Consider the following 144,179-nt stretch of genomic DNA (forward strand, 5'->3'; position numbering starts at 1 on the left):
TAATGGATTCAAACTTAAACAGGGGAAATTCAGGTTAGATATAAGGAAGAAGTTCTTTACTGTGAAGGTGGTGAGGCACTGGGATGGGTTGCTCAAAGAAGTGGTAAATGCTCCATCCCTGGCAGCGTTCAAGGCCAGGTTGGACAGAGCCTTGGGTGACATGGTTTAGTGTGAGGTGTCCCTTGCCCATGGTGGGGGTATTGGAACTGGATGCTTTTAAGCTCCTTTCCAACCCAAACGATTCTATAATTTTTAATGCATATTTGATAGTTATAGGTATTCAATAGTTGAGGACCAATTGATACAAAATTATGTTTAACCACTTTCAGGTGGTAGAAAACACCCAAAGAGTCCTGAAATTCTCTCTGCCTACAAATTAGCCAATATTTCAATAGATGTAAACTCAAAAAATGATGCAACTCACTATACATCTGATCAAGTAATGTTCATTTATCCCAGATGAGGACTTGACTTTGGTGTTTAGACTGGATACATATGATGGCATTTATTTTTGCCTAGAAGGTAATCAGAGGTAGGATTTCCAAACAGAAATTGTACTGGCATAATCCATTTAGCTGGGATTTAAGGATTAAAAAAAAAGAGTAAGGAAATTACTTGGATGCCCGTGATGTAAATAAGATTAGATAATGAATCATTTCCTAATGCACTGAGAAAATAAGATTAGACTGCTGTTGGTCATGTGAACAGTTTTTCACTGATGACCGAATCTGAAAATAACCCTTTGCTTGTCCTCATCTCCTACATTGTATCAGGAATGTGTCCTTAATGATGATAATTTCAGACATCAAGTGTGAATGCTGTGGTTTTGTGTGACTCCAGGATATAAGATGACAGAGAACTGGTGGTCTACAGTTTGCTGCAATTTCTGTTGCTCAATTTATGCAATTAAAGTTATCTCATGAAGGTTAGAAGCAAGCTGAGACATACAGAAAATACTGTCGTTCTTCCATCAATTTCAATGCAGCCAGAGTTTATCTGGGAGTTTCCATGTAGTGTCTGTTCACCATATGAGGAACTGGACTTGAACAATTTTTTTATGGAATAATAACTTATAGTCCTGGAAAACAGCACTCATGTTAACCATCAGCTAAACCTGGAGAGCAGAAGCAGCAAATGCTTTATTCATTGAGCCTCCATCTTTTATCCTTTTCAGGTTTCAGCTGTCATTACACCTTTTTTTTACCAAAGTAGTTTTAAATTACCACATTAATTTCAAAATCAAGCTAAGTTCCTTAGTAAGTGAGCCATTTTCATCAGTATCTGAAAGAATTCATTATAAAGTTGATTCACTAAGAGCTCTCAACTTACTACATCAAAAGAACACCACAATTTTCACAATTCATTATGTTCTTACAGTAAAGGTTCAAAATATTTATTGAGCTGTTGCTATTGCGATTCATGTAAAACATTGTAAAAGTATTGCTGATTCTTTCAGTAGGAATTTTTCTTCCCATACATACATATGGGGCCAGTATACCTGGGGAGATGCATATCCAGCTGCTGTAAATCAGTGCAGCTCTATTGACCTCCTCCAAGCTACACTAATTCACAGAGCTCTGACCTATTAAAAATCTTTTTTCTGTTTTTCCATGTTTATATCCTAGTTGATCTTCGGTGATGGGAAAGGTTGAGATGAAGGAGTAGATCAATGTGAGACCAATTGTTAAAACTTTAATTGCGTTCATTGGTAGAAACGATGTTGTGCTACTGCAAGGTTTATGTAACACATAACACAGTGGGGTCCATTTATGAAATGAGCTCTTATGTACTACCACAACATAAATACTTGCTTTTCTCACCTAGCAGTGGCAGGGAATAAAGGTGAAAGACTAACTGTAGAGGGAAGAAGGGAAACAATGAGTCTGGACAACTGTTTACCCAAATCCTGAGAGTTAGGTTGATATATTTGCATCAACCCTCTTTTGTTGATTATTTTGTATTATTCTTATTTGTAAAGGAGTTTTATTGCAGTTTGAAGTAGCTGTATTTGGCAAAACCAAAAGAATATTCTACTGAGTAAAGAGGATAAACGAGAACCTGAAGTTCAACCGCCTCAAGGGTGTGTATGGCTATGGTGGACCCCTCCTGGGAAACCTGCACACTTGGTTATCTCTGAAATGCTGAACACCAGTGCATGCAGCATGGGGAATAAACAGGAAGAATTAGAGATCTCTATGTGGTCACAGGGCCGTGATCTCATTGCAATTACAGAGACATGGTGGGGTAGCTTGCATGGCTGGAATGCTCTCATGGATGGTTATGTACTTTTTTAGGAAAGACATGGCAGTAAGACAAGGTGGTGGAGCTGCTTTTTATGTGAGAGAATAACTGTAATGTATTGAGCTCTGCCTAGGCGTGAATGAAGAACGAATTATGGATAAAGATTAAGGGCAGGTTAACATGGGTGACACTGCTGTAGGAGTTTATTACAGGAAGAGAAAGTCGGTGAGGCCTTCTACAGGCAGCTGTAAGTAGCCTCAAGATCAGAGGGATCACACCAGATCCCTGGTTCTCATGGGGGAGTTCATTCACCCTGCTGGGAAGACAACGCAGCTGGGCACACTAAGTCCAGGAGGTTGCTGCAGAGCACTGATGGTAACTTTCTGGCACAGGTGGTGAAGGAGCCAACAAGGAGAGTGTGATGCTGGACCTTTTAGTAACAAACAAAGAAGGTCTGGTTGGAGATGTGAAGGTTGGGGGTTGTCTTGGTTGCACTGACCATGAGATGGTGGAGTTCAGGATCTTGCATGGCGGACATAGGGCAATAGGTAGGATTATAACCCTGGCCTTCAGGAGAGCTAATTTCAGCCTCTTCACGGATCTACTTGGAGAAATTCTATTGGTTAGGGCTCTAGAAGGTAGGGGATCCAAAAGAGATGGTTAATATTCAGTCATCACTTCCTCCAAGCTCAATATTGGTGCATCTCTATGAGTAAGTAATCAAGCAAAGAGGACAGGAGACTTGCATGGATGAACAGGGATCTCATGGCAAAGCTCCAACATAAGAAGGAAGTTTATGGGATATGGGAAAGGGACAGACCAATTGGTAGGAATATAGGAATATTGTCACAATATGCAGGGATGTGATGAGGAAAGCTAAGGTCCGTTTGGAATTAAATCTGGCAAGGGATGTCAAGGACAAGAAGAAGGGCTTCTTCAAGTACACCAGGAGCAAAAGGATGACTAGGGAAAATGTGGGCCTGCTGCTGAATGCCTCCTTTGCTTCAGTCTTTACTGCTATGGCCAGCCCTCAGGAATCACAGATACCATAGGTCAGAGAGAAAATCTGGAGAAAGGAAGACCTTCCCTTGGTTGAAGAGGATTAGGTTAGAGATCATTTAGGAAAACTTGGCACCCACAAATCCATGGCCTATGATAAGAGATATTCAAAACCTGCCTGGACATGATCCTGTGCAACCTGCTCTAGGTGAACCTGCTTTAGTAGTGGGGATCTCCATTGGTCCTTTCCAATCCCAATCGTTCTGTGATTCTATGAAAATCTTTATATGTCTTGTTAGGTAAATGAAATGAAGCATTTCCCTTCAAGATTGTTAGTGTTTTCTACTGCATTGAGCTTCTTGTTAAAATAAACTGAAAGCTAGAAAACTGTGCTCTGGTCTAGTGAGCAGTTTTCAGGGAAATCTGATTTTATGTTTGACATGGGAAAGTGACTTCACCACAATAACAAAATCACTGTACTGCCTGTCTCACCTGTACTCTAATAGAGCTTTACTATCCGAGAGCAGATGGCAGATACCAGTCTCAAAGATAGCCTAGAGGCTCCAGGCTGTAAAGATATTGGTTTAGACCTCTGAAGATCCCTTTTCATAGGGTTTTATAGTGAGGAACTGTTGTTTGTTTCAGTGTTTATTGGTAGCATGTTCCATATGAATCATTCCTTTGCTTCTGAAAAGCATAGCTTAAGGCAAGTTTGTCCGAGAAGACTTTTGGAGTTTTTAATTCCTGCAGAAATTCCTCTCCTGGACATTTTCATGGAAAAAGATGTTTGGTTCCAACAACTCCAAAAGCAGATCAATATCTACAAAAGCAATAAAACACCTCAGCAGAACAGCAAGTGCAATTCAAGAGTGATTTTTTTCCCTGCTAGGAGAGCCTACAGCAACAGAAACTTGGTGAGGAGCTGTGGATCACAGTGGCACAGTATCACATACCCAACACTGACAGAGCACAAAGGACCAGAGAACAGGATACGGTGTATGATAAAAGGCCTGATTTGCAAAGAGGAGCCAGGTCTAGAGCTATAAATACCTTGCCAAAAGAGGTATTAAGAGTTAGAGTCACATAAACTGTATGTTTTCTGTAGGGTACTCATTGCTCATGCTCTCCAGAACAGCATTGTATGCTAGCAAAGGAAAGGCTTGGAAGCCAAATGTCCATGGAGAGAGTAGATGTTGCTTCACCTAGTTGGCCCCTGGATCACTGGAATAAATAAGAATACATTTTAGCTTCTGGAAGAGCTAACAGTCCTAATCTTCCTAATTGTCTCCAGCCATGCTATACACAGAAAACTCTTAGGTGGTAAACACAGGAGATTTAGGTTAGATGTAAGGAAGAAAATCTTTACTGAGAGTGGTGAGGCACTGCAACAAGTTGCCCGAGGAAGTTGTGCATGCTGCATCCCTGGCAGTGTTCAAGGCCAGGTTGGACAGGGCCTTGAGCAACCTGGTCTAGTGTGAGGTGCCCCTGCTCACGACAGGGGGCTAGAACTAGATGAGATTTAAGGTCCTTTCCAACCCAAACCATTCTGTGATTCTATGATTCTAAATCAGTGGTGTACAGGAGTCTGAATGCTGAAATCTTTCTTCAGTAATGTAGTAATGCACTTTCAGATAGTATATCTATATGCAGGCAATGTATCAATGTGTTATTCTCTGGAAGAGATGACTGGGGGATCTGTTTAACCACTTGATGCCTCTGGGTGCATCACATGTCATTTGGGTGCATTGTGTGTTCTGGCAGTGGGATATAAACTTACAAAAACTTTCAGCTGTGACAACAGCATTTGCTACTTTGCCTCCGTGAATAACTGAAAGGAAACATGTGAAAGATGCTATGAGGGTGTCAGAGCCTGCTTTTAGAGAAATGATCGAGGAATTTTTGGGTTGTTCAGGCTATAGAGAACAGTTACTCTGTCACAGCACTTTCTGTGGGTAAGTCACATTGTGCAGCAGGTACGTTGCTATTGTTGCAATACATCCTTGTGATTATCCAGACTTAGATTAGTACGACTGATTTAGGGATTCATCAAAACGAGCTTGTACTTTCCAAGAAGGTTAACTTTTATACAAAATGCATTAAAGACGAACAGTCCTCAGTACTGTGCTCTTCAGAATTTTACAGTGAATGAGCTACATGTCATTGGTTATTTACGGAGCACTCCACACCAGAGTAATTCCAAAGTAACATCAAGATATATGTATCCGGAAGCTTGTTGGAATGGAAAAAATTTTACCAGTGATATTTTGTAAAATAAGTGCAGTATAAAGGTCATTGTGGGGAGGTGTAAAATTACAGGATATCTTGGCCATGAAATTCAGTTGAAATAAGTTCAGAAATTATTAATCTGTCCTTAGAGTGAAATGGTGCATTGGCAAACCTGCAGTGAACTGAATTTCACTTAGGTTTTTGTTTTAAGTGGAAAACTGAAGGGAAGAGAAACCCCAGCTGCACAAAGATTTTCGATTTCACCATGTTCCCACAGAAGAACTGCAGTTTTGACAGGGCTTCAGCTTCAACTGGCAGCACGTCCCATAAGAGATTTTTTCCTTTCCTTTCTTATACAAAGACAGTGTTTAGTATTGTATCTCTGTGTGTTTGCCTGGAGCAATCCAAGGTACTATGGCTTTTCGAATAGCAATTCACATTTGATTTTCATATTATGGCTGCTCAAGGTTTCCAGTAGTGTTTTTACTTTTAATTTGACAGAAATTAATAAGTATAAGGAGAAAGATATCATACATCAGCACTCTACAGCAGTAGTGTCACACTCCCTAATTCGTTAGACAATAAGAATAATCTATCACTTCCAATTTAGACTCAGTAAAATAAACACATGTATATTAATGATTTTAAAATATTTCTGTTCAGTCGAGCATGTCTTCTTTACGCAGAATAGCATCAGATCAATAATTAGTTGCCATGCATTTTAATAACAAGAGTTTTTGGTTAAGATTGTTTCTCATAATTTTGCATTTATGTTTGACAAGTTCAGGAACTTGTCTTCTTTGAAAGGCAAAAAATTAATGCAGAAATTACTTCTCATCCTATTATTGCTTGCCAAATCTAACATGTAAATACCCAGTAGAACTCGTGCTTATGTTAATGGAGAGAGGATCATAGAAATCTTGCAGACAGAGTCTATTTGTCCCACTTTGTTCCACACATTAGTATTCTCTATGGTGCTTAATTATTCCGTGTTTTAATTTTAAATTAAAAAGAAATACTGTACATAAATGATAATTTGAGTGAAATGATAGGAAAACATTGTTACAATGAAATACAAGAGAAGCTCCCTTACGGTGTTCTTCTGGCTAAAAAAAGTATTGTGAAGAGCTACTCCTTATAGCTCCTAAATTTAACTCCCTGCCATCAGTGTGGATCTGAAGAATACTTATCGGTGACTGGTTATAATGTGGAAAAGAAAGCCAGCTGAAACCACTGCATAGCCAAAGGCATAGTGAACTTATTATTTAATACTGGATTTATTACTTCTGTGCACACTTTGTGGAGTATGCAGATTGTCACTTTTAGTTACAAAATTCATGCCTGGCATAAGAAGTAGTTTTTATATATGAGTTTTCTTTTGTCCTAATGGCTTTTCTCAAAATCATTCATTAATGGTGAGCTTAGAGCTGACAATTTTGCCAAGGTTTGGCTGACCTAGAAGGTTGCTGTAACTCTAGTTTTGGGCATCATAGTGGGCTGTAATACCAGTCTGAAACAAGAGGAAACTTTTATCTCCTGCACAGAAATGTCCGCAGAAGTGACCTTCCTCTAGAAAGCCGCTTTTCCATTTACACTAAACAGAGTGGTTGACAACAGAAATAATTTTCTAAGGAAAACAAAGTGCAATTGATACGTGAAAGACCTAAAAACTGACTCTTAATTTGATCGCATGAATAAGGAGCCAGAAGCATCTGCTTTATAACGCACTTTTGATTTTTTGGCGCGATTGACAGAGGTAACAGATGCTGATTACTACCATGAGGTTGTTGCACCAATACAACCATGCTAATCATCCTGCTATTACAATTACAGCGGCTGAAATACGACATGATCTCAGTAACAAACTTTCTCATTTTCTATATCAATACAATGAGAGCAGCAGTGTTTTTCCATCTTTGTTTTGAGCATAGTACTGCGGTAGCTGTGGCCTTCTGTGTCACACTGAAAATAATATTGATTTGGGTCACTTTTTGCTTAGACATTGTATTTAAAAAGGTATGAATAAATTATTATTTAATATAACAAGTATGCTGTAGGTGGGAATGTAGTTGAATGCAACCAGGTGTTAAATTGTATTGAAATATCTTTAATTACTTGCTGCTAGGTTTGAGAACATTTTAAAAGAATCTTGTCATAGAAATAAGACTGGAACTAGAAGAGCCTTTATAGGTGACTCTCACAATTTCAGAACATTCACCTGTAAGTTTAGAATATAAATGCAGGTGCTGATTCCTTTTCAGAGTTATCACATGCTTATTCTACAAAGCCACGCTTGTGCTCCAATGACAGCACTGTTACCCAAGATACATAGCCACCACACAGAGCTATGAGTAATGATTTAGATGTTAAACCTCTTGCTTCCATCCTCCCTTAAACTGCAAACCTATACTCATTTGTAGCATCAAACCTTATTTCACAATGCTTTTATCTCTTTCTCCCTCTCAGGTACCTGACTTCAGCAGCTGGCTCCACTTTTCATGACCAGGGACCTCCCTCTTTCTCAGGCCAGGTCTGTGTTAGTTAAGCTGGAAGGCTCTATTTCTTCTTCACCATGTGTGAAGATAGTTTTCTTTGCTCTCTTTAAATTAGAAGCCATCTTTTAATTTTGCTTTGCTATGGTTGACATCCTTTGCCTTCCCTGATAAGCTTGGACCTTCTGTAGCTTTGGGCTGGACTGCACTGTAGTTCAGCCACTTTCCACCTCCTTCCTCTTTAACACATTCCATTTCAATCACATTTTAAAACTCAACAGCTTGTTAGTGGCTTTTGTACTTACTGCATTTACTTTGGGGAGTTTGGAAGAGGACCTCAGCTCTGGCACTACACAAACCACATAAAATCACACATTGTTATTGATAATACAGTTCAAGTGAAAGTCTGATTGTTGCATTGTTAATTCACAATGGAAACAAGCAGGAAGCCCTATCCCCTCTTGTTACTGGTGCTCAAATCATATAATCCTGTACATTTACATTAAACTCTATCTTACAGGCAGTTGTATTTTTTTAGGCTCTACCCTTAGTGGAAGCCTGTTCTAGAACATCATTGCTCTTATGATTAGAAATGTTCTAATTTCTAGCCTAAATTGATCCTATTTATACTTGTTGCCTTAGTGCCAGCAATCACCTGTAGCAGGTATTTTTTTTCTGTGTCATGTGTTTCCCATATTAAACTGTTCATTGACTGCAGTAATTTCCCCTCTTTCTCTTGCTTTCACTCTTCATCCCTCCTGTCTCCATTGTCCTTTGCATCTGCCGATGTTTTTTGTTATTGACTCTGAGGAGTAGAAGTATTCAGACTGTTTCAGAGGTGATATGAGTTCATTATGCAGTAGTGGAAGTTCTTTGCATTTGGAAATATCTTCCTGGATACATCCTAAAGTTGCATTTGTCTTTTGACAAGTGCATTATAATGACACCTCCCAGTCATGGGGGGGCACAGGCTGGTAAATTCAGCAGCTACTCTGAGTAAGCTGGGCAGATGCTGACTGTGTGTGAAGGATGGGGATGTAAATGTTGTTTGTAATAAATCAACACTTAACTCTTCACTTTGAAAAAGTATCAGTCAGTTCTAATTGGTAAATTTTAATAGTTTGTAGGCTATAATTTAATAATGAAGAGCTGGGAATTCTAAGTGAAGCAGAAGACAAGAATCAAAGCAGAATTCGTGATAGAAAAACGTTACTGCTTAAAGTCACATTATCCAAGCATTATTTTTTATCTAAATATATTATTCATTTATTATATAAGGCCTTGTGATTATCTGAATAAAGATTCTTCCTTCTGTGCCAGTAAACAAACCAGAAAGGTTTACTTGAAATGTCAAAGCATGAGATACCATATTATTTTTTGCCATCTTGTTAATGGAAACAAGGTAATTCTCAGTATAGGAGAGCCACATTTCTTCACTTGGAGGAAAATTCAGTAAAGAAAGAGATAGAAATAAGTCACTTACCTTAGTAACATTCCTGTTAGCTGAGGCAGCAAATCAATACCACAGGGCCAGGGATACAGGACATTAATAATCTTTTCTAGAAGTTAAGACAAGAATAGCCTTTTCAGTGGTACCAAACCAGGGATATAGCTGTGTACTAATAGAAAGATGTTTAAAATTAAGATTGGAGCTGTGTTTGGGAAGTTAATTCCTATTTCATAGAGAAACTCTAATCTTAATTACCAAGCAGCATAGGACTTTGGTTAGTTTTAAAATGAGTTACAGAAATACATCATATTGAAGTGAGCTGACTGTGTGCATGGGACCAATGACTTGGCAGCTGTCCCTTGATCCTGTCATTAGGTAAGTCATTGATCCTGTATGTTTCAATTCCTATGTATGAAACCTGGGTATGACACTTACCTTCTGTAAGGTACTAACAGTTACAATCAAGCCTCATCTAAGCGTAAAGAATTGAATTGCACAGATATTCTATTATACTCTATGAATAGGAATATTGAAATGGTACACCAAAGTAATTTAGTTATGCCCAGTTGTGACTTTATTCTGACACCAGTACTCATGTGGAATCTACTGGGGGAGATAATCTTGATAGCTGCCAACATAGTCTATAACCACTGACCACAAGTACCATATCAGTTTTTCTGTGTAGGCATGATCTTGCCTTTTACATAGCATGTAATGTAACATATGATAAAGTTTAGTGGTGTATTTGCATTTAAGAATAGGCTTAAGACAATTGTTCTGCCTTCAAGTACAGATGGAATAGGGTGGTCTTTTTCATATACAGTTGAGAAGAATGAGTGGCAAATGATACATCTTCCCAGAGCATATCTAATATATCCAATACTAGAAATAGACTGGATTGATATTGCAAACAAACATATTGGAAGTACATTGGGTTTTCTATGAAACAAGATCTCTACTGTGGTTGAGACCACTCAAAAAACTTTGGTTTATCTTTTGTTTTGATATAAATAAGCTGGGAATTCATGAGGTTGCTTGGGAGGCTGAACTGTTCAACAGGAACAGGGTGGTACTTTCTGCTTTGCATATGCATTTGCACACCAAAAACCTGTACAGCTCCAGACTTCTGCACCTTGTTAGGGATGACTGTATTCAGAGAAAGGGCTATGTGAATGTGAGCTTTGAGGTTTAACTTGAATGTTTGACAAGTATATATTCTAGAGAGTTGTTTTTCCCTCTATTAAGAAAAACCCCATTAGACCCCACAATATACTTTTAAGCTCAGAGCCCTGCAAAGTTGAAATTTCTATGGAGGAGTGGATGGATTGCCATATCCCTTCTGCAGTTTCAATTAAAAGGCCTGATCACCAAATAAACTCACACTTTGGGCTTTGCAGTGGGTTCTGAATTGTCATTCACTTGCTAATTATGCTGTCTGGTGCTGGTGATTAGGGAGCAGGAAATAAAGGCAGAGTTTGACTGCAGATCTCAAAGTGAGCTTTCAAAGGTGACGATTAGAGAAACCCTCTTTTGACTTGCAAACTTGATATAGAGTAAAGGAAAGATTAAATCCAGATCCAGGAGCTTTGTTTTGATTGAGGGACATTTCCAGCTGCAGCTACACTTTGCATGGTTATGTTTTAGCCCAACCAATATGCATAGCGGGTGGGCCATACAGAACCCATCATATCAACTGCTTACAGGGTTTGAAGTTTGCTTTCTGATCAAACATGCATGTTAAGCTTCAGAAAATCTGCTGTACCGACTCTGTGAATCAATGCTTTTCAAATATCAGATGCTATTGAAGTCAATACATATAAGAAATTGTATAAAAGTATAAAAAATATATAAAGGATAATAACAAATTTTGGCAATGCTTTAGAATAAATGTTCTTCTGATATTATTCCATTGCAGATATTTTTACTGAGAGGAAACTCTGAAATTTCAAAATGGTAAACTCTTCCAGGAATGGAAAAAGAGTTATCAACAGGAAGCCTAAGATCCAAAATCACAGAGGTAAAATAAGAACTGAAGCCAACTTAGAACTCGCAAAAGAAGTTAAAACAAACAGTGAGGTTTTCAGCCATCAAAGGCAGATGACAGCAAGGAAAATAACAGTGAGGTTGGCTTGAGGGAGGGTAGGTTTAAGGCTGGCATAGATGCTTTCCAAAAATGAGATGATTTTGTGCCTCAGTGTTCAATTTGAACAATGGCTCTGAAATTGGATGGGAGAAAACTGGCTTGATGGGAGTGAATTTGGAAGGATGGAAATGATGCCTTTTGAGGTAGAAGTAAAATTCAAGCAGTGCTCTTTCAGGGGATGTGCGTCACTGTAGTCTGAAGGAATTGGCATTTGAAACTGCATTTCGACTTGAAGGATATTTAGGACTATGTTAAAGTAGGAGTGGTATGAGAAATTTCAGACATGATTCCTATATTTAAGATAGGAAAAAAACGGTAATCTAGTTAAATGTAGGCATATTAGCGCGACATCAGTAGTATGCAAGGCATCAGGGTGCTTTTGGAAGGAAGAGTAATCGAGAGCATAGCAAATGGCAGAAGTAGGATAACATACTGAATAGGTTTACCAAAAGCAGATTTACTAGATTAACTTGATAATCTTTAGATTATCCTGATCCTTTTAGACAAAGAACATGGCACTAGATTTGATGTATCTACACTGTGAGAGAAGCATCTGACACAGAGCTACGCAGAATTGTTTGACTGGAAAAGATGAAGATTGGACCCGGAATTGTAAAAGAAGCAGAGACTGGCTAAAGGAGATAATAACAGATGATGCTGAAAGAGGAAATACCGGTTAGAGGGAGCTAAAAGTGGAGTTTCTGAAGGCACAGTCTGGGGACCAATATCACTTAATATTTCCATTAATCAACTAGGCACAAAAAGAATAAGAACCTGCTAGAAAAATGTGCTGATGGCTGAAGGTGGGAGGGATTGTCAATAGCAAGGAGGCTTATAGCATACAGAAAACCAGGATATCCTCAGGGACTGGAGAGATATAAATGGGATTGCATTCAACAGTTCAAGTAGCAAGGTCAGGTAGCTGGGAACTAATGACAATTCCTAATATAAGGTAAGGCTTGTCAGTTGGGCTGATACAGAAGAATTGGGCGTATATTTGGCACTGTATCACAAGAAGCATTTCCAGTTGAGACAGGAAAAAAATCATGCCCTTTAGAAGGCTTTACTTTTTCAGCAATGCACTGACCAATTGTAGTCACCTGGGTTTGAAAGAAAGAAATTCAACCTAGAGCAGGAGCAGGAAAAGGGGGAATAGGGAAGCAGAAATGGTTCAGTGGGGGAATAGGGATCATGCCTTAGCATACGGAAGGCTGCAAAGATCCATCCATAAACACGATAGGAGTGAAGAGGGTGGTTTTAAGCTTTGACAGTATTGTTACATAAACAAATAACTGTAAACAAGTAATCAATAAGTTACCCTATGTTTTAGAAGAGGGTTTCTGATACAGGGTATGAATTTCTGGACAAGCCTTCCACAGCAGCAGTGGGGAGAACCCCTGTAACTAATTCTGTGGTGGAGATGAGCACATGTCTGAAGGCTTCAGCAGCATGTCTGCATACTACAGCAGCAGAGCAGGCTCTACGACCAGCATTCCATTCTCATTCATTTTCATCATCCTGTTCTCATTCATTCTGGTCCCCTTTTCACGTAAATCAGTTTCAGCTTTTACCCTGAAGTCCCCGGAGGTAAGCCCTCAGCACTCAGTGATCCAGAACAAGGTTATGACACTTCTGCAGCTTTGGCAGGCAGTGGTGGCATGGAGATTCTCCAGCCTTAGGAAACTGGGGGAGGGAAAAATGTTTTGCCTATACCTACCCCTTCAGAACTGAGAAATGAGGGGGAAGCAGTCAACTTTACTGCACGAAGATCTGAAATGGAGCTGCTCACAAGTAAGAGGTGGTTTTCACCAGTTATTCTTTGCTAGTCAGACCACCATTATTTTAATCCAAAACGTGTAGCTGAAAATATTAACTTCTCATTGGCGAAATGAATACTGTTCCATTCCCCAGCCATTAGGGTTTCTGTGCTTCTGATAACATTTTTTCCGTTTCCCATATTTAGTTTGTATAGCAGAATAAAATAAAAACATGCTGGCATTTTCAAGGAAATCAGATACTTCCCATGAAAATTGTGATGGAATCCTGAGGCTGAGGAGCTGGCTGCATCCGGGTGTGTCCAGGCTAAATCTGCTGCCTGGATCAGTAGAGGCAATGCCTGAGCATCTCAGACCCTCTGGACATTCAGGTGACTACTTCTAAAAGGAAAACATGTTTTATAGCAAGCCACGTGCTCTGGGTGGCACTGACTTTGCTCTCGCAGCAGTTCTGGCTGACCTTGACGTGAGTGGTGCAGAACACTGAGACGTGGCTGCCTCCACCCTCCCTTTCCCCCCCTTGCACTGCGGAGGCACATGAAAACTGACCACAGCCTAGCCCTAAATGTCTTATTTTAAACTTCTGCCAGACAACGCGTGTATCTAAGGCCAAGCAAAAACAGCCGGAGAACGGGGTGTAAGTGCTTGTCAACGTCAGACCCAATCATTGTCAAATAAGGGCTGGATTCTGCAGCTACACTGCATGCAGTACTTCCGTGGTTTCCTTCAGTGGTGCTCTGAAGCCACAGCAAGGAATGCCTAGAGAGATGGGTAAAGGCAGACAGACATAGATATAGACTGACAGTATAAACCCCCAGACGGAGGTTACTTGAATTTACAGGAAATTAAGATGCTGTACTGCTTAAGAAAGTGTCCCATGATCTCATTAAGTCTTTTTTATGTCTCTCTTTTTATTTTATCCTCCACCCTCTTACAAAGAAATACATTGTGGTCTTTGCAGATAGAATCAGAGGAAAATTGTCTATGGACTAAATAAAATGTTTGCATCCTTTTGTACTAGCGAAGTCCTTCATTGAAGGCTTGAGTTTTTTAAAGGAGAAGCGAATGCAGTAGGACATAATAATGCCATATATTCTAACTTGCTCTTGCAAATCAGGACTTTTTAATATTTTCCTTTTAAATAAAAATGCCATTTATCCTTATCAAATGAAGTGTTAATGGAATCAACTCACGCACAAATGCATGCATATATATATATGTATGATATATACATTAAAAAAAATCCTTACTGCAGAGAATGATCAAGCACCTTGTCAGCAATCCATATTATATTTGTTAATTTGATTCCTGTCAAAAAAATCACTTAAGTGAGACCTTCTGATTTCTTTCTTTAACGCTTGAGGCTCCTTTCATCTAAGCAGTGTTTATTAGCCTATTTCTGAAAATCAGCATAAGCACAAGCTATATTTAATCTTTTCCTTTCATGTGCTTTGTTCTATTTTTTTTTTGTTAATGTGTTTAGTTTTTAATTCCAGTGTAAGAGATAGAAATCGAGCGTTGGTCAGTGATAAAAACCCCACTGGTTCAGATAGTGACAACTGAAATGATAAAAACTAAGGGGTATTATGTTATTTTATATTCTTTAGGGGAGACTGATCCTTGTTTAATGCCAGGACTAATGGTAATGACAGCAAGAAAAGTATACTTACCTGGAGACTAATACTGTGACCTGGCGACTGGGGTTTGGGGTACAGCTTCAAAACTCTGCGCTCTACCCTAGTTTTACCAGTGTTCCCTTCTGCTGTCTTGAATAGAAGATTTCTTGCCTCTGGGTCTCCATCAGAAAGGTGGGAGGAAACTTACTGAACTCCTTCGTTAATTTGAAATCTGCACATTAAAAGTGCTATATGACTAAATATTCTTGTAAACACTTTCACACCAAAAATTGAATTAAAACCCCAGTTACCAATAAACTCTGTAGCTTCCGGAAACCAGATCCAGTTTAATTTTATGTCAAATTGGCGTATTTTTTACAAAGCTGGTAGATACACAGATAGCTGCATGGAAGAAATCCTGCTTCCATTCATATCACTGGGGTTTTGCCACTAAAGATGAATGTGTCCAGGATTTAACTCATACTTTTCAATAGCTAGGCTAGAATAAGGCTGACTGGAATGAGGCAAACTTGCCATTGTGCTCAGCCAGAGACAGCTCAGGACTCTGCTTATATGAACTGATTTGTGCATTCAGTCGCTTTGTGGAGATACCCTCATTCATCAAGTGCTTCACCTTTGACAGTATTAGAGGTGGATTTTATCAGCTCCAAGGAGTTTCCCCTAACAAGTTATGTGGTGACAAGTCTTGCCATTCTCTCAGTTCTGCAACCAAGGATAAAACACTTGCCAAAACTAAACTATCATCTCCTGTAGAATTTAATGAGTCTCCTTTAACCTGAGGTAAGGTTGTGGCTACAGATTTATATAGGAAGGAACTGTCCTTGCTGGACACCCCAAAAATTCCTACCAGGAAGGATGAAACTCATTTCAAAGGAAATGATTGTGGTAGTGAGATAGTCTTAATAAGAACGATCCTAATCTGAGAGCTGGAGAAGAAAGATATCAAAAAAGGAACAGGTAAGAAAAGGCTGGTTTTGATTATTTTACCCTTTTTATTTACAGAGGTGGGTAGCCTCCAGTTCAGGAGATGACTTTGTCTCCCTTAGAGAAAATCCCTCACCTTCCCCATCAAGCAAGCAGGGAAAGCAGTGGGATAACTTGTTGAAATTTAGAGACTGAATCAACTTCGGATTCTCTGAGAACCTCAAATAAATAAGGTCTGTTTGAGCCACTCAGTTCAAACACATTCCTGAAAGACGTTATACCTCACAAGTATCACTTGCATTTGTATACATTGGGAAACAGAGTGGATAGTAAATCTTCTTACTATTTATTGCTCTGCCAATATGTATCTTGGCAATATTGTAATATATGCGTTCATGATTGTGAATTTTATTTCTCTTTAAAGAAGCCAGCTCCTTGTACTAACAACCACAGCTATAACTTGATAGACTCCTCTTTACCTGGCACGCCTATAGAAACCTCTAGAGAATTAGAATTCTCATTAAGTGCACTGGAAAGCAGAATTTAATCAAATGTATGCCAAAGCTCGCTGTTAAAAATATGCAACTATAAATTGCATTTTTGTAGAGTTGCTGCAGTCCTACAGTGACCACTGAAGTCTTTTTTATTTATCATACCATGCATACAGAATAGATAAAATTAAATCCTCCATAATCAATGGCTCCAATTCACACTCATTACTTGTCAAAGTGACTTTCTCCGGTCCCTGCAAAACGCTATATAATGTGACACCTCACAAGGCTTCAGGAACATCCTAAGATGAATCTGAAAGATAAATATTGCAGTTGTGAGTCTTTCTGTCATGACTCAAATAATTTTAAAATTGCAGAGATGTGTTCCTCTAACAATGTTAAAATTGTTCTAATGCAGGATAAAACGGTAGTTTTAGTCTCAGTAATTTTGATAGCAGCTTGTAATTTCCATGCACTCTTTACAATTCTCAGATCAGGAAAGATTGTAGGAGAAAATGTTTTCAATGGAAAATCTGCTCTGCTGCTCGTCTTCCCTGTGAAGAATATACCCAATATTTAGAATCCAGGAATGCTTTTATGAGTTGTTTGGTGCTGTAAGTGTCAAAGTTAAGACCATCAGTTTGGATCGGCATCATTTCTGGAGCCTGTTAAAGGGATAACTATGGGCCCACCTCCTGGTTTCTCCCCAAAACATACTTTTACAAACACTGATGTACTCATTTGTACCTATTCTGTTTGGAGCCACTTACCAGCAGGCTGGGAGAAGTTTGAGAAACATGAAAGGGCAGAGTGAAAAAATTGTGTTCTTTAGTTCTGCTTTGTATTGTCCCCTAACTGGAAAAGATATGATTACCACAGAAGGGGTTTTAGAAGAAACACTTGAAAAGTAAAAACCCCCAAAATGCAGGTACCTTAAGTGTACTGAGGTCTGATAGAGTGCTGTTGATGTGTGTGACTATCATTAAATACACTGCACTGGCCTTTTGGGTGATATGTACCACTGTGATCCTTCAAGCTGTCTTTGGGTTAAGGTGTTCTTCTAACTGTAGCTGTGATGATACGACAGAGAGGAAGAGCAGACATTTTCCAAATAAACAGATCAATAGGGAGAAACAAGACTGTTCTTTGGGCTCACACACAGGTTGGAGGGGGAGGAGGACTCCTCTGTGTATAAAGACCACTGTGACATCTTTGCAACAAGTCATGTTGAGTTCGCACCATGAAAAAGTGTCTACAAATGTTAATGCCATGTCAGGCTCCACACCTACAGTGGTCTATCAAATCCATGTTTTTCCTTTGACTGAGCTTGCAGAGGATACATTTTGGAAGGTACAAGGCAGCCCAGGGGAACCTCTGCATGGGCATTTTGGCACATATGAAGAATGGTGCACAACAGTACTGCTCCAGGGAAAAGTCAGGGAAGAGTCTGAGAAGCTCAGGAAGGAAGAGACCTGTCAACAAACAGGGAAACATTCTGACTTTATATCCAAGGGGACAAACTGGCAAATCATCTGCTTGTCATAGGTTGGACTGGCAGCCCTGTGTGTCTCTCTGTACCTTTGGGAATAGCCTGGGTTTCCTGTAAGATGAAAGGACAGTTATGCTTTTGTCAGTGGTAGGTAGAGAATTGTCTGCACCCTTCTGCCATCTTATATATACCCATAGCAGTAAGGAAAATAACCCTGCACTTAAAGACCACAAGGAATTTGTCCACAAAGCAAGGAGAACAGACTCCACAAGGCAGAATAAAGAACCAAAACCGTCCTTCATCCTTGAGGCTCCAATTAAGGGGAAATGCAGTATCAATGCCTACACCTGGAGGGAACTGGAACTGTGGAGTGAGGATGTTTTTCACATTGGTAAGGGGATGAGTAATTAACACTAATTACTGATGTTTGACATTGAGAAATGTTTTGTACCTGTGAAGCAGATTTTGAGAGACTTTTTTTATGAGAGGTTTTTTTCCCCTTCTATTTAGTGAACATCCTGTGTGCTAAACCCTCCTCTGGTGACTGAGTGAGGCTGGTGGGAGATGGGGTTAAGATCAGACTCTCCCTTTCTTTGGCCCTTTCTCATTCTCTGGCTGCCAGGACTGGCTCTGAGACACAGGGCTCTAAATCACAAGCCTAAAAAGGAACAAATCTGGCTTAAAGCTGCCTGTGCCTTTACACCCTCAACCCTGTTTGAAGCAAAGCCCAAATAAACACCTTCATTTTTCAAAGGCAAATCACTGGAGCACCAGTGCTGTAGTACCCCAGGGGCCAGCTGGACTGAGTGCTCAGCGCTAAACCCAGCTTTTCTGTATGAGATCACGTCTTTTTAACTCATTCCCTCAATTCTTAATGTCTGAAATTCTATAATGAAAAATCAAGACAAGTGGAGAACACAGACATTTGAGCTAGAAACTGATAAGCCTCCCTTCCCACTTAAAACTGGCATATATATTTTGTTCTGATAAAGAGCTGTTGGATACAGCATCACCTCAATTATAATGAAACAGCAAAGAAATTCCACATTGGGAAAGGTTTTCTGAGGGTATATTCTCACTTACTGCTGAAGATTAAAAATAACCTTCTCAAGCAATAAATTGGTTGAGACAGCAACAGGACCAAAATCATAGTGAAATCTATGTAATGAAATATTAATGCAACCATGTTAAGCTGGGAAAATAATAAAAATTCATTTTGCAGAGCTGCATAGATCATATTATGGTGTCCTGAGCTAGCTAGATTTTAATGTGCAGTGCCTTCGACTTATGTCCTGCTCCTATATACGATTCCTATTAGCAGGAAAGATGACCAAATTCTTAAGCCATGTAACTGCTTCAGGAAAGCAAAGAAACCCTGTTGGAATACATGGCAGTAGCTCTCTAGAATTAGAAGGCATGTTGAGAGTGACACAAAGAGAGCTGTCAAGTACCTGGTGCTTTGCTTTACTGCTCCACTAAATGGCCATTGCAGAGCTGCAGCAGGCATATGGGGAAATTTTATTTCTAGGGCAACATTATTTTGCGTGAAACTGGAATTAGATAAAACCTAGGCGTAAAGGTATGTTTGAATTTCTGTTAGTGCTTGATCTTTGTATGCCAAAAGGACCTCCCTTGGATACTCAAGTCTAGCTGCGGGCTTTCTTTCAGGTCCTGGAACCTGCAGCTTTCAGAAGTCGGGCCAATTTAAATTGTGTAGATTTTGCTGCTTTACATAACCTACTTGAATTGGGGAGGTTTAAAAACCTGCAAGGTAAATAGGTACGTTCTGCATCCACTTGTCCTACTGGCTGAGGCGGTAGCTTTAATGTCACACAATTAAATAAAGTGGTAAGAGGAAGCCTAGCAAGGTCTGGCCATGTGGCATTAACCACACAGTGCTTTCCAGAGCAGAAGGGGTTGCTGATTCACTGTCCAATCAAGGTAACTCTATTTTACCAGTGTCCCTCATTCTCCAGCTTGTGTCAGCTACGGTCCCTTTCTGACACACCACAGAGCAGCTCCTCCATTATTAGCAGTGGCCATAGCTCAGCTGGAGGTGGCTGCATTAAGCTCACGGATGTAACAAGGACTTTATATGTTCCATTTCGTACAGCAGGTTGTAAGGGGGGTTAGGATCCTTGCAGTCAGACTGGCTTCCTGTGACCAAGAAAAATGACTCCCAGAAGACACACTTGGGCATACTGAGGCACTGAACAAAAGACCACTGAACAGAAGAGCACAGGTAGCTTTCCTTGGAAAGAGACAGGCATCTCCAGGGTGAAATGGTAGTCACAAGGCAGGAGCAAGAGCATCTGGAGCAGCAGACCTTGCCACAGAGTCTACATCTGGTGCAGCTGGTGGAGAGGCAGAGGCACGGTACCTTCAGAAAGTCAATGCTGGAAGCAAGGTGCTGAGCTGGGGATGGGGTCTTCAAAGGTGCAATGAAACACACAGGGACTGGCCTCATGCCATGAAGAGAAGCGAAGGACATGTAAGGAAGGAATGTAAATACCAAGGGCTTGTTCTAATGGCCTGCAGAAATCCTGCTCCTCGCCTCAGGCTGGGGTCTTTCTTGATGCTGGGTGGCCACTGAGTTTTGAGGCTGAATTAACTCTAGGGCATCACTACTATGCACTTTTTCTTTCCCTAGGGCCTGACTACTCCAGGTATTTGCTCCCCTTGAAGTGTCAGCGGAAGGCTCAGTCAAATCAAATACAGAGCTGCTTTGCTGCCTGTGTGCCAAGGATAAGAAAGCTAAAATACATCACAGCAGCTTCCTGGGCTAGCCTGCCTGTAAGCATCAGCTCACAGCCAGCTCCCTCTCTGCACAGACCTTGCTGGCCCCAACTGTGCCTGTTCCTTTGCTATATAAGCCTTGCAGACCTGCCAAGGGGACACTCCAGGGTGACTCTGCAGAGTGCTGGGTGCGTGTGCCCTGGAGCAGCGCCTGGGCAGGCTGATCCCGCAGGATAAGTACAGAAACAGAGCAAAGAGCATAATCTGTTTTAATGGATCCTTCTGCTGCTACTGAACAGCTCCCTAGTTCGGATTACTTTTGCTGCAGGCACGATTAGTCGGCAATTGACAGGGTAGGGGGTCTCAGTGGGGAGTCTGTAGCTAGCTAAGAATATGAGCCAAACAAACATCATTTTACAGCTTATTGGGAGAAAAACCTGCAGAGAGCAGAAAGTTTGTCCCTCACTGTTTTCCTGGGTAGGGGTGCAGTCTTGAAGGTGATGAGACAAACACTTGAGGATGGCTGATAGCACTGGAGTGCAGAATAAACAAGGAAATGAGGCTGGATCCAAAGCCATAGGGGAAAAAAAAAAAGACCTGCTAAAGACGGCTCAATATCAGAGAGACGAAAAGCTTCCTGAAGCCATGTGAAGCCACTAAAACGAGTGTCTGAAATGCTACACAAATGGTTCTAGCCTCCTTCCACCTGAAACAATCTGGCATGTTCACAAAATGCTTTTTTCAGTGTTTGCCTTTGAATAATGAAACAGATTACAGTGGTCAGTAAAGTTAAGCCATTAAGAGTAAATCGGTTCTGTTTCCATCGGAAAGCAGCCTGGATTACCCTGCAACGCTGAAGCCATCTGTAGTTCCCACATTGATTTTCTTCTCTGCGGCACCGAACATACAAAATCAGCAGGTGCCTTTGAGTGCTCTTTCAGCCACATGGAGAAAATAGATAAAAGCCCTCCGGGCCTCCTGTATGTCTGTGTGCAACCTCACCTGTGTGACACCTGGCTGTGCCCAGCACAGAAATAAGCACAGGCAAGCTTGGCAGCCTGCTGAATCGGCATATTAGCCGTGGAGAAGAAAACACTGCCAGGAAGCAGTGACCTGCCTCTTTTCTGCAACGCACTGGTGTGCAGCATCCCAGCAGCAGTGGCTTTGTTTTGTGCCAGGCACCTCTGAGACAGAAGAGACTGTGGCCAATTTGGTGGAAATAAAAAGCAACCTCTTCTTTTCGTTATTGCTGTTCTTGTGGAAGCTCTGCTTCCCCTCATCCGCTGCAAAATGCTATTTTTGCTTTTCAGGCAGCTACAATTTTGTCCTTTTCAAGAGAAAATGCCTGTTTAAGTGCCTCTGAAGGCACAGCAGCTTCTTCACTGTGCCTGATGTTTCATTGCCCCTGATCCTGCCTTGACCAGACAACAGCCCAGCGCTGGTTCCATCTGAGGCACTCTGTGGCACTTACTTTCAGCAGCTGGAAAACCCACTGGCTCCATTTTCTCAATTGAGCCAAGTGGCTGAACGGCACATGGCAGTTCCTGTGTCCCTCCTTTAATTAGACACTCTAAGAAGTGAGAACAGCATCAAATAGGGTGAGGTCCCACTATTAATAACTAGCAAGTGACTGTATATTTAGATACTTAAAAAAAAAAAATCCAAATAAAAACCTGTGAGCTTAAGATCAGAGACAAAAAGAGCCTTTTATCTTTCTCAGCATATCTGAACTCTCGAGTCAGGGAAGGAGTCCACTTTGCAAGACCTCAGAGTCATGCCAAAGCCACCTTTAGCCTTTGCATTCAGCATTGCTGCCACCGGTCACAGCGTAAGCAGCAAAGACCTAGACAGTCACGATCTGCCCATCCCACAGTGCACCGATGTCCCCTTTGAAGTCAGTGCTTTTGTCAGGCAGACAGGACATGGCACTGGATCTGTGTGCATCCACCTTGCCCATAAAGCAGCCTGCAGAAGAGCAGGTGCCCCCTTCTTTGATGGAGCATTTGGTGTGTTGGTTGGTGTAGGAAAGAAAGGCAGCGCTGCTGCTGCTGCTGAGCCCCTGGGACTGCCCGAGAGCTGCAGTCATGGTGTCCTGCAGAAAGGCACAAATGTCAGGGGAAGATGATGAAGTATGAATTCAAAGGTTAGTCTGATTTCGCCCCTAAGCTCTAACGGAGGGAATCACTACCTTCTGAGATGCATAGTATCATTAATCAGACACTGAGAGTTTAGTCCCTTGTACGATGCCAAATCATCTGGACTTTTATCTTCCCAGCCCTGCACAGCAGACAAATCCAGACCTGCTGGTGCTTGGGAAGGGGGGTGAGGAAGAAGTTATTAGGGGGACATTTTTGAAGCATAAACAAAATATCAGTGAAAGGTTGTTCCTGCCGTGACACGATTATAAATGAGATGATCAGCCACAAAGAATATTTTTTTGTGGCTTTAGCAAAATTATGCTTCTGTTTTAATGCTAGAAGTAAAAAATGTAGAGGAAGAAGGAGAAGGTTCCTTTAAAAATTCCAGATATTTTAATTAATGCCAATAGCATTAAAATATTATGGCTTGAGACGCTGATGAAAAGTCTCTTTTATTCATTAAATTTCCCAGACCCAACATAAGCAGAATTCTTAACATTCATGATCTCTCAGTACTGGCTTCCAAAATTAATGGTCTGAGTAGTTTCTTACAGCAGATGAACTGAGTTTCAAACTAAATGCATTGCAGTAGTAAACACCAGCTTTCTGTAAAGGCAGGATGCACCATTCAAAGACAACTTCTGAGAATGAAAACACTCTCCATTTTCTTTCTCCTCGATTTCTGTGTTCAAAGGACATGAGGAAGGATTGTAAATTCCTATACTTAAATTTAGGGAATCCCTGAACAGAAGCTGCCTGCATCACTTGTGCGTGCAAATCACGTTGCAGTTTTAGTGTCACACGTTCTTTCTGCCACGCTTGGTACACGAGAGGCTGGTGCTCAGGATGAATTAGGAGGACAGGTTAGTGAGGGATGCTGCTTTCTGGTGCCTGCTTCGCTCGCTGTAGAAGTTGAGAGGGCTGTGATGAATGCTGCTGGGCACTGGATGCTGTCGTGGTTCATCTGAATGGTGCCTTGCAGACTCGGTTCTGCCAAAAGCCTGCTCTGCGAGCCTGGGAGGGCTGTTTAACCCAGACATTTTGCATGGGGTTGCTAAATGTGTGCTGTTCATTCTGGCATCTGATTTCCAGAGTGCGGAGCACTTCCAGCTGCAACTCCTGCTGGTGGGCTGTGAACCCAGGAAGAGCCACGCCATGCTAGGAGCTGTAAAGCCTGCCATTTCCAACTGGGAATGACGGGATCTCAGCGCTCTTTTTGGCAGCCTCTTGATGGCGAGACTCAGGATCCTGGATCCCATTCCCAGTCCTGGGAAGCTGGCAGCTCTGGTGGGTGCAAATCACTCTGCCCGTTCCCCTCCATCTCATCGTTGTTCCAGTTCCGCCTTTTCTCAGCCTACCTCTTTGCCTAGATAATCCAAATCCTCCCTGTTTGGGATAATTTCCTGAGGCTCAATCCCCTTCTCTGCTCAGCATCAGGCTTCCCACACCAGCAGTGTTGCTCAGTCCCACTGTCTTCACCCAGGTCATGGGAATTGTCTAAATGTCCCTACATCTCCTTAGAGCTGCAGCTACTCCAGGATCTTGGTCCAAATCTCCATTCTCCTACGCTAGCATGGTTGGATTTATTCCCTTTGTAGTCTGAATGCCAGGAAACAGGTGATATTTGCATGCCCGGAAACAGGTGATCTTTGGACCCACACCATAGCAATGAGGAGCTGTGACTATAGGTGGTATCTTGCTTTGATCCCTTAACCAAGCATTAACATGTATGTGGAGTGGCAAGTGGCTGTGAGTCCATGAGCCCGCACTGTGGTGAGTGCTGCAAAGGGATTTAGCTGCTCCGTGCTGTGGGTTGGATGGGATGCGGCTACTCCGTTCTGGACAAGCTGAAGGGTAAGGCAAGCCCAGCAAGACAGGATTCTCAACGGTTTTAGGATTCCCACTGAAAAAAGTCTTTGCAGAGGAACTTGGATTGAATTGTTTTCAAACGCTTTCACTTGGCCACACTTGCACAGATTTTCACAGCAGTATTGAAGAGGCACATCCTTAATACAAAAGGTCACAAGTCGACTAAATTTCTACTCCCCTATCCAAACCATGAGGAGCCACGGTGCATCTTAAAGAAGAGCATGTCAGTTCTTTTTCTCTTTTACCATTGCAAAACAGCGCATTGTTCCCTGGCCTTGCCCTTGGGAATAGCTATATTGTTTGGGCTGAAGCTTTCCAAAAAAATTCAGCCTGAGGCAGATGCCCAGGATAGAAAATGACGAGTTACTGCTCAAAATATGACAGTTATAAGCAGCTGAAAGTAGAGCCTTGTAATTGCAAATGTCAGACGGTCTTGACAGTAGGCAGTGCTACCAGCCCACCAACCTCAGGAAGTTTGTTCAGGATTTTATGTGTAGGTAGAGGCAGCACATGCGCCTCCTAGCAGTCTCAGTAATTTTATACATGGCACACAAAGGAGTAGTAAAGTTTTCTGGGTGTTAAAGCGTGGCATGAATCGCACTGCTGCTGCTGGCAGCTTTGTCTTCTATTTGGATAACTATGCTGGCTTAGCACAACCCTGCCGCTACCTTCCATCTCTGAGGCCAGGGAAAGGCTCTGGAAACAGGGCAAGGACTGAACGTCCATCCACACCTGAGCTTTCCTCTAGCTGTCACTGAGTGGAGTTGGATTCCCCAGCACCTGAGTTGCTAAACTGAAGACTTCTGGGGCAATTTTGTGGGGAGGGATGGCAGGCTTATGTTCCCCAGCCCCTGTGAGCACTGCTCGTGCCCTCAGCATCCATCATGTGGAGGTGTGGTGGGTGCGTTGAAAGTGCTCTGCATTTCTATTTGTTTCTTGGTCTGATATGTGTGCAGTGACTGGGGTTGATTCGTACAGCTTCTTGTCCTTAGCCATCTGACTTCAGCTGAGGAAAACTTCAGAAGGGTCCAGCCACCACTTGCACATGATCCAGCCAGTCACTATCTGCCCTCCAGACACCTTCCCAGGAGAGAAATTCACCTTTCCCTGGTGCAGGGCAACCATCCAGCCCTGTAGTCCATCACTGCAGTTTCATTAAGTTTTATATTTAACTTTCCCTCAGCAGCTGGGACCAGCAGGAGTGTGTTAGCGTCTCGGAGCTGGAATACTACATTGAATTACCTTGTTGGTTTATCTGGTCATAATAGCAAGAGAGATCCCCGTGCTATAGTTAGGAATCTGTCAGCATTTCCATTATAAACCTCTTATTCTCAAGAGTTTTTAACTTAGCTTTAAAAATCTGTTCCATCGCACAAACTTAGTTTATAACATGGCAAAGAACAGTATTTTATCTTTTAATATTGCAAATACACATTCAAATAGTCAGTTCGTATTGAAATATATATGCGTGTAGCCAAAGATATACTGGTTTTAGGTAGCAAATGACCTGTTCAGCATCTTCTTTTTAATTTAGCTGACATGGTACTATTACCTTGGCTATTTTAATAGATAAGATACTGTGGTTTGACAATCTCTTCCATTACTAGCACATGAACTCCTCTAATATATGTTAATATGATTCTTTACAAGTGCAGCAGAGTCACACTGTGGAGGAAACGTAAAAGGTTTGGCACCAAGGCTGCTCCCCTTTTCCTTTCATGCTAGACACTCATTCAAGGACACTTTGCTCCTGCTCTGAAAAACCAAAGCAAAAGCGGCCTGGCAGGAAAGATTGGGCAAATGTGTAACCACAGTCCCCTCTGGTATGATCTGCTGGGCAAGAAGGCACCAGCAACTGAGGAACAATCTCCTCCAGGGACACCTCTCCTACCAGACCCAGTTCCCTAAGGCCTTTCCTCCCCACCACATCCTTGTTCTGCTGGGAAGTGTGGGCAGGTGGGAGAAATAAGTTTATTTAATCAAACTTTCCTTGAGTTCCTACCAGAAAGCAGCTGGGTCAGTGTCCTTCAGAGGAGCAGTGGTTGTTAATCCCAACTGAAGACCCAACCAAAGGATTCATCCAACAGCATTGGATGGGAGGGGTTGAACTCAATGACAAAAAGCACCATTCCCGTGTGGTTGCTGTAGGGTACAATGATTTGTTTATGTGGGTTTAATTTTCTTCTCATTGAGTACAGGCTGATACAGGAAGTAAGTTCCTTCTCCCAAAGCTTCCAGTCCTCCTGAGAAGAGGTGAAACTTGCAGGGTACTGGGGAGGATGAGCCATGCAGAGAGCCTCTACAGTGAGTGTCAAATGAAGCATTCCCTGGAAATTCATCTTTTCTCTGGAAAAATTTATTTTTATGTATGAAGGAAAAGCATTTTCCCCCCTAGCCTCCCTGCCTTTTGAAAGCTCACAGCAAAGCAGTTCATGCCCCAGATGCCCAGGAATGCTCCTCCACTTTTTGCAGTTTTCTGTTAGACAGACTGCCTGCCTGCTTTTGCTTTCCACTCCTACCAGTTCATGTTCCTCATGTCTTCCTGCTCTTTCCTAGGTGATGCTGCTGAACTTCAGACATGGTTTGCTCAAGCTGGGATACACCTTCAGCTGCTTTCTGTGGCCAGGCAGCCTCCAGCCTTAGCCTGTGTTTGTTGGAAGTGTCTTCCAAGTGGATTCAGGGTGTTCTTGCTCACAGCTTTCCTACCTCTTATTCCAAGATCTGCTTCCCTTTTGACACTTACCTTTGGACTCCCTTCTCATACACACACTTAGATCCTTTTGACAAGGCTCGTTTTTCAGGACAGAGATTCTATTCCTCGTAAGAACACTGGCAAAGATAAGGGCTATACAGGTCTGTGGACCATCTTAGGTGATAGAAATCCATCTAAATCCCATGCTGATGGTTTCCCATCGATAGCCAAGGCTTCGCAGGCACGGCTGCAAGCCCATGATTCAGCAACTTTAACAGATTAATCAAGTCCCTCGATTCTTTATGCATGCAAGCGTGCCCAAGGCAGCTGTGTTAAGTCGGCTTCTAGTCAGAGTGTTATAGCAGTGCCGAGGATGTCAAAGGGTTTCATGATATTGATATAAATACATATATATGCGTAGCTTTCTGATTAGGTTGTGGTTTTAAATAGTCTTTAGCGGCATTCGTTCAGTTGATAGAACGCTTTCTGCAAATTTACATGCATGCTGTACCTCTGATGCTGCGCTTCTTAATTACAGATACACTTTATTGGAGTTAAACATGTAACAGGCCCTTAGCATAAATTATACTCAGTGTGTGTGTACTGAGAGTACATCCCAGGTGTGCGGGAGGATCAGTGCATGTTAAAAAAGCCCATGCATTCGGAAAAGGTTTGGGAAGTCTCATTTTCTAAAAGAGCCCTGCTAAAATCCATAAGAACACCAAACCAGAGCAATTTTGGGCTGTGGTAGAGGAATGTTGTACCTTCTGTTTCATACATACCCTAAGGGGTTTGGTTTTGGGGATGTGCAGGTAAAATTCCAGACGCTGATGGGCTTGGTAGCATCGTAAGTGTGTGCTTTGTGTTTATAGCTCTTTTACTGATAAAATGAAGTAGTAACCGGAGAAAACGGCAGCACTTTTTCTTGGCACCCTATTTAAAAACATAAGAGAGGGGCATCTGTATTTGAGGGATCACTGGCAGGGCTTCAGTCATCCTAATGCTGCAGAAGACTACTTTTTTGAGGTATACAGCGGTGAGAGTGTGAGGAGCAGGTCCTGGGTTCATTTAAAGTCCATGGCTGCCAATGGGTACTCAATAGTCTCACCTGTGTGGAGGGTTAATGCTAAGCATGGAAAAGGCAGTGGCTGCAACTCTACAAAGAGCTCGCTTTCAGTCTGCTCCAGCATGCTCATACAGAGCCACGTGTTTTACTGGCATGTATTAGGTCAAGGGACTTCATTGCCTTTCCTGTCTATGAAGATTCATTGCCGTCTCCTCAGTAGAGAATTATCAGCAAACACGGCTTAGTATCCTCTGCTTCTACTAGGTGTAAAACAAAGAGCATATTTCGAATGGGTATGTTAGAAGAAAACAAGGAGACAAAGTGAGAAAATGAACACTTGGCTTCAGGGGAGTCAAAGGGATGCAGATATCTGTTTGTTGTTCATGGCAGCAGTAGTTGTTGATATTTATTTTTCCTCACTTCAGCAGAACAGTGCTTGTTAATAATTCTAATAATAAAACATCCACAACAATTGCCAGATTTGCCAACTTTTTAACAAATTGTGGCTAAACTGAATATTCAAAACCAGGAATTTCTTGTGGGTTTTGGTTTATGGGTTTTTTTTTTTCCCCCTAAACATAAAAAACCTGCTGTAATGTGGTGGATGGATCCTGTTGGGAGCCCCTCTGTGGGTGACTTTGCCCTGGCCAGGAGAAGAGCTCAAACACACCTTAGACACAGTTTGCATTGTGAGCTGCAATGATTGTTGCAAATACACCAATATAAAAAAAGCAAAACAACCGCTCAACCCCGCTAGAACTGACTCACAGATGGAAAAATTTGTTATTGTTTTCATGATCTTTCGCAATGTGTTTGCAGGTTTCCACAGCCTTGTTTAAATTCAAGCAAGGACCTTTTTGCACCAACTTTGCAGGATTTCATTTGTGAGTTGTACATTTAATTCTCCGCAGCAGATGGTGGTGTGTGGGTGTACTGCTGTATATTTGCAACAGATTCCTTATCCTACAAAATTAATTGTTTCATGTGCCGATTTAAAATCAGGATTGTATTGTTCGTAAAAAGCTAATTCCTGCCTATCATTTTGTCGGGACCTGTGCGATTCCGACAAAGTGTAAGGGGAGAAAAGCCTTAAGTGCTGCTTTAAAGCAAATGGATCGTGGCAGCTCCAGTCAGTCCTGACACGCAGACTGAAGAGCTAATGATCTTGTGTGTTTAAAAGTCACTTAAATGAAATTAACTATTTTGGGCCTCAGTGTCAGGTTCCCCAGATGTTGCTATCAAACAGGGTGCTGCTGTGCTCTGTGATACACAGCACAGACAAGGCCTCCGAATTAGGCCCTTTTGGTGGGTTTCTTATTGGGGATTTCTTCTCCAATTATTGCTCTTTCAATGGCATTGCTTATGTTCATTCGGGAAGTTTAGGGGATTTATATTTTTGTTTTCTCCTGATTTGATAAAGGTCTGGTGCCTCTGTTAAGCTGCCACTGGTGGCTTGCCACCATGCCTCGTCCATGCTGTCATCCCAGGCTGCACATCTGGGTCTTGGAGGAGAAAGAGGAAGCGTGAGGCTAAGCAGAGGATTTCAGTGGAGGTCAGGCACTTCCAGGCCCATGTAACTGAGCACTCTGTCAGCCTCGTGAGGCACAGAAGCTAGGGCTTTGTCTAGGACAGGGTCCACATGGTGTCCTTAGAAAGGGGGGGAACCCAGGGCTTTAATGGTAAGCAGGTGGTCAGGATGGGTAAAATAGGGCAGAGATGGTTATTCACCTGCTCCACCTTCCTCAGTGATGGCCACTGGGCCAGGGTTTATCAGAAATGAAATCTTCCGTGTTTTGAGAAAAGGATTAATGCAACACCTGGGCCAGGTAAGACAACGGCCTGGATAGAGGGTCCCCAGCATGCTTCCCTGTGCCGTTGGGGTATTAACAAAGAACTAAATAAACCCCATTCCTCTTGCCCTTCAGATGCTGGAACAAGGCTGGGCAAGGCAGGATCACCCCAGAGTCCCCAGGGCTGGCTACGAGCTGCTCTAGCTACTGTGGTAAGGATGTCACACTGGACAAATGGGGCTGGAGGCTGTCACCTGAAGTGGGTGTGCACGGTACCATAAGGAATGTTGAAGCTGGTGGCTGAAGTGTTTGGGGACAAGCCACCTACTTTGGTGAAAAACCCCTCCCATCCATCCCAAAGCAATTGTGTTATTGTTGGGTACTAGTGTGAGGCATCCCTGCCCATGGCAGGGGGTTGGAACTGCATGATCTTAAGGTTCTTTCCAACCCAAACCACTCTATGATTCTATGATGAAGGCACACCAATGTTCCATCACCACATTGGTTGCTTTGTATCTATCTGGGGTGGGGGAAATATGAACCAGCCTTGGGTTGTAAGTAGTAATAGTTGCAATCACTGGCAGCTCCAAGCCCCACTGATTTAAGACCAGGTATTTATCGTGGAATAGAAGTTTTAGGATTTTGTTTTCTGCTACTGCACAAGAAACCATTTGCAACCCCGTAATATTTGAAATCTGAATGAAATTCAACATGTTTTAAGTCCCTTAAAATACGCTGGATTGTTGTTCACAAATAGCAGTGATACCTTAGGGGTGTGGTAGACAGAACTTCAAACCTTGTCTGAAAAGCAGCTGTTTTGTGTGTGTATATATCCGCGTTCCCACCTTCCCTGTTATTTCTACTGAGTGTAACAGAAATCCGATAGAAAGACTCAGACTGATTTTGTGTCTTCAACAGTGTGTGAGTCAAATCAGTTTGCTTTTGTATGACCCATTCTTTTGGTCGCTTTCCTTCCTATGACCTGTTCTAATGCTCCTCTCTGGTAGGTTTACTGGGAACAGGCTTTCTGAAACCCAGGTTTCAGGTTTATGGGTATAGAAACCATTTAGACTCAGTGACTCTTTTGTAGAGTAAGTTCCTGTTCTCCTGATCCCCCTGGCACCGCAATGCACCTGACTCCATTTGTATTTCTCCAGCACACCACCATGGCATGCAGTGTTTCTGGGAAGAGCCTCAGATGGGCTGTTGCACGAGCCTATGTGTTCTCCTGGGTATTGAAGGTACCACTCCAATGACGCCCATTTCCTTAGCATGGGGCTGTGGGGCTGCACTGCAGCAATGCCCTGGAGTGGCAGCCAACGGGGTACATGTATGGGTGCATCTTTGTGCGTGATTTTGCTTTTTGTTTCCTTCCTGCAGAGGTTCCTGTTGGTCCCCAAGTGATTTGCCCCCTTATGAATTACTGACGCTCAGCTGGACAGGCTCCATCACATCTTCTGGGTTTAAGAAGTCAGTTATTTTTAGAAGAGATATGGATTAGCTGGAGATGCCAGAGCTTTCACACAGTTATGCTGAATTTGATCTCCTTTCATTTTGCTCGGTATGCACAATGAATTACTTCCGTGCAGTGAGCTCAGTCTGCAACTTCTCCAGGGCAGCAAGAAAACCTTTTGTGTCATCATGCATTGACCTGGCTTTACCTCACCTATCTGCGGTCATGTAAGTGAGATGTGTAAGTTAACAGCCACCCTTGGCTCCTGTTGATAGAGAAAGGGGCTCTATGTGTGCTTCTCCCCATTAACTATCCTTAGGCCAATTCAAGTAATGAGGCAGCAGCCTCTGCTAGGTGCAGGGCATCCAAGCCCCCCTGCCCAACCCTCCCAATGGCAACCACCAACGGTGCTGGTGTATTTATGTCCATTTAGTTGTGACAAATTCAGTGTCATTAGCCAAAATGACTTCCCACAGTAAAAATTTAAGAGCAGCTCACTGCGATCCTGACTACTGCCAGCCCTCGTTTCCAATGCACCCTCCCCTCTCCGTTCATTCAAAGCCCAGTACCGTGCCCAAGGTAGGCTGAAGTGGAATGCAAAGTGAATGCACTTGAAACACCCTCCCCCCAGGTGATTTTCCATTTATGCAGCAGGCTTGCTAATTGCAGAAAGAGTGATTACCCTTTCAGGAAAGAAATATAAAACTTGATTACTCTGAATGAGTGTTAGTGAAATTTGGTTCTGATCCCAGCTGGGCAGAAATTGTGTTCCAATAAGGCTTTCTAAAAACACTCACATAGCATCAGCCTAGCAAACCCACGTGTGACTGATTTTATCCAGCGCACATTTGTGATACTCTTGGAAAGGGGGAACTGAACTTTACGTACCAGGTCCTTAAAACTGGCAGAGTCCTTTCTCTTGTGTTACGTGTGTATGTGAGTTTTGATACAGCTCATATGAGTACCTTACACGAATGAGATGGAGGAGAGCAGTAGCCAACCAGTGGGGAAACAATCTATCCAAACTGGCCTGAAGTCAACAGCAAAATGCCAGCATGTAGTGTCACATTTCTGTCTTAGGAGAACCTACAGTATATGGCGATTTTTGTATCATTGCTTTTCTGACACTGTAAGGTACACAGAAGAAAGGACAGCAAAATAGTAGGCGATGAACCTGACAAATGCTATAACATAGATAGTGTTATAGCAAACACTAGTTAGTTACTATGGGTCTGTCTTAAATGGAAAGTGCTGCCTTTCTAAAACGGGCTGGTGCATGTTACATTATGTATATATGTATATCATCAAAAGTGGTGTATATACACATATATATAGATGGATGGAAGGATGACGTTTTTCAGAGCCAAGTCTTTATAAATAGTGCAAATTGATAACTTCTGCATTTTAGTGGGGCAGAGTCTGGTTGATTTAAGGATGAATTAAGCAAGCTGTACATTTAAGAACAAACTCATGCTGTGGCCTGAAATTAATTATTATAACCAACATGGTAACTTAATCTCACAAAAACACAAGTTTATTAATAGGTGATGGAGCTGAGGAACCACACGGTCCATCCAGCCCTCTGATATAGTTTTCCTAATCTCAGTTACGAAATTCAACGCTGCAGTTTTACAAGTTACACATTCTCAATTAGTGGATGTTACAGAACAGAAACATGAAGTGAATATTTGTATTAATGGGATTCAAACAAGTCAACTGAAAGAAGCATCAACTCTTGTTATAACACATGGCGAAAAGAATCAAATGTGGAATGTGATCATATACTGTTGTACAGTAGATATGTACACTGTTTCATACTGCATGACATTTGTTGCATATTCATAGAAAAGTCAAACTAAATGATGACTTAAAAACTATTAACGCTGAAATTTGCTCGCTGCTTTTGTTAAGTGTTGAATATTGACTGAGTTAATATTTTCATTGTGTAAAAATACTGTATATAGTAGAAACCCTTCAATATCTTCCACATTCAAATAAATGAAGTTACAGTTTGGTATTTGGAGTTCAACATCTTAAATTAAATGACCGATTCTTTCTAACCTTGAGAAAGAAAAACAAACAATGAAGATGCTCTGTCTGGTTTGACTAGCACGTTTCTTGAAGACCTTGCTTCTGAAATCAAGACTCTAACATCTCCCTCAACTGAGGTGCGCTGGGATTACTAAAACATCTGAACACGGTTAAAAAGGTGGAAAGTCCATAGCCATTCTACACACTTTCATTTATTGTCTGGACAATTAAAGTACAAATAATTCAAACACAACAAGGTTATGAAAAAAACATTTACAATACTTTCCCTCAGAAATGATCTAAACTAGCAAGGTTAACATGAAGTCATTCATTATAACTAAAGTATACAACTGCCTGGTCCTAAGAAAGATTTTTTAAATTATTATTATTATTCAGATAGTAAAACACATCGTAGAGAAAAGATTCTGACATGCCTTCCCCACTAATGCTTAGCAAATGCATCAAAACTTTCCCAGCAAACTGCGCTCATTCATAGCAGATGATGTATAAAGGTTTCCCTGAACATTGAATGAGTGTTCCTTTAAACTAAAATCTAACATTGTTAAAGTAAAAAACTGATAAAATTATGATGCAGCCTTTGCTTTAGTTATTTGTCTACTACAAAAGTTTGCCTCTTCAGTGTGAAAAAACAATACTTAGTCTACATGCAGTTAGTGGGTATAGCATGGAAAAAATGCACAAAATAAGCACAAGTTATAAATAACCATAACGTTTTATTACCATTAAGACTAAACTTGTATTGAAAAGATTTTATATAACAAGACAAGAAAAGCAATAGCAAATTTAACTATCAACTAGATTATGCATAGCGAGTAACTGTTTCTAGTACTCAGGGAAGAGCATGACCCTTTTTTGTTTTAAATATATAACCGTACAAAGCACAAACATACTAAAATGATCAGTGCACTGGACATGGGAGAGCACCCCCTCAGTCATTTTGTTCCCTTAGCTCTGTTTTCCCCAATCTGAATTACATTAAAATAAAGACCCAGTTGTTTTCTTTTCTACTGTGCAGTAAGAAAAAATATTCACAACAAACATGACAATATATCAAACAATATTTCTACACAAGTTACCTTGATACCTCTGTCACTTAAGTATCATAAGAAAACATTTTAAGACATATACAAACAAAACTAGCAAAGTGTTACAACTTATAATAAATTAACCAAAAGAAAAAATAACTTTATATATATATATATTTATATTATATATACACATACACACACAACAAAATGACACAATAATATGCTTCTTCCCATAGTTTAAGTAAACAAATAAGTAGACTAGCCAAACTAGCTATATTTGATTTTGGCCATATGCATCACATCGGCAATTAAATAAATAAGTGTTTCAAGCAACATAAACAGTGTTCCAAATGTGCCAACACAGCCCAATTATATTAGCTTGGGCTATAAAGTGAATTTGAAAATTCTTAACAAATTTAAAGCAAATGTATTTTTTTCTAAACACATTACATTTAACTATGATACTAAGATATGTAAATAATTTTGTAGCACCTACTGCTCAAACCAAGGAAGTTTTTGATCAAAAAATTAATTTTTTTAACTTTTGTTCTGCTGATATCCCATACTGATGACTTAAAGAAAAACCGTCTTGCAACTCATCTCCTTGCTTTTGGGTTTTGACTGTGGGTAACTGCGTGCCTGGGAAGAACACTCTCCCGTACTGTATTTAATATTTTTATTACATGCTATGAAAAGATACGAAGATCATCTGTTTGTAGCCCATCCTTCAAAAAACAATCTACTAATCCAGTTTAAAACACACATCTTGATCTCTAAAAAGTTACCAGTGCAGTATGAACATGACAAAGTTGTCAATTTCCCCTAAATTAGCCAGTCAAAATATTTTTTTCTCAAATCCAGATTCTCTTGTAAAAATTCTTTATATTTTATAAAAATAGATTTTTCTTGAAACCCATTTTCAGCAAAGAGACCACCTCTTTGGCAACATTGTTAATGTTATTTAAATTGTTATGTCATCAGGTATCCCCCTTTACCCCATTCCCAACAGAAGACTGTTTAGTTCACATGATACAAAAGAAAAAAGGAAAAATAAAAAAAGTTGCAAAATTATGCTTTTTTTGCAATTTTTATTGTTCCTCTTTAATTTGTGTGGGGGGTTTACCAATCTGATTCAATCGATGTTGTTTCCTTTTTGTTTTTGAAAAGAAGAAAAGAAAAGAAAAATCTTTTGTTCTCGCTTTTTAATCCCATTAGTTCGTAAAAACTGTTTTTGTTTTCTTATTTGTTTCAAATGAGTGAATGGTCATCTTAAAAAGACCCACCTTCAAGGAAGGTAGTAAAACTAGCTGGCCGGGTAAAAATCCCTGCACATTGTTATCTATGTATATTATATTCAACAACGACAGCTATGAAAGAACATTCAATGCATCAAAGGTTTTTTTTGTTTTTTTTTTTTTCTAAGCATTATAAAATCCTTTCCTGTTCCTCACAGGATATCCAATGTTTTAATACTTAGGCAACACTGGCTTATAAAGTCCATGGTTGAATATAAGCCTTGAAGAGTTTTTATTTTTTTTGTTTTGTTTTGTTCGTATATATATTTATATATATATATTTTAGTAAGTAAGGATATGAAATTCAGGATTTGTGGGTTTTATTGGTTTTAAAGGAAACTTGCAATACTCTGTCTCCTAAACGGTATCCATTAAGGCTGGCAATCGCCATGGCAGCTTCGTCGTAGTTGGTCATGGTGACAAAGCCAAATCCCTTGCACTTGTTGGTGTTGAAATCACGGATCACCTTCACGTTATTGACTGCTCCAAAGGGACCAAACAACTGCCACAGGACGCTCTCGTCGGAGTCGGGAGACAAGTTGTAGACAAAGATACACCATCCAGTCCCAGTGTGACCAGGGATATTCATTCCGACAAGGCTCGTCATACCATCAATTGTGATCGGAGAAAACCTACCAAGTAAAAAGACGGGTCTATTCTAAATATATCTCTTGGCACAAGCTACATGGAACCAAGACTCTAAAGTAAGTCAGCCAATGGTAATGAAGGTTCTTGATCCTATCCCTGGAAGATGATTACATTGCTACCTTTGGTCTCTACCTAAGTGGAAGGCAGCTGTACCAGACCAAATCTGGGCATCAATGAGTCTCCCTTCAAGGATAAGCCCTACTTCGATGTATACTAAGATCTAATAAAAGAAATGCTTAAGGACAATCTAAGCCCAAAAGGGCCTGCAAATGCTCCTATAAACACAAGTTCATTTAAAGAAGCCTGTAGGAATTTGCTACCTATTACCACCACTAAAATAATGTAGTTTCAGGGAAATGGACATCCTAAACTTTACTTCTTACTAGTTGGTAGTGAAAAAAACCCTAACAAATTTACGACTTTAAAAGATTAATATGAAATGCCATTGCCAGGATTGAGCTGTAACAGTGGCCTCTCTAGCTAAAAATACTAAATACGAGATTTAAGAGAGATGTCTAACTTGCAGATTTTAATTCCCCTCCTAACACAGTCCTTAATTGACATACACTGAGAAAAGAAATCCAGGTAATAAAGAAGTCCTAAAGCTGGCCACATATTCAAGGAGATTTATGCTGCAATTGTAGGGTAAGTGAAACAGTGCATAAATATAATCGAGTATGTCAACAAATACCTTCATACTGTGAGACTTCATAGCCATGACAGGCTTTTAGGTTCTTTGGGTGGTCAATGCAGAGACAAGCTCCTACAAATCTAATACAGCACTCTAACTTTTCTCTCCTCGTTGTCTTTTGGGACCAGTTTCCTTTAGCTTGAACATCTGAACTGGGAAGCTAAAGCCAGGTAGCACGTTTATGCACATGGAACCATCACACAGTAACACAGGCTGGGCAGGATCTGTGGAGGTCATCTGATCAACCTCCAGCACAAAGCGAGGATGACTTCTCAATTTACATCAGATGCTCATGGCCTTGCAGAGGGGAGTTTTGAAAGTCTTCAAGGAAAGGAACTCCACTCCTGCAGCCCTTGCTCCAGGGCTCCACCATCCTCACTGTAAATGATTTTCCCTCATTCTCAGTTGAATTTTCCCTGTTCCTGTTACCTCTTGTCCTTTTGCAGTTGAGCTTCAAGAAGAGATCAGCTTCATCTTTCTAGTGCCCCTTGTAGGTAGCTAAGGACAGCAGCCAAGGGCTCAACTCTCCATCTGCCTTTCCTGAATTTCACCATGTTCCTCCAGCTTGTCAAGGTCTCCCCAGTGGCACCCGTGGCCAAGAGCACAGTGACTGCCCCTGTTCCCTCACCAATTTAGTGTCACCAGCTAATGCAAGGAGGGTGCGTTGCAGCCCGTGACTCAGGTTATTAATGAAGATGTTAAGCGGTATCAGCCCTCAGGATCAACATAATTTTCCTTTCATCAGTTTAAAAAAAAAGTGACATGCTTTCTGAAGCTGCACTTTGGGATAGGTTTTAAAATAACAACTGCACAGAGGAAACGTCTTAATAAAAAAATCCAGTTTCCCATGTACCTTCAATATGATGAGTTTTAATACCAGAACTGAATAATAATTCCTCAGGAGTCTGAGTGATGACTGAGGGAGTGGAGGGGGGGGAACTCAGCATTGCTGAGTAAGCTCTTGCACTCTCCAGAACTTACCCTTTTACACTTGCAATATTTCCACACACATTTAGCAGTCTGCACAATATTATGTTGTGTATATTAAATAGCCATAAAAGAAACTACACACCTGATGGCTGCCCACCATTCTGTCGATTCCTGATGGCACTTTATATGCATACTCAAGGAAAAAAGGCACTTGGAATATATATCTTACGCTGAGGAAAGTCACTGGGGTGTAGCTACGGTATAAATGAGCAGCTCACAAACGTTCACAGTGCTGGATCCTCAGACCTACGTATAGGTTTGCAGACAGTTTATTAAAGGTATGTGGCAATTTTCCAACTGAACTTCACTGTTGCAAATCCTACTCTTATCATCTTTTAGTTTCTCTCCCACATACTGAAACTAATAACATTATCATAATGGTTCAGCATGGCTCGAACCCACGGTATTTCCCCAGCTGCTGAAAAGCAAGGCAGAAGGTGGACAAGGCCAATTTATACTGTTCCTTCCACCTTATGTGGAATCATAAATAAGGCAGCCAAGACCAAGAGCTTGTATAAGTCAACAGCTTCAACTTCTTCTGAAATTTGGAAGATAGGACTTTAAGCCCGTTGCTGACAAGTGCCAGCTGTGCTAGTAACATACATAAACCAGAAAATGCTTCTCTTCTGCCATGTTTAATTTAACGTGAAGTACAACATTAATGTATACGCTACCCTGAAAGCGATGTTTGTTGTAAAATCTGGACATCCCAAAGCTGTGCATGTCACAGAGTGTGTTACGGAGTTTTGCAGGAAGGCTGCACTGATGTGTAAAGGGTTAAGGTTTCATGCAATTTACTGGAGAGCGGCTTTTCCCTGGAAACTTTTAGGGAAGCAGTTTTCAGCTGCTTTCAGCTGTTTATGTACCATGAGCACAGGAGCTGCCTTAAATCCAAGAAAGCATGCACAAAACTAGTGCAAGTGTACTGACACAAATACAAGACAACCTATTGCGTAAGTAGTTCTGCTACTAGCAAGTGACCTGGAATTAGCGTCAGTAAAACCTTTTTCCACGTCAACACATCTCCTTTCCATCAGTACTAGATACTTGATAAAGGGAAAGAAAGAACCGACCCCCAAACGCAGGAATGCCACAATATAGAGACAGTTTCAGAAGTTTTTATCAATACACTGGGTTTTTTTGTGACCCTATAACTATAAATTACAGGGTTTGCTAGGGCAAGTTTTCAAGATTTTCAAGATATGAACTAATTTAAGATGCCTACAAAACACTGTTGTGATTTAAGACCAATACTACAGCCTCTAAATATTACGAAAGCAGATGCATAACATAAAGGCAGGTAACTCACTCTCATTCCCTCTGTAGGTCTTATGACATCCAAATTCAAGCCCTCACTAGTTCAGACTAAGCCCTGTTTGTCCGGCACCACATACCAGTGCAATTCCAGGGAAGCAGAAGCAGCAAAAACCAAGGGAAAATTCCTGGAACAAACCCATCCTTCTGACACTGATTTGTGCCTGACAGGTTACTTGACACTGAGAGCTTTGCCATGTTTTTGGCAATGTATCAAGAAACAAGTGAGATGGGAGAACACAGGAAAAGCGGTGTGTGATAAGATTAGGTGGTGAGTTCTGACTCATCACATCACCACTAAGGATACTGCAGATGTAACAAATGTACTAATGAACACCAGAAGTAGTGCTTCTGGGAAGATATGCTGCCTCTTTTCTGGCTATTCCTTTTGTGAGTAGTCTTAAGATTTGCATAATAGCTACTGTGGCAGTAGTTAAAACCCATGTTACTGCCCACTACTCGCCAGTGTAAAGATATACTTACCATACCACTTTTATAGGATGAGCTTTAAAAAACAAAGCCCAAATAATTGGCACGTGTTGTGAGCAGACCATTTCAGAAGATTAAGAAGTATTTTCTCATCTTAATTGTGGGGCATAGCTGGACATCTTATGGTAACACCAGGAATAAGACTATACCGTTATTTTTGCCGTAAGGTTCGCTTGCGTTGATGCGTGCCATCAGAAGAAACGCTAACACCACATCAACTCATTTTAGCTATCAAACACTGAACATACTCATGAAACAGCATAAAAGTCTATCACACAAGCGTGCACATACATACGGACACACAGAGCTATTTTAAACAAAAACAAAATCTCAAGCACCAATATTAAACCTGTAACAAAAGAAATTCTGGGCTGATTAAGGTGCAGACAGCTGTATTTTCAAGTCAATCTTAAGTCAAATGTGGGAGAAACAAGGTCTTAACTGTGAGATTTAGACAACAGCAGTACAATTCTGGTTGAGACTATTTAGATTTCTATTATCAAATCAAAGATTACTTAAAAACTTAATAGTTCTGGTGCTAAATGGTGCTGGAAAAAGCACTATTTAGCAGGGCAACTGCAGTTTGAATGTTGGGAGCTGCTGCACCTAAACCATCTGAGAAGCCCACCTGTAAATAAAAATAAAAGGTGAAACAAAAAACCCCACAGAATCTGCATGTGTGGCCTTTAAAGTAACAAAACCAACTGAAGTCCAAACTTAAAAAGAATTTGACATGCTGGTGGAAGAAAAGAAGGAATTAAACCAAAAAAAAAAATAAAGTTAGTGAATTAAAAAAAATAAATTGTAGCACCAATCTGTGCCAACACGGACATCTGGCAATCTGTGGAATTCTAATTACCTCTTTACGCCATAGGCCATATTAAGCAAATTGTCCAGCCTGAAAAGAGAAGGAGGGTCTTTGGGTTAATGTCTCACAGATGGCAAGATCGCTCAATGGAACTATTATTAATAGCGTTCCATTTTCAAAGAAGAAACGTTCAACAAGTTTCCCACACATCTAAGGAGCCTAACAACTCCCGGCCTGCTTTGTTAAGTCTGAGGTTGTGCTTAAATCTCCACCACAGCATTTATTTTTAACTTGTCTACACTTTTTTTGCGAAAAAACTTCATTTCCAGGGTTTGGTTTTAAAAAAAATCCACTTCTGATTTATCCTTTTTAGACAGTGTTAGTATGAAATCTGTGCAAACAGTTCAACTGTTCACCTGATAGTTAACTTGGGAATAAAGTGTTACAGTCCAAAATTGCTGGAATTGGGAAAACTCTTGATTCTAACTGCTTTAACGTAATACTCTCCACACTATATTACATGTATTTAGTATTAATCCTCCATGATATGTCAATCCAAACGACCACCAAATTTTATACAGAATATAATCATCTGCTTTCCCTGAGAGTACAATAAAGACCTTCTGTCCATGGAAGGATTCAGTGACAATCTCAATGGACACAGCTGCGTGCCAAAGACAAAAACGAGTGTAAATTTAATGCATCCGATGACTTTTTTAATGATCTTGAATTCATTAGCACTTTTCATCACTGCAGACCTAAATTTACTTTTGAAAAATCCTCTAAAGCCAGGATGCAACTCAGTTATGTGAGTACGTCCAAGTTTCTTTTTTGAAGGCAAACCTTTTATTTGAATGCTAGGTTGCCTGAAAATTACTAAATATAAAAGTAATGAGGACATCATGTACTGCTAACTCTGGCTTATGTATCAGATGGAAACACTATATTCAGAATGCAAAGCATAAAACATCCCCGAAAACATCTGAAGACTCACACCAAAGACTAATGCAAGGTCTCTATACTAAGAGCAGATATCTCAGGCTAATAAATTTAATGATACTGCTGCTGACTGGAACAGACTCAGCTTTTTTCCTGCTACCAATCCACTGTCATTAACATCAAAGTCTAAGCTGCATCAAAACTGAAATAATACAGCAGAAAATAAAAGCATTACCAAAAAAATAGGAGAGAGAACAGGGTAGTCGCTGCTCATTTGATTATCAGTGTAACTCTTATTCTGTCCTCCCTTTTTCTATGAGCCTTCATGAGATCTGATTGTACAGTACTTCAGCTGTTTTAGTAAATACAACATGACTACTGCTGTCAGCAGATTTTCCTCCTCATTCTCCAGGAAAGAATATTTAATTTTACAAAGAAAATCAGGTCAGCCTACGCAACTAAAGCATATTTTCCTGCGTAGCACCTGCCCCACATTGTCACTGCTGGTGGAACTTCAGTTCTTTTCCAGGTAATTACCTGAATCTCTGAGCCTGGTGGTGAAGTGGTCCAGGGTAGCGTCTGTTGGGAGACTGATACAGCTGTGAAAGGAGTGCCTGGCTTGTTTTCTGGCTGGGGTTATTGGCAAACTTCACAGTAATTGGTTCTGTAGCACCACTAGGCTTCTGGCCATTTAGTCCCTTTATGGCTTCTTCTGCCTCTATTCTCTTATCAAAACGGATAAATCCCACACCTCGAGAAACCCCTGGGAAGTAAAGACATGTGAACAGATGAATATTTGTAGCAACAGCCTTATCTATGTAACGAACATGAATTGAGTATTTGTTGTCACTGCACAGAATGCATGGCTTGCAGATTAAAGAAAGTCCTATAAAGACAAACACTCTTCCCCATCTGTATTCTCCAAAATCAGCTCCTACCATATTTAATATAACGCTTTGAAGTAACCATTTTGCATTTTGAGATCCCTCATTAAAGAGGTAGTAGTTATGCCTCCAAACAGTGACAACACTCCAAGAACCACGTACTGCATTGTACACTAAACATCACATTGTCTTGAAACCCAACTGCCAACAAGTTTGCCATATCCAGAAAAACATGCATCTATCAAGGAAAGTTTTCTTTTAACCTGTGACTTGATCAACCAGAATCCGTGAGGTGATGATGCGCCCATATTGTGAGAATAACTGCTCTAATTCTTTCTGGGTCATTGTTTTCGGAAGGCCGCTGACATACAAGTTCGCATCTCTGATTGATGCTGAACTCGGACGGGCATACGACACCTAGGAAGGAAAGGAAAGACATGTTAGTAAGATAGAGCCACCCCTCGCATTTTAAATGGACAGATTATTTTCTGTTCTTTCACAACAAGAACCCTCGAGTTCAGATGTTACCTGTTGCGCAAAATCAACAAAGCCAGGAAAGGCTGGAAGAACAAAGAAGAACTAAAGAGACTAGGAACAGACGAAAGGGCTCTTCAAGTGCAGTCATAAAGTAACTATTGTTCAGAGGTAGATTAACATGCAGCTTCCTACGCATGGCTTTGTAAATTTACCCCTATAGATTGTGGGTGTATGGATGATTTACTGTATCCAATATAGCACTCCAAAGTTCTAGCATGTTTTTCTACCCAGCCCCCCCAAGAGTCTGAAACAGATCAGGTTATTTGTGGAGTGATCTTTTGTGCTATTTCTCTTTGTGTTTTCATCCTGAGCTGGCAAGATCTGTTCTGGATGAACAGTAAAGTACTGGTGAAATTAGACTAAATAAACATCTGCTCAGGGAACTGTGTACTGACACTCATTGTCCTATCTGCAATTCATCACAAGAAGTTCCCTTGCACTGTAAGCCTACAACCAAACCACAAAATATTATGACCAAGCAAACAAGAAAAGAAGTTGAGTTCCAACTGCATGTATGCTGTTGGAAAATTATTAAATCAAGACTCTCTCAACTGTTCTTCTATGAATCAGATTTATAATTATAATATGTGCATAAAAAGCCTTCTGCACTTTTAAAATATATACATTTAGAATACACACATTTAACATACAAAAATACTTCCCGGATAAAGCCTTAATGGCAAGTATTCAGCGTGGATCGTGAAGAATTGCTTTGCAGCACATCTGAAATAGCATTGGATCCAAACCTGAATATTTTGCACTTCATCTTGACTTATTTAAATATCAACAGATCAGTACATTCCTGCGTTATGTCTGAAAAAGTGTCTTGGAAGGAAATGGAGGGGTCCCCGTCATGAATACAATGCATTCAGCAATTGTCTTCCCCTTTTCCCGAGCCTTAGCCCAAACACAAATGATGTCAAATGGATGTCTTTGTGTGTTTTATGTGTCAAAGAGCTGTCTTTATGTGCTCCACACCTAAAAATAGATGCTGACTCAACACAGAAAGTGATGTTAATGACTAATATTTGCTTCCACAATCTTCTCTGAATAACAGCAGACAAACTCCAAAGATTTTAGATTTGAAGGTTTTGGGCAACTTCTTTATAACTTAGAAGCTGGTAAATAACCTTTTAAATCTAACATTTACATTTAGAGAGAAGGTGGGAAAAAATTAGGGAAAGATATGTGAAAAAGAAGTTAAATGAGAAAATTTGCATCAACTGAGGCAAGCTCAGGCACTCAGAAAAACAGACTTTCTGACCAGAGAAACCTTCAGGTGCTGAGATCAGTGCTGAAAGGGATGGAATATTGGAGTGGAAACTATTTAGTGCCTCAGCGATTCAGGACCTCACAGCCCGTGAGCTCCTGATGGGGTGCAGCATTTAAGTCACTTAATTGCTGGTCCCAAACACCCCTGGTACTGCAGGACCAGAATACGCATGGCACTGCCTGGCTTTTATGTAACTAAGATCAAGCCAGGAGCTTGGGGAAACCAGGGATAACTGCACTGTGCCTTTGCTTAAAATCACTGGTTTTGACTGTGCTTGGTTGGGTGGTCTCACGTCAGTGGCTTCTCACTTATGCCCTATGCCAGGGCACTCGGAAAAGCAGACTCCCTCCCACTCTGCAAAAGTCTTACCTTGAGAGGGTACTCAAAGGGTTCAGACATCTACAGTTTAACCTACTTCAGGAATAACAGTTTAAAAAACACTTAAGAGCCTCTCTGGAGTTATTGAGAGTTATAGAAACCTCACCTATTCCTCAAAACAGAGAGCTGCAAAATTAATAAAGTTCCTGGGAAAACAGCCAGGGGTTTCCTTTGGGTTTTCTCACTCTGGCACATTCATTAACCAAACGCCACATTACAGGAAAGATGAAAAGTATTGGGATATGCAAAAAACACCGTTTCCCAGAGCACTGAGTGCCTGACATTTTATATATATACTTCTACATACAGAAAACGCTCTGCTCTTGTAGGCCCTGCAGACACACAGAGAAAGGGGAGACTCCACACACTCAAATCACACGTGAACACCTACCACCGCCCAGGTCTACTTTTTATTTCCTCCTGCAATCAAACATTCAGGTTGCAGGGGAGCCTGGGCCAAAGAAAGAAGCAGTCAAAAGCAACGTCTTTAAAAGCAAGGAGAAAAGGTTGTGAGCTGAATGGACTCAAGGCTAGCAATGTCAATTATTTATCTGGTTTTGAATCTTTTTCATGTTCCCTCTCAGGTCAGCCAATGACAAATCGATCAGTTAGGCTGTGCCATCCTGCTTTCAAGCCATTATTCAGTTAGTTCTGAGGATGGGATGTCTTCCCACGTATTAGCTATCAAAGGAAGAAATCGCCCACCCTGGCCCTCCACAAGACCGGAAGCAACTTGCGCTGTGCAAGTTAAAATGGGAGACAAAACCAGCTCCCATTTTAGCCCTGAAAACTACAAAGCGCCGGGTGAGGATACTGCATTAATTCTTTATATTCACACTTAAGAACGACTTTTTTGCTCATGGCAGTGTTAGTGCCCTATAATGAAACTGTGTGCTGAAAAAGAGAAGCATATGGAAATCCCAGCCAACACAAAGAAATTCAAACAAATGAGCTGGAGAACACCAAACTACTGTCTGGCCCAGGCATTTCTCAGCATTAAAATGTTTGTCCGCCTGTATGACAGTTGGAGGTCGAACGGAGTTATTTTGCTGTGTAAGATCACTTAGGAGTTCTTCAGTCCAATTTGCAAGGAAGATACTAAAATATTGTACGATTTATTTTATAGCTTGCTGGCCTCTGATGTTAGTTTCTATACATTTATATATTAACTGTGAAAATCTTTCGCTACGATATTTCTCATCTGACATTGAACTGTGTAAGGGCTTCTGTTCAGTGTAAACAGCCATCTCGAGAGTCTGCACCGCTGTCTCCAAACACTAATGCAGAGTCATAAGGTCCAGCATTTCGTATCTTCCATGGTAATGCACGAATCTGTTTAGGAGGGCAGAAAATATCTCCAAGTTAAAGTAATTATCTTCCTTATTGATTTCCTACCCATTTTGCCACATAAAAAACTCTCTGAAAAATTTCTAACCTCGAGACTCTTCAAAAGGTAAATTGAAGCAGCCTGGTCTTTCCAACTCAGAGCTCACAGCAAAGGCACCCAGAGGCATGAACGCATCCCATTTGTCTTACAGACGCGAGGTGCTGGATGTGTAACAGCAACCATTTATACACTGACACTTAACCACTTCGCTGCTGCTCATAGAATCACAGAATGGTTAGAGATGGAAAGGACCTTAAGATCATCTAGTTCCAACACCCCTGCTCATCCAAAGAGATGCTTTCAGATCATATGCTAATCCTGGACTTTTCAAATATTAAGTCCATTTCTAGAAGCCTTATCCCAAAATTCAACTCCAAATCTGCTCCGAAGAGGAAAAGCATCATCCTTCCCTGAACGATGGGCTCTGCCAGCAGAGCCACCCTGTCCTGGTCTAAACGTCTGCTGACAAACAACCTAGCAGCTCATGTCTTCTCCAGAGGACATGTACATCTTGCTCTGCATCTACCATTACTCATCTGGTGAACCTGAGACTAGCCATGAGCCTAGTTCTAGCTCTCCACAGCAGCACAAGCATCCACAGGCCACCAAACCACCTACCGATGGTACCTGCAATTCCTGGGACATCTCTCCAGCCACGAGCAGATATGGTGCAGTCGGTGCTGTGGGACTACCTGGGCAGCTTTCAAAAGGAGTTTGTCTAACATTCAAAACCTCTGAACCTCTTGGTCACCTCAATTCTAGAAGACTTTGCTTTATCTCTCTGCATGACACTCTCAAAGATGTAGGATGGCTTTTGGGGTGAGTTACTTTGCTTTTTTCCTGCCTAAGGTCCAAACGTGTAAAATGAGGACAACCCTTCCTTCACTTGCTGCCCCTTATTCCACTGGTATGGCCTGGAAGTGCTTTAACACGACTGCTCCAAGAGCTTCACACGTGTAAATGAGCACAATCTTAGTTGTTTCACACACATATGGAACTAGAAGTAAAATCTGCTTAACACCAAAGGATGGGCTACGGCTGGAAGAGATGTTTCCCACAGCCACTTCCAGGCCCTCGTCCATGCCCTACTTCTGTGCAAGAACAGAGATTTAAGAAAACCTCTTGTGCTTTGTCAGAACAAGCACAAACAAAGGCGTTCCGGTCCAGAGGCTGAGGACCAGAGTCTGGAATATCTTCACTGCTTTGTCCTTTCCTTCTCCAAGCCCTTGGCTGGGGGATAGAGGGGAGTGATGATGCACTTCACTGTTGAGCAATTCAATTCCATCGGACTGGGATTAATTATGATTGCAGGTAAGATACAATAGTCTATCCCATCATTTCATGAAAGAATCTGCAGATAACCTAGAAGCACTCTGGCTGTATCAAGAGCAGGGCTAAGAGAAATAATTGCTTTGGCTCTGTGGAAAGAAAAGGACTTATTGGCAAAACTGAAGCAGTTACATCTCGATTAAGAGAAGATGCCCAAAACTAGCAGATTAAGGCTGTGGTGCCTGCTGAAAGCAGCAGGGCCAAATCTGAACCTTCAAACGCAGATCTGTGAGGTCCTTTGAACTGCAGCATCACTACAAGAACTAAGGGTGGAAGAGGATTTGTTAACAAGCACTACAAAGATCCAAAAGGTTACACAGACAGAGGCTCCTGAAAAGCAAAACCAAAGTAAACTTAGTTGAGGCTTTCCAGGTCTGTGGCATCTTTAGAGATTCTTGTCCAAGGCTCTGTCCCAGGTACAGCAATCACAGCTAATGACCCCTCCTCCTTGACTAACTCTGAGCTACCATGAAATAGAATAAGCAATTACCTTAATTTTAAGAGGAATTATAGAACAACTACATCCCAAATGTACAGCTTGCAAACGGCTGTAATTTGAATTTGTGGGGAAGGAAAGCAGTGCATGCTCTTTCACATCTCTCCCCTCTGCAAAGCTTTGCTGGAGCAAGGGCACCTCAAGGCAGCTGATGTCTGAAGACCAAGCACACGATGTGCAGAACACACCATGCCCCTGCACATGGGGGGCCCAAAGTAACTGCATACATGGGGAAACTTGAAAATGCAAAATCCCTCATTGCCACATCCAACATGGGGTTGGAACTGGATGATCTTAAGGTCCTTTCCAACCCTAACTATTCTATGATTCTATGTTCAGCTTTTCCTGGCATCCTCCACTCCCCAAACCCTCCACCTCATCTCCCTCTCTGTGACATCCCCAGCAGTTTGGAATGGGGTACAGAAGATGCTGCTCTCTTCCCCAGTGCTCACTGCTGCAGCTTTCCTCCTTCCCTGCCTGCTGCTTCCTGTGCCTCCTTCCCCACTGAGCGCGACTGGAAGGCAATCTTTTTGACAAATGACTTTGTACAACGGAGAACTCTGAGGTTGCTGTTATTTGGTTACCTTGCAGTGACAAGATAGTTTGTCTTTTTGCGGACAATTACAAGAATTAACATGGACAGATTTAGAGCCTGAATCGTGTAGAAATATCTGGCATTTCGAAAAACACCTGAGAGACCAAGATAAACAGCAAGATCTTCGAGCAGTTAACATTACCATTTCATTTCCAGAAAACTCTTGCGTACTTTCTCCCACAGCCCTACTCACTTGTATTTTAAACTAGGACCATCCAATCCTATTGATCAAAATGGGAGAGTAAAGCAGAAATACGTATCTTTAACAATCAGAAGTGTTTAAATAGCAGCAGCTATATTCCATGTTACTTATTAACTGAAAACTAAAATCAGAGAACGCCTCAGACCACAGCGAAATGATCCTATCTGTTTGGTATTTTACCACAGAACCACAGATTGGTTTGGGTTGGAAAGGACCTTAACGCTCATCCAGTTCTGACCCCCTGCCACAGGCAAGGACACCTTCCACTAGACCAGGTTGCTGACAACCCTGTCCAAACTGGCCTTGAACACAATATCTGATAGCTCTGATTTAAAAACTGGAAGGCATCAAGGGCTCAGAGATCCCAGATTCCTTTCTCCCCTCACCGGAGACTTCTCCCTTTGCTCCAGCAGTGTCAGCGTACTCCTGCTCCTGCCAGCGAAGAAAGGTAAAAATACCTGTTTCTCAGGTGACAGAGAACAGGAAGGAGATGGGGACACAAGACTGCGCTTCAGGGGGTCACTGGCTCTTTTTGGATTTCAAACTTCCTTTCAAAACTCTGTTCCACCCTTGTTCCAGCATCCCCCAATGTGAAGCCAGGTCACTTGAATCCCCATGTACCGCTTCCTTTGCATCCTTTCAGGCATTGTCTTTTTTCCAGGGCAAAGCAGCGCAGTTGAAACAATCTGTACCCCATGCATCACACATCTTACTTTGCTTCTGGTATTTGCAACTAAATTGCCAGGCAATCTTCAACAGCAGCAGTGACCTTTCATATGCTTTTATGGATGGGCAAATTTAATTTCTAAAAATAGATTCAATTTCTGGAATATATATTTATTTCAACACAAGCTGTATCTTCCCTCATTCTAAGCTGTTTTGTTGAATTACGCCAAGCTTTAGCTGTAAAAATGAAGTGAAACCTTTCTCCCTCACAAGATGCTGCTGCTGCTATGAAATGGCGTAAATAAGATATGCACTATGATCAGCTGAGGAGGAACATAACGTGTATCACCTACTACCACCACATGCATAACACTTCCTTCAATGCTTTCCCCAAACAGATATTCTGCAAATAGTCACCTATCAACTTTGACTGGAAAGGGTGTCACTGACACATAAATGCACATAAATATTTTAGCTGCTACAGTGAAAAGGGATTATTTTTTGTAACAATGAAACAATAAAAAGAACATTTCTGGAGTTATTTTTGTCCGCACATCTGAAAGCAGGCTGTGTCTAGCTTTTTTGCTGATCCTGCTGTAAAACCAGTTCCTCCTGTGACTGCATGGCTGTTTTGCAAGGCATCAGGAGAGAGAGAACATTAAGCTGCCACAAAAATGTTACAGAAGTGAAAAGGACAGGATTTGAGGACACATGCAGAAAATATATATATATTTAAACATGAATTAAGCCCAGTGGGGTCAAAAATGAGTGCAGATCTGATGCCCCAGGGCCAGCTCGTGTTCAGTTTAGGTGCAAGCGACAGCAGAGCTCACGACTTGTTTGAGCAAGGAGATGGACACAGCCAGCAGGGCCAAGGTGACCTTGGGAAACAGAAGTAATTTGCCCTGTAAAAGGGCTTTCACAGATTATTCATTTCAACTTCCTATAAAAAACACCTTGCAAACAAAAGGTAGGGAGAGAAACACTACCTGCAGGGCTGCAGCTACCCAGCGTATGCAGGCAGAGGCCAAGGTTCAGCCTATCCATCAACAGGACATCACTGATTCATTCTAGGGCATAAAACCCAACCACACTCAGGAAGAAAACAGAGTAAAGCAATGCTCAGTACTTTTCCAGCCCAATGTTATTCTAGTATTAATATTTTTCAGCCTACAGAACTATATGCCACCAAATCCCTTTCTATATGTTCTTTTGAGACAGGCTTTTTTAATGCACCAGAAGTGCATTTTTAATAACTGTAAAGGGCATCTAGCTAAAGTAATCCGCTCTGGTAATTACATATAGTAACTCCACGAATTAAAATACTTCAACCTTATAATGAATCACGGTGAGATACATGGAAAAGGATGTGTGTGGGGCAACAGGCGAGCTAGGAGACTTCAGCAGTGCAGAGCATGATTTCTCCTTGCTTTGGAACTTTTTGGAAACCACGGACATCTCCAGCAATATGGGAGCAGCAAACGTACATGATTCACAACTCAGCATGAACACTGGGAAACCTCCATCCCCATCACACAGTACCAGACCTAATTTATGAAAAGCATAATATATGCAAAATATAATCAAAAACACACACAAAAAAACCCCCAAAGGGCTAAGGGGAGGTTATCACAGGCAATTCTGCAACTAAAAATTGGGTTGGAAACTGCTAGTTAAATGTCCATGCGTCCAGAGCTTTGCCATTTGAATAGAAGGCGCCCTTGGGTTGGCTTTAGGCAGCTGCATAAACACTTACCTGAAAACAATCTTGTTTTAAGAAAACCCTACACACATCTTCCCAATCACTGAAGAAATTACACTGCTCCTGTGCATGTCAGCTAGGTCAATCTCTTTTTGCTTGTTATTAAATTTTAACAGCTTTCAAGAGCCCAACAGAATGTCATTTATTCTATAAAAGTCTACTGGCTAATAAGAAGCATGAAAATCCCAGACCTAATAAAGCACCTGTATTTGTAAAATACATAATGAATTAAAAAAAAACAAAGAAAATACTTTCTGCAAAGATATTTCAGCATGGGAAATTCCTGGGTAACAAAAATCTTACTACACATGATGAAAGGAAGGCATAATGGTTTAATTTTACATGTCGGGAGAAATATAAGAGAGTAAATGGGGTGGGTTTTTGGAGGCCTTTTCGTAGGTTATGTGTTTTCTGTAACCTTGGAATCCTATGCATGCAATAGCATTTCTCTGGCTCACAAGAAAAACATAGAGGCAAAGCAACATAAGTACTCAGGACAAAAAAATTCAGTGCCTTCGCTAGCACTCAATAATGGTACAAGTATGAAAGCGCTGCATTAAAATCTAATTTTTTCAAGTTCTACTCAGTTTTTAATAAACTAGAAGACAGATCAGTACCTTCAAAATGCTATGTGTTCTCCTGATAATGTGCCTTTAAAAGCAATTTGGAAAGCAACTTACTGCTCAACTTTTCACTGTAAGCGGGAACTGCTGAGTCCAAGCATGTATTGCCACCTGCAGCAGTAGATAAGACGGTAGATTTTGCTGCTTTGCCTTACATACTCCTGTAAGTTTTTCTCTTTAACTCTACAAAACCACGCTGTGAGCATTTTTATATACGGCACACGTACGTATCTACAGGATGTAACCTGGTTTGTCTAGGGGAGGTTTGGAAAAAGCCTTCTCTATATAATCCATGCAGCTACTCCACCACTTGCATAACCCCCAAACTCATGACTTTTGCTCCCCACTGATCATACACATCAAGGGAAAACTTGCTTGAAACAATCTTTAGAGATGCACACGATCTTTTTGCTTTAGGGAATGCCATTTCGTTCAAACCAAAACCTTCAGTGAGAAAGGGTAAGCACAACTGAAGTACTGACCATACAATATCCTTTTTTTGCAAGATAAGAAATCACATTATTTGTACGAGTTTTTTTCAGAAGTAAAAATTCTGTTTCTATATTCTTAATATTTCTGGCTTTGAAATACAGCTTAAATACAGAATAGAAATTAAGAAAACAGTACAAATCGGAAGAAGCATTCAAATATGATCAAAGCAGTTTCAGATAATTTGAATCAGATCTGCTGTGTGTTCTTCTTCAATATTTTGATTCATATTCCTTAAGCTGTATTACTTGTCAGAATTCTGGATGTGGAAATCTTCCATAAGCTGTTTCAAAAAGGCTTTATCAGCCATGCAGCACAAAACGTGACAGTGCAGAAACTTGCTGTTCTTGTGAGACCACTAAAGAAGGTCATTGAATAACTAATGGTCTATTACAACAATGAGATGAGAGACTTCAGTGGGATCTCCAAAGCCTCCAGCTTTTAAAAGAATAAATCAAACTAAGGATGTGGAAACTGAGAATTTGTTGGGTTTTTGTTTGGGTTTTTTTCTTGAGAATGACACAGTCTAACTTGAGAGAAACATACTTTCAACACATAAGTGACATGGGTGTCACTAAAAGAGAGCTCCATGTTAGGGTATTTCCCATTAAAACATAAGAAAATGTGTAACTTATGAATACATTGTCACCTACTTCACCTCTGTTTATGGATAACAGTACCACTACAACTATTTCATTCCACATTTAAGCCTGACTGCAATGATTTAAGGAGCTTCCTGTTACTTTCCCCCCTTGAACAACAGCAGCAACTTCAGAGAAGAGAGATTTCATCTTCCGCCTGTCCTCCCATAGTTCCAAGGAGGAGCTCGTTAGTTCCCCTTACACTGGAGATTAAAGTAGTGATGAAATTGCCAGAAATTTCATTTCAACTATTTTCTCCACTTCCTGAACTGAGCAAAAGGTGTTTTATGTTATCTTACCTTTATGGTTTTGGTCTGGAGTCTGAGTCCATTTAAAGTGTTAATGGCTTTCTCTGCATCCTTTGGATCAATATAGTTAACGAATCCATATCCTAAACTCTGCCCTGTTGAAACACAAGAGAAAAGGAAAGAACAACTCAGCATTTTCAAGCACAAGAACCGCTTCCAAGAGTGGGAACACAGTGTTCTTACAGTGTCCGTTTCATCCTTGATTTCCCCTATGGTTTCTATGTCATTCTTTACCATTTCATTAGCTCCTTGATACAGAAGAATCCAACATAAGAATTTTAAACTGCTGAAGATCCTACATCAAAACCAAGGAGGAACAAGCTCCCACCCTGACTTCCCCTGGATTTTACTGAGAAGCGTGGACGAGGCTTAACATCAGCAGAACCGTGGAACAGCTTTGTGTAATAGTTCCTAATAAAAGTAACCAGCTGCCCTGCCAGAGCAGTAATGAGGCCACCTCTTAAAAATGATAATACACACAATTCTGCTCCTGTTCATAAATAAGTTTGTGTTTAAAATGCAAACATTAGGAAACAGCACTTTAACGCTAACCTTGAAGCAGCTGACTGAGAAAGACAACCACCTTTACATCTTCTTTTATTGCTCAGTGAGCACCCAGTAAATAGGAAGAGAAAGGACAGATCAAATTGCAGTAGGATAAGAGACTGCATTAAAGCTTTCCTCCATGTACTAGGGATGACAGCAAAACCAAAACAGTACAACTGCTGCTGCGCACAGGATGGCAGGAGCCCACTTTAGCAGCCAAAATCATTTCAACAGCTTCTGTTTGACTAGTGAGATCTATGTTTGTGTTTGCAAGGAGAAAGAGAAGACCTGGTTAATAGCTGGGATAAGTAACAGGGAGCTGGAGAGACCATGCTGTTAGCATAACAGACACTCTTGCTCCCAAGCCCAAAGACCGAGCTGTGGGTCTGCACCGGGCTGTGAAAACCTGCATCAGAGAGGTACCTTTCGCCGATTCTCAAGTAGCATCAATTCTATTAATGCAACATGAGAGACAGCCGCTTCCAGATCCCTTCTTGAGCCTCCTACTGAAGTTATTTTGCACATTTGGAAATCACAGCAATTCTTAGGGTTTCTTTTAAAGGCACATAAACTTATACACACGCACAGATAATCAGATTTCAAGAACAAGCAAGCCCAGGCAGGCAAGCAAACAGTCCTGTAATTCAACCATGCTCCTTCTCATCCCTCCCAAGGAGAAAGACAGCACTTGTGGAAGATTTCTATCTGCAGGAGCAGCAAAAGGCGACCCAGCTCCTGCTCACCAGGAGAAAGTGGAGGTTGGGAAAGCAGCTGCACACCAAGTGCCTTGATGTACCCTGGAGGCACAGATCCTGCCTCCTGAGCACAAAGCTTTGTTTCTTTGTCTCCTGGACTACAAAAAAGCATCTGTGTGTTTCTCAAAGTCAGACACCACCAGAAATACAGCATTTGCTGCAACACAAATACAGGGAGCACTTCTGTCGTACGAAATCAGATCAAAGCGCTAAAAGCTGCTAACTATGCAATGGAAGACCTTAAATTCCATGGAAACACTGCAATTCATGCCTAAAATGCCCACATGCAGGAGTAAGGATAAGAAATGGCAGTTTTAACCTACAATATTAGGAACCAATTCTATCCAATCAATTCAACTTCAGAAATAAGTATTAAAACATATCTAGTCTTCCTGGAGAGCTGAATTAATCTCCACAAAAATATTCTTAGCCCAGTTACACGACATTAACCAAGATGGAGCTGAAGTCTGACTGAGCACGAAGCCTGGAGCAGAAATACTGCAAAGATACTTTCTATGCCATGCCTTCCTCTTCTTGTCTACCCAGATATTTTATACAGCCCCAGTCCCTGTGCCTCTGAACATATCAAATCCTTAGTATGTTGAATCCTATACAGGCCTAGACAGAACGAAGCCATTCTCCAGGAAACTGACATCTTTTTATGGAGGAAGGAAGACACAAGGATCAGGGCTTGGATAACCTGAGTTCATGTCCCTACTTTTCCCCGTAACCATCTATTGACCTTCAGAGGTACCTAGGTAACAGGAGTAGCTGACACGGCCCTGGGGTTTATGTCAGTCTGTCTGAACACAGGCTTCCATGTCCAGCCACCATTATTCTCAAGGCACATGGCCTGACCAATCTCTACAGTACATACTACGATACTTAATCATCTCCTTAAGGAACATTCTCGCTTCTGTAAATACTTCTGTATGGATGAGACCATGGAGAACAAACCCACCCACAAAACAAGCTGTAGGGAAGAAAAGTAATGGCAAGACAAGAAAAGAATGGTATGAAGATTCCATAGACCATTCACTTCTCTCCTTGGGGTTCTCCTATAAGATTATTCGAGTTATTTAGATACCATCATCTCCGATTCTCACTGCCAAATGGAACCAAACAACTATTTTCTCCAACGTGAAGGTCAAAGAATATCAACATGAACAAAGCTGAGTGTAAGCATGCCTGCAGAACCAGGCTAAACCAAAACAATTACATTGTCAGACAATTCTGGTTAGAGTAATAGGTACATAGAAACATGGTTTTTGGTTAGTATATACTTGTAATCAAATTTAAGGCCTGTTACTAATAAGCTACCGGTCATGATTTCATATCAAATACATTAATTGCTATGTTGGCTGCCGTATATTCTCACAAAAAGGGGTGTCTACTCAGCATCCTGAGCACTGAATTTCTATAAATTCAAGAAATATCCCTTTTATCTTAAAAAAGATGCCCTACATCCTTTGCAACCAACTGAAATCTTGGTGCAGTTGATTCAACCAGCAAATTCCTGTTGCTGCTTTCTGCCATATGCCTTCCTATGTACCACTGAGGGCGAAGGAAGAAAATCTTTCAAGCTCTTGCCACTCCAGGGGTACATTTTGTTTTATGTTGTATTTTCAAGCATCTCCCCTCAACGCCATCATTTAATGGAGACAGAGATCATACCCCATCAATTGCCAAAAAAATGAAAAGAAAATAAACCCAGAAAAACAATAATTTGTGAAAACCATTACGACTGCTGGCAGACATCGTAAAGTCTTAGTGTGATAAACATTTACAGCTAAAGAACCAAGAAAGTATATATCCAGCTAAAAATATTATTTCCAAATTACTCTCAAGAGCAATACACCTTATGTCAGACAGGCTCTAGATAGAAAAGAACTAAGAATTGGTAGAGAAAGAAGAGAAGGATTTGTTCCAGTATACGGTGAAGCAGTAGCAACTTTTGGGGCTTTTTTTCCATCATGTACTCTTATTGCATGTATTCAAAAAGGGTAACATTTCTTTGGACGCAATCTGGCAGCATGAAGCAAGCAGCTGGACCTCTCAGTGGGATCCCACACAGACACTGAAGTTCATTCCCATGCTACACTTCCCAGGAACAGCACCGTAAATAGTAAATATTTTCTGTGATTTGGAATCCAGCAAGTTCATCACATGCTGCGATTCAGTAGGGCAGGCAAGAGATATTTCTAGATGATCCTAAAACAACACCTTGTTATATCACTACCACCATTGCTCTTTCTGAATGTTTTATCTAGCGCGCAGAAATGCAGAGCGGACCTCTTATGATCTGGTAAAGAACAGGTCTAAAAGTGAGCAATAACACGGCTAAAAAGTATCACGGACTTGACAGTCTTAAACCCATATAAAGCCAAGCTAGTAATGTACATGTTTCGTGTTTCAGCAGGCTCCATTTCAGGGCTGAAAATCACCAAGATTAAAATAAATCATGAGAAAGGATATGGAAACATCAATATACCCAATACATGGAATTTATCCATACGTTGAAAAACCTGCAGCTATGGAAAAGGCGATGCCATTTGAAGACCTGTACCTGCCTGTGTAAGCCAATTCCATTTTTAATTAAGAAATAAAGTGAAAACAGATAGAACTAATGTAAGTTAGGACAGAAAAATAGGTGGAAACAGAGAAAAAATATAAACAAAAAGCCCCCCAAAAACCTCTGGCTTGTGAAGGTCAGAATTACAAAAGCTCATTTTATTTTTGAGATTACAGAAAAAAGATCCCTTAACACTCATGCTGACTCAGTAGCAGACAGTAACATTGCAAAGAAAACAGATGTGTTATGTACACCTGAAAAAGCTATATAAAGTACTAACTAGCAACGCAGGTGGATGTTAAAACAGGAGCTCCTAAGATTCTACATGTTTAAATGAGATGCTCTGGATTACTCGCATAGAATAGACTCCAAAAAAGGGCACAAATGGCTCTCTTGCCATTTTCAGTAATTCTTACAGTGCTGAACAAATTCCAGGAGTTTGGAGGAAAGACAATTTTGCACTGAAATTCAAAAAGGGAGAACTGGGTGACCCAAGAAATTTGAGGTCTATCAGTCTAATGCTGAGCAAGGCAAAATTAGAGACTATTCAATACTGGACTCTAATAATAAAGAATTAGAGAGGGGTAATAAAATCAATGTCAATCAAATTATGTCTATGGAAAATAGATTCTGTCAAACTAAACTGACATCCTTCCTGATGAGATTACAAGTTTGACTTATAAATTTGAAGAATGTCGATTTAATAGCATCGATATACTGGGGTCTTCCATAAAGCACTTGATTTGTTACTGCTTATTAATTGACTAAACCAAAATTAACATGGCACACATTAAATGTATTAGAAAAAATAATGAGCCAACATCTCTAACTGGGAATTGTGAATAGGAAATCACTTGAAAGTGTTTTTCTACAGGTCTGTCTCAGCAAACAGATCTCTGCCCTAAACTCTATTTCCATCGACAAGTGGAAAAAAACCAAACTCTTTCTTCCTGAAGATCATCAACTGTAGAAAAACAGGACGAGAGGATAAGAACAAAGAGGACAGAGAGAAGGTGCAAAGCAAGTTAAGCTCTTCAGTAAACTACACATAAATACACTTAGGTAGCACAAACCCAAGACTACACCCCAGCAAATCAAGTTAGCTATGGCATACTTTCCAAACAGGAAATGGAAGGACTCATACAGGGTGACGCATAAGCAACCACCTCTCAAGCTTGCAATACTGCTGAAAGAGTTAACGCATTTCTTCTTGCCATAAAAGCCACACACTCAAAAAGGGAAATAAAAGTTGCTGTTCCTGATCTGGCTGCGTGCTTTGCTGCGGAAGGGCCAGGCCCAGTGCTGATGTACATCCTTCAAGAAAGATACTGATGCCTTGGCGATGGTGCTATGAGAAGAGGCTACAGTACTGTAAAACTCTTTCAACTGAAAGATGGGGTCACAATCTGTCTACCCAATCAAGAAAGGTTAAGTGGAACCTCAACAGGACTACATTAGTACTCATCTGAAGTACATATTCCCTTTTTTTTAATACTGTCTCTCCAGCAGATAAAACGTGGGAGTTAAATATCCAAACTCGCATGACTTGGCAGTTGAAACAACAGAAACCAGACTATGAACAACAAAGCAAAAGCTGTTTTTATGGGGAAGGCATTAATTCTGTTTTTGACACTGAAGATAACCACATGATTTTAACTACCTACCAACCGTTTTGTCAGATTTTCTACCACTGGAAATTCCAGATTTTTATTTTTTTCCCCAAAAAGCTATGGTCTAGCTCAAGTAGGAATTAATCCAGGGATGGTTTTGGCGAGACGTGTTGAGTGTTCAGTAATCTCTTCTAGTCTAAAGCTCCAAATATGCAGTGCAATCTTGCTGGTTGTTCCTCACACAGGTTCCGCTGCAATCATTCGCACAAGCAAAGTGGAAGTAAACTACTTTTTTAGACAAACTTGACACCTTCCTATTGCTGGGAATGATTCTAAAATCACCTTATAGAAGAGTACAACTTTGAATTGCAAACCTGTGACTAAAGAAGTTTAAAGAAAGTTTTAAAAATATCCTTTTTCTCTTGAAAATAAACCACTCTGGACTGCAGAGTCCCATGAAAGCACTATAGTCCCCACTGTAAACAGTCACTCATTAAAACAAGCACAGAATGGGACAGAACCAATGCAAACTGCCTTAAATCACAGTTTTGTTGTCCCTTGCCCATATGTAAAGCCTAATTAAAGCTGCCCTCCTGACAGCCATAACACGAACGGCACCGAGCACCGATGCTTTTCTCTGACATAATCCATTCCTTCAGAAGTAGGCCACGTCTGACAGCTCATCTCGCATTAGCCAGGCAGAAGCTGTCAGACAGTAACAGCCTTCAGTCACTCCAGGTTTGGGACCAATGATAAATAATGCTCGCCATCAATTGTCTAGAGCTTTCCGACTCCCAACATTTGTTTGTTTCAACTTTGGTGGATATTCAGGGGAAGAAACTTGTGCCAGGGTGAGCTTCTTTACTGAAGCATCTGAGTTCAACTTGCTGTCCATCCGTGACTCTTCCAAGCACACTTGTACATGCTCTTCAACCATCCCCAAAATGCTCTCATGAACTGGGGATGTTCCTATTTAAAACCACCTCCACATGGCTGACAAGGAAAGCAGCAAGCAAGGAAGACTGGCAAGAGAGACTCATCATGCCTTCCATCTCCTAAGTAAGAGTAACAGAAGAGACACACTGGCACTCAAGGTAAGCCCTGCTTCAGCTACTCCCATTTTCAGAGCGCAACCCTGAAGCCTCCACTCCATTTCAGAGACATTTCAAACACATTCCTGGAAGGACAAAGAATGACTGCAACTCGTATGCAAAGCTGCATGAAGTAGGGGCTTTTGGAGAAGGTTACATAAACACCCTTGAGAAGATATATTCAAAACGTACAAGAAGGGTCAAATCAATTGCCTGCCTTTTTTTTTCTGGTTTCTATGACAGTTGCCAACAAATAGAGCTGCTGTTTACCTAAAAAAGGAGATAAGCTACAGAGAGAAGATTCAGGTCAAGGAAAAACGAGATCTGATCATGAGACCAGTTCAAATCCTGCTCCTTGTTTGATGCCTTTTTATACCAGCAATGTCAGTCTCATTCATCCTCCATCCCTTTATCAAGGAGAAGCACCTGCTGACACCCCAGTGATGCACACTGCAGTCACAGGAGAGGCAAACCAGGAGGGAAGCAGCTTCTGTGCGCACTTGCTCCTAGGGCCAAACAATTAAGCTAAGGCTGTCACTGTCACAATTCACTGCAATCCAGTTGGTTCACAGTTGTGAAGGGTAACTTGTTCTGTGCTTAGTCCAGCTCTTTCTCACAGCATCCATTTAGTCTATAGCTTATTTAGAATACAGACTCCTTATATTTGTACAGACCAGTATTTAATACATGTTGTCCATGAATAGCAAGAAAGCACCCTCCTCCTATTACAATATATCATTTTTGCAAGAATTTAGGGAAAAACGTGTAGACTTTCTCAAAGCAAAAATGAGAAGGATGAGTAGTAAATAGCTTTTATTTAGCCTTTTGTAGGAAGGCATAAGTTTTGTTTGGGAGCCTTCCATCAAATTACTGTATTTCAGATGTGCTTGTTAGTTCTTTTGAGAAGATTCCCCTTCTAAATTACTAAAGTCATCTGTATTTAAACGCAATCCAGCCTAGAGTCCCAGATACACTTTGATGCTACAGTGCACCTACAATTAAGGAGCATGACTTACCCTTGGTTAAAAACAGCCATCAGCACAATTTGAGTGTCAGCAGATCCTCCTTCTTAAGATCCTATCTGAGAGGAAAGCCAGGTTCCAAACTTACTCTGGGATACCATTATAACAGATCCCCTCTTAAAAGCCATGTCTGTGGTCTCGTAATGAATAAATAAGCAAACTTAAACCCAAACCTCAGGGAAAATCCATGTTCCACAGGCTGAAGCTTAGCTCTAGCTAGAGCATCTATAAAGGCACATATGCTGACACAAACCTACTCAAGATGGGACAAGATTGTTCAACCAAACTCTTCCCCTAAGGCATTAGAGCCCTCATCCCCAACTAGCAAAGGCTGGTCCCTCTCCATAGGAAATGTACAGGGAAAAAATTCCTATCACTGCCTTAAAGCCTGGCAGTGCCAGAGAGACTGGGATAAAAGCTCATCTGTGCAGCAGACGAGCCTTTTCGGGGGGCTGAGGGTGTCAGAAATTGGACAATGAGCTCCCCCGGGAGCTCTACGCACACAGGATTTAATAAACTCCAGCCCAGGTGGAAGGGGCTTCTTCACACCAGGCCTTCTCCAACAGAGACATTGCTACATGATTAAAAACATTCCCCAAAGGAAGCCCTTGCAAACGGCATGCTGCATCCCACGTAAAACTCTCCCTCGGGAAGCGGATAAGATAGGGAAAATGAACCAGACATACAGACAACACTCAATTTTAATATCTGAATGGGAAGTGCCAGATACCATGACAACAAGCCCAGAAAAATAAAAGGGGAATAAAAAAAGCATTGCCCAAAATGTGAAACAAATCCTATAACCGCAGCTAAAGCTATCAAACGATTAGTGCTAGTCAGGTTACTGCAACCCCTGGACTGCCACATCTGTTTGGAGGAGAACCAGCAGGAGCTGAACACAGTGACCTCCAAAAACGTAGCCAGACCCTGAAGACCCAATTGCAAGCTCCCCACAACAGAAAGCAGTGTCATTCAACCAGCACCTTGTGAGTCACAAAGCTTGACTTCACCAGGCAGTGCCAGAGAAGATTACACAAGTTTTGCCCTTCTGCATAGTTTTGACAAATCCCTTAATGCAAGATGGTGTAATTTAATGTCCTGATTTGCAGAGATGCTGAAGCAGGAGTAGCTGTCATGTAAATTAAATGCCAATTGACAGGAGCTGCTACCCCTCAAAATTAGACACAGTAACAATTCTGATTCTGGAATAGTCCCCCTCATCCACCTGGAAAACAGAAAAAGATGGAGCATGCTTTGACTGATCCTGCTGCTGGTCAGCACCACCAGGTCCTCCCAAAAATCCTCCTTCCACAGAAATTAAGAGGACTTTCAAAAACAAGCAATTACTCCATTTTAAACTTGACCATACCAGCAATAAAATGCCTACTCTTGCAAATACTGCCTTATAATCTCTTAAAGACTTCCAGCACGTCAGATGTTCTGCATCTCACCTAAAACAAGACTTTGCTCTTAACCGCATACTATACAGAGTTTTAACAAAGTCAGCTGTGTAATTACTGTACTTGAGGACACGGACTAATCTGCATGCAAAGCTTAAGTGGCAGTTTGAGACAGATGCTGCTGACTTGGCTGGAGTCTTCTGCAGTTCCCATTACCATAGCATGGAAGCATTTTATCTCTGTAACACACCTTTCCTCACAAACACCAGGAGGAAAGCAGTTTTAGTCCTATTTTGGAGAATAAACACTGAAAAGCATCAAGATTTCTAGGGTGAACTTGAACGGAGAAAGAGAGTCATTAAAACGGGGATCTCAAACTGCATCTCCCCTACCCTAAGACAGTAACCTTATCATTGGACCACTGTGAGCTGTGCTGCAGATATCTTGTAAACAACAAGCACATATCATACTGCAGAATGTATTATACTCTTTTTTTGTTTTCCTGCTTTTATCAGGCTTAAGTGTAAAACTGGATTTTAAGCATGGGTGTGCTCATACTAGTGCAAGCAACTGATTAAGTATGTTTTCAGAAGCGACTGCTCCCGACGTAAGACAACTGAGTTCCACTTCTGAACAAGTATTTGGATCTCCCCCTGCCCCATGGTTTACACCTCTTGCTTTCCCTTCATCTTCTCTCCTCCCCCTTCCTTCAAGGAGCACACAGCCTCTGAATTAGCAGCTGTTCTGAGAAGAGCAAGGCTGCACTCCTCCCCGCTTTGTCCCAGAACACAACAGGGACTGTACTATAAAAATCCAGTGTTCTGGGGACAGGCATGAATGGACAAGAAACAGCCATGACTTGTCTATCCCAAACAGTAAATTCTATGCTGAAGAAGAGACGAATCAAACACAAGAATGCAGACATTAGAAACAAAAGGTTAAGTTAAAACAATATTCTGTCAGAAAAAGTGAAAGCAAACAGACCCGGAGAAAAAAGGAAAAACATAGCCGCACTTTAAAAATGGTAAGCAGTGGTGTGGAAAGATAACTGCATCAGGAATTAAAGAAGTTACTGCATTAAATAAAGCATACAATATGTGATAGGAAGCCTTTCACATGCCAAGTAGACAATGTCACATCATGGGAATGGGATACAGCATCACTTGACCAGTGGTACATAGAGAATGGTAAAGACTGCACTTAACTATAACAAGAAGTGTATGTACTGGGGATTCGGAAAGCAATAAACCGAAGGGAACCAAAGCTTCAGCAACCACCAGGTTTTAAAATCAAGCATGACTTGAGGCTTAAGAGCTACTTAGGATGAAAGATTAGCAGTGCCCAGTGTTACATCATTAAAATATGCTGTCCTTTGGCTAACTTGTGACTAAAAGGAGAAGCAAAATGCTAGAGATAATGCAAATGTGTGAAGACTATGACTGGAGATGAAATATTAAGAGTGCGCTATGTAAAACTGTTACTCAGAAGACAAAATTAAAGAGAGTAAAATTTACATAGTCTGAAACCAAAGAGAAAATGCACTCCAGCTGTGTGAATCAGTAGGTCATGGAAGAGGTACTTGCCTCATCACAGCAGACTTACCTTCCCTTCCTGCATCCCACCCCAAATGCTGGTATTTGAGATTTAGATGAAAGTGGAAGGCAACTAAAAAAAAATTAATACTGAACAATGAAGGACAAAGTGAAAGCAAACCAAAAGAAACAGTGATCTTTTTCACTGGTCGGGCTTCAACTAAAGGGACAGTACATTCAGAGACAGTGATCTCATAGGGTAAAATCTGCACAATTTTGGTATAAATATATCAAGATTTGCACAAAAAAAAAAGTGATGCCAGGCACTCAAAGTGAAAGCTTATGGGAAGGCTATAGTAGTGAGTGGTGGAGTGATGGGGACAGGAAAGGCAGGAGGACAGAAACCACAACACAGCCTGTGCACTGCCCAAGGTTTCCATGATTGGTCAGAACTGAAAAGTCAGTTGTGGCTTAACAAAGTGACATGCAATCTGGTTTATAGGAGAGATTTTTGTTATCTGGATAAAAGAGAACATGCTCTCTCACTGAAAAGAGGTACACAAACAGACGAATTGGGAAAGGAAATGTACAGCTAAGACAAGAAAATACAGTGCATCCTCAAACCCGGAAACATTTTATATGGAAACAGTGGCAGTAACACTTCCAGTCTACAGGAAATGGCAGAGGCACGTAAAACTGGAAGGAAACAAGACTGTTTTGCAAAACAAGAATATTAAGTAGGACATAACAATATATCGCAGCAGCGATATCTGAAACCCAGGGACTGCAAATTCAAAAAGCCCTGGTAATTTTGTCATTAAATGATTTAATTCAGCAACATTTAAGGTTTTGTACCTCTGCCTCTGTCAAACAACAAAAAACAAAAGCCACCACAACACTAAAATTTCACAGTAATTCTGAAGAGTGACTCAGAACACCTATTCTGTCTCATAAACAGCCTACTAATTAAACTCTTTGAGCTCTACTAACCAGTTTTTCCAGTGCACAGAGGAAAGTAATTTATTCCAGACCGGAATGCAAAATTTAATATCAGCCACACAACCTGTGACTACAGCATTTTTAATGTGATCAGCAAAAACATAAATAAAAGCTGCAACCTGACAGCTACGGAGGTTAATCTGTAATAGTTAGATTTACGCAGATTACTTTACACAGCATCTGGAAAGATGCTGAGAGAAGTAAAGCCACTTTATCGTAGTCCAAAATGTGCTACCTACAAGACTTTTGCTATCCATTGATACTTCAGACTGCAGTGAGCCTACTTAACAAATTTGCTTTGGCTTTGAGACAGACCTTTCAAATTTTAGAACAAAGAGCAGAAGCTGAAGTATATTTCAAATGTTTATAATATTCCTTTTAGGTACTTGCAGGTAATAGAAGTAATGAAAAAGAAAACTGCTTAAAAGAGAAATTATCATGACTTGTGTACAAATCTTTTCTTTTTAAAGGTGGCAGATTTCATCTTTATCAGCCAACACCTTCTCCTGTGACACTACCCCCTGTATGGCACTGGAGGCACCATGTACTGAGGTCTTGACTACAAGCCATTCTTGCTGGCTGACCACCACCAAAAGCAGCGCAGGTTTTATGATACACAACTCCTGTAAGAAACCTTTTCACAGTATTAAACATGTAGACGGTAAACAAAGAAGGAAAACATACACATTTTTCCTCTTGTTTCCAGTTTGGCAAAGTACTTAAACATAGCTAACCTGGAGCAATTAAGTACAACAATCCTACCACCAATGAACAAAATCAAGGTAATGAAGCAGCTATTCCAATGTAGTAGACAGCAAAGGGGGAAAAATGTAACCAGTCATGCTCCCAAGCTGTTAATGTTGGTTTGTGGTTGGTTGGTTGTTTTTGTTTTAGACAAAGTGGCTTCTAGAGCAGGCAAATATTCAAAGGAAACATAGAGGAATGGGAGAAAGATGCACTGGTAAATAGAAATGACACAGATATAGCACAGAGGAGTCTAGAAAAGGAACTGCTGGAGAAAACTTTCTTGTTACATGTTCAATATTCCCCTGCCCTACCTACCCATCCTCACAAAGGGGAAAGTCAAAACACTCCCCACATCTAACCAACAGCATCCTGAGGAGGGTGGCTTCATTCTGTGGGTTCTAGAATGCTGTAATAAGAGGAAGCCTATTGATATCTAGTTTAAGGTACCTTAAGATGAATGTGAGCACAGTTATTTGGGTAGGGAAGTAGGCACATTAAACCTTCTACCACAGGAACAGCAGCCCCTCAAGTACAGTAGCAATTAATCATACTGGCAATGCTGCCATTTGTTTGCTTGCAGGTGAGTATGACACAGCTTTCTGTCCATCTGCTTTTGCAACACCCCTTAAAAACCATTAACTGTGACAGAAAAAAACCCAAACACAACAAAACAAAAAAAACCAAAACCAACAACAGTCTGGGCCCTTGTGAATAAAAATAATAGAAACATTCAGGTTTTTTTCCCTTCAAGCTGATTTATTCCACTGATTAAACAGATGCTGTGAGAGTCATAGGAACAGCAGTACTAGGTCAGAGCAGAAGTCTGCCTAGTCCAATATCCTGGAAGTCAGTAACTTGCACTGAAATTCCTAGCAGGGACAAATAGCAACACCTGCAAAGCCAGTGACAGATTCTGCTCAAGAAGAATGGAGAACAGCAGCTATGTCCAACAAACCCCATCAGGGAGTCACCAAGGCAAAGTCAGTGAACAAAGTCAAAGAAATGCATTTTGACTTGAGTGGCATGATGCTTTCCTCCCCTCCTTCTCTACTCTTTTTGGAACCAAAATCTCACAAGGATGAGAAATATCCAAGACTGCGGCATCACAGAAATGGAAAATCTGACACCTGGGCAAAACCTGTCTTAACAGGCATGCAGAGATGCAGAACAGCCTGAATAAGACTCAGGCTGTACCATAGATGGTTTAAAAAGTTAGTGGCTGCAATACTCTACCAATGACCACTCCAGGAACGAAGCTTAGGACATAAGAATGCTGCTGAAATACAAAGATATATGCTTGTCTGTTGGCAAACACTCAGCATCAGAACAACTTCCAACAGCCAACAAGATTACCAAGAAAGTTACCAGTGCTGACTAGGCACACAATTGCCAGTGAACTGCATACAAGGGTTGCTGGACTCCCAATTAAGGCAGCAAAAGAAACTCCTTTAAATAGGAGAAATCAATAGATGGTGAGGAGCATTAAGGATACACAGGGGTAGAAAACGGTGGTAAGTCCCCTTCTCTGAATGTTCTTGTGCGTAATAATATAACATAACTAGGAATTAACACCTCTTAACCGTAAGTCAAATTAAGATGATACCCTAAGTTTCATGGGATTGAACTTCTGAAGTTTTCTAGAAGCAAAGAAGAAGGAAAGGATTTAAGGCCTGTCAAGACCTCCATGCAGCAGATATCCCCAAAAGATCTTTGCCTTCTACGGATGGCATCTCAGTTGACAAGTAGAAAGAAAACAGGCTGGCTCAATCATACAAATGGCTCCTTGCTCAAGTCAGTCAGAATAACCCCAGTAGCAAAGAAGATCTGAAGGATGGGGTACAACTGGATGGAGTCTGATGAGCTACTTTGTTTTACCAGTATAGGGACTACACACCAACTGAGCTAGCAGAAAACACCGAGAGGAAAAAATACAGGAGTGCTAAGGGCATACACTCCCATGGGCAGCAGATTCCAATACTGATATGAACGTCTGAGGCTAGCCACTCCCAGAAGTCAAGGTGAAGATCATCTTGCACGGCTCTTCCGGCTGTAGAGAAAAGCACCTGCACGCTAGGAAGTCAAGTGATGATGGATCAGCTCTGCAGCAGAGAAGGGGCAAGAACTTCCTGACTCACTGAGAAACAGCCACTGCAGGCAAGTCAAATTATCCTGGTCATAAGATTACTAAACACCATCTTAAAGCCAGGAAGAAACTCATAATGCAGCACTGATGAAAAGCAGTCTTGTGAAAACAGAGAGCAGGAAGTAAGCAACTTACAAAACCATTTAGACTGGTTTTACACAAGGCACTTGTGCTCTTGGACAAGTTGTCTAGCAAGAGCACTTGCAGAGATGGGCAGAGGTGACAAGCCACAGCACAGCCGTGCTGCTTGTTGGCATGGCTGAAGGGCAGAAGGTCTTGAATAGCAGGGAACAGATGAGCTGGTGGGTAAATCAGCCTCAGAGCCCTGACAGGTATCTCTCGCTGTACTGTCTACTGCTGCCCCAAAAGACCCTGCCTCAGCTGGAACACAGCGCATCATTAGTGGACACTGCTGCCAATCTCCCTGAGCTTTCCTGGAACTCTCTCATTCCTTTCATCCCCTTTCTCCTTGTTGTCCTGGGACTAAAAGGAAATAAAAGAGAAAGGGTTAGGGACAGAAGACCTGTGCTTGAGTTCTGAAGCAGAGCATCTGTGCTTCTAGAGGGATAGACAGAACAAGGGAAAAAGGACAGATAACACAGGAGATTAAGGATGGACTGTCATCAGAGAGTTCCACCATTTCACCTGGCTGTTCCCTGGTAAACAGTTAATCTTCAATGCAGATGACATGCAGGATGCAAAAAGAGTCTCAGACTAGAAAGTCAGCAGACACACTGAGAAGCCTCATAAATAACCTTCTCTGGAAGTCACGATTTTGGGGGTGTAGGTGTGCTTATGCTGTTGAGGAAAACCATACTGCTAATCCTTCCTCACTAGACTTGATGGAAAGGTGATGTTATTTACACAAACCAAGCCGTCAAAAACGGTGAAGAATAACTAAATATGCACTGAAGACATTTAATACCCTTCAGAACAAGCTCGGGATTGAAACTGCTGGAGTTAATTAGAAAGCTCTTTCACAGCACAAGGGTCATGCCTCTCTGCTTTCTGCCTATTTGCCTCACCACTCATTTCAATTGCTTTTTTCTAATAATCAAGAAATCAAAATTCTTTTGTTCGCTGGCGCAGAGTATGCACCAGACAACTGCAGAGAGGCGATAAAGAAAATGACGGATGCAAATCTGACCATTTTCCTCAGCATTCAGAACAGACATCAAACCATGCCAAACACGGTTCAGAAATCCAGCACTAAGATCGTCGCTTCTGGTTCTGTGTTCCTTCCCTCCCAGTGCTAATAAATTTAGTTCAGATACTACAAATCTTCATTTAGGTAATCAATATTTGGGGGTTGTATTGAATGTGCAGGCCTTAGAATACGGTATGCAATGCTGAAATTAGGTTTATCTCCGCTGAAGAACAGAATACACTTCAGGAAATAAGGGGCTATAAAAATGAAGCAACTAGGCTATCAAATTAAGATCAATTTAAAGGTATTAATGACTTTCAGAGTTACATATTCAGTCTCAAAAAATAATTCTAAATTTTAGGTTTAGAAGACTGAAGCATGTCTGGTTTTGTTCATATCTTCTAATACTGTACTTTCTGCACATGATCCAAGGTAGCTGACAAAGATTACAACCAAAAACTGAAGCATGCTCTATGTTCTATCTGATTCACAGAAAGCATTTTCTTTTTTCAGCTCTAAACCACATTATTTTAGACTTCTGCATTTCTGGGCTCTTCACTTTCAACTGCAGTTGTACTTCTCTACCTGACCACTCTCTTCTCACTGCATTTTGACCATGCACTCAACACAAAGGAACAATTACCATACAAGTCTCCTCTACCTACTAAAATACAGCGAGGTCAATCTACAATTCACTTAACCTGGTATTATTTTTTCAGACAAAAGAACTCTAGCAGAGTACTCTGCTGAATAAATATGTCTTCTATTTCAGCAAATATTAAGTCTTTCGCTTGCAAGGAAGTAAAATGCAAAAAACCTGCACTGCTTCTTACAGGAATTCCCTATACAGCCAGTTCAAGGGGCACTACTAAACACCGCCTTTAAATGCAATCAAACCAAATGCCAAATTATATTCACTTTGAAATGGTGAACATCACAGTAAGTTTGTTTTTATTTACCCTGTTCTGAAGGATTCTGTTAATTCTCATCCACTACTGGAGCAATCAACTGCTGCTAACACAGTCTAGTCAAGCAAGATCTGTACCAAATAAATGATCAGAGATCAGTGAGTAGTTACCACTGCTTTATGCAGAATTACTAAAAAACCCTTCCAAGTCAATAAGGGAATAAACCACCTCTACAAGGTATTTTTCTCCTAAACCCTGTTATTAGGTGGGCTTATGCCATGAGGCATGAGTGTTTACATACTTTCTAAAGAGTTTATAAGTCTTATCTAACATAATCCCTCATTCTATAATCCTATCTGTTTAATATATTTGAAGTGGCGCAAACTGCTGGAACCAGTAATATCTCAAAATGGAAAGCACTTTCAAAGCACAATCAGTGAACTGGACATCAAATGTAAAAGCAGTTTATGCTCAGATTAGATTTTCAATCATTTAGGATCAGGCAGCAACACTGGTTTTCACAGTAAGCTGTATTTATCTGCATATGGGTCATGTTTTTTTCCTCTAATCAGAAACACTTTAGGTACATCCTTTCACAAAATTCCTAGAGAAAACACATGTAAAACACTGGTAGCCTTTATAAGTGAAATCTTCAGGGAATACATGTTCTATCCCCAGTTTCTATTTCCTTTGAATAAAAATAAGTATTCCCCCCACGACAATGTGGCACTATTTTACTAAAATCTCCAAAATGTCCAGTTGAGTCTTTCCAATGCAGATGTAACCATGCCATGGTTACCTATTGTCATGAACTGTATTACCAAAGGCCTCTTTCCTTAATTCAATTTAGCCATTAATCCTGTTTTTGCTTTGCCTTTTTCCATTATGATGGGCTTTCAGAGTCCCACCTCTATCCCAAGATGGACACCATGACCTGGAGAGAACTGTAGGTAAAACCGTCAGTATTTCTTCCTCTCCTAACATGTGACAACACACAAATGCTACTGCTTTGAGTCAATAGCTTTCCTGTCCTGGATTTTCACTGGGATCATCAATATTTATACTACACTTACAATGCCATGATTATTTCTCAACTGTAGTTTTAATCTAAGTCTGCATCAGTCTTACTATAAATACCTAAAATTAAAAAGAAATCTTTGTGCATAATCTTAAAAGAATTGCAAATTTAAAAGGGATGATTTAAAAACAGAGTTGCATATTGGACAGAGGAGCAATGAAGTTCCTGATTATGCATGCAGAGAACATCAAATTGTACCACACAGCAGGAATATGCAAACTCTGTCATAAGTTAAGTGATGCACAGAAAACCAGTATCAATAAGCATTCAGCTTTACAGTGTGCCTGGATCGTTGTAAGATATGACAGATTACTTGAGATCCAAAGATTTTTAGATACCAATCATTTGAAGATTCCCAGGTGTGAATTCCTGAGCAGATTACAGAGAAACAAGAATATAATCCTTTAGATCTCAGCTAAGGCCTCCAAATCAATTAAAAAAATTAGTAACAAACATCCCCATCTCCCACACACAATCTATGTCAACAAGGACAACTTGCTGGGCCAGTAGCAAGTACAGTATCTCTGACAGACACTATGATGACTGGATCTTTTGTTTTCAAACATGGGACAAAACAAGTTCAGCATTTCTTCTCTCAAAGTTTTCTGATGCATTCAAGCCCTCTCCTTCCCCAAGTCAGGAAGATATTTATCACTGGCTTTCTTTGGACAAAAGAAATAAAGGACATCCTCAATATTACAGAGTTCAGGCGTCGCTTGTAGGGGCTGAGCCTCACATCCATCTGCAGCTGTAGCATTCCTCTGTGAAGTCACCTCTCTCCCATCTAACACTGCTCTAAAATGTTTATGCCATTTGGGTTTTTTTAATTCAAGTTCCTTCTCATTTTTGGAGAGCAGCTGATTAAACCTGAACAACTGGGTTGTTGGACGAAATATGCTGTAGCTATGAAATGGTACAGCAGGGACCAGTTTCACTGTTAATTTAAAATGCTAGAATTAATTAGGTAGTGTAAATGAAGAATTTAATAAGCACACTTTACAACCACAAGTTCTGCTTTTATTAAACACCCCTGCCAAATGAAGGCAACTATCTTCAGTCTGTTTTTCCTTGTCTCATTCCCTTAAAATCTCTGCAGTGAAAAAACCCCCGTTTTTCCATCGCAACCCCTCCCCCATAATTAAAATGTATGCCTGACTTCCATCTCCTCTTTCAAGTCATTAGCATCTTTTAAAAATGCTACTGTATATCCTGCCTGTTCTCAGAAGCTACCAAACAAAACCGAAGTTTACCATTTTGGTTTTGAATACCAAATTGAAGGCTGTCTTAGAAGCTGTCATTCCTATTCAACTCAGTACGGTGTACTACCAAATTAGCATATTTTTTTAGTGAAGGAATATGCCTGTTTAAATATGTGTCTTTCCAAAGCGAGGGGTAACATCACGAATCCATTTTCTTAAAAAACCCTACTACCGTTCTAAGCCTGCAGAAAGAATCAGGGCAGATTATTCCTGACACATATTGGTTAATCGATTTTAAAATAAATACAGAAGTTGAGATCAAAATCTCTCAAAGGGATCCTCTGTATATTTAGAAGATCTTGGTTAGCTTTGAACTCCTTGGAAAAAAACACAGTATTTTGGGAGCCAAAGCATTATTTCACAAAAATCTGTGCAATTCCTTAACAGGACAGGGGAAATCAAATCTTTTCCATGAAGCAATTCAATCCTATCTAGCCCCAGAAATACATCTGAGATTCTCTAATACGGTTTTGTCAGGGTAACTATTTAATGACTTTTTTTGGTTTATGACCTTCTCTATTTCTCTGGAAGCAATCTTTTTATTCTGGCTTTCCCTGATTTACTTGATATTTTACCTTAGCAAGGAGGAGACATATTGACTATCTATGAAGACAACCCGCATTTTTAATGGAAACAGCTCCAGTGTTTGTCTAGAGGCACATGGCAACAGTGCACACTTAGCTGAGATGTGTAAAAACCAAAGTTTTGAACAGAAACAATGAAAAACCTCAAAGCAGACAAAACCTAAACTGTTTCAGACTTCCACCAGTTCAGCAAGAATAGCATAAGAATTTACTGTTTCTTCTGTAACACAGCTTTCGCTGTCAGAGAATCTACACTGATTTTTAATAAGGACGAAAAAGCAAACACCCCTGAGAAGCCAGTCATCTCTGTAACAGGCTACTGGCATACTTCCACCCCTCCCCTCCCAATAAAACCCATAAAATCTCAGAGAGCCTAATGAAGAACACACTTACATGACGATCCGGAAAGATGAGCTGGGTATGACCTCAGTGCATTTCCATTTTGTTACTCTCAATGTTCTAAGAACCTTTAAAAACACGGACTGCATCTGGCAGAGGACCACATTCGATTTGCTAACTTGGAATTGAATGTGAGGAATGAACATGCATCCTAAAATTTAGCAATGTTGCACAATGCCTTGATAACAGGCCTGAAAATCTTGGCAGATTAAATTCTGTTTTCAGAAATGGCACTGAGACTTTGAAGGGGAAATTTTCTTTGTGAATATGGTTCTTTTGTACCTGCATCCCTTTTTAGAACAACTTGTAGGCTCCGCAATCACTTAGGGGTGATGTCCTCAACGCATCCAATTATTATAAAGAATGATTCCTTTAAAGTATTTTCCTGATCATGAAGATTTACACACTTTGTATGGAAGGAAAAAGCACAGGCAAAAAAACCACCCAAGAAATGTCCAAAAATCATATCGTGAACTTCTTACATCTTCAAATATAGAAACAAAAGCCTGGAGATGGAATGAAACAAAAAGAATACTGTTCCTAGCTGATGAAGTAATTGCTCTCTGTTCAAAGACAGCCAATTCCCTGAAAACAACACAATATTTAAAGTCTTGAAACTATATTGCAAGGGAACCACCATGAATTTTGAGTGATACGAAAAGCAATAAAGCTCAAGAAACACTGGACCTGCCATGATCAAAATTCAAGCTAGGCCCACTAGCCTCCTGCAGATGAGGGTTAAGTATTCACTTTTGTGTTAAATAACTGAATTAACCTGCAACTTAATTCCTCAGATTATTTTCAGTCTAAAAGAAGAACAATGGTACGGAGCTAAACTGGTCTGGTGGCAGATATCAAGGTCGCTACGGCACACCAAGATACTGGGCCAGCTATCTTAGAATAGGACTTCAGTTATTTGCATGGCAAATTTCAGAGTGGGAGCTTAAGCAATCTGGTTTTAAGTAGGAAAAACCCCCAAGAATAAATAAAAGTCAATTCCATTTTTCAATCTTCCTTTTAATACCCCTGAAGCTGTGGCCAAATCAGAAGAGATACTGAAATAGATACATCATGGTCAATGTGCTGAAGAAAGCTCTGCCGGACTACAGTTCTGAGAACTTGAGCTGCCCTGCAGCTACTGCCATTTGTTATGTGCCTTGCGTTCACCAGAACATTGCTGTATGTCAGGAAGTAAATAAAAAAGAAGCATTGCATGTTTAAAAGCATTAAGCAGATCCTCCTAATGCTGCCAATAACAACAGCTGCCAGGCTGTCATGGAAGTAGGTATGAAGATTTGCATTTTAATCCCTCATCTTTACATGGTGCCTCTTTCCAGAGTGCACACCCAAGTGGCCAGGAGTGCATCTGAGAGGAGACAGCTCCTTTTCTGGAACCCTTTCCTTCCCAAGGCTGCTGCTCTCTGTGCTAAACATAACAGCACTGGTGATGCACTGAACAGCAGTGAAATTTCAGCTGTTCCCCACCTACGGTGCGAGCAGACACACAACCTATAAAACTAACCTATAAAGCAAGCTATAAAAGCTGACTGTTCATCCTATCATCTTCTTGTGCATCAGTGAATTCCTGGCTGTGGCAGCAAGGGTACAGAGCAGGCTACACCTGTCCACACCTCCTCTAGTGGTAGTGCAGACATCTCTCCTCTGAGATATGATCTGCAATGGGAGGCTTTTCTTACTCTGAAGGCACCTTACCAATGGGTGTCGTTTCATGTGGGAAGCTATCATGGCAAACTGAAATGTTTTCAGGGAACAGAGCTCATTAACAAATATCCACGAATGTCAGAATGAAAACCAGAGCAGTGGTACCCAACTACAGAGCCCTGCTGTGCAGAGCACCGTGGTAAACAAGCCATGATGGGCATGCAGAACCATCCTGACTTCACAGCGTTAATAAGCAAAATTTTGATGAAGGTATGGTGAGGTGCAAAGGCAGTAGTCAGAATTAGGAATGGTCAGCTGGCTCAAGCCCTTTAGACTACCCTTTTACAACTCAAGTCAATGTTAAATAAAATCTAGAAAGATCAGGAAGGCAATGCCATTATCTGAGCTCTGAACCAAGAAGCTGCACAATGCGTTACATGCACGAAGACTGGCAATGTTAATACCTCCCCTCAGATCTGTGTGGAGATTGAAAGACAAGGGACTTCTCTTACAGTTGTTCTGTACCACTGAAAACTAAAGGTTTACCACAGTATCTGCAGCATTCCCTATGCTAAGCACGTGCAATGTAAGCACCAAGGTTCTGCTGACCTCAGATGCAAACCGACCCTGATGCACATGAAGATAACATCATGAAGCGCTTACCTGTAATTTTGTCTCTCACGAGCTTGCAGGATTCAATTTCACCGATGCTCCCAAAGAGACTCCTGAACTCCTCCTGGGTCATGTTCTGGGGTAAATAGTTGACTATGAGGTTGGTTTTGCTGTCATCTGTAGCAGCCCCTGTCTGCATGGGGGAAGGGCAGTTTCTACTGTTGCTGGAGGGTCCATTGGTTGTATTGGAAGTAGGGCCATTCGACACCTGAGGCTCCATGGTGCTAATTATCTACATGAAAATAAAAGGAAAAGAGAAAAAAAAAACCCTTAAGTTTCATAGATACAATAGCTATTTTTAAAGATACTTACAAACGAATGAGTAGGTAGCATTCATGGCCAATTTAGATACTTCAACAAAAAAACCCGGCTTGATTCCTCTGTTATTGTTGCAAAGTAGGTCATGCTAGTCTTTGGCTGTGAGCATATACTAAGATGCAGTTAAAAAACCCTTCTTTTTTTGTTAATGCGAAGCTGATTTCTGCTTTCATCACACAGCCATTTTCACAAATGTAAATTTAAACCACATAAATTTAATTATAATTTAAGGTAATAATCATAATTAAAATTATAGTTCCATTAAATCAGATGAAGTAAGTGTATGGCTCCATATGAAAAGGTAAAATATTTTACCTATTTAATAACTGTATCACAGAGTGCAATGACAACAACATTAACCAGAAACAGTCAATCTACAACGTGTTGTCATTCAGACTGCTTTCAATTAATAAACTCAGTGTCCCAAGACATACCATTTACCAGTTCCAGTGATGACCTATATTCTCCAGTTATATTTTTCACTAACGAACTGACACCTCTTTAAATAATAAAGCCCTGGATTTGCAATCTTCAGAGATACAAAGGTCTTCAGATATTTACTGGAATCAAAAAGGTTTAATCAGAGACAGGCTTATCAGGCGCAGGTGCAGGCTGGGATTTTAACAAGCACGTCTATCTGGAAATGTGAAACTCCCAATTTCCACTGAACAGACTCAAATAGACCTTTCCAAAAAAATGACAAATAAGAAAGCCAGCTTAGCGAAGTGCGTGCAGGACAGTAGCCCCATTGTCACCAGTGCCACCAGTCACGTGAGTAAAGCTGCCTGCATGTTTATCTGCAGAATACAAGTTTCAATACGAGAACTGCGCAGGCAGACAAAGCAAGCAGAAAAAACATGGGTACTTCAAGTCTTTTCTATAGGAGGTATATGCCTCTACTATGGCTTCCAGCCTGCCTTCTGTCACCAGCGCTGACAAGGGAAGGACATCATCTTGGCCTCAGACATCATCTTGGCCTCAAACCTAGGTAAATTAAAGCAATCCAAATGGTGGCTTTTGCTGTCTACTGTGGAGTGTGCAATGTGCAGTTTCACTGGTGTTTTGTATCAAAGAGCATCCCTCGGATGGGCTCACCCTCTCTCCATCAAAGACTCCGAGAGTCAGTAATGCAAACTGATGCTCTGGGCAAGGAACTGCACTGCCCAGGGACAGGGACAAACAGGGAGAACTGAGGGCTAAGACACCACACACACTGAACCTTGTGTTCATCCGATCCTGTAATTATTGTAATTACCCAAGACTTAATTTGCTTTCTTTTTTAAATCCAGGGAGGTACATGTTGTGACAAATTAGGCCTATAATTCAGGAGGATGGGGGGGGGACACACGCCAAAAAAGGGGTGTCTATACTAAAACTGACTGCATGAGAGAGGCTCACACAGAGTAGTTCATATTCTGGTCAATTCTATTTTTATTTACTTATTTTTCTTAATTGAAATGCTCCAGTGTTAGTTTAATGCCACATTTACGACAAAACCCCCTTTTTCATCAATGGATGTAAGTTTTGAATTACCTTTATTTTTATTACCTAACCCAGGAATAGCCAACTTGGTTTTAAACAAAAAGAAACCTTTCAACATTGCACTTGACAGAAAGGCCTTAAGCGACACAACAAAATCATCGTGAAAATAAACGTTGCAGGAACAGCAACTTCTTGAAAGAAATCAGCCCATCGAAACCAGAATCCCCCTGCCAATTTTACCAGCCACATGGCACCCAGCACTGCTGACATCTCTGTCATGCTGTACCAGCCCCATACACCCTTCCTTCAAGACTTTGCCTTTTACCCAGCATCAGCTATCCCTCCTTTTCTCAGTCTGATTTCATACATGTATTTATTCACACATACTACTAAACGGTTCAGATGCTGCTAAATCTGGTTAGCTTGGGATTCCAGCTGGAAGAGCATCCTTTGATCTCAGCACCTCCGTGACCCCACCACAGACACTGATGCCAACTCTGAGCTTTGCCAACAGCCCGCTGCAGGGTTGGGGTTCTGCACCCCAAGGCTAATGTGCTTCAGCAGAGCACTGTGTGCTCATGTATGCTGTATCGGCATCCACTTGATTAAAACTGGGGGGAAAATTCCAGTTCTGATAATAAGACGCAGTCAGAAGATGACTGAAGCAGCTGATATGGTTAACTGCAGCTTCCCATGTACATTTGAAATCATCTGTCCATATCCTTTCCAACATAAAAACCCCACAAGGTAAACTGCAATTTTAGGGGCTGATCCTGCCCCTCCTAAAGCCGACATGAATACCACACCACTGGTTTCAGTTACAGCAGAAGCAGGACTTCAGCACAGCGCGCTAAGGAAAGTACATCGTCTATTATTAGCCACAGACACAAAAGCTATCTATAGTCCCCCACAATAAACAATAACGCTGGATCTTTTAAAAATCTGTGAAAGAAAACAAAATTTGGAACTGGCTGGTGTCCTACTTACACATTTTGCAAATGCTTTTTAGTTACATTTTCAGCATGCTTACCTTCCACACCAAGCAAACAAACAGAATTCAACTCAGATAATTTAGCACATTCAGAACATTAAGCTGCTCTGTAAAAATCTGTTCTTGAACAAGTAGATTTCCTCCTATAATACTTCATCAAAATATCTTGGCACAAACTAATGTTGCACCAGGTGCCAGGTTTTCTCCTAGTTATTCTCACTCAACTCCAATTAGGTTTTCCTGATTTTTTTTCAATATTAGAAAGGAAAAATCAAGGCACTTACTTGCCCTTCAAATTATTGCAAAGTTGTAGGGTACTGAAAATCGATTTGCTATGCATATTTCTATACATATATAAAGAAGATATAATGGATAGAGGCAAATGCTGAAGAATTACAAAATACGTTTCTGATAAGGTATTTTATATGTAATTTCTTTTTTTACTGCATAATTTTAAGTATCCATTTACAGAGTGATTTTTGTGCAAAGGCAGATATGCACCAGAGCTTGCACTCAAAGTTCTTATGGGCACAAAGGAATAACACTTATTTTAGATGTACATACTGATCCACATCATTAGTAAACACTGGAATTATTGATGGAAACAAAAAGGCAAGTCCTAGCTCTCCTATCCAAACATTCTGCCCTCTCCCCTACACATCTGAAGCTCATATCCACTGTTAAGAGTTCAGCGTGCATGCACTGGGACATTTATTGTCGATGACTGGTTTTAATATTAAGTAGTTGTTGATCCCACGTCAGGCAGCAGATTACATAAGAGCAACATTATTTATTCAAAGACTAAATTTCAACATGCCATTTTGCTGTCTTTTTTCTATCCACAACCCTAAGATTTAGATTTTTTTAATTCAATACCTGCACCACAATATGAACATCTTTGAAACAGACACTCTGGTTACCTGGGCACACAGTTAACTTTCATTATGCTTTTATTACTGGTAATAACATTTTCTAACACATGAAAGTATTGGGCTGTAATTCAATTCTACAAAAATATTTAAGGAGGCTGTAAGTCTGTCTAACTCAGCAAGGGCTTCTCTGGATACAGGCAAAACAAAGGTGGAAAACCCAACAATGACTTAAACCCAAAGTCAATTTTTTTACAACAAAATATACTCTTGTCTCTTGAAGATTAATATTACACCTCTATAGATGCCACTTAAAATTAGCAACATCCCTCTGCTTTTGTGTATCTTCTCTGACCCAATTTAGACAGCTACTACTGGCCTCAAAATATACCAGTGCAAACGTCATGTGTGATGACATTCACATGCTACTGGGATAAAGAGGGATTTTGTTTTGGGTTTGGGGTTTTGTTTTTCATTTTTTGGCAACAACCTGCCAGACTCTCAATGCTGCATCACCATGTTCTATATAGAGGATAGCAGTATCTCTGAAGAAGAATAAGCTGCAGTTACTGCTGATAGACACTGATAATTTAGCCACCGATAATTTGAATATTCTATCTTTAGAACATTGAAAAAAAATACTGTCTGTGACAGAACTTAAAGACTGCGATTCTGTAAGTTAAAGGCAACCCATATTTCAATTTCTGGATGTATTTCATCAGACTGCTGCTTTTAAAAATGACTTCTTGGTGTACTACTTTTCTCACTCTGGTAATGTATCAGCAAAGTATGAGGTATTTTAGTTTGACAGATTTCACAAAGAAATGCTTTGTTGCTTGGGAAGACAGCATAAGCTTTGCCAGTTTCTGCAAAACACTGCTTACCAAAAGGCTTGGTATAACCTCTCCTACAAAATATCAGCGACAAATATCCATTATAGCAACTCCTACATTACAAATAATGTTTCAGAAATACTTCTGTTATATCCTCATTATTTTTTTACAATTAATTCAATTAATTCCAATTTATTCCTGCTGAAATATTAGCTTCAGCAATAATGCAAAGAATACCTGTATCTATAAACACAACTACTACAGTGCTTAAACAAGCTGGAGTAACTGACATTAATCTTCAGTTATTACAGTAAATATGTGACATCCATCTACCATTACAAAGCACAGTTAATGAATCATTTAGAAAACTACCCACAGAATAAAGACAGTCTTATCTCCCTATTGCATGCATAAGCAATAGCCAATGGCTCGATAAATGTAAATATTCATGCTTTATATCTGCAAAATTTGTTCTCAGGAATCTAAAAGAAGGTCTGCATGTTGAACTGAGAGACTGTCACATACGTACACTGAAAGGAGCTTGTATTCAGCAAATGAACACCCATTCTTGTTATCCTAATGACGTATACACCACTGCCCATATTCTACAATAAACAGAAATGAATTTGAAATGTATGGAAAAAAACCCAGTAATGATTAAGAATCATAAGAGTGTTATTTATAAGCACTGAAGTGTTTTTCAACATACCACAAGCAATCTTTTCCTAAAACTCAAAGTCTGAATAACATTATAAAAACTGGAGGGCTCATGCAGACATACCCATTTTGAGGGCTCAGAAGTTAAAAAAAGTTATCTATGAATGATGAACTGTTCACAGCACCTAAAATGCCAAGAAAAATGATCACGGTAAATTACACCTCATGAAGCATTCATGAGGTCTAATTTTATATTATTTCTAAGTGTTCATTAATGAACAAACTCGGAACATTCTCCCATAAAAAAGAACTTAGATAAATAATGCAAAGCTCTTACTTTATCTAAAAAAAGCTCTTTAATTAGCATTGCAAGTTGTTTGCTTTTACAAGAGAAAACAAATGGTGTCATGGCAGAGGTCCCACAGCCATCTCCTCAACAATGATGACAAAAGGAGAAACAAACAAAACCTCTCAAAGAAAATGAACGTAGATTCACAAAGGTTTTCCTTCTATAATGAGAAACGGCCTTTAATTCCCAGCTTATTGGCTCTTTTGAATGGAAGTCAGCACAGCACAAGCCTGTCCCACAAGAACTTCTCTTCAGGTGAAGTAAACCCCATTTGCAGGAGCTGTCTGACTCATCCATGCACCCGACCATCTGCTGATCTGTATGCACACAGCCATGCCAAAGCCAGAAGGTTGGTCCATAAGTTTGGAACCCACAAACAGATCCAACCAGGGGTCCCTCAGCCCTGGACCAGCCACTGCCTCTGCTCCACTTTCAGGTGCAGCCACTGCTCCTCACTTGGAGGGGGATTAAGCGTATCTCTACAGTTTTGCGGAATGAGGCACTGGATTATGAGATCTTCAGGACAGATCATGTTGTCTTCCCATAAGAGTGTTAAAAACATACTGATTTTAAGTATTCATTGGCTCAAAAATGCAACTCCAGCCAGAGGGAGAAGTAGGTGCGCCTGAACCTCAGACACGTTACATGGGATTCTTTCTAAAGGGACCTTAGGAGAGGCGAATGATGCTCAGTGTGCAGCTCCAGTATAGATTCCCTTCTCTGTAACACAACTGTCAGATTTCACTGTCAATTACATTTTTGTTAAAGCTTACGCACTGCATAACTAGACTTTGCTATTATTTACCTAATAAAAACATCATGAACATGAAATAAAGGAGGAAAATGAAACTTTTGAGTCAATCTGCCTGGAGGCAAATCCAATGTCCCAGGAACAAAATCATTATCTAACCTTCCATATTTTGACATGCTCCCCAGTCATATGCACTTGTACATACTCCATCTTTACCTTCCCTTGAGTAGAAGTCATGTTTAGTATTTTAAATACAGACACAGCTCAGAAAGCCAGAAGTCCCTGGGATATAGAGTCTTCTTACAAAATCCTGGTTTCAGACAGCACTGCACTCAGGTTGAAATGGAGTTCAAACACTGCCAACAAGTTCACGTTTATGGGTGCCACAATAACTGTACAGAGCACACAAGTCATTCAAACGGAGAAGACAACAAATGCATTCATTTTAAGAGGCAAGCTCCAGTTGAAATAAAGCAGGAAAATTATTTTCTTTAATAGCTGCATTTATCCAGATCTAGATCATTAGAGGCTTTTGCGTGAATATGCTGAAACAAAATATCTGTCCCCAATCTGCAGTGAAATGAATGCAAAGTTTATTGGCAATATTACTTGTTATCACAGCAGTGCCTGAAGGATATAACTGATACCAGCACCAAGTGTGCTAGATGCTGTACAAATGGGTAGTAAGGGCAGGGACTGCCACTGTACCAAACACAGTGACAAAAAATAGAAAGGCAAAACCTGTTATTTTTATTTCAAGTTTTGCAGAAGGGAAAAAATCAAACCAGAGGAAAGCATCTAGGCAAACTGCTGAAGTTACACAGTAAGCTGTGACAGCTCCATAACACAACACCATATCCTCAAACCTGGCCCGGAGATTAAGGTCACCACTCCTAACAACTTCTTCAAAAAGCAAAACAGCATAACGATGCACCAAATTGCATTTTCTTTTGAGAGAGAGTTTCAGATAAACGTGTCTCCTGTTTCCATGAAGTATGGACTCTGTAGTTTCACATTTGATTTCAAGGACAAAAGGCAATGAGTGGTGAAAAAAAATAGGAGACACCAAAATCAGTCACAACGCTTTCAACATCAATGACTACTAAAGTATCAGCAGAGGAAACCGCTCTCTGAACTACAAGTCAAATAACCACACACAAGATAGGAACAAAGGCATCATATCACACACTTCAAATGGTCTCTTACTCTTCCTGCAGGAACTCTGGTGATAAGAAATGGAAGGAGGAGAACTACAATTAGCAGACATAGAGCTCAGCACTCCCCAAAGCCCAGAGGGAACACACAGGGCTGGGGAGCAGATGCATGGACAAGCACTCCATGCACAGCAATTTCTGGGAAGCACAACAGAAGTGCTGCATTGCACATTTCCAAGGACAAAAACACTCTTCCAGAAGCAGAATATGGTTATAGCTCCATCATATGTATAACCTCAACTCACAGTATCTGGGATTCTTTTATGAACTTCTACTGGACTTCATTTTCAATCACTGTTTCCAGCTTCACCACCTCTTGTGAAGACTATGGAGAAACTATGCATGCCTGAAACCTCAGAGGTGTTTTGGCTATTCAGTGCTCTCCAAACATCTTATGGAAGTCTACAGCAAATGTGCTCAACAGCACTAATGAACCCGTAAGTGAGGAAAAACAGTATAATAAGTGATGGTCACAGAAGCGTCCTGCTATCCCTGTATAAGGGTTATCTTTTTCACTAAGACAAACTGACTTCTAGAAAGGCAGCATGCTGTCCTGTGCTTTACTCAGACTGGTTTCACCAGAATGTGCCTGCAATCATTTCTGGCACTAAACATAATTTACATGTGAAGATATGGGAGAACACAGCCTTGATTTCACAGCATTCAAACACCACTCAAACACAGCTTTGCAGAAAGTGATTGTCAAAAACACCTGGAAAGGAAAATGGATGCGGTTCTCACTTTATTGCATAGGTTACACAACTAGCTCTGGTTAAAATATCTTGGAACCTGTTCTGTCCCACATGCACGGATCATAACAAAGGCTGTTGGCAGGGAGGTGTCCTACTTCTGCACTGGGACATAGCCATCAATGGCTCCCACCTACCCGCATCCCCAGGGGTCACCGGCCACCTCTGCTCAAAGGTCTGTACTGTTTTTAAACTGGAACAAAGGCAACATGGTCAGGCTCTGCCTTTTGAAGGAACATCTATTTCCTCTTCAACTGCCCTTCTACTTCTGCCAAATTCATGCCATGCAACTCTATACCTACAATTTTACAAGGGCTTTACTTCATTTATTTCACTATTCTGGATTGCTCCTCATGGCTTTTCTTCTGGACCTACTATTTGTTCTTTCAAGATGTATATGAAGACTACAGCAGTATGGAAAAACCCAACCTCAGGAAGTTAAGATCTTTCTTCGATTGGTGCGCCAAGCCAAACTGTGATGGAAACATCCTCTTCCTTTATGGGCTGCATTTTATTAGGCAGATACCACAAAGGCAAGTGGTCTTTCAGAGACTGCCTTGTCCCTCTTGAAAAAAGAGGGACAGTGACCAAAAAAACCCATTTAAAATCTGTGCTAGCAGGGTGATAAAAAACCAGAACCACCACAGAAAACATTAAGTATATGTGGCAAACCCTGACAGACTGGAGAGGGTTTCTCAAAAGCCTGGATACTAGATAATAATAATACAAAAGCATGGCAGAGATCAACAGCTAAGATCCCCAGTCTAAAGGACATACAGCCTAAAAATACACCAAAATGAAAGCAAAGGAAATTGAGAAAGTCTTTTTATATTTTTGGTTACTTTCTGAATTTTATTTTTAGCTCAGAGTTTGTTTCCTAATCACTACCTACTTGTTTAGTTTACTGAGTACATTACTGAGCTATATATTACTAATCTGTAACTGAATTATATTACTGACTTGGGAATATATATATATTGCACTGCGTGCTGACGCACAGATTCCCACGGGTACGTACATGTTCATGTAAGAAGGAGACAGCTGCAAGTCTTCAGCTGCTGTAGACCTGTCACAATTCCACTTTGTTTTTCCCTTTAAGAAAATAATCTAGAATCATTTGCAACCCGAGAGTTTAGACAGTGAAAGCTGTGTTACAAGCCATACTGAAACCTAAAAACGTCTACTTACCAGAAGGCACAGCAAAGCAAGGACAGAGCAGAGCTCGCTGTGAAGCCTTGGAACACCCAACCCCCCGCTGCTGTTATTTCTACTGAAGTTCTAGAAACAAAAGCTATGATTTTCAGCAGCCCTTAAGCAATCTAAGATTCATTAATGTTCACTGCAATAGGATTTCAGCTCCTAAGCTGCAAGTTCTTCTGAAAATGTTGCCAATACATTTTTCATGCAAATACAGGCTTATATTAGGCAGGAATGGATGGTTTAGGAAAACACATGCCACAACCAAGATGTTTCAAGGCTCTGTCCTCAACAGGACCTTAATGAAGACACACTGGTAAATGCAATTAGGGAACACTAATCAACATGTGTACATCTCGACTGCTGGCAACCGCATCTCTATGGATACTGCTGCTTGCAGGGCTAAGCAAGACAGACCCCAAAATAGGACTTAGCTGAACACCGTAATTTATCTCCATCAATACAAACGTTAGCTTACTGCAAAGTAACAGTATATTTCTCTGAGAACTGAACTACTAATAAATACAAAATTACATCTCTTCTACAATTAACCTGTAACCCTACAGCCCCGTACCACACTAATATTGCTTATGGAAATATCTTAAAGGTCATAAACAGGTACTAGGAGAAAGAAGGTGACTTGAGAAATCTCTGGTGGAAAAATGATCAGAAATGACCTTCCAGTATGCAGAGGCAGCTGTTTACTCTGACTGTCTCACAGAAATATCTAAACAATGGCTTTTAAATGAGAGTAAGGTTTAATGTACTCTATGTGATAAATATCTCAGTAATACTTAAATTCAAATGATCTCACGCATAAAAGCATCTATGCTAAGCTCACAGAGCCATTACCATAGATCAATAATATATTATTCATCAATAAAGGACAAAATACCAAGTACATATGCATGCATCTGTCACAGGTCAGAACAACAGATCTTAATGGCTTATTCTGGACATAAACTCTCTTAATCTCTGTACTAAGGAAGGGAAACATGCCCCAGGCCAAATCAAACACCCTCCTTATTGCAATAATTAAGATGCCTCCTAAAACTGCCAGACAAAGTTGTATTCAAATTCACTGATTTCTTACTCAGAATAAAGAAACACACCCTCAACATCAATTAATTAAAACCCTTTCAAGAGTCCTCTTAAAAAAAAGTGAGCAGATCTCATGGATAACGCACTCCTGGTTAAAACACAATTGTTCTAATGCACCCAACAGGAGCCCTGTCCTCAGATATGGGCACTTGTGGGCATGGTGGGACCCAGGCCATCCCAGCTCAAAAGCCATACATTATGTTTTGATTGGGTGTCAACAGGCAACTATAAGAACAACAGCGTAATAAGACGTTACTAAGCAAGGAATGTCTTAGCAGCCTAAACACGTAAGAGCAGCTTCAGTACTAAAAAAAGCCCAAATAACCAAATTAATGTCCCTCCTATTGGCTACCTTTCCCTACAAGACAGCAGTCATACGTACTCTTCGCACTCAGAGCTGGATTCACTCCCTCTGTGTGTTTTACCTCAAAGGAGGAGAACTCAGTGACAAAAATGACATTGTCTCATTATTCAAACTAGTGTATCACCTAAGCTTCCCTGACCACTGAGGCATTCAGCCCAGGTCTCCTGGTCCAGCCTGGTGTCAAAACACTGGAGGAGAACACGGCTTTTGCCGTGGCCACAATGGCTATGTATGGCTGCAAGGCTTCTTGATGATCACACAAGTAATGCTCACTTATGCATATAGCAAAGATTAACGATGGAAATTAAACTCCATTTCTACCCCAGTGAGCATCTACATTTGTGAACACTTCTTTCAGTACCTGGGTAATGACAAGCACAGACAATAAAAGAAGGCTTCTAAAAATATACTACTCTTTTTCCCTGGATTAGTGTGTCTACAGTTAAATATAAACTGTGCTCTATAAATTATCAAACACAATGTCAAATTCTGAAGTGCTCTCCGGAATCTCTCACAGAGCACACGGAATACAGAATGATAATTTTGTCCTGGCCCAGTTATTCTGAAGAACAATATGCTACTGTGCTAGATCATGGAGTTAGCTCCCATCGACGGCCACATTAAAAATGGCCACAGCCACCACCCGTAGATGCGCAGTGATTTTTTCAGGACCCTCCGCATCAAGCAATGAGACTAATTCCCTGAACAGCTGCTCTCACAGGAAGGGAATCTACAGCAACACTGCCACAGTATAGCTGGCACACACGTATTAGGAAGAATTTCCAGCATTCACGCTTTCTGCTAAAAATCAACTTCCCCCTACTCATCTACTGCCAGTAACTTCATTTGGAACAACGATATACAGGGAACGGTATTAGACCTATTTTTATTTAAGGAACATTTGTTTACATGCATTATTACTTCTTATGGTGTCGTGACAGTGCCTTCTGCTCTACAGGAATAAACAGGACTGACTCTTTGCCCACAAGTTCTTCGGCACACAGTACAGCAAAAAGTCACTGACCACCATTTGAAGATCAAGGATGACCAGAAGAAGATGGATATGAGTCCAGCAATTAACAGTCACATTTGTAAACCCTTCAATCCAGCAAAAGAAAACAAATACCCCAAATACCTCTTATCCCAAATGCAAATGCATTAATACTTCACCACAGTATAGTGACTTGAACATGGGTTATTTCATGCCATTTAGTCATGAATTTTGTATTATCTAACATTAAACTGCTGACTGCTATGGGAGTCTACATGCCAGCTTAGGAGGACTGAGAACAGGCATGGCCACCTTCTCCCCAGATTACCATTCAGCTCTGTATAAAGGTTTGTTAGTACTTTGCCTGTGTAATTTACTACAACCCTCTCAAACCAGAACTACTATAAACAGGTTGACTTCCACACACCTTAAATACATCACAGACATCCAGACTTAAATTAAACCACATATTAAACAAAAACTATCCCCATCACAAAATCTTCTAAGGACGTTTAGTCTAGCAATAATAATTCTCTAAGTCACAAATACCAGTTTTGCTTTTAATAGCAGTAGAGAAATGTGGACTTTTGGCAACTATCCTGACATACAGCAGGAGAGACAAGGGGATGAAATTGGTTCCTGGAATTTTTTGTCCTTGCTGGGCAATTAGACATAATGTTACAAGAAAAGTTAGATCTACCTTCAATTATAAACTGTGAGCATTGCTGTCTTGGCTAGTTTTCCAGTATGCGATAACGAGATATCCATAATGGAAGGAAAAATATGAAGGACAAGCTTCCTTCACCCCTAATGTCCTTACAAAAGCTCTTCAACTGCACCCAACCTGGGAGTAAACAGGTTGCAAGGCTCAAAACACAACTGGCTACCCAAAATAAGCGCATTTACAGGGCCACACATAGGGCCCAAGCGCAGTGATGTTACCTGCTCCAGCAGCAATCTTTCTGGTCTCTACATGGATGGTCAGATGAGATATTCCCACTAAGCATCCCTCAGGAAGGGAAAACCAGAGGAAGCTGTTTGGTTTTCCTCCCACAATTTGGTGAGCGCACCCAGGTACGCAGCGGAGTGGCTAGATCTTAAGGACCTGCACTACTGGAAAGGCTCCAGTGGCATTGCTGCCCTCTGCCAACACTGAAAATCACTTACATGGCCAGAGACGCATTACGTGTAGAACCTTCTCGAAGCACTGCGAATGACAGAGCCACCTCCCATAGTCATTTGTGTCTGTTTTGAAACAAACATACATTATCATATTGCCTTTACCTCCAAGAGTTCTCCAAAGCCATCACACACACCACCACCCCAATTCTGAAATATACAGGCGCACAGCTCTAGGCTGGGAAAGACACTGACTGCACTAACCGTAATGGATAAGAGCTTCTGAAGCCACTAAAAATATGAAGTTTAAATATTTGAAGAAGAAATGAAATCTAGTTGGGTTTTTAGTTCCAGAATTCAAGGGCAAATAATTTCCCATCACAACAGCATCGCTGACGCAATTGCGTGTGCCTTAGCAACAAAGGCGTACTACAGAATTTTATATACATCATGACTTTAAATACTGTCAAAGGCAGGCTTGTATTTTATGGTGCAACTAAACCATTTCCAGAGAGGACACACAGAGGTTTAGCTATTTTTTAATTATTTCTTTTACTTAATATTCTGTCTTTTCATCCTATTTAATTAACGATTTCTAACTGGTTTGCAGCACTTCCTGACTGTTACAGATTCTCTTCACTGAGGTAAGAGTCCTCACATAAGACAGTCAAGGGTAGAACAATAGCTAAGACAGACTCTCAGCTTCCTCCCTACTTTTTGGGGCTTTAGAGCAGAGACAATGAATTAGGAGCTCTAAGATGGTTAAGCAAAAAAGATTACAGTGACCGAAAATACAGATCAACCCAACAAGGGCTTTAATTCTTGATGAATTTGTGCAAGCAATGTAAATGCCACAAATAAGACAATGTTACGTAGTCGCAAGAATTAATTGTGTTCTCCATATAATCTCATCTGAAAGCATTTCATTCCTAACACTGATGTTCCAATGTTACTGCAAACTCTGTCTGAATACTTAAATAAGTAAACAACAAACAAAAGGTCTCATCTTCAGTGCCCCCAAGCTATCATCCAAAACTGGTTATAATTAAAGGTGTGAACAACAGAGTAACAAACCTGCAAAGTCAAGGTTCTGAGAAATTAATGGGCATCACACCACTGCACCAGTTCAAATTTATCACTCATTATCTCCCCAACTAGCACAGCGCTGTTTCACATATTAGTGCCTCCTTCTCTTTCCTCCAAGCCTTTCCTGCCTTTTCTAGATGGCTAATTTTAAACAATTACTGCCTCTGACACATCGAGACCTCTTCTCCCTCCTTTCTTCTTCTTGCTGTAAAGCTACTGACCTACAAAAGCCCCCTGCACCTAAAATACTCCAGCATTTTAGAAAGCAAAGATTCATCGTTTGAGGGGAAACAGCGAGCAAGCGAAGTGTTTTTCAATCTCCGTTTCTACAACATCTTCACTTTACATTATCTCAAATGGTTAAACATACTCAAACGCAAAGGCTAAGGCAAGGTATAGGTCCCCATTAAACACTACTTTCGTTAGGGTTAAATATATTGTGCTTGTTGAGTTGAAACGTTAGACCCCTCTTAGCAAAATTCTTTACCAAAATGCAAAATGTGCCTTGCTCTTAAAGTTACTTGGGAGTCCCACACTGCTGGTAACTGGACATTTACACAAACAACTGGAGAGCACTACATTCCGCAAACACCCTTTCCCTTCTCATACAAATCCCAGCATCTTCCTTAAGGTCCATTCAAATGAGAAGGGAAGATACACACGCATGAACACACACAAAAATACATGCATATGCATCTCTTCATCCATCCTACTATGGAAAGGAGAAGAGAAAGAACAAGAGAAGAAGAGGAGTGCAATGGAGGAGGGGTGACTTCCATCACAGATTAGCATATTTTGCTATATCTGGCCTATCCTTTTCAGGGGTACCATGTTTTTTTAACATCACCTCACTTGCAAGAAGACTGTTTGCGCCCACTTCTCCCCCAAAACCCCAATGACATTGAAAAAATACTGCATTGCAGTATTTGCCAGTGCACTGGAGTGTATCCAGTTAGCTGTCCCACAGACAAACAAATGTACATTTTAATGTGTCCAGGCATGTAAATGAGTTGTCTAGTGGACACAGACTGCCAAAACAGACAAGTGGATTTGTCAAGTTATCTACACCTCTCTCCCTCTCGCTATCATATTCTCTGCCACTGCCCATTTCTTGCCTGGAGTGTTTGCTGAAATTGTTTTGGAAGTGCAAGTTCCCAAAGAAAACATCAAATTCCCCTGCCAGAATACAGGACCCAATCGCACTTTACCTCTTTGGAAAAACCTCGGGGTGTGGAGTGGCTCTAGGTTATGTACCAACAGCATAACAATTACACAGAAAATAACCTGTGTTTTATCAGCACACTCCCAGCATACCAAATAGGAAGGCTGAGGAAAAAAATTCACTGTAACCTAGAAGATACTATTTCTAAAAAAATTAATACATTAAATACATGTAAGATTAACGCAACCGGATTTTCTTTCAATAGAGTCACAATATTTAACAGGACCAAATAAAGATGATGAAGACTATTCCAAACCCATTCAAATTGGATTTTTAAGTATAGCCCTTCCAGCTCATTGTAACCATCCTTTGTCACAACAGCTAGAGCTCACTTTGAGAGAGCTCAAAAAGGTAAAATTAATAAAGAGGAAGAAAGCAAAGGAGGCAACCAAGCCATCAACAGTAGAGAAACATCCCTGTATCTAACATGGGAACTCGATCACTGGAGTACATAGGGATAAGATTTTAAACTGACGACTGGTATTCACGTTGCATCAATATCCAATTGTAAAATTTCATCCTTTCTGACTAGTAGCTCACCAAGACAATTTAAAAGGAAAGAAGAAATGTCATGTCTAAAGACAACTACCTTTTCTCTACCTTTCTGTCTGTAGAGAAAGAGGTTTCACATTTTAAGCTTTTAGTATTCGTCCCAATCTTAATTCAATTTCACTAACTTAATAGCTGGGTTTCTATACGAGGATTTACAATGCGATCTTTTACATGCCAAATGAAAATGTCCCTATGTACATGCAGGCTGTATTCATTAATATAATCTTAAAACAAAGAAAAGAGGAAGATGGGGGCAGGAACACGTGCACCATAAAACAAGGATGACATTCTTTTTAAATCCTCGTAGAAACACCAAATTGCACAGAAAATGAAAATGTAACTACTAGCTGATGACTCTTAAAGCAAACAATGCAGCTGTGTATAATAAAAGGCACCCTTATTTATTGTCATGACTAAGTTAACGGGTTTAGAACACAGCACCTCTGTTTTGGACAGAAGAAAAATTATTTTACTCTCACGTACAACTACAGTGCATGTCGGAATGCATCTCTGCACATGCACAGCCTGTAAAACGCACAATTTTACACACGCACACACCCTCAAGATTTCTTCCCCTCTCTACATTGTAAAGCAGTGCAGTTTTCAGAGGGCCATTCAATTACTTCTTCACAGAAAGGACTGCAGCAGAAGCAATACTTAAAACAAAGCAAATTAAAAGGGGGGGATTTAATTTCTTTTAATTCCTCTTTCAACCAAGCACTGCCATTCCTGCCGGAATTTGCATTCAGCGTAACCCTGCACCAGAAGAAGGAAGGAAGTAAAAAATGTTTGAAAATCTGAAGACAGAGAGAAAGGCGTGTTCTATATTCTCGCTTTGCTTCTCTTGTGCCTCCTGATGTGTGATAGATGAGCATTTTCTGGGCAACCACATTTTTTATATCTTTTACGCTACCGTCTATCACTCACTAGTCTACTACGCTTTTTTAACACTTCTAGCACCAACAGCTATTTCCCATTATTGTTTGCCACTACAATACATCACAATTAGGCAAAACATTCAGTCACAGTTTAAAAAGTAAAGTTGCCACAAGGAGCCTGACATTGCAAGTAGGTATTTCTCCAGCAGATCTATATAATAGACTGTGGCTAAAGGTGGGGCTGGAGACTCAGAGAGGAATAATCTCATTATTTCTGTAAATTCCGCTCAGCACCTAAACCTTCGGATATGGTGAACTCCCCTGAACTGATTATTCTGCCATATAACCATCTGATTTTGCAAAAATACCAATATCACTTAACACAAAATCACTGCTTAGGGTAAATTCATTCTACCTACTGTTCTCATAGGGACATTTGCTGGAAAATTCTAAGAAATGATTTGCAGAAGCTATCAGCTGTGGGAGTTCACTATTATACCTCTGTCAACTTCATTCAACAGAATTTACATTTATTTTATTTTTTTATATATACTGCCTCAAAGGATTCCTTCCAATTTTTTTTTCCTTGCACACACAATTTCACAGCAGGGAGGGGGGAAAAGGGGAAAAAAAAAAAAGGGGGAGATAACCCTCTTTTGCAGAGGAGAAAGAACAGATGCTTAAAACCAGATTTCTAGAAATCACTGCAAGCCTGAGCCAGAAATGTAATTAACACCTATTTATAAAGAATAATTAAAGTTGTGACTGCCACAAAGAACAGCAGAGATAATCGAGGTAGCCCCTGCTTTTCTTTTTGGGAATTTTTTTTTTTCTTTTTCTTTTTTTTTTTTTTTTTTACACTGTTTGCAGTATTCCCACATGATTGCCACCTGCTCCCCCACTCAGCTTCCCCTATGCTCGTTTCCCCGGCAACCTTTCATTGGCTTTTCCTCCCAGCTATCGCTTTCAGTTCGGCTGCTCAGTCTAATCTTATTTGTTTTACACCCATCAAAACAAGCAGCTAGACAAAGACAATCCTGTAAGAATGGGAAAAGACCGTCGCTTTGTTCCCCCCCAGCCCCCCCACTCCCTTCCCCGTTATAATAAATATCCGCGGCAAAAGTCTGAAAAACATTAAAATTAAAGGGGAAAACGGGGGGACACCCCATGCCCCTCAAGCATCACCCCACAGTGCTGGCAGGAGGGACGGGTCCCAGCCCCCCTCCTTGCCGGGTCCCCCATCCCCGAGTCCCCGACACTTGGTTCTGATCATGCCATTTTGCACAATCTGTAAGGAAAGCACAAAAGAAGGGACGAGGCGAGCGCGTCCGGGCTCCTCCACCAGGAGAATATAGGCTAAAAATAGAAATACTATTTTTCACATAAATGGCTTTGACTTCTCCTGGCATTTAAAACAGAACAACACGGCTCCCACCCCCCCAGCCCCCACACCCCAACACAAAAAAACCCACCCCACACACCCTTCCATCCATCCATCCATCCATCCACCCATCCATCCTCTACAGCACCGGCTCCATGGGAAACGCAATACCTGGATGTGAGAGGCGATTATTAGGTTTGTATTTAAGGCTGGTGTAATACAAACGGAGATTAAAAGGCATCACCGGCTGCCTGATCCGCCAGGCACATGCGGTACAATGACACCGCGACTGTCAGCAGAGACCATCCTCGCTCCACTGAAATGCAGCGTTCAATGGGAACGCGGCGGAGTGCCATCGTCGTTAGATACGTTAAATAGATATATAGATATATACACACACACACACAAGCAGGCATATCCCCCTATAAGAAAAAATAATACCCCCCAAATGAGGCTCTCTAATTTTATTTTATGACTCACGATCCACCGCCCCGAACAAAAGAAATCCGCGAGGCACACGAGAAGCGAGACAAAACCCCCACGAGCAGGCTCTCCCCGTTCACTTACCATTTTCAAGCCATTCCACTCCATCTGTGATCACAAAGATGGACCCTTACAGCCCCTCACAGAGTCGAAAGCAAAAAGAGCGTTATGTAAAAGCTGACATTCCTTCTTACAGCGCTGCTGCCCAACGATGCAACAAAATCGACATATACTAGGCACTGCAACACATACAAGCCTCCTCCTCTTTTTATGAGGTCACGACAGGAAACTCTTTGAAATACAATATGCAGCATTTACTGAAGCTCATATAAATCACCCTCTTTTAAAATTACCATACCTATTGCGCAGTCCACCAAAAGAAAATTACCAATCTCGAGGCTTTTTTTTCCACCCCCCCCCCTTTTCCATCCACCATCCCCCCATTCTTCCCCCCCCCCCCCCCAAGGATTTTGCTCAGCATTTGTATCTCCAAAATGTCAATGTGGAAATTAACTCCCTACCCCCCCCTCCACTGCTTAAAAAAAAGCCTCTTCTTCCTTTTGCATTTCGGTTAGCCACATACCAGCCTTGCATTAGAAATGAGCTCTTTTCTCTTTATTCTGAGAGAAATCGCGATTACCTTAAAACGACAAAGTACATCCTTTATTAAAGGATACGCACACATTAAATATGAAAGAGAGGGAGAGGGAGAGAGAAAGGGAGAAAGGGGGGGAGAAAGGGAGAGATCATGTACAAGCACATCAGTAGCAGAAAAACTAAATGCATGTGAAAACACAGACTGAGAATGATGCAGATTCGGGGAAAATCTGGATATGTTAGCTTCTAGATCTACCTCTATATAAACCCGCTACGATCCCATCTTTAAATCTACTAATACCTACCATAACCATTCTTAATGGCAAATATTGGGTCTTGAAAGGCTTCAACTCTTCTACAGATTTGCTAAGGTTTTCGGGGAATTATTTTTTATTATTATATTTTTTTCTTTAAAAAAAATCCACAAAGCACAGTGCTAGACGTTTGTGCAGCGAGAATAATAATAATAGTAATAAATAATAATAATAATAAATAATAATAATAAGCACAAATCTGCTGTTTTGTGGTCTTTTGTTGGCTGTTCCTCCCCGCAGGTACCGCGGTCCCCGAGCGGCGGCCCCCGGCGGCGGCAGCGGGCGGAGCGGCGCGGGCCCTGCTGGAACTGGCTGCCGGCGTCCCCCCGTTACAGCCATTTATGGGACCATCTGTCAGCGGCGGGCGGGCGCTGATTGGCCGCCGCCGCGCGGGGAGGGCGTTGCGACATCAGGTGCTATTGAAATTAGCCGCGGCCAGATTGACAGTGTTAATGATGGGGTGACCTCTGCAACAACAGAGACCAGATTTCTGAACTGCTGCTTGTGTCTAGTAATTAAGGCCCGGCTGAAGAAACAACACGCATCCCTCTATTTTTCCTTATATTTTATTATTATTTTTATTATTATTATTATTATTTTGCATTTATTTATTTATTTTCCCCCACCCCACCGGAGCCCTTGGCCGTGGCAACGTCGTACCTCGGCCATGCTTCAGTGCCTACATCTTCTTACCTCCTGCCCGCCCGTCTCCCAGGTCCGGCGTATTTTAACCACCTTATCTTTTTCGACAGTTGCTTTCCGGAGAAATGCATATTTAATGATCTGCCTCTAGGCTTAAAGGCACAACAAAAGCACTCCCGACGTGCGTTTAAAGCTGCATTTATTTTCAGGTACTATTGATTTTAATAATAAACCATCTCTCCCCTTCCTTCTGCCCGGTGAGGTTTTAAAAATACATATTTTTACAAGTGGATTTGATAGCGCTGCCACTTGACGCTGTCTAAGGCACAGCAGACACCTATTTATCAGAGCTCCCCCTGAACAACAGTAGTATTTCAGAATCACTTCACCACCTCGCTTCGTTTTTCTTCAGCTCTACAGGAAATAAAACACTGGCAAACTTTGGGTGTTTAAAAGCATTTCCCCCCCCCCCCCCATCATCAGCCTTAGAGAGGAACGTGCTTAATTTAACAATGCACACTCATTAATCCTCCGCTCACCGCCACTGACAAACTAACAAAACTTCACTTCCAAACAGCAATATTTTACCCTCTCCTGGCCACGGCAAGTTTAATGCCAATTCTCACAAGTCAGGAAGCATTCATGCCCTTCTCTTACTTGGGAGTTATTTTCCTGAAGCACGTTTTGGCCAAAGTAACAAGGCATGGCACCCTGCAACTGCAACTACCCCTGAATTTACGTTCACCTCAACTAAAGCGAGCGAGTATTCTCAGTTAATGTATGTAAGAATCAGTTAATTTTACCATCCATGCATTCATTTCATCAGCCAAATATCATTTGTTAAAACTCAGTATCATTGCAAGCGTTTTTAAACAGAATAGCTGTAAACGGAGAGAGCTGGGATGGGCCATGTTATAAGCTCACTTAGTTCTTTCCCGTAGAAAGAAAACCTGGCTACAAACCACCAAAACCATTTGCAAAAATATGTGATCAGATAATCTTTGTTCTAGAAGTTTAATGTATTTTTTAAAGCATAAATATGCCCTCAAACTGCTCAGCTCTGAACTGACATTCTGCACATTTTAAATGTCTTTAAAACCGTAGGCACACTCAAACACACAGAAAGACTAAACACACCCAATAAAACATATGAAATATAGTCAGCTTATAAAAATCCAGCTACAAACAGACCAAGCAAGGAGAAAAATGGCATTTAAAAGACATCAGACAATCTATCTGTGGAACAAGCACTGAATTCACTTAAAATATGAACAATGTAAAAGGCTGCAGAGAGGATTTCTCCATGCATCTTTTGGAGCATATTTGTAGCTTGGTAAAAAAAATAGTAAAGATTAAACTAGCTCGTAAGATAAGGTTTCCTAACTCAAATTTAAGTGTCCTGTTAGACTGAACACACAGACATCAAAATGCTACAGAGCTAGTGTATTACCATACATTCTTGTGCAAATATACACCGAATATTAAAGTTAGATTTGTAATGCAAATTTTTACTCCAGGTCTCTTCAGGGGTTAAGAACACCGAAAAAGGCATCCAGAAATTATTTTTAAGTCTTTTCAACTTCAGCCGACTTTGTTACTCTAAATTCGTTATGCACATCAAAAGATTCAGCCATTTTTCTGAAACAATAATTGCACGCTGCTCCTCTAAAACACCAGCTATCTTATCCGCCTAGAAACCCAGGTACTCTGCACACTGACCACTTTCCCCAAAAGCACCCCACACACACTCAGTCTTTCTGGGGAACACTGAAACAAATGCTCAAACATCCTCAGAGGCCTCCCTCTGCAAAGACAAAGGCAGAATCCTATTGTTGAAAAAGTCAACCTTATTCTCGTGTTTCCAATAGTACCATTTATCTTTCAGGGTAAGGGACTGACCACCACACCACGGTCGTGACATTTGTAAAGCATCACATTCTCTATACAGCCTCTCCAGCATCAGCCAGCAAAGCCCCTGAGCAAAGCATATTTTTAATGCAATCTTCCATCCCCACAAAAAGAAACTTGTCTTAAACAGCTAATCCAATATCAAAATGAAATCACAGGGTTGTTTCCCAGCCCCCCCCACCCCCCTCTCCTTACCATAAATGAGCAGTTTCTTGACTCATTAATGACAGTTTCCCTTAAAAGAAGTGATCTCATATCACTGAGCCCCTCTCCACCACGCATACATCCCAAAGGTTGCGGGTATCTTAGCATCAGTAGCCGCTAGCAAGCTCTCTCATACAGAGCCCAGATGGACTATACCAGAAGCCAATTCAGCGTTAATAACTACCTACTCTGTGCAGTTTAGAAGCCTTACGTGGCATAATGTCCTAGGCAACAGCAGCCGATTGAAACCGCAAATAAAAGACAACCCAATTCTCCAAAAGCATCAAAAGGAAAAAAATAATAAATTGAAGACTGATTTTTTTCCCCCCAAATCTCTTACTTTCATAAGATTAAACTGAATCCTTCAAACAAACATATGAAAAAGGAGAAAAATAAAAACAGATGCTGCCCAGAAAAAAGTGACAAAATATTACCTCATTATTTAACAAAGCAGCATTAAGCGTCCTGCTGATTTCAAACATCTTGCCACAGATTTTGGTTAAGAGAAACAGGAAGAATCCTTTGCAAGCCCTCTGTCTGCAAAGGGTTCTTCAATTTTCTTGCGCACAACAGAATAGTCAATATGTTATTTCCCTAGAGTTCGCACATTAAAACATCTAGTCAGTGAGCTGAATTTTCCCCTTATCACACTGTAGACTCCTGTTATATGTACTGCTCTCTTTGCAAGATTAGCCTGCCCCAAACATGGCTGTTGTTTAAACTATTCTTTAAAGTAACAGTTCACTCCATAACCACCAGGTGGGCAGTGTACACAGATTCAAGTAACCATCTTAAAAGATTTTTCTTGGAATAGCTGCTGGTTGTGATATACAGTATAAATCTCCCCCCATCACTTACCAAGCAGGAGGGGGGGAAAAATAAAGATATGGATTTCTGCACTGGTTTATGCCTTTTCATGGCCAGAAGCGAGCCCACACGCTAAACCCCTAAAATCACTTAACTTTTACCATTCTTTTCCTTTTTAAAGGGACCTTAAGATTTATACAGAAGCGTTTCCTTCAGCAAACATGAACTAGACGACAAAATCCAATCAGTTCTGAGAACAAAGTGTAATTAAAAGGGAAAGCACGCCCATAGAAATGGTGCGTACTGCACAAGATACAAAATCAGCTTTAAGTTCAGCATGACAGTGTTCTTTCGTGGGAACACCAAATCCAGCGTGTAAATAATTCACACGTGGGTAGAGCCTTGTAGAATATACGAACTTACACCTTCGAGCAAATATGAAGACCACTTGGTAACACACTGCTGTGACGTATTTTAGCTTAAATTCATTTATGAAACCGCTGCTGCACACGAGAGCGCAGGACTGAAATACACAGAAAGGATCCACTTTTCTATAGCACCCAAGTCTCCCAGGTTATCAAACTGTCCCCATCCCTACGTGTCTGCAAGCTATTTAAGTATTTTTTCTCCTTTATTTAAGGTCAAATACCTCAAGGAATACTTCCATTACTATTAAAAATATATATATATACACATTCACTCAACACTGTACAGCAACACCCAGAGGCCTGAGTGAGATTGGGATCTTTGTGTTAGGTGCTGTAGAAACACATTTGAAAAGTCATTTCATACCAAAGGATTTACAAACAACATTTACAAGACTGAAGCCCGAAACAGAGGTGTCATAAAGAACAATACACAAAGAGCACCACAACATGTCTTTTCCCAGCTGGGATGAACTGCTGGAGAACTGAGGCATCTCCTGCAACCACCTGTCCTAAGGCAGAACCCAGAAGGTTAGTTACTGAGATTAAACAACACATGCATCATATGGACAAAGGCTTCTTCAGATATATCACCTATAAAGTACCATCACCTACTTTTTTCATTTACAGCAGTCCTTGCTGAGTAAGTATATGCAGAGTAGTGATTTCCTTTGTTGGCCTTAAACTAATAGTAAAGTGATGCAGTAATGACTTAACCTTCTTGAATATGTATTGAGTTTCAAGTCATCCCTTTTTATATGAGGAGAAAGGTTATTTGCATCGATTTCTGTTTGCATGAAATAAGCTTATTTTCTCATTCACCATATGCCTTGAACACTAATTAAAAGTGTCACTTTCTTCTAATGTAAAAACGTAATCATTCAGTAAATAAGTATTCTTAGCTTTTTAGTCTTTGTGATAATCTTTTTAAGGACTTTTTATTTCCAGGTAACCTCAGTGTTTTCATTACCACACACTCCTCTGACTTAAAGAGAAGTGTTTGATAAATACAATTTTTTTTTCTTTAAATAAAAAAGAAAAAATAAATCTAGAAGTGCATCTTTAAGGACCCACACTCCTCTCACCCCGAGGCAAATCCATCCAATCAATATGAAACCATTCACATGCCACCATCTGCCAAGCTGTAGAGCAATGTGGCTGGAACAGACCTCTTATAAAGCAGCAGTGGTCTCATTTTCAGTCTATTAGGGAAGCACCAGAGCTCTCATGTGCAAGGACACAAAACTCCAACTCAGACCTTCTCACACCAGTTTCTCTGTACACTGCTGCAGAACTCCTCTAATTTTTGCTGCCTGAGTTTTCACGCTAATCACCAAAGCAAGAGGGAGGAGAAAATGATCAGTAACAGCCCTATTTCACTGCAGTACGAAATAAAGAACTCTGTTTAATTCTATCCTAATATGATTAGAGCAAACCATTTAAATGCTGCTGCCTGCAAACTACAACCTGGCATTTTCCATCACCTCATTTTCCACTATTCCAGAGGACTAAACATTCGTGCCTAGAACTGCGTTATTCTTTTCCAAGACATTCCTATCGTGAAGTTAATATTTAATTCTGATCAAAGAGTATTTTGTTGTTTGACAGACAGGAGGGTGCAGGTGGATGAGGAACAAAGGAGACACACGCCAGAGTACAAGATGGATTTGAACTACAAAATGATTTAATAGAAGACAATGGGCTGGGAAAGGACATTACACAAGGCAAGCACTAGGGTTTGCCCTATGCAGTAATTCAAGAACCTCTGCGGAAACAGTCTTCAAGATATCACATCAACATTAACAACACTGAGCTCACGAATAGCCTTTCCATCAGCAGATCTTTTAATAACTATAAATACCCTCCACCACCTATACCCCTGGCAAATTCACTGCGTGACTGACTAAAAAAGAGCAACAGAAGAAACAGGGAACACGAAAGGGTGAGAAAAAGGGAACATACAGGTTTGCAAACCCCTCATGAAAGCACACAGAGGAGGAATGAAGTATTTTAAAACCAACCATGAAATGACAATGGAACATGAAAAGCTAAACATTTAATTTGGTGATGCTGAAAGTCACAAACTTGGATGGAAAAGCCAGGTCCAAACTGTTCATGGCACCTAACCCAAAGTCAGGCTCCAAGAAAGAAAACAGAAACAAAACAAACAGTTCAAGTTAGTCAGACTGCCATTCTCAGTATGTGTGTGCAGGAGATGGGATGGACATACAGGGGCATAGAGGGAAAAACCATGGCTAAATAGGTTATTTACCTTTCAGTAAGTTTTTCCCTACTGCTATTTGAACAGATTACAATCAAGTGTATAAATAAACAAAACCTGTTTGTTTAGCTACTGAACAGCTTAAAAACAACCAGCAAAATAAAACACCCTGCCAACTGCCCTGTGGAAATCAAGCAGGAGTAGATGATCGAGACTGTAACATTGCATGACACTGAAAATGTTCTTCAGGCAACTGCTCTTTAAGGTTAATGAATTCATGTATTTGAGGGAGAATCAGATTTTTATGGTTTCACTACAAAATACGTAACAGTCATGATAGCCTTACGCTACCCACAAAAGGGCTGAAATACTGTACAATTTTTTAGGAAATGGTAGGTGAAAAAGATGACTGATGTGGCTTAGAGCTTTTATTAGTTTCTTTTATTTGATGATCCTCTTGGGAATACAGGATCCTGTCCCTGCCTCCTCTTCTGTCCCTGCTGTGGACCCCACTGACAAGCTGTACAAGCTCTGCTGCTGATGCTATGTACTATGTGGTGCACTGAGATTCCTCCTGATGCTGGGGAGACTAAATATGCCACAGATATACCTGGAAAAATTATCACCTTTTTGATCTGTGCCCAGAAAGAAAACTACAAAACCCAGCAAGAGTAGGTACGAGACCCAGCTCCTTAGAGATGTCTGGAATGAAAAGACACTGAGATGCAAAACCAGGCAAAAAAAATCCTCCCATATACTTACGACTAAATGAGGAATTTAGATATGAAGCTTAGGCAAGTAGTCACAGTTCCCACAGAAATCACACTTCAGCTGCTTTTGCACAAATATGCTATTTAATGTTGCTTGCCCACTTTCTTTTTCATGCCTTATGAGATGTGTAATTTGGATGCTGTGTAGCTGCTCTAAGTATCACACACCAATTTTCCGAAGATGTGTGTATTTGCAAATCCCACTGTGGATACTTATGTTTGAACACTGGGAGACTGGAAGAAAACTCTCCAGGGCACACCAGAGCACAGAGGTAACAAAATGAATACATGTAAATAGCTCTGATTGACAAGAGAAATCTTAGTGATAGGAACCACATCTTCATCTTCAAACCTGAAAGCTGGGCATCTACACAGATTCAGGCATGCACATACGTAAGTAACAGCAGTAAAGGTGTACTCTGTGAATGTCAGGGTACAGAACAACGAGGGAGATGGTCCAGCATCTACAATGCAAGAAGGGTCTGGAGAAGATGATTCAGCACCTTCCCAGCACATCTGAAGGCCAGCAATATCCTTGGGGCCTTGGCTCCACGCTTCTCTCCTGGCTCTTAACTGATGCCTTGCGAAACAGCATCCACTCGGTCACAGAGCACACCTTGTCTGTCCAGTTTTCAGTACATCTTAACGAACCCACAGTCAGTGCTGCAAGACTGAAAGCAAAAGGCAGCATATATCCTAGGGTAAACGTGGAACACAATAGTAAGATATACCAGCAATTCTTTTCCCCCTTTCCCATTTCTTTTACTTTTAGCTCAGGAATATACATTCCAATACTTTCAATCCCCTAATTTTCTTCCTTTTAAATTTAGAGGTAGCGTAACTTGTATTCAACAGACATCCTAAATCCTACAGCTTGTTTTCCTATCACCGCAAGCAGGATTCAACCCTACCTGCAGAGAGAGTTAAAACATTTCTACATCACTGTCAATTTTGTATAATACAGTTAGCAAAGTTTCAGCTGAGCACAAATGAAGACATTTTCAAAGATTTATGACTGCATTTTTAAAATGTATTTACTTGTAAATAATGAAAGGACCTAGACACTGAAGAACTCTAGACTTACGAGGGAGATTTACATGAGTTCAGCCATTTTTAATGTGCCTATGTATGAGCACAAAAACCCTCATAAAAAATGTGAGCAGGGTCTTTCAACCAGCACTGCCTAATTTTAGAACAGTTGATGGATTTGCTTTAAACCGATCTGTAATGCAGCGTGCTATACACCTTGCATTCAGGCCAAATAATATCAATAACAAGAACAAAGATAAAAACCTGAAAGGGGGATTAATGTGCTGATGTTTCCAAGCTTTGAGACAGCGATCAGAAAAAGATCTGGGGAAGAATGTGAGGTGGCTAGATCAGAAAAGAGGTACAAGAGGAATAAAAGGAGACCTACGAGCAGCACGCAAAAGGGTTATGTCTCCTACACCATGCAATTACACAGGAAGGATGCAGAACCAGGGATGATACAAAAGAGAATAAAGACAATAAAAAGCGTCAAGAGCTATTAATTGTCCCAATTACTTCTCGTTAGAACAGCTGGCACTTACATACAGTATTTCAGTAACACTAGACAGAATGTAAATAAGTATTACAATTTCATAAACAAACCAACCCAAAACTCACAATCACATCTGGGTCAAGCCTATCATGCGACCTATCCCCAAACCCATGGTGCTTAAAATGAGAAAAGAAAGTTTAAAATGGCTTAACTAAATAAATCAAGCTTGCCTTATGCTCCAAAGCTTACACCTGTATTTGCAAGTGTAAGGACTTGTGAGAAGCTTCCTGTGTACATCTGTTTCATTTTACTCCTTAAGAAATAAGGGTTAAATAAGCTGCTCCAATAAGATACCCCAAAACTCATGGGTAAACAGCCCCCTCATGAACATGACTCATGCAACTCTTTCGTGTGTAATTTAAAGTACAGAGGTGACAATCTGACAACAGTAAGGAGAACAAAGACAACGAAATACAACGAAGGTAAAAGGTAGAACAGAGCGGATGCAATATTTAAGAAAGGGTCAGTGCTAACTCTAAACCCTCCATACTGACACACAAGCAGGAAGGGGCTAAAGAAAGGCAAGTAATAAAGAAATCATCTGTGGCTCTTCTTCTTGCTCTCTACAGCTCCACGGAGCTAGTGTCTTGGATCTGGATGATGCTGGTCAGAAAGCCCTAACTTTTTTCTAACTAGTTCTCACAGATTTCCATATGTGTTTATGGTTTTCTTTAAACTCCTCTTTGCAAAGTGTCAGACACACCTTAGCTGATGATTTTTAGCTTCCTTTAAAGTAGGGCAGATGAAGAACAATGGGTACTTTTAGCACTTTCTTTAAAAGAAACTCATTCAAATTATGTTAGTAGCTATAAAAATTGAAAGCTGAACTTCCTGATCAGTACTGTAATCAATGTTTGGTGCTTGGGTTTCAAGGGATCTGTACAGCTGAGCTGGAAAAGCTGGCAGGTTAGCAACCAAGAGTGAGTTTACTTCTACTCTGAACTGCCTGTTCCACCACCACAGGGAACGTATTTTCTTCACTACTAAAGGCTGACTTTTAACTCAATAGGCAGGTAAAAGAGGGGTGAAGCAGTAGCAGGATGCTTCTGTTTTTTCCAGTCTGTGGACAATAACTGTATGTGACTGGATGAGCTATATAGCATGGCAGGGCGATTGGAACTGGATGATCTTAAGGTCCTTTCCAACCCTAACTATTCTATGATTCCACAAATTTACTACAACTAAGGTCACACATGTGCTGGGGAGGTAGTCTCTCCAACCCTGCTTGTACAGGCAGTCAGAGGAAATGGTCACTTCCAAGGCACAATTCATCTGTCCTGCTCCAGAAGTCTCCTCTAGAGCCAGATAAATAATGCTCTTAATTCCACTGGCTATGCATAAAGCAGCTCTCCAGTGACCGTGAAGGAGCCTAGCTCAGGTAGGAACTCTATCTTTGGTCAGACCAATCCCACCATGGTGACCAAGGCAGATGGTCTCCAGCTGATGCTCACCTAGATGCAGTTCACCTGAAGTTCTGCACCCTGGGGGCTCTTACCACCACAATGTGATCTTTAGCTGTTCGTAAGTACAAGCAGCAATTCAAGGAAGGTGAGCTTCAAACAGTCCAGGGAATCAGATCACAGACTGAGACACAATGCCAATGCTGAATGCATAGGATACAACTACATAAAGCAGATCTTGCAGGACTGTGTTGGTCTGCACACAGGAAAAGCCCAGTAACATGGAAACCACATATGCATCTTATCAAAAGAAAAAACCCATCAAGGTTTATTTCATGAAGTCAAGGCTAGATGTTCTCTCTTTGGTTACAAAAGCTTTGATTTGGGACCGTAACTCCAACCAGCAGAAGCCTCAAGGGGGAAAAAAAAAAGGGTTCCAATACATCCAATTTATGACTGTTGGGAGAAGCAACAATCACATCAAAACAGCTACTCTGAAACCTATCCAGCTATAGCCCATCACCCTGCCGTTTAAGAATATTTCACTCCAATGCCTGATCACATTTATATTCTTCCAGGCAGTTTTCCTGATGTTTTATAAGGATTCCCCAATGCAACAACAAACAATCTTTCTTTTAATAGTATCACTGGATGCACTGTAACCTGCATCTAGGGACACTCTGCTCTGCTCAGATAAAACTTAATTGTTCTTCTGACATCGAACAATGAAGGAACTTTAAACTCACCTAATAAACCAAACAGGCCTCTATTTTTAACATTTTCCATGGCCCCCCAATGCCTGCAAGAGCCTGTAACAAGTAAAAAAGTTTCAAGAGAGCATGGGTAACCAACATACATCTAGAGAGCAAAGAACAGACTGACTTCTTTAAATGGTGTCAAATGAAAGATTAGATATTGTGCTGCTGTGGTAGAGGTCCTGCTTCTGTGGAAAACCAGAGGTCAGTGATGCTGAAGATCATTTTACATAGAAAATTCCACTTGCTGGCAACGATTGGCAGAAATTCCTACAGTGTGCCTGTATAGTCTCTCTCCCCATATAACTCCCTTCAGTTTCTATTTCTTGGATGATCTTTTGTTTCCTGCCAAAAGATCAAATATTATAGGTGCACATCACAAAATGATGTGGCTTGGTAGTGTAAATTTCAGCTCCTGACCTTTTAGGTTAATGGCACTATTCAAATTTAAGAGACAATTAAAGCATCAACTGATTACTCCCAGTGACCTCACTGGTAACTGGAAGATGGTCAACACTCTGAATGAGGCCAATTATTTAGGTGCTATCATCCTTTCAGGAAACCACCCTCTTCAGCTGCTTTGGAGACCATCCCAGGCTGGTGGATGATGACATGGCTTTATCTATTCCTGCCTTTGTCACTTCTCAGCTGCCATATGCTAGGGCACGAAGACTTTGATGCTTAGTAAACACCTACTAGCACAGAATGCTCCTCAGCAACCCAGATTGCTTTACACACACCAAACGTTTTCTTTTGCTCTTTCCACTGGCATCAGTCAAGATTTAGTAAGTTCAAGACTCCAGCCTTCACACACATGGCCTGTGCCCACGACACACACAGACTACGGAAGCCTTCACGATAAAGACTGCAACTCTGCACATGCTGCTGACAGATGTAAAACTTCCTCGAGTAATGAACTCCCTGAATCTCATCACTTGCTGTTCCACGTGGAAAGCAGGGCCAACCTTTCCTTCTGTATCCTAAGATCCTAACAGTAATTTATTACAAAGTTCTGTTAAAACTAGACACTACTGCAGTTTCAAAGGCTTTTAAAGTAATGAAGGAAGGAAAAGGCCATGTCACAGTCATATCAACTATTCAAACCAAGACCAATACTGAAAGTGATTGTTGAGGCATACACAGTAATCTTGCTCTAAGTGCTTCTACTAGACACTGATGAGGCCCTCAGTGATATGGTTTAGTGGTGGTCTTGGCAATCCTGGGACAACGGTTGGGCTTGATCATCTTAAAGGCCTTTTCCAACCTAGTTGATTCTGTGGCAGAAACTGCAAAGGTTTTTTCTGGTTTCTCAAATAGCTGAAAAAAGTAAAGCCTTCATTAAGCTTGATTGCAGTGTTTTTAAAATTATTTCTACACAAGAGACTGCTTGTAAGGTTCAGATTAAGATGAGCAGGCCAGATGCTCCGCTGTACCCAATTTGCTCATCAGCACTTTCCTATCCTGTCCAGAAGCTCATCATCACCATTCTGTTAAAGCGGGACTGCTGAGCATCACAGCTGACAGGTTAACAGACAGGAGAAAAAAGCACATCAGCCAATGACAGTCCCATGCCACAAGAGGATCCCAAATGCATCGTTGAACACTACATAAGCAACATAACCTGGCACAATTTCAAACAGGTTTTCAGTAGAATCATCCGCAGAGAGCAGCATCAGATTCAGGGAGTCAAGCAAGGAGGAAGACCTGGGCCTAAGCCACTGTCACATGTGCTCCTGGCTCTTCAGTGCCCTGCTCAGTCCCACCTGCAGCTTCCATTCCTGGTCCAGGTCCTCCATTTCAGCTCAAGGCTGGGGCAGAGAGGGCACACCCCCCAGCTTCTCACTTTGGAAGAAGACCACTTTACCCGTAAGAAAGTGGACAGAGCAGCAGGCAATAGGCTGCATAACTCCAGTATAATTTCTAGCAATACACCTCTCAAGTACAAAGTTGGCATTTTTGAGTCAAACATTTGTAGGGTAAGTAGATGCACTGACATTGCACACACATTCAAACTGTGTGTCCAGACTACATGCAGCATCCTAGTAGTACAGATGATTTCTTGTAACTATATGGTTCCATAAAGGCTAGTTAGTTTTGGGTGTTAATAACCCTGACTCAGAACTTTGCTCAGCAGTGAACTCTAATAAGCTACACCATCTGTGTAAAGGGAAGAACCTACACTGTCACAGCACATGGAGCCTGAGGTTGAACTTAGTATCTTTCCCCATGTACCAGCAGAGGACAAGAAGAGAGATGTCTGGCATCATTTTCTTTCCTTTCTGCTGCCAGAGGAAAGCAAGTTTCTGGGCTGTTTCTAACCCCTCCAGTCACATTGCCAGCTGTGAGAAACATGGAATGGCAGCTTCTTTTCCTCCTAAGGTCTCACTGGTAAAGAGGGAAATTCGGCTGCTCTGCTAGTGTTAAGGTATCACAGGACTCTGACTTACTGGGAAGAAGAGAGGCTTCACAAATCATGTGAAAGAACAGAACTTCCTGACATTATTCACAGCCAGTATAAATTACTTGATGGACTGGAAAGTGCCCAGCATGACACGGAATTGCATTGCAAATATACTGTATTTGTTGTTTTTGATCTTCTGGGTCCTTCCTCTACACCACACATTGCCAAGACAAGCTACTCTATACCGCCTGGTGGACATTCTGCAGGTTCTTTCCACCTACGTACACACAGGTCCTACTCAGGACTCTTCCCCCTTTCGCTGACTACTGCACGAGCAACCTACACAGCACATGCATGCAGGTCAGAGGGACTACAACACAATAAGGACACATCCCAGCACAGAGTGAATCATGCAGTCATGTTCAAGACATATCTCTGCAAGTTCAGATGTTCAGGTTTAGTCCTCTTTTTCTAGACACTGATTTCTTCTAGAATCCGCTTTTCTGGTCAAATACCACACTGCCTCCTGAGAATTAAAAAAAGCAAAACAAGCTACCCAAATCAATCTGCTCAATATGCTATTAACTTCAGGAAATACCATTTTTATCTCCCTCTCTACCAATCCCTTTTAATCTTTGATTCCATGACCGCTTTCATCCATTTATGCCACCATGTCAAAGTACACATGCAAAGAGCAGTCCCAGTGCAGCCACAAGCTCAGCTTTACATGAGGAGCCTGAGACGAGCTCCAGTGAGCCAAGTACAAGCCATACTCTGGAGCAGTGAGCGAGAGCAAACTCACAAGGAGAGGGATTTGAATTACTCTTCCAAGACGTAATTAAAGTTGATGTTTTCCTTAAAGCAGTTAAATTCAGCAGTGAGTACATTAACAGAAAGGCTAGCACTGCAAACACCAGCAGAAAACAGGCGTCTTGATTCAACCAAAAAAGTAAATTGCCTGGATTATGAGATGCTACCTAGGATGTCAATAAGTGTATACAAAGTGCTTTATGTCTTCTCATCGCAGCATGGGAGAAAATCTCCCACATATCAAAGCTGCTAGCGGGAGCCCTGTGACGTGGAAACAATGCTTTCTCTGAGGTTTCAGTGTTCAGTTTTGCTGCTGTGCAATTCCCTTCTATCTAAGGGATGAGCTCAAATTAAGGCTTTTCTTGGATGCTTGATTTTTGCAAATCTCGAGGTAGTTTAGCATCTTTGAAACTTCCACCTTTCTGTCACCTATTCAAGACATGCCAGTGGGTTACAAAGCTATTAAGCAGGGAATACATGACCAACAGATGAGCATGATAGGACAACGACTGCTATTAGAGAACCAGGAACACCACGGAACAAAAGCTATTCAAAAAACACTGCTACTTGAATGAGGAACAACAATTAAGAACTGTTGGCAAGTGACAGACTTGGAAACAGGAGTCTGAGTATCAGACTGGCTTTGTATCATATCAGCTGTAGATCAAAACTTCAGTAAATGAAACTCGCTAATCTCAGCTCTAGAAACAGTAATAGCCTCTCTAGCAAAGCTATGGGTGCTTAATACAGCTCTACAGCACAACTGGAACAGCCAAACCCTGTTTGCACATTCACCCCCCCTAAGACGTGGAGCAGGCACCCTGCTGCAAACCCACACGAAACCACACAAGGCCAACCATCAGGTAACTCACCAGATCCAGTTTTCTTTGCCCCATGGGTGCCAAGCCCTCTCTTTTGACCCAGAAAGCTCCTCCAATAAAATTACCTCTATTAAGCAATAACCATTTTAGTACACTTTAAAGAATGCGGGGTTCTGCATAATCGATGAGCAACAGCTCTGCCAAAGGTAACTTCACGGGGGTTACTACAGCTAAAGAAACAGGCAAGGATATCAAAAGGCATGAACTGGTGTGTAAAACACTAAAACAAAACTGAAATTATGTATTCACAAAAGAAAGCAAACGCAAAAGGATATACAGTGAACACGCTTGCTGGGAAGGTCAGGAAACCCACTGTCTACATATTACCTATAGGAAAGCATAAGCACGTATTTATTTTATAGCAAGCCAGTGTGCCTAAGAGACAAAAAGACGTAAAAAATACGGGCAAACTTGAACAGCAGGAAGATGCAAAGACTCTTCAGCCATACATCGCACGGAAGTATGGAGGACAATGGTTCAAATAAAGTCAGCTGTGTTGGAAATAGTGCATGAAATCCCAGAAGTGACAAAACTACTAGTCAGTGAAGAAGATGAAAGGAGCCAAGTGGAAGAAATCAATCAAGAAGAAAAAGCAAGCTTTTTTTTTTTTTCTATAAAGGCAGGCAAGGGGCCAGATAACATAAGATGGACACACATGCAAAAAGAAAAGGCACGGAAAAGTGTGGCTTTACCACTTGCTGTACTTCCAGTTAAATTTGATAGCAAACTGAGAAGCAGGGACAGATTTGCTCCAAACTAAGGGATGATGGCAAGCAGTGAGGGGTGCAAACAATTTTTCTTGCTCTGAAAAGAAAACACCTTCTAATGCAAATGGATGAGCTGATTAACAAAGCTTGCAGAGACTGTTGTGAAAGCTGGGTGAATGGAGAGAACCCGAGGGAGACACTAAGAGCATGTAAACCAAATCAGGGAGCAGCTGACTGCATTCAGGAAGAAGGGGCTAAAGGAGCACTTAGAAACACGAAAACAAGAATATGACCTAGGCTGTATGAAGCACTAGTAAACACACTGAACTGGACGGCAATAGGAGGCATCTGCTCAATGTATTCTTAAACTGGAGAAGTATCAGCAGCTTTACAAATAATACCATTTATTATTACTACTTTTTAGAATCGTGGGGAAGCACCAGAACACTTAGTGTTAGTGAACTCATCCAAAACCCACGTAGAAACACTACTTCAGCACTACAACCCAACTGTTGAAATCCTTAATTTATGGAAATCCCAAACCCAATCTTCCATGCATTAACTTTAAGTCATTATGGAAAAAAAGGCTGCGTATTCTCTCTATTGTGAGGATACAGAAATGCATTACTTTAAAAAAAGTTTGCTATGTCAATAAAATTGCAGATGCTTCTGTGCACTTCAGGGACTTCAAACACTGCATCAATTATCTGAATAAGTAATGAAAAGACATTGTGAATAAAATGGTTCACCAAGCCTGGCTCACAAGTCAATTGCTTTTTGAATCCAGTAATATACTGTTATACTTGACATGTTATTCCTTTTTGTGAGAGGTTAAGAGTTTTCCATGCTTCTATGCTATACTAACTGCAGTTTGGGGAGAAAATCAAACTGACAAAACAGAGAAGGCTGCAAGAAGAACAACATACATTTAGATCCTTCACTATAAGCCTTTTTCCACACCAAAAAACACCCTGAAACCAGAACTCTGAACTCCAGCCAAAGAGGAAACATGAAAATCTCACCACCAGCTCAGGATACTGATAAGCAATTTAATGCTTTAAATGACAAACTGGACTGGGTCACAGTAGAACATGAAATGCCTTTTTGTTGAGCTCTTGTTTCCAAAGAGTTTCTCTTACTGGCACCTGGAAACAGAGCAAACGTAAGGCTGATTATCATTCCCATAACCCCCAAGGAAAACTATCACGCAAGATGTTTGAGTAAGAGCAATGCTGTTTGAAGGCAGCATTCATGAACAGAACAAAGGCTAAACAAAAGGCTAAACAAGTACATCATAATTAACAACTACAACCAAACTTTTAATTAAGATATGAAAGAAAAATCAAGGAGAGCTAATTAAAACCCACCAGCGTATATACTTTCTTAGAAACATCTGAAGTGCATCTGTGAAGTAAACAGGCTAATTGGAAGTGACCACAATTATTCTGTCACTGTTACTGAGTTTAGTCATGATTTTTTAGCTTGCTCTGTAATCCTACATCTTGTCTGCACCCCTTTGCTGTTCGAATGCAGGATCCTTCCACCCAAATTCTCCAAAAACTGAGAAATAGTGAAGAAAATACCAGAGAGATTTAACTTTCTATGACAGGCATATTTTGTCAATAGTTTTGAGACACTCTCTTTTCTGCTCAGGACAGTGCTATTCTTACAGGGCCAGGATTATAATTATTGTACATTCCCTCCATTCATTCTCAACATATCCACAGCTACCACAAATGGATCCTGATATACCGCTACATCAATGATGCTATACTCTACATGTCTTTTATCCAGGCAGCTAGACCAGTATAAAAATATGATGCTATTTCACACAGATTTTGCTGTTAGGTATGAACTTCCCTTAAGGCCAAAAAGCAGTTACAGATAATGGGAATCTAACCGGTAATATTGAAGTTTTTACTTCTTTCCTCTTATATACTACCTTTCCATGAAAATACATCCATTTTCATTACTTTTGCCATTCTTCAAGACTATTACCAGGCTGATTTGAACAGTAACAGTTAGTTAACGCTGACAGAAACAAGCAAAGAAAAATGCTGACACAACCCAGACTTATTTAAGAACTTACTTGCTCCACATCTATTTCTAGAAAATTAATAAAAGAGTTGCTGACTCCCAGCTGTAAGAACCCCAGGTATACCCAGGCTAAATAAAAATGGGTAAAGAAAGGAATCCCTACCCACAATCCCAGAAAATGAACAGCAAAATGATTTACAACTAACAACTCCTGCCTCTCCCCAACACAGTGTTGGCATGAAACCCAACGTCCTATTGAGATACAAGTCAACTTGTTTCTGCTTAGCAAAACCTTAGCAGGAAACATCTTTCAGGAAGTTATTTCTGCAGCTATGTGGAACCAAAACTCTACTTTTTAAATGTGCTCTCACATTTAATACACATTGACAGGCTTTAAGAAGAATTCTCTTCTGGTATATCACTACACATTAGCCCATTGTAACGCTTTACCCACCCAGAAGAGTTTGCTGCCCACAGCAATGTGTTTTCCATGTCCATTTTCAATGTTAGAGGCTGCAGGGCCACCACTGGACTGCTGTCCTGCCAAAGCTTTCAGAGTATTATGGCTGCACAGTGTCACCTTTCTTCCCCTCCACATAAACCAGGATATATTGAATCCATGAAGCAGCCTTAACCAATGCCATAGCATACACCTATGGCTTAGAAGTCATTAAAACTTCTAAATTTGAGTCATTTCTTTGTACTGAGAAAAATATAACAAATCCTTCCTGTAGATGGCTAAGTAAAGTCATTTGTGTTTCAAAACCCCTTCAAAACTCAGATAAAAGCATACATATCTGTTCCATGTATCTCACTAGCAATACCGAACTGCAATGGTGCAGGAATCTCCATTTCCTCAGACCATTCCCAAGTTTCTCTACAATCAAAGCTAGTCAAGCACTTACTCCTAATCTAAATTTTCCTATTCAGCAGGTGAAGTAAAAGGCTTGTTTCTGTGCAAAGGCTTCTTCCTCTGTATAGCAATAAGCCTCACCTTGTAACTGATTATTTTTTTTAAGTGTCATTTAAATTATTTTGGTATGATTTATCTTCCCTTACTTTTTCCTAAAACATCTCTGAATATTAACAATGAAATAAATGCAGTAATACTCTAACATCCTCAGACATTACCCAATTTAAAAACCTAATTTACTTTTCACCATTTAGGCTTCCTTACTATTTTATATGTCACTCAGTGTGGATAGTAAAATTAGACTATCCATTTCTGCTTATGTTGCAGGTTCTGCTTCTCACAACCACTAGAACAGGGATCTTGTTTAAGGCTTCCAATATCATTCTGGCACTTTTAAACTAAAAAAAAAAAGGAAAAGGGAACTGCTTTATATTTATAAATATACATTTATACATATATAGAAAATCTCAACTGCTCTCCCTGGCCCTCTTTACAAGAAGAAGCCAAATGTTGGCACAAAGCAAAACCTTGAGTGTACCTGTTAAATAGTACTATGTGACCTCCTATTAGCACAAGACGACAATAGAAGCTTTAAATGGTGCTGAGGGTGCCATTGTGCACAACGACCTTCCAAAGAAGCCAGTGGGAGACCTGCTTAAGAACCGATAAACAAATGCAACAAGTAATGCAATATGAATTATCCTACCCTTGCTTTGGCAACGTTTGGACAACGATATACCATCAGAGGCAGCTCTCCTTCCAAGTCTGCACAGCCAATACAAGCCTACACCTCTTATCCAAGAGGGGCCATCACACTTAAGAAGCACTTGAAGATAGTATTTAGAGAAATACATTCTTTTAAGACACATTTTCATTCACAACACATATTTTAGCAATATATATATTTAATACTACCTAGAATAAGAAGCAAACAGACGGTTCAGCTACATCAAAGCTACCTTTTTAATATCTTGGAATACTTAATACCATCAGTCCACTGCAGGAAAATAAATGTTATCGGCACCAAACCAGAGCTAACTTCCATAATAAATATTATGCAATTAAAACTATACTCTCATAGGTATATAATTTAAACCATCACAACTGCACTAATCACGGTAAACTAGATTGAGCCTCAAACTCTTCAACTCTCTGCCATGTACACTCGTACTGCAATAGAAATCATCAGCACACCCAGTACACCGGCCAATTGAACCTTTTCTTTCTCGTTCATACCCATTTGATGCCATCAAGGCTCTAAACTCACCCGGCCATTAAGGGCCGTCAGGGCAAAGGCAGGGCCCCCCCCTCCGAGTTCTGCCCGCACTCCAGAGCGGCGGCGGAGCCTACGGAAGGAGCAGCACCCCGGTGGCTGTTATTTTCCTTCCAACAACGCTAGTCTAGGGAATACCGTGATTTGGGGGGGGGGGGGGGGGGGGGGGGGGGAATGGTAGAGAACGCAAAAGGCTCCAGCTCTCCTTCTCCACAGCGATCCCGGAATATCCCGTTCTTCCCACGCGCTCCCCCCACGCTCCCTTTCCGCAGCTGCCGGTGCAGCGGGGATCCCGCTCTTCTGTGCACCCCTCCACGCCCGGTAGCACCGGAGAAGGAGGAAGAGAAGGAGAAAGAAGAGAAGGAGGAAGGTGTTTTCTCACCGCGGCTTGGACGCGCATCTTCCGCGGCGGTACCAAGCACGAGACGCGCGGCCCGGCAGCGCGCGACGGCAGCACGTGGCGGCGGCGGACACGGGGTCTCCCGCGCAGCCGGGCGGGGCGCGGCGCAGCTCTACGGAGCGGCGTGAGGCGGCGCCGCCATCTTGGCAGCGGCAGCGCCCGAGTGGAAGGAGGGGGGGGGAGCAGGGTGACCGGGAAATGGCTTTTTAGCCTCAAACGGGCGCGTTAAGCAACCGGGAGAGGGGAGGTCGTAGGGCAGTTAGGGAGGGTGAGGAGAGAGGGGTACCTGTGTGCTGGGCGGTGAGCCCCGAGGAGGGGTGACCTCCGTGGATGAGTGCGTGAAGGGAAGGACCGGAGCCGGGGTAACGTACCCAGCGGGTGTGCGCAGCTCCGCTCCCTCCCGGGGCCGCGACGCATCCAGGTGCCTCAGGGTTTGGAAGTGAAAATAAGGTGCAGCAGGCAGGAGGGGGTTGGTTCCGATCTCCTGGTCGGAGATGCTTCCTCCCCAGCTCCTGACCGGGTCCGTGAACCTCGCCGGTAAAGATGTACGAAGAAGAATTCTGAGTAGGTTAAAAAGCCTCTTTTTCAATCAATGCTCAGGGAAAGGATAAGATGATGTGACACAAATGTATGATCGTGTGCCACAAATAGAACATTGTGGGAAGCTTTCCCTTAAACATATGCTTTGTCCTATATTTTTTCAAACAGTTTATTTCCTTGCTGTGTAGGTCATTCTTAACATTAGGCTAAATTTAGCTGAAGATACACCAGCAGCAAAGACAGCCTGTCTCAGAAAGCTGAATTAGACCCACAGCTTCAGCTGCGTGGCCTGGTCAGGAGGCTGGATGCGAAATTACTTACATTTTTATCTATTTTTTTTATTTTCAAAGGAGTTAAAGGTAACAAAATCTCAGGCGTTCTTAAAAAAAATCTGGTTTCTAGAAAATTAAAAGTTTACAGGATAGTTTGCCTGGTATTTTCTCATGCTGCAAGCCATGTATACAGCTTGCATTCATTTCAAGGGTATTTTTACCACAAAGTGAGGGAAGACTATAGCCCTAACATCTTTAAGTCTTTTGAAGATCTGTACCTGCATCTTCAAAACAGTGGTCTAATCTCTGCTTCCAGTAAGGACAGCAGAATTTGTGCTTGTTTATGCACTTTGATTTTCAGTTCTTTGTGTATAAATTTAGCTGTGGGTGGAGTATCCTGAGCCAGATTTCTCTCTATGTGCTATACATACAGAATGACAGAAAGACATACACGATTCCGTGCTAGATTGACAGTGAATTACATTTGCTAGCAAATACTGGATCAGAGCCATCTGTTTCAGAAATTAGCATAGCAGGGATTTGTTTGTTTGGCTTCATCTGTCTATTAGTTTGGTCAAAATCCTCTTGTTTTAGAGACACACTATCACAGAGAGGACCTGTGATATACTTTGTGCAGGCAAGCCCTGAAATACATACATTACACTGAAAAGTGGAGATAAAATGTGATTGTCAGAAATCCAGACAAGGCTAACTTCAGATGTTATTTCTTTTATTCCTGAATACAAGTTTGATGTCTGCAGTACACCCTGTGTTAAAGATCATCTACCCCTAAACAGTGTGCTGATAGTGAACTACTTCTCGCTGTACCAAAGTAGTGTTGCTGAATCTGTAGGTGCGCTGTATCTGTGTGTTTTGAGAGAATTGCAGAAATCCCTCCTGACTTACAGCCTCTACAGCTTTACTTTGAAGAGGTATTGATATTTCTAAAAACTGAGAAGTCTAGCTCCAAACAACAGTGAAGAAAAGGGCATTAAGCCATTAAATGATAAGGTATCACCCCATTAGACAACGGCTTTTCTGAAAGTGGTTCACTTTGAAGCTCTGTAGACCTAAAGAAAATGACATCTCTTAACACAGTTTTACTTGCAGTATACAGAGTCTGCACTATGCAATATTTCAGTTACTTGGCTACATGGGGGGGGGGGGGGGGGGGGGGGGGAGATAAAAAAAATCAAGTTAATACTCCAAATACATGTATATAGCATTTTATAGTTCCTACTGGATCTGGTTACCATGCAAGTATTTCACCATGGGTATAACAAAAGGTCTACATTGTTCCACAACTAAAGATGATTATATGGCATGCTATTCTGAAAAGAGAATTCTACGTAGATCCTCCCAAGTACCAAGAAAAGTGGATGTTTCTTACAGCTTGTCATGATTTAAGCCCAACTGCTAAGACTGAGAAAAATGACTGCTACTGCTGAACCCAGGACACAGCTGAATACTGCTAATGCATGATTCAGACATGTACTACACAAAGGAAAATATTTAGTTCATTTTGATGTTACTTCATACCTTATTACATGACAAAACCAAACACAGGAGTGCCTTCTAAAATAAGAACTTACGTTTCTCTGTCAGAAATATGAGCCGTATGTTGTAGGCAATGAGAATGATGTGACGCCTCAACTCAAAGGAAGTGAGCAGTCATCCTACATATGAACCAGAAAAGCACCTGTGTTGCTTTGTGTGTGCATCTGTCTCCACCTGAGCACCTAATTCATGTTACTCCTCCCACAGTCCGCCCCGTTTCTTTGTCTAACCTGAGCAGCCAACAACAGGATCTACAGAAGTTTAGAAACCTGGACTGAATGGAGGGGGCGTGATTTCCTAATGAGAACTGGCTTACCTCAATCCCTGTAAGAATCATAACACCTAAGGCACAGTTTTGCTTGTTTTACTTGATGATGAAACAGCAGGAGTAGCTAAAGTCAGATGGTGACAAAATCTGAGAGCTTCACAGTGCCGTTAAGAGTACAATGAGGAGATCTCCTGTTTAGAATACAACATTTTGAATCAATATATTGTTAATGTACACTGCCGTTTTTAGAATAAATAGCAAATGTTGTCAGAAGATTTATTTTAAGCAGTGGAAAGAGTGTAAGTGCTTTTTCAAGGTAATTGTAGAAAGCCATTACAAACCTTATCTTTGCAACTGACCTGTAAAAGCTATAAACACATGAAAGGCTTTGAGGACATCAGATACCAACTTTTAATTTCTCACACCGTTGAAACTCCCGCAAAGCCAGTGTCCCAGGATCACCGCTCTGAGTGTGCTCAGTAATACTAATGGAACCCACACAGCTTCATTCCAAATATTAGTTTAATTCATGTTACAGTTTATTAAGTAGTAATTTTCTATAGTGGTTTTTTTTTCCCTAATTGATCAATGTAAGGCAACATCGGTTTTCTTTATTAGGATTTCTTGGAAGTTTCATTATTGCAGAATAAAAAACCTTTTTAAAATGTAACTGAAATGCTTCTGCCTCAAGACAGCAGCTTTTTGTTCACAGCTGTGTGTACAGTTGGCAGGTTAAGGGGTTATACTTGCATCACAAATAAAGACGGACAAAATTTCTTTCAGGTAAAGCTTCCAGACCTCTGTAGCAATCTCTGATTCTAGCACCAAACAATTTTTCTAGTCTTATTGTCCAGCTATAACCATAATGCCTTTAGTCATAGCACTATTAATTTTTACATGGCTTTTTGATTTTTTTAAAGATCTTTGTAGAGATGTGCTTTATTTTAAATACTTGACAAGTCATCCAGATATCCTGAACTACTGAATACAGAGGGAATGAAAGTGCCAGTGGATCCCCTGAATGATTTAGCCTTAAGGCTCCTGCAGGTTTTATTCAGATTCAGAATAGTAGGAGTGGGGAGGAGGAGATAAATAAAACATTTGTTTCAGAAAGTAGGTGACTTTGACAGAGCACTGATTTAAACTGTGAAGACTCACAGATCAGAAGAATACTGTCCAGAAGTGAAGCTGGAGAAGAGCCCCCCGAGTGGCTCTTGCCAGTAAATTTCTGCTTTTCTTTTAACTATTATTGCACCTTCTCTGAAGTTCTGAGCATAATTGAGTCAGTGACTCCCACTGCTGCATCACAGTCACTCAAACATGTTTTTACACTGCTCTTTGAATATGTCGGTAAAGGTCTAATCTCATTTGGATTTATTACGATTTATCTTGGATTAAGCATTTATCTGCTAAGGATTATGACCTATACTATGAGGTACTGATGAAACATCGGAGTTCAGGAATGTCTAAGCACATTGGAATGAATCAGCAATATTCTTTTTTGACACAGACTTCACACATTCTCTTTCTTCAATCAACTTTGCAACGTTCATACGGATTAAGCATCTAATTTTCATTTAATACAGGCAGTAACCTGGAAAGCTCTTAGCATCCAGTAGGAGCAAAGCTGCATTTAATTAGGAGCAGCTTAAAAGATCAGGTCTCAGAGCCACATGACTTCGTATTCACTCTCCCTGCTACAGTCAGTATAACATTATTGATCTTTTATGTACCAATTTTGAATATCTTTTTTTCTTTTTGAAATATATTTTGGTGAGTCTTCCACTGCTGCCTCAACTTTCTACTTTTTCTGATTTGCACAGCCAGGAGTAGAAAAAGAATAAGGATAAAGTACAAGGATTGCTTGTTCATTACCTTTCTGGACTTTTAAGATATTTTCCTTGTTGTAGGTTTAAACTGTTTCCTCTATTTATGTACACACCCAGTACTGCACCTCAGAAAGAGTATTGGATTTCTCATGTGATTTGAAACAAGTTGGGTTTTGGCTTTAGTTTGTGGCAAAGCCACCAACGCATGCCATTGTTGCCCCCAAATGGGCTCCTAGCTATTTTAATGCTTGATAATTTTGTATATTTGTCATATCTTAGAAATGTCATTTTATGTCACTTAATTGCACAAAAGCTGAAGGATTCCAGTGGCCACTTTAATTTTGTATGTTTGTAAGTTTTCCTTACAGCTTAATGATACAACGTAAGGTCTAAATACTTTAGGACTGTGTTTCATAATGTTGGAAATAAGACCTCGGATATGAAACTGCACAGTTTAAGGTGTTTACACACTCTTACAAAAGGAATTGGGAAGAATATATATGATTCATTTCCAGTATTTGCTAAACACCATCACATTTAGAATGTGTAATCATTTGCTGTTACTGAACAGTAGTACTGTTCATTTTTAAGGTCCCTTCCAACCCAAACCATTCTATGATTCCATGATTATATGATTTTGAGGATCACCTGCAATGTTTTGCTTGCTAACCAGGGAGTTTACAGTGTGAATTTAACTGTAAAGAGATGAAACCTAAGGTTGGAAGAGGATTCTAGTTCCAGTATGTCTTCATTAACTGGAGTAATTCAGTTTTGGGTTTCATGAGAACAGTTTAAGAATTCACGTTTGTTTACAGTGTTGGCATATAGCATGCTTTGTTACCAATATGCATCACAGGTTCTTACCCAGCTAATGTTTGGGAATTGTGGACTTACAGACACAGCAATGCATGTTAATCCACAGCTCGTACTTCAATTACACAAGGCAAAGATTCAGCTGATGAAAAATCAGATGAAACAGAAGACTGAGAAATGGATGAGCATAGAAAAGAATTGATCTACCACAACGAAAACCATTGATAAATAAGCTGTAAAGAGACGTAATCAAAGACAAAATTATTTTTCAGTACCTCTTCTGTAAAATATCAAATAGAAAACCATCTGGATCCAGAAGAGAAAGGTTCCATGGTACAACAAAATTCTTATCCACTTTCACATAGGTACATGTGCAAGGAAGGAAAAATAGTGAGTAAAAGGTATTTTCTGGTAATAGGATACATTAACCTTGGAGTGGAATTTAGGATGAGCACACACAGAATATTGATCTTAAACCTGCTTCTGAGATAAAAGCTGAGGAGGACATGTTAATTTACTTTCTTTTGTCATCAGCCCATAACTATGCATGTAAAGTGACAACCCTAAGGATGGGATGGATGGGAACTTCGAAAAGACTCTTACATGTACTTGGAATTATAGAATCATTCAGTTGGAAGGGACCTTGAGAGGCTTTTTAGTGCAAACTCCTGTTCAGGTCAAGGTCAGCATTGGTTTGAAAACATCTGTTTGTTCAGGACTTGCTGTAATGAAATTTAGAAAACCTGACAGGATGGAGACTCCCCAGCCTCGCTGGGCAACCTGTTCCGGTCTTAAGTAGCCTTTTATTTAATTACTTTCCCTTATATCCAGTTGCACCTTAGTAATGAGCCTAGCTCCATCTTTTTGGTCACCTCTTCTTAAGTATGGGCTGATTGGTTTTAGGTGTTTTGGAACTTGGATCTTCTCCAATAAGCACGCAAGAATAAGTAAGCTGTTGTCTCTCAGGCTTTCCTCAAAGAGCAAGTGCTCCAGCCCTCTAATCATCTCATTGCTTGTCTGCTTAATGCTCTTAAGTTTATCAGAATCTTTCATATACAGGGTCCCCCATAATATTCCAGATACAAAACCAGCCTGAATAATACAGAGGGAAAGGGAATAATTAAATCACTCTCAATTTACTGTTGATGCGCCTGTTGGTAGAGCACAATATGCTGTTACCCATCATTGCTGCTGGAGTGCACTGCTGACTTGTGTGTAGTCCACAACATCACCAGGACCCTCATGTCCTCTGCAGAGCTGCTTCTCAGCCATACAGTCCGATCCTGTACCACTGTAGGGGGTTAGCCTGTCCCAGGTGCAGGACTTTTCACATATCGTTGAGTTTCCTGAGGTTCCTGTCAGTCCATTCCTCCAGCCTGTGTACATCTCCCTAAATGACAATTCTGATCTTCAGAGTGCTGATGGCATCTCCTAGTTCAATGGCTTCTGCAAGCCTGACCAAGTCGTGCTCTGTGTTCTCCAGGCCACTGATAAAGATACTCAGTGTTGTAGGTTGAAAGGTAAACTCCCAAGGACCACCACTTGTAACCAGCTGTCAGGTGGAATATGAATCATTAGCCCATTGTGCCCATAAAGCTGGATCTTCAGCCATCTAGCAGTAATCCCACGCATCCACGCAGTGATGTCCCAACTTGGATACAAGTGTGCTATGGGAGAGCATGCTGAAAGCCTCTCTGAAGTCAAGGTGGACAGCACCTACTGCTCTTCCTTTGTCTGCACATCTTACCATTTCATCACTGAAGGTAATGAGGCTTGGTCAAGCATGGCAAACTTGGGAAATCTATGCTGGACACTGTTTCTTATCACCTTCCTTTCTTTCTTCCTCAGAAATGACTGCTGCACTTGCACCATTATTATTCCAGAGAGCAAGCAGGCACTGACCGGCCTGTAGTTCTGTGGATCACCCTTCTTGCCTTTCTTTAGCATTATGGGCTTTTGGGTATTTTTAAGCATGAAATCAGGTCTTTCACTTCTCAGTTAAGAGATTTGACATAGTCCATAGTTACATATTCCCTATAAACTGGGACTAAAAAGTCTATAAACAGTTATTGATCTCCACATGCTACTGGGGAAATTTTCCAAGATCAGTGACAGCTTGGAAATCACTGGCATTTTAAAATTATAGATCATGGCTCCGTGTTTTTGGCATTTACAAGATTGCATTATGGCAATGCTGGATGTGTGTGTAAAAAAACAAAATGCTTTTAGCATTTCAGTATTTTTTTGTTGGAGCAGTACTAAAGATGGAAATTTCTTGATACAGTTCAAAATAATGGTTTTGTTTATTAAAGATGTATACCCATTAAGATGAAGTTAGGATAAGAAAAATGCTTGTTTGTGTGAAAATAATATCTGCTTCCTCAACAACAGCATCTCCTGAGGTTTCTTTGATTCATACCTGATTACTTTAATAACTAAACCAACTTTTAACTCCTGTTAACACTGCAGAATGCAGACAGTTACAGTATTTTGCACTCCTAAGTCATTTTCAACACAACTCTTAGTTATTTTTTTATTCTGGAATTATTTACAATGGAGACGATTGGTTTCAATTCATTGTTTTGTGTAGAGATTGCTAAAGCCTCTGGTCACCCACTGAATTTTCACTTCAGTTTGTGAGGAGTTGGGTGCCTGCCTATGAAAGGGCACAGGAAGTGAAAGGAGAAGCTGTATTCATAATGTATTAGTTAACACCGAACAAAATCACCTTTGCTGGAGAAGGCAAAATGTTTTGGAAATCTCAAGCTTGTTTTAATGCTGCCCAGGGCAGGCAGGACCTCATACTGATAACACAGTGATTCCTCCAACTGAGGAAGGATCTATCCTGATGCATTCTGAAGGCTGTTGCATATGCCTTGGCTGGGGAAATGATGTTTTCTATGTATTGGTTGAGGATGGAAAAGAACGAGAAATAGTGGGAGTGGTGACTCAGGTGATCTTCAGAGAAAAGAATAATGCAAATATGAATTGGGGACGAGCTCCATATACTTCCAGGTCTAAAACTAATTAGCAGTCACAGAGTTCATCATTTACTGTGTCAGATTTCTGCACTGCAAAAATACACATTTTAAAATATTAATAAATTGAGTAATAAGATTAGCTGGCTAATGATGTTTTAATGCAAAAAGTGTGACATTCAAAATACTGTTACATCTGAACCTGGAAAGAAAAAACAAACATAGCAAACAATGGGCTGATTTGAGCTAAGAACTTCGAATGCAGACGAAATTGTTCAATATACAACAGATTTTATTCCATTTCTGTGACAGCATGATTTCGTCCACAGTCTCTCATGACGTGAGCTACGTAAAAGTAGGTATTTTGCCTTCTCGGTTTCCTTTAGGGAATGATTTGTGATTACTTATCTAGGATTAGGAGTACAGAGACTATTTCAAATGTCTCTTAAAATACGTGATATTGCAAACAACGGATATAAAATGAGATTCACACACAGAGCTTTGCTGGTGGCCAAGAACTGCGTTGCAATATGCCGGAAATCCAAACATCCTCCTACTCCCAGAGCCTTGCTGACAGATCTACAACAACTTCTTTCTCTTGAAAAAGCTACATACAGAATCAGAATAAGAAACACAAAAGCCTACTTATTCTGAGAAACTAATGTAATTTATAAAATGGAAGGTTAAGGATTCCTCATCAATAGGAAAATAACATTTCTCTTTGAAAATTTTACAGTTTCAAGTAACATCTATGTTACCTAAAATCCCCCCCAAAACAGAGAGAGAAAATCTTGTCATCCTTGCAAAAGCACCAACAGTGAACCCTTTGGATAAGTGTCATTGTTTCCTTGCCTAGCCTTTCAGACCTACAACCTAAGTACGGGGGTGTGCGTTAATGGAACTGGATACAGAAATAGAACCTTGGTTCAGCAGATCCTCCTTTGTTGAAAAACCAATTAAAAAAGCAAACACAAGGGAATAGGAAAACAAGTAACTTTTACAGGGATGTATTTTTTAAACAGCATACTTTGCAAGAAGTGAAGTTGCCACATATTTTAATTAGCTGTTTAGAAAATCAGGTTGACACTGTCCTTTAATTAGTAAGCATTGACTTATTCCGCGTGTATTATGGCATAGTGAATCTTATTAAGATAAATGTTTCTCTCTGAAGATATGGGGGGGGGGGGGGGGAATCCACTGTCATTTGTTTGCTGACCAGATTGCTCCCCATCAATATGGCTGCTATTTAAAATGATGAATTTTAGTCACATATTTAATTAGCTAATGGCTGATCTCACTGTAGGGTCTTGATCCTCCTTACATGTGTTCTTTCATCCTGAAAAAGTCTTTGGTTCTATCTTGGTTTTGAAGTTCCTGTTTGAAATTGTCCTTGCTGCTTTCCAATCTAAAACGCAGTAAATTAAATTATTTAAAGTAAAAATTATTGTGAAAATATATAAGGTTTTGAACATAGTTTTTAGATTATAATACATTGCTAGAGGCTAGGAATTTAAAAAACATGTAAAGTTTTGGAAGTTAGTTTTTCCACTTGCTGCAGATACTTGGTTTGTGAGAAAATTATGTGCACTCTAAAAGGCCATTGAGTAGCTTAAGATTTCAGTGTGTTTGTGTATTGCTGCTCAGCACGCAGCCGTCTCAAGTTGCTTGATGCCATAGTAGGGAAGTACAGCAAATTCACTGCAGCCAGTTCTGTGTCAAGATAACTATTTTGAAAAAGGATGAAAGGCTCTTGTGGATATCATTGGTTTGGAAGAAGACTTCTCTGTTGTAGTTGTTCATAGTATGTGGCAAACGGTGCTTTCTCAAACCCCATGGTGCATAGAGCAGCATTCAGGGGAAAATATCCCTCTCTTCACAGAAGAGGGAGTATCTGGCTGGCCTCTGAAACTTCATTTCCTTCCAGTTTGCAGAGGTACATCATTCCACCAGCGCAAAGAAGATAAGCAAGAAGAGAGTGAATAAAGCAAAATTTTTGTTGTTACAGAGACTGCATTTGAAATAATTGTAACAGCAGGTACAGTGCTGCCAAGTAGAAACAACCCTGAATGTGCTGTAGAAGGTGGAGGCTTTCCTATGACTAACCCAGAGGAATCTGGAGGGGTCAGGTGAACCCAGGCTGTCACCCATTGTAGAAGCTCTGAGGAAACTGTGCAAGATGGATTTGTCACTGAATTTGTAGCTACATGGATGTGTGTGTACCTGCCATTTAAGTTGCATTAGTTCAACTGTACTTATATATACATAAAAATATCACTATTACTTGTAAATGAACTTTTTTTCAAGGTACATTTTGAAATAATACATGGTCAATGATGCAAGTTCCTTGGAAACTGCTACAGGGGAGATGGCTCAAAAGTGGAGTTTGCTCTGTGAAAGCAAAGGCTATCAGGGTACCTACAGCTTGTCAGTGATGGGCTAATAATGTACTGTTGAATAGGGTGGACTTGTTTTGCCACTTTCAATTTCCTAACAAACACTGAACAGTAATCAAGTTTCAGATTCTATTGAGAACTGGCTATGTTACTTAAAGAACAAGTCTTCTGTGACCTCTGGAGCATGTTATTACTAAAAGAAGGGCATAATTGACTTTTTGGATACACAATTATTTGTTCTTGCTGCTGTTGTCCCATAACAGCATGGATTATAAACCTTATATCCTAGTCATGCAGGCAAAACTCTCTGTTACCTTAGCCCTGCTGTTTAATTAGCTTTTACAATTGGACATTGTTTATATCCCAATAAATGTTGCCTGAGTAAAGGCTTCCCCTTAACCAATTATACCAGATGTTTTTCTGTGAAGGTCCTAATTAAATAGCATCTATTCTTGTGTTTGTTTTAAACCCTGCCTGTTGTGTAAATCTCTGGAAGAGCACACTGTTATACTGGGTTGCTTCACCAATATTTCTGTCATTCCCTGGTTCACTGGTTGGTTGTAGCCTCTCCCTTTAAAAGTTGTTGCTTACTGTATGGGAGGGAGGTCCTGAGGGGTGCCCTTGAGACTTGGGAAACCAAATCAGTTCTTTGCCCTACAATGGGCTTCTCAAGTGATGAGATAAAGTCATGACCCCATCAGGATGGTGTAACTTAAGGTGGCATTGGGTTACATATGGCGTGTCCAGTCCTGCCGTATTCAGTGCAGAATCAGCCTAAAATATGAGGTTGGAAAGGAGTCTCCCCACCCATGACATCTCTCGCTCCTGCTTTTTCACATGGCATTGAAATACTCCATTTGGGAACCCATGGACTCAGGATGGCGGCTGCTGTACCAGAGAAAGGAAGCTGATTTCATATTCAGAGTACACATAAAAGTGATGGCAACTTAGGAATCAGCTCTTGGAAATAGCACCTGGAATATAAAAGCTCTTAAAATCTTACCTCCCAGAAAGTAATATCCCATTATACAGGAGAAGGTATAGAATCACAGAATAGTTTGAGTTGGAAGGGACCTTAAAGCTCATCCAATTCCAACCCCCTGCCATGGGCAGGGACACCTTCCACTAGACCAGGTTGCTTGAAGCCCCATCCAACCTGGCCTTCAACACTGCCAAGGATGGGGCAGCCACAGCTTCTCTGGGCAACCTGTGCCAGCGCCTCAGCACCCCCACAGTGGAGAACTTCTTCCTAATCTAAATCTAATCTAAATATACTCTGTTTCAGTTTAAAGCCATTCCCCTTTGTCCTATCACTACAGGCCCTTGTAAAAAGTCCTTCTCCAGCTTTTTTCTAGGCCTCCTTTATCTGTTAACATGTGAAAACTAAAAACGGTCTTTCTGCACTGGGATTTTATTGTGTATTAGTTGCCATGTGTTAGCTAACATAAGCCTATTACAGTCTAAAGTAAATTCCTGCAATTTCAGTTTACCTCCTCTCTCCCAGCTGCCACAGGTAGTGATTGTCTTGCAGTGATTTCCTGCTCCTTTTTGTGTGCCACTAGTACTTTGAGAAATTGTAACTAAAACCAAATAATGAATTTACAGTATGGGACTTGACATGGTTCCTAAATCCATTATGAACTCTCCTTCCTTCTAAAGAATTAAATTGCAGTTGGGGGTCAAATAATCGGTTCTGATTCTACCTCTCACATCTTTAGATGTTCACTAGCTACATTAAAATAATTTTAACGGAGTAGATGCTGAAAAGGATTGAAAGAGGAAAACTGTAGGGTTTGTAGATTAAAATGCAGGGCATAAAATGTGCTTGTATATATAAATAAAGGACAGAGTCTAGAAAATGTCCATAATCAGAAATATTAATAAAAAAATTAATACTTATTTTTTGAGAAATATACGAAAACATCACACAAGCATGTATTTTAATTTCTAAGTCTAGGGGTAGTAAACACTGCCACCATGTCTGCATCATTCAGATCCCTTGGAAACATCTGCAAAGTAGCAGAGCATATTTAGCTGCTAGATGATTAGAAACTACCTGAAAGTGCTTCTACCCCTGAGGGCTTCCAGGAAGCTGCAGGGTTTAGAAGAGTTCTTTGGGTCTCTTCTACCTGCCTCTGGCAGGCACAATATTCTGGCTTAGCATTATACTGCAGGTTTGAAGTTCCTCCACAGCCTTGTTCATGTTCAAATTCTTCTTCACACATTCAAACCCCAGTAGAACTGACTTAGCCCTTCACCTTTCCCAGGTAAAGTGCACTTTTGTCATGCACATGTTGACCTTTCTGACGGGAACTTAAAAATGAAGGTTCTTTATTAAAATAACCTTAAAATACCTGGTTTGTAATAGCAGGGGTTTACTCCCATCCTTGGGTAACATTTCTTCTTCCATTCTGCACCCAGGTGGTTGGCACTGACTTTTCTTTCCTTCCCTAGTCAAATGCAGAGCCTAAGCACACACTGGCAACTGAGCCCTCGTCAAAGCTTTGCCCCGCATAGAGGAATAACGAAAGAGGAAGGAAGTGTGTCTGAGCAAGCACTACATGTTGGCAGTCTCCTGCTTCTACCAGCTCAGAAATGGTGGTGGAAGAGCAGGAAAGCAAGGCAGCCTTCCAAATCCCAAGTCACAAATCACTCGCCTTCCATACTCAGTATGGGAGTAATTTACAGGTTGGGTTCCTTCAGGCTGACAGTGTCTCTGTGTAATTACACTACATTGATGCACATCTGTGAGGAGTAGTCATTAGGAACAAACAGTTCCAAATAGCTATAAAATGTAAAATAAAACAAAATAATCATTTTTCAGGAGTGAAATGAGATGATGCTTCGCCTGCATGGGCACAAATTGATGCAAGTTTTGTGATCACGGTGTTTCAGGTTTCATATCAGTTACCTCAGCGTAACCTTTTGATCATTTCTGAAGTCCTGCGCAGAATGAGGGGAGATACAGTTTGACCTTTCCAGACTTGCTGCATTTTAATGTTTCCTGTGCTTAGAAATAATACAGAAAAACCCCAAGAGGTAATATTATTTTTGTATAGAACCTCTGAAGTTATACCAGGCATGTTCAGAATACATTAAAGAGACTGTCCTCACACAAGAAATTTACTATCTGCTTTTAGATATTTCCTAACTAATGAGAGCAATAAGTGCTGGGAGAGGAGTGGATTGAGGTTACAAGAATAAGATTATAGCATTCCTCCACTATGTATGCATATTGTGAAATTCACTTCACTTTTGCTACCTCAGTCTGGGCTTTGGATTTTCATTTTGTCTCTTTTTTCTTTACCTGATTTAATTTTCTGTCTGAATCCAGCAGATCTGGCTAAAAACCTGAACAGATTTTTTCTTTTTCCCTTTTGGTCTTTCTTTCTTTCTTTTTTTTTTTTTTTTAATTTCATTTAATTTTATTTCTTTTCATTCAGATTGTACCCACTCTACTTGCAGAGCTAACATCAGTGTGCTGTTTGTAGCAGAAACATTGTCATGACCTTGTCTCCGACAGTCATGTTGAAGTACCAATTGAACATATCCTTAAATGCCTGCACTGCTTTATTCTACACAGGGAAAGTGATACAAAAACCAAAGAAACTGTATGGTTTCTACACAATTACACCTGAAGTTTTACATGCCCACTTTGAAAAACCGTACCATACACCATACCACATATATGGTGTGTGGAACACATGCAAACGTTATGTTAACACTCAATCTTCTTGTTCTTATCCAGCCTCAACAGCCATTTAAGAACCATGTGTGAAAATTCAGTAACACACTTCACTGGCTTTTTTGCAATGTGTAGAAAAGGATGTTTTGGGGCTGTTTTTTGGGTTTTTTTTTTTTGCCATTTTTTGAACACTCTGAAAATCTCAGGATTGTAAAATTGGATTTTTATTGATCTCCATGAAAGATCTTTGGGGTTTTGACAGCTATGTATTGACAGAAGTCACCTCTAGTTGAATCGAAAGTATTGAATGTCTAATGCAAATCACTGTATCTTCAACACATTTCAATTATACTGATGTTAAAAAAAAAAAAACAAAACCAAACCAAAGTGATCAGAAATCTTTTGTACTTTACTTTCAGTCTTTGCCCTGTGGCACGTTCTCATGTTCTTTACTCACCACAGTCTTGGGGGCTGTAGACAAAAGATAAACAAAATATTGAGTATCTAATGTTTCAAATAGAAGCACAGACATAAAAGTAAAACGTACTCAAATCCTTATGGATTACAAATAAATAGAAAAATAGCTCAAACCTGTATTTAGAAAAATCATTTCCTTCTCAATATTTGTAATGGAGTCGTCAGTCACATTAATTTTTATGCAAATTTACCTGAGCTGATGAATCATCACTGAATTATTCCTGGTTTTGGCCAGCATTTCAATTTGTATTTCTATTGCCATTGCGTCAATTTATTTGTATTTGTTTAAAGGATCGATTTTAAGAGTCCGCTCCAGAACTCATAACTTCTCTGGGCCCTGCGTCAAGTCCAGCATGGGAAGTAGATGCAAGAGACAGATCAGAGTAAGACGACACTAGTCACCATGACAGACAGTACTCCTGGCACACAGCTGACTGTTCATTATCATTCCTTCAGTAGACATCACAGCACAGGAGATTTTTAGGGAGGGATTTGAAGGAGGAAAATTAGGTGAGTGGGAGTGAGAAGCAGCAGCGAGGGAAAGCATGAAGGTGCCGGTTTGAAAATGTAACAAGTAGCGAGTTATTACTGAATGAAATGTGTGGGGGAAAGACGTTGATTTCTCTATAGGATATTAAAAGATAACAGGGTAGGAATAAGCTGTAAAGAGCCACAAAAGTGAAGCAGCTTTTGCTTGTGAAGATGCCAGAGATACACTGAGATAAGGAATATGGTTGAAACAATAAATGTGATGCTAACCAGGGCAGCAGTGTTTTCCAGTGGTGTTCTGTTATCCTTTGTTGTTTTGTGATGTCCAAAATTAAATTATTAGCTTTGGAAGGTGAGGGACCAGAGATGTCTTTGCACCAACAAGCACCCTGGTGTATGTTCAGGTGCTGTAAAAATGCATACACAAAAATGAGCAACTTCTTCCCTGAGTATCTGAAGGGGGCCTAAAAGGATGCCAGAGGGACTCTTCATCAGGGACTGTAGTGATAAGACAAGGGGTAAAGGGCTCAAACTTAAACAGGGGAAATTTAGATTAGATATAAAGAAGAAGTTCTTTACTGTGAGGGACGTGAGGCACTGTAATGGGTTGCCCAAAGAAGTGGTGAATGTTCCATCCCTGGCAGCGTTCAAGGCCAGGCTGGACAGAGCCTTGGGTGACATGATTTAGTGGGAGGTGTCCCTGCCCACAGCAAAAGACTTGGAACTGGATGATCTTAAGGTCCTTTCCAACCCAGACCATTCTGTGATACTGTGATTCTCCTGAATGCTATTTCCCCCTTCTTCAGCCCTTATTCTTCAAGTTACACCATTCAATTATCTATTTTCAAAAGAACTTTCTGTGTGAACTTTCCACTTCTCTCTGTCAAATTATCTTACTGTTTTTGGAAAGACTGCATATCATCTATATTTAACACCATTTCAGCTTGGTGAGGTGAATATAACGTAGCATTAAACTCAGACGAAAAAAATGAGTGTGGCATTTCTAGGTTTTTCAAGTGAGTCAACTCAGAAGAGCTAATTTGGCTGGAAAAAGTGCTTTCCCCCAGCTGTCTTGGATCTCAGTAGACCTTCTTGCAGGTATCTAAGCTGAGGTAATACAATGGCAGTTAGATGCCAAAATCCTTTGAATTAGTATTTGTGGTTACCATAGAAGTGAGTCTGTCTCTCATGTGAATAAAGAGGTCATGTGAAGAACTGATATGGAAGGTTTCTCTACAGGCACTTCACTCTTAGAAATTTACAGATGAAAAATGCTATATGAGTATTAATAGATAGGGATGAAATATGGATGAGGGGATACTAAAGCTGAAATAGCAAGTAGAACAAAGGGAATAAGGGGACATGGGAATATGATAAGAAACCAGACTAGAGCTGCAGACCTGGACAGACCTGTCTGAGACCTAAAAAACAAAAAGAAATCTTAGGTAAAGGAATGAAGTGGTAAGCAGTATGAGAAATTATTTGAAGGAGGACTGGGATGGGACATGGCTATCAGGGAACCTAAAAGAACTGGGTTGTAGCAGAATAAAGAATAACCAGACGTAAGAAGTGTCCTAGCTACTGGTACAGATGTAGTCACCTTTTCATAGAGGAAGAGAAAGACAGACCTGCTAACACACTAGACAAGTAAAGAGGAAAAGAAACAGCAAGGTGATGTTTCTGAGACAGATAGACAGGTAGGAGGTACTGTAGCACACATACACGGAGAGGTTCCAGGAGAGAACATGTCTCTGTCAAGCCTGAATTGGTGCTGATGATGTTTCTTTATGGATGTGCAAGAACATTTAATATAAACAATCAGCCACAGGATCTGGACAGAAGAAGATCCGAGTACATAGGGCATATTTTGAAGAGGGATGTCCTGGGATCATTTGACCAGCAATAAACAAGGAAGAGCACAGGGCCTGGATGACCTGCTAGCCTGGCAGCACTGTAGCTAGACTACAGTGAGAGAGGATTGGGGGTGTGTGTGGGGGTGTGTGTGTGTGAAGATACTGTAGTTCACTGTCAGCAGAGAGACAAGTCAGGCTCTGTAGTATGCTGGTGACCACCTGTAGTTTATGAAGACTGCAGAGGGAAAGGTCTAAAAGATATTTTCTAGAGCTTGAATGTAGATGGCCCTCGCTAAGGAAAGCACAGTATCTGCACTCCAGTATTCTTCAGTGAAGGGTGTATCTTCTAAACTACCACAAAGCCCCTTGGTACACTAGTTTAGACATGTGTTTCATTGAGTCACTGGCACAGGAATGTGGCTAAAGTAATGTAAAATTAGCTTACATAGTACTAAAATAAGATACTGAGAGCGAAGAGAAGTAGGTGAAGGAAAGAGGCCTAAGTGCCACTGAGAAAGGAATCAGCAAAGGAAGAGAAACCACAAAAAGAGATGCTGCAGAAATAACCAGAGAACTGTGAAATGAAATAAGAATGAACAAGGAACAAGGCCAGAACAGCCAGGGAGAAAGGACCCTACAGAAAAATCTAAGCATGTAGAACCTGCAGGTATCATCCACGTGTCTTGTTAAGAGGAACTGAACTGGAGCAAAAAAGGCACATACCAGACAAAGAGGTAAAGTGATTGTAAAGAACAGAAATTTAGATGGAGAAAGACACAATTTTATCTGCCTTGATTTTTAAGCTTGGAGTGTTTCACTGACTAGTCATGGGTCAGTAGGAAAGGGTGACATTAATTTACTAGCTGTAAGGAAGCAAACACTTGTGTATAGAGCCATAAACACAGTGCTGCCCATTTCCATTGCTCAGCACTGCGCACTTACTCCCTGTTTCAGAGTTTTAACAGCTACCCAGTTTGGGGTGCATTCAGCCCCACATCTGCCCCTGTATGCAAATATACAGGATTCTAGGCCTTGATGCTTGCATTTGTAACACTGTGCTTGTCCCATGGCTGGCATCACCTCTGAGAGCTTGGATTTCATCTGCGTTGAGTATGTACAATGCAGTTTCCCTCTCAGCCTTGCATTAGTGAGACGCATGTGATCAGACCCAACCTGCTGGTCTCTCGGGAAACACACACATAATAATTAGCCCCGCTGCACCAAAGACTTCATTGCTGTATACACCACATGGTGAGTGTCGCCCTGTGGGTTTGTGAATGCACACACACACTCTGAAACCCTCCCATCCCCAGAAAACATCACTGTAGTTGCCATATGGTCAGGCTCACCTGCTAGGTCTGTGAGGAGACAGACAGGCAACACTCACACACATAATGAAGCTCCCCACTGAGCTGCCTTGAGAAATTAAAACCAAGAAACTTGACGTAACTGCCACATGATCACTCACCTGCTGAGTTTTGGGGCAGTCACACACACATGAATTTGCCATCTCTGCCCAGCGGGTGCCTCCCCGTGTTCCACCTCACTGCACTAGCGGGAAATCAGAGCCGGAGGGATGCACTCTCCTCCTCACCGGGGTGACAGGCACCCCTCGCCCAAACAGGCCGTCAGGCCCCTCCGCACCCCGTCCGGGTCGCAGAGCTCTAATTGCGTCCTGATCTGGGTGGAGGGCTCACGACGATGTGGACGATGGCGACTCCACAACGAGCCTCTCCTCGGAGCCCTGTAACTAACGCAAGGCCAGACCCGACTCCCCGCGGGCAGGGAGCGAGGCCCAGGCGGGGGCTCAGGTACCGGCTATTGCCCATCCTCCGGGACGCTGTTACGGTAATTGCCGGGACAGAGACAGTCACTAGGGAGAAGATAACAACCCGGTCCTTCCCCGGGCTGCCAGTGCTTGTAAACACCAGCAGCCACAGGCACCGAGAGCAGGAGGCGGCGGGGCTCTCCTCACGCACGGCCCTTCCCGCCCCTCACGCTGCGCCCTTCCCGTCACGCACAGCCACCCCGCCCGCCAACGCCGGGGCGGCCGTCGGCCTGGGCGATACCGGAGGCAGATGCCCCGCAGCCCCGAGCCCGTCGCGGCTCCCCGGGGCGCTGGGAGCGCTCTACCCGCGCGCTGCCGCCGTTCTCCGCACCACAATGGCGGCCTGAGGGAGGGCGGGGAAGGGAGAGGGGGGGGTGCGGGACTCCCCTGGCGGTGACGTGTGTTGCCATGGCGACGCCCAGGCAGCGTCTCGCTCCGAGTGGGGGGAGTGGGGGGATGACAACAAATATGGCGGAGAGGAGCAGGACGGCAGAGACGGGTCAGTGCCAGCCGCAGTCGCCTGGGCGGGGGGAGAAGGGGAAGAGCCCCCCTTCTCCAGGGGCTTCTGGCAGTAAATGGGAGCTGCAAAGCAGCGGAGTGCAGGAGACGGAGCGCTTCTCTCAGGGAAAGGGGAGGGAAGCGCCACCCGGCCGAGGGCACTGAGGTGGAGAAGGGGCCAGGGCAGAGGCCCCTGCCCAGGGAGCTGTGGAGGAGGGCAAGGCACTGTCCCTTGGGGCTTGAGGAGCGTCTGGGACACTCAGGGGAGACACCTGGGGGAGAGGTGGCCGTGGGGAAGGAGGTGATGGTGCGGTAGCCTGCTCTGTGCGCCCTCCTCCCCTCACAGGGGGCAAAGGTAGCGGTGATGAAGAGCAAAGCGAAACGATGGTGCAGAGGAGTTCCCCTCACACAAGAAAGCACGCCCTTTATTTGAAATGGAAAACTAATACGTGAAGATAGGATTGGGACTGAAACTGCACCACAGTGCGGGTAGCTTGGGGGCTGACCTGCAAGTGCTGCTGGACCTGTCCCCGGAGGCTGCAGAGAGACAGGATGCTGTAACCTTACATCTCACATACCTTATTCTATGAGGGTCTTTTAAAGGAAGGTGCCAAATGTTATTCTTCCTATTGAGGATGCGTTAACAGTGGCTCTAACTGTGTATGTGAAGATAAGTTTGTGAAACTGAAGTTTTATATTTCCTCATGAAAGATAAGGATCCTCTTGGTACGGGGGTCTTTCCTGTTGTACCAAAGCCCAGTTAAGGTCTTTTCCAACCCACAGGAAAACAGAAGCCCCCAAAATCAGTTATGAAAATTAGAGATACTAACAATTGGAGGATGAAAGAATGATAATGGCAGTTTTCCTGAATATTTAGTATCCCACAGAATCATACATAAATTATCTGGATTCCTGGACCAAAATTGCATTTTCCTCACCTGCTGTGTTAGCTGCTGTGCCTGTGCTTTTCAGCCTCAGAAGTGGCTACAGATGAAGATACATTATCCATAGAACTGATTTTGGATTTTGGGGCCATTTAAGGTTAAAAAAAGTGATAAATACGTGAAATGCTGCTCTGGGAAGTGATACTACAAAGGCTACCTCTAAATGGATTTGCCATATGATTCTTGAATTCCCTGTGTTCAGCCGTGCTGTTTATGAACCCCTGAAACCACATTAAAGTTTATTGTACATTAAAGTTGTCCGTGAGGCAGGTGATTATATTCATCCACTCTATTGTGCAACACTAAACACAGCAGATCACTTCTGACTGCTCTGCGAAACAGGAAACAAATCTCCAGTGACTGTTTGACTTTGTCAGGTTTCCTACCTGCTTCATCTGCCCATGCCTGTGCCATTATAACTTTCTTTGACATATAATGTAATTTTCCTACTGTTTCCAGATTAATTTATAAACTTGCTCTTATACTGTGTTCTCTGCTATAGTATTTAAATCTGCAGCTTTATGGTAATTTGCTTTTTATTTTTTAACCTTGTCCAGACCTTTTCCCACATCTAACTATTGCAGCTAATCACTGATTTTCTCATAAATGTGTTTCAGCTTGTGCTCAAACCATATTTTGTTGCATGTTCCTTATAAATGTAGGTTTTATTTTAGCAATACCTTTCTGGTATTTTTGGCAGCCATAATTTGGAGATCCTTCTTTTTTTGAGAAACCAGATGAGGATTAAAAATGCAAAGAACCAAAAAGATAGGAAAAAGAACCAAAACTTTCAGACATCAGTGGGACCTGGGAAGCAAACTTTTGATGTGGGCCATTTTTTAAGAAAGGACATGGAAAGTAGGCTTTGGAAAAATAAAGGTGGGGTGCTTTGGGGTTTTTTTGCCTTTTTTCCCCTAAACTTTGATTTAGTGTCTCCTGACACTAAGGGGATCCTTGGCAGATCCCCAGAAGAACCTATTTGATCCCTTTGTGCTGGGTGACACTGACACTGCTGATGTGCATAGAATCATAGAATCATAGAATAGTTAGGGTTGGAAAGGACCTTGAGATCATCTAGTTCCAACCCCCCTGCCATGGGCAGGGACACCCCACACTAAACCATGTCACCCAAGGCCTCATCGAGCCTGGCCTTGAACACCGCCAAGGATGGAGCATTCACAACCTCCCTGGGCAACCCATTCCAGTGCCTCACCACCCTCTCAGTAAAGAATTTCTTCCTTAGATCCAATCTAAACTTCCCCTGTTTCAGTTTGAACCCGTTACCCCTTGTCCTGTCACTACAGTCCCTGATGAAGAGTCCCTCCCCAGCATCCTTGTAGGCCCCCTTCAGATACTGGAAGGCTGCTAATGTTCTTGTTCTTGGTGCATCCTGATTGCTTAGTGTGTCTTCATGACATGTCAGACCTGGACCAGTCTTTAGGACATAAAGGAATGTAGCATTAGGAGATAGATGAACCTGCATTTGGCACTAATGTACATTTTTTATGTATGGATGCAATGAGAATAAAGCCATTACAGAAGGAGTGAACATGTTCAAACCATATAAATTGATTTAGTTGATATTACCGTATTATACTTTCTGTTTGGTTTTTACAGCAACATCATGCTTGTATTCCTGGATCAGAAAACACAAGTAATAACTAAGTCTTATCTTCCCATGTTGAAATATTGATTGTTATTTGTAACTTTCAGATGTGGAAACTGACTTACAGAGAAATTAAAGGTAATTTATCCATGCTCTATAGCAACACAGGTTACTGTTATGGACCATTCATTACTGGCTTATTTCAGTAACCTGTGTTTGTAAAGAGTCAGTGACAAGGAAAGATGTCAGAAAAAATATAATGTGCACTTACCTAAAGGTGATTCTAGAAATTAAGTTTCTTCCTAAAGATTGTCTGGTACTGAATTATATACATCTAAGATGCTCTACAACACGTCTAAAGTCTAAGCTTTGGAAATACACTGTGTCAAGGGGTTTTGTATATTAATTATGCTTTCTGGAAATCATATCCTTTTTAATGTAAGAAATTTTCTTTTCAGTTTTATTAGTATCTCGTTGCTCTTCTGTTATAGGAAAGTACATATGTTAATCTTTCTTATACTGGTAATTATACTTACTGTTTCCATATATACAGGGCATTTTTATATTTCCATTCTTTTTTCATGTAGAAGACTTTTTCTGGAGTCGTTCTTGCAAATTTTTAAACTGTTTTGTTGGTGAGGGGGATTGTGGCACACAGAATTACACAAAGTACTGTAGAAGAGGGACTGCCATCAGCTTTTCTTATCCTGTTACTCTTAGCATTATTTTCTGTATCATGGTTTAAGCCAATCTGTGTGTTTCAAATGAGATTGAGATTTAATATGGAAGGCAGATTATCTCACATCTGTCTATTACACAGTTCATATTCTGGTGCTATCCTCTCTGGACTGGGCAGACATCTGGTCTAATCCATTAAAATAGTCTCTGCATTCGGATATCTGGATAGAGTGCTGCAAATCAACTGACTTTACCCTGGATTAATCAATCATTTTCCTATTGCAATTGGCTCCATAGTCATAGCTGGTTTCTCAGAACTCGCTTAAATCAGCTTTCTGCAATAAACTGTGAATTTGTATGCTCCTCTGTTTGGGTTTCCAGGCTGAAGCCTGTGTGTCTCAAGCTGGGAATCCAAATTAAAAGCAACTTAAGCCTTCACTAATGAAGTCTGCAAGAGAAAGAAAGAACTACTTAGTTACTTTCAGGAGTTTCTTGGTTTGACTTCCAGTAGTTCTGCTTGGCTGACCTTGATGTCTCAAGCCTTTGGAAGATACAAGATAGAGAAGATGGCCAGTTAATTTTTTTCAAAACCAGACCAATGTTATTTTTCCAATTCTGTACTAAAGCAAACCTTATTACTAGGTCAAAATGAGTACAAAATGCCTATATTTGGTAATTTTTTTTGACCCATGAACCAGATGAAAGTATTTAATTTTTCAGACATGGATTCAGATAGTTATCTCATTCTCCCCAAGTTACTCTTATTCTTCTAGACATCTCTATTACCTTCAGAAGACTTGCTTCCAGAGGTCTGAATGATCAAAGGGTACAGGTTATCTCTGAGTCTTGTTATAGTTTCCTATCTGAGGCAGCTGCATATTAGCCTGGGATTGACAGTTCTAATATGTGTTATTCCACAGCTGCTAGTCATTTTGTGGATATTAGTATTTCTGATATTTCATTGAGTCCTCATCACTGAAATCATAGTGAAAGCAAAAAAAGGCATTTACTCACAGTTCTGGACAGGGGATAAATATATGTCTTTAGACCAAAGATCCTTGTTATCGGAACAAACAGATTTCCCAGCTGAATGTGTAGGTTTCCATGTTTTATTTACATGTCATGCTAGATAGCTTGCAGCACGATGTTAAGTCACACAGCTGGGCTGACCTGGCTTCAGGAGGAGAGCTTCAAACCACCAGTGAATGCTGAACCCCAGCTCAAAGTTTGAGTGCTTATTAGCAGTTCTAAACTATTTTGTGTTGAGATGCTTATTTCAGAGATGTGCATGTGGAGGGCCCAATAGGATAGCTGTGTAAATTCTATAGTGTTTTCTAATGGATTTTAATCTGATAGTGCTGAGCTGGATTATTTTGCAAGACAGTTTTTAATTATTCCTTCAAAAAAGAATAGTTCTTTTAAAAATATTTACTCACATATGGCATGAATACATTTTAGTATCAGGAACATACTGCTTCCTTTTAGGTGGCCTTAATTAGGAAACCTAATTTATTTGTCTTTAAATTTAGGCCTTTTTGATAACTGGAACTTCCAATTCACCGCCTTTACCATGAGGAAATTGAAAATAGGTCAAATCAGCTAATTAAGAATATTATTTAATCTTTGTCTTTCAGATAACACAGCACACCAGTGGTGCTTCTGGTCTTCCAGGCAAATGTAATTTCTTCAATGGAATCGTACTGTCTTAAATTATTTCCAAATTTTCAAGCATAAACACTGTAGGTTATTTCCTAATATACACCACTAGCCTGTAAGCTGAATTCCAGTGTTTGGGAAAAGACATTGCAGTCTTCATGCTGAAAGGGATCTGCCCACTCTATCTTTCTGTCAACACAGAGATTTCAAAAGTCAGTGGAAAACTGTCAGGGTACTAGGCCCAGACTTGCAGATGTTCACACACCATAAGGAGCTATTTAGAGTTGTTTATAAAATGCGGCAGGATGTATTTGTAAACAAATCTAAAATGTGGTTTGTTTAACAAAGCTGAAACTTACTGGCAGCATTGGTAGAACACAGAATAGAATAGAAGGGTTAAGGCTGGAAAGATCATCTAGTTCCAACTCCCTGCCATGGGCAGGAACGCCTCACCCTAGACCATGTCGCCAAGGCTCCGTCCAACCTGGTCTTGAGCACTGCCAGGGATGAAGCATTTGCCACTTTTTTGGGCATCCTGTTCCAGTGCCTCACCACCCTCACAGTAAAGAACTTCTTCCTTTATATCTAAACTGAACTTCTCCTGTTTAAGTTTAAACCATTACTCCTACAGTTCTCACCAGAATTCAAAACGTGAAGATGTATTGTTTGGTACATTTTATCTTAAGCAGTTTGAAGTCCAGAGAGTATTAGAGAAAGGTTTGTTAGTGAATTTAAGCACTCTGGAAGACCATTAACTACCTCACGTTTTACTGCTTAGCTTGAAATAGGCATTGAAGTGATATATTGAAATTAACTGTAGTAGCTGCAGAAAAATATTATAATAATCATAATAGTCTGTTGCCAGTAGGCTGGAATTCAGCTAATTTCCAACTTTTTCAGTTATCTAGTGGAAACAATCCCCACTAGAAGAATTTGTTGAAGAAGCGCTGCTAATATATTTTTGGTACTTACAGCTTTGATCATATTTCTGTTACATAATTTGCCATATAAGGAGACCTGAGAAATGCCACTGAAGGCTTTTTACAGCCAGAAGATATAATTTCAGAAAACGAAAGAATCAGGAATGTGTTGTATGTTCCAGTTGCCATTTCTTAATGGTTTACCATTTCCTCGCCAGATTTCAAACAGTTTTTTCTTTGACAAATAATCAAAGCTTTTGAAAGTTACTTACCTCAAGTCTCCCAACGTTTTTTTCTTTCAGCGAAGTTCAAAGCACCCTATTAATTATTAGTGCTTGTGAGAGGAGGGTTTTGAATTTGTAAAGAGTAACAGGAGACATACTGAGAATTTTAATAAGTTTCATACTGGAATTTGTAAAACAGAAGTCTGTGCAAGTTTCTTTAGTGTTGCTGTCACTGTATAGAGTAGGCAGAAGTCTCATGCAAAAAACCCAGATTAACCTCAGAATGCATTTATATGGCCTACATAGGATTTCTATTTTTTGAAGTTAAGCTTTATAGCTTTAATGGACATTAAAATAGTTTTTAAAGTCACTTGCTTGTGTTAAAATGTAACTAGCTTGATCTCTACGTGGGGCCACTAACAGGACCGGGGATCTTAGATCTGCAGCACAAACCTGTTTTCCAAATGGGACACCTCGTAACAATAGCTGTTATCTTTTACCTGTTATCTTTTGCACGAGAAATGGACAACTTGTTTGTGCTCACAGATTTTCCTTCCTCCTTTTCTTCTTTCCTCCAGCAACATCTGTTTAGGGACAAAAGTAATGGAGTGAAATGCCTGTGTAGTCATCTTTAATGCTAGGATACCCTGATAACAGAAAGCACCAACCCCCAGATAAATGAGGTGCTAGAGGACTTGGGGAGGAGTTTGGTACAGATATTTATGGCTCATGGTGCTCAGATCTAGCAGTGCTGCTCCTGCTCAGCAGCGGTGCTGCTATATACTGGCTTCAGCACACCCACCAAGGTGCTACATCACTCCTGTTCCTGCAGGATTGATTGTGCTGCCCTTTCCCACAACTATGTGATTCGACAGAAACCAGCTTAGGTTTCTTAAGTAATCTCCAAAAGTAGTTGACATTCAGAGACTTGATGCAGAATTGTTGTGTTTAGATTGCATTGTGCCTGAGATAAGAAATACTTCTAAATTCAAGCTGTGTCTGCAATTAATCTATAATAGAGGTAAACCAATTTACAGAGATGTAAACGGAGAGTTGGTCCCGAGTACACATCTATGTGTCCCATTCCCCAGCTTCCCTGTCACGTTGTCCCCACAACTTAATTCCTTCACATTGCCACAGGGGCCAAGCGTCTCATTTAAGAAGTGCTATATTTTTTAACCTTAGACTTTTTAAATACATTTTTTTGAAGTATTTTTTGCTACTTGCATGTCAGAATGGTTTGGAAAAGCCATTTTTGGAACCACTCCTCTACCAAAATAATAATAATTGCTTCAAATTTCGTCACAAGCTGCTCAAATTCAGAGCTGGGGGCTTTGGTATTATATCTAGGGCACTGATCCTGAAAACGTTTGGCACTGAGTTTGGTGTATATATGTGTATACTGAAGTGTTTTCATGATTGCTTCTATTTTAGTGTAATTAAAGTATTAATGTTAGAGACTCAAACTTAGTCTGATACATTAGTTTTCTAATATACATATGTGTCCCTGTTCTCTCAGTATGGTTAATAGGCTGATTTCATAGATTAATTTTGGCAAAAATCAGGCGTAGAAAAGGGGGTGGGAGTAGTTGTCTTAAATTATTATTCAAAAAATAAGCTATCTGACTGTGTTTAATTTACTAATTCATAGAACTATTTACTTAGCAGTGGAACTTGCAATCACAAGCAAAAACTGGCAAGATTTTGCTTTTACATATTGTTTCATAACCACCTTGAAAAATGTGTTGAATTTCAATCTCCACAAAAGCAAGTGGAACATCGGTTCCTGTGAATCACCAGCGCAGAGCAGCAGGAATCCATTCCAAAGAAAGCCGAGCTGGATTCATTACAGGTCTGCTGATGTGTTTTCATTTGCAATAAGCAGCAAAGTTACTGTGCGATTACAGTAAACTTTAGAGCTGGGTAACACCTATCAAGTGACTATCATGTTTTCATGCATATGTAATGTAGAGGAGGTAGTATGATGCACTTGATTAATGAAGATTTCCTCAAATAACCTATACAAATCCAAAGGCAGCAGCATTATTTCAGGGAAACTGTACATGTGGAATAGGATTTTGAGGTAAACTTGACCTGTAGTACTGCAGAATAACAGATACTTCCTAACCACACAGAATACCAGTATATCTGCTGGTTATTTTATTTCTAAGCAATACAGGTAATAAGAAATTTGATCTGAGAGCTGTCTCTGTGTCAGCCTTCTTGAAGGTAGAATTTTGGCTCGTGTTGTGAATATTTGAAAAACTTTGTATGCATTTCATATTCCTATAAATATTGTATCAAGTTAACATTTCATTTGCTTAGTTAGGAAACCTGCTGAATATGGTGTATCAGTTAGTAGTGTTCTCTGTAGTTAAATTCCTGTTCTTACATTGCTGATGCAAGAGACTTAATACATCAAGTTTGCTTTGCTGGTATTTTTATGTTAGAAAAAAGGAATTCTGAAACAATATTTAAATCCGTTGCTATACAGTACTTATACCTTGTGAATAAAATAGAATGCTGCAATGATCTAATTATTTAATCTGAAATACTAAATTATGTGTTTCTTAACTAAAGAGTAAATTCAGCAATGTGAGTGGGCAATGCTTGGGTGGAAGAAATTCTCAGTGGCTTAAAGTACTACTTTTGGAATGGACTGTTTTGGAAAGTAGGGGGAAAGATGCTGTTCTCAACTAAGAAGTTAAAGGAGTTGTTTCAATGAGTAATTATAATTATTGCAGTAATTAATAGTGTCATTGATTTAAGCAACCTCAGGGAACAAATTATTCCAGAAGTAGAGCTAAAATCCCCACATTATTTTAAATATTAAGTAGTCAAGAAGATTTAACTCCAAACTGAAGAAATTAACTGTGTCTGAAACTACTGTTGACTTAGTTTGACTGACAGAAGACATGCTAACTCTAAACAAAAAGTAAATAGGAAGCAAGAGAAAAACCATATATTTAAATTACGCATATTCAAGAGCCAAGGAAAAATCGAAATTCAACCTAAGACGGATGCGTGAATTATGGTGCAAAATACACAGGATGGAAATTGTCGGTGGTTTTATGTCACCTGGTTTTCACTTATCACACTTGTAATGATAGCCCAACCAGTTGCGGCAGCGTGCAACTACCTCTCTTCCAACAATTTGTAAAATACGGGGTCTTGAAGAGAAAGATGTGTTTGTTTCCCCACAGGATTTTGTGCTTTGTGGAGCCTTCATGGAAGGCTGTTTCCCATGGAAGTCTTCTGAATGCTAGACTTATTCAGTGATAATCAAATACATCTTTTCTTTGGACAGATGCATCCACAACAAATTTACAGTAGTCACACTTCAGATATTGAAAAATCAAAATACCTCTGAAGAGTGGGTTTGGTGTAGTACCAGAGCTGGCCTGTGCTGAGACTCACCAGGCTGATGGCTTTTGAAGAATACCTGAGAATGAGATAAAAACCCAATCCAAATTAGA

The 144,179-nt window shown here is 40.8% G+C and overlaps 2 protein-coding genes across 5 annotated transcripts in view; one reads left to right on the forward strand and one right to left on the reverse strand.

Annotated features, from left to right (window-relative positions):
• Positions 1–36,290: 36,290 nt before the first annotated feature.
• ELAVL4 (ELAV like RNA binding protein 4) lies at positions 36,291–97,921 on the reverse strand (the record flags this gene model as incomplete). Of its 3 annotated transcripts, none has more annotated exons than XM_080623356.1 (7): positions 36,291–36,618; positions 40,978–41,016; positions 42,403–42,628; positions 43,013–43,166; positions 53,427–53,530; positions 75,553–75,793; positions 97,805–97,921. In XM_080623356.1, the coding sequence occupies 7 exons, from the start codon at positions 97,919–97,921 to the stop codon at positions 36,291–36,293; spliced, it is 1,209 nt and encodes a 402-aa protein (XP_080479482.1). The 3 variants fall into 3 exon arrangements, with proteins under 3 accessions (XP_080479482.1, XP_080479481.1, XP_080479483.1); XM_080623355.1 differs by having other exon boundaries at positions 36,291–36,639; XM_080623357.1 differs by lacking the exons at positions 40,978–41,016; positions 97,805–97,921 and having other exon boundaries at positions 75,553–75,787.
• A 36,712-nt stretch (positions 97,922–134,633) lies between these two features.
• The window catches only part of LOC308223572 (BEN domain-containing protein 5), a gene marked incomplete at both ends in the record, with an annotated part of 972,175 nt that continues 962,629 nt past the window's right edge, over positions 134,634–144,179 (forward strand). For both annotated transcript variants that reach the window (XM_080622800.1, XM_080622799.1), the window contains one exon: positions 134,634–134,680. In XM_080622800.1, the coding sequence (XP_080478926.1) occupies positions 134,634–134,680 (47 nt within the window). The remainder of the gene's footprint in view (positions 134,681–144,179) is intronic.

This window comes from Psittacula echo, assembly GCF_963264785.1.
Source record: "Psittacula echo genome assembly, chromosome: 7".
In the NCBI taxonomy this organism is placed as follows: Eukaryota; Metazoa; Chordata; class Aves; order Psittaciformes; family Psittacidae; genus Psittacula; species Psittacula echo.